At 44.4% G+C, this 144,179-nt stretch overlaps 2 protein-coding genes and 1 non-coding gene across 4 annotated transcripts; 2 read left to right on the top strand and 1 right to left on the bottom strand.

Moving 5' to 3' along the window:
* Window positions 1-29,498: 29,498 nt before the first annotated feature.
* Window positions 29,499-112,740, bottom strand: CCDC18 (coiled-coil domain containing 18). Of its 2 annotated transcripts, XM_038746038.1 has the most exons (30): window positions 112,698-112,740; window positions 108,258-108,395; window positions 101,469-101,634; window positions 100,259-100,426; window positions 98,417-98,523; window positions 95,042-95,170; window positions 85,189-85,285; window positions 81,545-81,666; window positions 79,287-79,578; window positions 77,525-77,649; window positions 77,242-77,399; window positions 76,790-77,010; window positions 71,793-71,903; window positions 71,193-71,324; window positions 69,901-70,035; window positions 69,697-69,774; window positions 68,152-68,268; window positions 67,663-67,830; window positions 64,628-64,770; window positions 61,988-62,151; window positions 60,326-60,539; window positions 56,174-56,273; window positions 55,444-55,560; window positions 54,954-55,097; window positions 48,901-49,104; window positions 43,311-43,448; window positions 42,716-42,916; window positions 37,011-37,484; window positions 35,786-35,897; window positions 29,499-29,801 (listed from the first exon to the last, which is right to left on the bottom strand). In XM_038746038.1, exons 2-29 carry the CDS (start codon window positions 108,389-108,391, stop codon window positions 35,817-35,819), a joined length of 4,440 nt encoding a protein of 1,479 aa, XP_038601966.1. In that variant the 5' UTR covers window positions 108,392-108,395; window positions 112,698-112,740; the 3' UTR covers window positions 29,499-29,801; window positions 35,786-35,816. The 2 variants fall into 2 exon arrangements, with proteins under 2 accessions (XP_038601966.1, XP_038601967.1); XM_038746039.1 differs by lacking the exon at window positions 35,786-35,897 and having other exon boundaries at window positions 29,741-29,801.
* Window positions 99,230-99,333, top strand: LOC119927938. The gene has a single exon (XR_005450902.1). It is a non-coding gene; the product is annotated as a U6 spliceosomal RNA (small nuclear RNA).
* Window positions 112,741-112,973: 233 nt separating the features above from the next.
* Window positions 112,974-137,962, top strand: TMED5 (transmembrane p24 trafficking protein 5). Its single transcript, XM_038746040.1, has 4 exons — window positions 112,974-113,375; window positions 128,693-128,790; window positions 133,882-134,065; window positions 137,115-137,962. Exons 1-4 carry the CDS (start codon window positions 113,187-113,189, stop codon window positions 137,331-137,333), a joined length of 690 nt encoding a protein of 229 aa, XP_038601968.1. The 5' UTR covers window positions 112,974-113,186; the 3' UTR covers window positions 137,334-137,962.
* Window positions 137,963-144,179: the final 6,217 nt, after the last annotated feature.

Raw genomic sequence — 144,179 nt, 5'->3', positions numbered from 1 at the left:
ATTTATTGAGCGCTTATTGTGTGATGATAATAATAATAACGGCATTTATTAAGCGCTTATTATGCGCCAAGCGCTGTTCTAAGAAGAGAAGGGACCGTCTCTCTGGGTTGCCAACTTGTCATTCATTCAATCGTATTGATTGAGCGCTTACTGTGGGCATTCATTCAGTCGTATCTATTGAGCGCTTACTGTGTGCTCATTCATTCAATCGTATTTACTGAGCGCTTACTATGTGCATTCATTTATTCATGCATTCAATCGTATTTTTTGAGCACTTACAGTGTGATAATAATAATGATAATAATGGCATTTATTAAGTGCTTGTTACGTGCCAAGTGCTTTTCTAAGAAGGGAAGGGACTGTCTCTCTGGGTTGCCGACTTGTCATTCATTCAATCGTATTGACTGAGTGCTTACTGTGTGCATTCATTCAGTCGTATTTATTGAGCGCTTACTGTGTGCATTCATTCAGTCGTATTTATTGAGCGCTTACTGTCTGATAATAATAATAATAATACCGGCACTTATTAAGCGCTTGTTATGTGCCAAGCGCTGTTCCAGGAACGGAAGGGACCGTCTCTCTGTGTTGCCAACTTGTCATTCATTCAATCGTATTGATTGAGCGCTTACTGTGTGCATTCATTCAGTCGTATTTATTGAGCGCTTACTGTGTGCTCATTCATTCAGTCATATTTATTGAGCGTTAACTGTGTTCATTCATTCATTCAATTGTATTTATTGAGCGCTTACTGTGTGATAATAATAATAATGATAACGTCATTTATTAAGCGCTTATTATGTGCCAAGCGCTGTTCTAAGAAGGGAAGGGACCGTCTCTCTGGGTTGCCAACTTGTCATTCGTTCAATCGTATTGATTGAGTGCTTACTGTGTGCTCATTCATTCAATCGTATTGATTGAGCGCTTACTGTGGGCATTCATTCAGTCGTATTTATTGAACGCTTACTGTGTGCATTCATTCAGTCGTATTTATTGAGCGCTTACTGTGTGATAATAATACTAATACCGGCATTTATTAAGCGCTTACTATGTGCCAAGCGCTGTTCTAAGAAGGGAAGGGACAGTCTCTCTATGTGGCCAACTTGTCATTCATTCAATCGTATTTACTGAGCACTTACTGTGTGCTCATTTATTCAATCATATTTATTGAGCGCTTACTGTGTGCGTTCATTCATTCAATCGTATTTATTGAGCGCTTACTGTATGATAATAATAATAATAATAATGGCATTTATTAAGCGCTTATTATGTGTGAAGCGCTGTTCTAAGAAGGGAAGGGACCGTCTCTCTATGTTGCCAACTTGTCATTGATTCAATCGTATTGATTGAGCACTTACTGTGTGCATTCATTCAGCCATACTTATTGAGCGCTTACTGTGTGATAATAATAATGATAACAGCGTTTATTAAGCGCTGACTATGTACCAAGCATTGTTCTAAGAAGGGAAGAGACCTTCTCTCTGTGTTGCCAACTTGTCATTCATTCAATCGTATTTATTGAGCGTTTACTGTGTGCATTCATTGTCATATTTATTGAGCGCTTACTGTGTGCTCATTCATTCAATCGTATTTATTGAGCGCTTACTGTGTGCATTCATTCATTCAATCGTATTTATTGAGCGCTTACTATGTGCATTCATTCGTTCAATAGTATTTATTGAGCGCTTACTGTGTGATAATAATAATAATAATGGCATTTATTAAGCGCTTATTATGTGCCAAGCGCTGTTCTAAGAAGGGAAGGGACCGTCTCTCTGTGTTGCCAACTTTTCATTCATTCAATCGTATTTATTGAGCGCTTACTGTGTGCATTCATTCATTCATTCATTCAATCGTATTTATTGAGCGCTTACTGTATGATAATAATAATAATAATGGCATTATTATTATTATTATTATATTGAGAACCATAATACTTAATAATTGTGGCATTTGCTAATGCTAATAATAGTAATTATGATATTTCTTAAGCGCTTACTACATGCCAAGCACTGTTCTAAGCGCTGGGCTACATGAAAGGTAATCAGGTTGGACACAGTCCCTGTTCCACATGGGGCTCACAGTCTTAATCCCCATTTTACAGCTGAGGAAACTGAGGCACAGGGAATAATAATAATGATAGCATTTGTTAAGCGCTTACTATGTGCAGAGCATTGTTCTAAGCACTGGGGGGGATACAAGGTGATCAAGTTGTCCCATGTGGGGCTCACAGTCTTAATCCCCATTTGACAGATGAGGGAACTGAGGCTCAGAGAGGTTAAGTGACTTGCCCAAGGTACAAAGCAGACATGTGGTGGAGTCGGAATTCGAACCCATGACTGCTGACTCCAAAGCCCGGGCTCTTTCCACTGAGCCACGCTGCTTCAGGTAAGAGAAGGGATAAAAAGAAAGCCAGTTTTAGGAATGGAGAAGTGTATACAGAGAGGTTCTCCAGGGAACGGGACTAGGATCACTTTTAACCTTTTTATAAATGAAGATGGTAGAAACTGCCAGTTATCAATTGACATTTTCAGCCCCACATCACCACCTAAGCACTCAGTCAACTGTAGTCAACCCACTCCAATCCCACGTGGCTCAGTGGAAAGAGCCCGGGCTTTGGAATCAGAGGTCATGGGTTCGAATCCTGGCTCCGCCACATGTCTGCTGTGTGACCTTGGGCAAGTCACTTAACTTCTCTGAGCCTCAGTTCCCTCATCTGTAAAATGGGGATTAAGACTGTGAACCCCACATGGGACAACCTGATCACTTTGTATCCCCCCCAGCGCTTAGAACAGTGCTTTGCACATAGTAAGCGCTTAACAAATGCCAACATTATTATTATTATTATCTTTTGTTGAATTTTTGCCTCCCGGCTAAACCGCAAACTCCTTGAGGGCATGAATCCTGTTTACCACCTCTGTTTTACTGTACTTTCCTAAAGTAAGCGCTCAATACCTACAACACACCCACAGAGACCTGTTTATATTTCAAATCACCCCATAATATGGAAAGGATGGAAAGGAAGCCCCTCGAGCGGCGGCGAGGAACTGTGCGAAGTTAAGCGACTTGCCTAAGGTCACACAGCAGACAAGTGGTGGGGTTGGGATTAGAACCCATGTCCTCTGACTCCCAAGCCTGTGCTCTTGCCACTAGGCCATGCTGTTTAAGTGCTCACTATGCTCACTCCAAGGGAGTGGGTGTAAATGGAGAATAGAAGGGGGACCTCCACATTTAAGGGGTGGGATGCAGAGGAGGAGCCCGTGAAGGAGACTGATATTGAACCGCCAGAGAGATAAGAGGAGAACCAAGGGAGGGCAGAGTCAAGGAAGCCAAGGTTGGATAACGTTTCCAGGAGAAGGGAGTGATCCACAGTGTCAAAGGCAGCCGAGCGGTCGAGGACGATTAGGATGGAGTAGAGGCAGTTGGATTTGACAAGAAGGAGATCATCGGTGACCCTTGAGAGGGCAGTTTCTGAGGAGTGATGGGGACAGATGTCAGATTGGAGGAGGTCAAAGTGATAATAGGACGAGAGGAATTGGAGACAGTGGGTGTAGACAACTTGCTCAAGGAGTTTGGAGAGGAATGGTAGGAGGAGTTGGGGTGATAATTGGAGGGAGCCCGGGGGTCAAGGGAGGGTTTTTTTAGGATAGGGGAGACATGGGCATGTTTGAAAGCAGTGGGGAAGAAGCCCCAACTTGGCTGAAACTGTGGGGTGGGGAGGGTTTGGATGGAAGTAAATTGACGGGGAGGGGCCGGCGCGGGAGGAAGGGGGCAGTGGATGATGGATTACAGGGATGAGGAGGGGCAGGGGCAGCACAAGGGGTGGGGAGAAGTTGGGTGGTGGAGCAGGGTGGGGAGAGGTGAGGTGGGAGGGGAGGACTGGGATGGACTGACAGGATGGGGGGATTATAATAATGGTAGCATTTTATTAAGCGCTTACTATGTGCAAAGCACTGTACTAAGCGCTGGGGAGGTTAACAAGGTGATCAGGTTGTCCCACGGGGGGCTCACAGTCTTCATCCCCATTTTACAGATGAGGTAACTGAGGCCCAGAGAAGTGAAGTGACTTGCCCAAAGTCACACAGCTGATAAGTGGTGGAGCCGGGATTTGAACCCATGACCTCTGACTCCAAAGCCCGGGCTTTTTCCACCGAGCCACGCTGCCTCTCAAGCATTGCCTCTCAAGGATTGAAGGGTCATGGTGGAGTACGTGAGGTAAACGGCAGCAAGAACAACTTAGTTTCGCCATAACCAAAGGAGATGGTAGATTGTCTTTAGGGTATTGAGAACGAGGAGGCCAGTGTTTCGGAGAACTCTGAGGAGATGGTTGTCCTTGGGTCTTTGAGAGTGAAGAGTCCACTGTTTAGGAGAACCCTGAGGAGATGGATGAATTGTCCTTGGGGCCTGGGGAGTGAGGAGGCCAGTGAATAGGAGTAAAAAGGCTGGGTTGGTGTGAACATAGAAGAAAACAGGGGCTGAATAAGTGTGAAGGCAGGCAGCTTTTAAAATGGAAAAATATATGAACCAGGTACTTTGTCACTTAAGGGTTAGTTAGCCACACCCTGATCTGACTGTAGGGAAAGAGGGAAGATGAAGAAAATGGCCCCATTTCAGGCCATTTCAGGTCTTAAAATCCTGGAGCGTGGGCAGCCTCACATGGGTCAGAATGTTGGCTGTAAAATATTTATTGCCCTTGTTGGTTTTAGGGGTGTGAAAGAGCAAAAGCCATTGACATATGCAATGCCTCCCTCACTGCCAAACTAATACCCCCCATCATCTTCACCCTAGGTTCTGTTAGGAGGGACAATCATCATCATCTTCAGTTTTATTGATTGAGCGCTTACTGTGTGCAGAACACTGTACTAGTGCTTGGGAGAGTATAATAGGCCAGAATTGGTAGATACTGCCCTTCTTTCCTTCTCCAGCCCAGCCCGCACCCTCCACTCCTCTGCCGCTAACCTCCTCACTGTTCCTCATTCTCTCTTGTCCCGCCATCAACCCCCAGCCCTGGCCTCCCCCCTTTTAGACTGTGAGCCCACTGTTGGGTAGGGACTGTCTCTATATGTTGCCAACTTGTACTTCCCAAGCGTTTAGTACAGTGCTCTGCACACAGTAAGCGCTCAATAAATACAATTGATTGATTGATTGAATGCCCTCCCTCCGCACATCCACTAAGCTAGCTCTCTTCCTCCCTTCAAAGCCCTACTGAGAGCTCACCTCCTCCAGGAGGCCTTCCCAGACTGAGCCCCCCTCCTTCCTCTCCCCATCCCCCCGCCCTGCCTCCTTCCCCTCCCCACAGCACCTGTAGAGGTGTTTGTACAGATTTATTACTCTATTTATTTTACTTGTACATATTTACTATTCTATTCATTTTATTTTGTTAATGATGTGCAACTAGCTTTACTTCTATTAATTCTGATGACACCTGTTCACATGTTTTGTTTTGTTTTGTTGTCTGTCTCCCCCTTCTAGACTGTGAGCCCGTTGTTGGGTAGGGACCGTCTCTAGATGTTGCCAACTTGTACTTCCCAAGCACTTAGTACAGTGCTCTGCACACAGTAAGCGCTCAATAAATACGACTGAAGGAAAGAATGAATGAATGAATGTAAGCCCACAACGAGCTTACAGTCTAGAAGGGGAAGACTGTACACCCTGGTACAGTTGGTAAATCAGTCTACCAAATCTGTTGTATCATACTCTCCCATGTGCACGGTGAACACTCGATTCAGAGAAGCAGCATGGCTCAGCGGACAGAGCCTGGGCTTTGGAGTCAGAGGTCATGGGTTCAAATCCCAGCTCAGCCAATTATCAGCTGTGTGACTTTGGGCAAGTCACTTAACTTCTCTGGGCCTCAGTTACCTCATCTGGAAAATGGGGATTAAGATTTGTGAGCCCCACGTGGGACAACCTGATCACCTTGTATCCCCCCAGCGCTTAGAACAGTGCTTTGCACATAGTAAGCGCTTAACAAATACCATCATCGTTATTATTATTAAATACCACTGGTTGATTGATGACTGAGGGGCTGGACCTAGGAGCTAATGCCATCTTGACCTGTAAAGGTTAGCAGAGCAGGAAAAAAGAAGGCTTCCATCTCTCTCATGGAAATGAAGATCTATAATTAGCTTTAAATGTAATAAATGATTGAGGTCCTTAGAATGGGTGTGCCATAACAATCCAAATATAAACACATTGTATAAAACATCACTTTTGTCTGTAAGGTTTGTCCAATTTTTTTAATTCTTCTTCTAGAGCTAAAGCTTCAGGGTGCTGTTAATACCTGGGACAGTAAGAGAGCAAAAAAAGAAAGAACTGAATCTAAAAGTTCTCGGGTATATTTTTCCACACATTATTATTGATCATGTTTTTCTGTCGGCATGAAAATGTGTTCTTGGTTCAAGTTAGGCAACTGAGATGGGACACAGATCAAACAGATGATCAAACATAGGTGGTTTAATGACTTTCTAAGTGAGAGGCAGAGACAAGGCGTTGAAAAGGGAAAGAAATACAGCACAATGAAGGGTTACCATGGAAACAAACCACTTCCCTATGGCCACTGATGAACCCTTCAGCTGGAGGAGTTTCAGTGACTCACCACTGACAGAAAAACCATTCAGCTGATGCTTAATTTGGAGAGCATTCTTTCCAATGTAGAGTGTCTTTTTGAGAGAAAATCAGTAGCACAGTTCATACGTGAAAATACAGTGGGCAGCTTTTTCTGGCCCCTTGCATTCAGAACGAGCCTTACCTAGCCACCAGTGGTTAATCAATCAATCAATAGTATTTATTGAGCGCTTACTGTGTGCAGAGCACTGTACTAAGCGCTTGGGAAGTACAAATTGGCAACATATAGAGACAGTCCCTACCCAACAGTGGGGTTAAGAGGGGGAAGGGAACTCCCATCATGAGCAGGACTTGAGCTTGAGGAGTTTTCACATTTTTGGAGATGGTGATAGTGGTGTTGGCTGTCTCACAAGCCTGTTACCCTGGCTTTACCCTGGCTTTACCCTTTTCATTCATTCGTATTTATTGAGTGCTTACTGTGTGCAGAGCACTGTACTAAGCGGTTGGGAAGTACAAGTCGGCAACATATAGAGACGGTCCCTACCCAACAGCGGGCTCACCGTCTAGAAGGGGGAGACAGACAACAAGACATATTAACAAAATAAAATAACATATTAAAGGCCACCCCCCTCCCCAACACAGCCCAATTCGGTCATCCAAACTGTATTTACTGAGCGCTTACTGTGTGTGCAGAGCACTGAACCAAGGGCTCAGGGGAGTCCAACACAACAAGAAACAGTCACGATTCTGTGGGGGTTCCCCAAGGTTCAGTGCTTGGTCCCCTTCTGTTCTCAATCTACACTCACTCCCCTGGTGACCTCATTCGCTCCCACGGCTTCAACTATCATCTCTACGCTGATGACACCCAGATCTACATCTCTGCCCCTGCTCTCTCCCCCTCCCTCCAGGCTCGCATCTCCTCCTGCCTTCAGGACATCTCCATCTGGATGTCCGCCTGCCACCTAAAGCTCAGCATGTCGAAGACTGAGCTCCTTGTCTTCCCTCCCAAACCTTGTCCTCTCCCTGACTTTCCCATCTCTGTTGACGGCACTACCATCCTTCCCGTCTCACAAGCCCGCAACCTTGGTGTCATCCTCGACTCCGCTCTCTCATTCACCCCTCACATCCAAGCCGTCACCAAAACCTGCCGGTCTCAGCTCCGCAACATTGCCAAGATCCGCCCTTTCCTCTCCATCCAAACCGCTACCCTGCTAATTCAAGCTCTCATCCTATCCCGTCTGGACTACTGCACTAGCCTTCTCTCTGATCTCCCATCCTCGTGTCTCTCTCCACTTCAATCCATACTTCATGCTGCTGCCCGGATTATCTTTGTCCAGAAACGCTCTGGACATATCACTCCCCTCCTCAAAAACCTCCAATGGCTACCGATCAATCTGCGCATCAAGCAGAAACTCCTCACCCTGGGCTTCAAGGCTGTCCATCACCTCGCCCCCTCCTACTTCACCTCCCTTCTCTCCTTCTACTGCCCAGCCCGCACCCTCCGCTCCTCCGCCGCTAACCCCCTCACTGTACCTCGCTCTCGCCTGTCCCGCCATCGACCCCCGGCCCACGTCCTCCTCCGGGCCTGGAATGCCCTCCCTCTGCCCCTCCGCCAAGCTAGCTCTCTTCCTCCCTTCAAGGCCCTGCTGAGAGCTCACCTCCTCCAGGAGGCCTTCCCAGACTGAGCCCCTTCTTTCCTCTCCCCCTCGTCCCCCTCTCCATCCCCCCGTCTTACCTCCTTCCCTTCCCCACAGCACCTGTATATATGTATATATGGTTGTACATATTTATTACTCTATTTATTTATTTATTTTACTTGTACATTTCTATCCTACTTATTTTATTTTGTTGGTATGTTTGGTTCTGTTCTCTGTCTCCCCCTTTTAGACTGTGAGCCCACTGTTGGGTAGGGACTGTCTCTATGTGATGCCAATTTGTACTTCCCAAGCGCTTAGTACAGTGCTCTGCACATAGTAAGCGCTCAATAAATACGATTGATTGATTGATTGATTGATTCCTGCCCACGTGGAGCTTCTGGTCCGGAGCCCAACACTCACTTGAATCCTCTCTCTCATTCAACCCACATCACTAAATCCTGTCGGTTCCAACTTCCCAACATGGCTAAAATCCGCCCTTTCCTCTCCATCCAAACTGCTACCATGTTAATACAATCACTTATCCCATCCTGCCTCGATTACTGTATCGGCCTCCTTGCTGACCTCCCTTCTGCCTTTCCCCACTCCGGCTCATATTTCACTCTGCTGCCTGGATCATTTTTCTGCAAAAATGTTCAGGACTTGTTTCTCCACTCCTCAAGAAACTCCAGTGGTTGCCCATCCACCTCCGCATCAAACAGAAACTCCTCACCCTCGGCTTTAAAGCCCTCAATCACCTTATCCCCATCTACATCACCTCGCTACTCTCCTACTACAAGACAGCTTGCACGCTTTGCTCCTCTATTGCTAACTTTCTCACTGTACCTCAATCTCATTATCTTACCCCCAGTCTCTTGCCCACATCCTGCCTCTGGTCTGGAACGCCCTTCCTTTTCATATCCTACAGACAATTACTCTCCCCACCTTCAAAGCCTTATTGAAAGCACATCTTTTGAATGAATCTCCTCCCAGAGGCCTTCCTTGACTAAACTCTCATTTCCTCTTTTTCACTTCCTTCTACAATCTGACTTGCTCCCTTTATTCGCCACCCATCCCTCCCAACCCCACAGAACTTATGCACATATCTATAATGTATTTATATTAATGTCTGTCTCCCACTCTAGATTCATTCATTCATTCAATCGTATTTATTGAGCGCTTACGGTGTGCAGAGCACTGGACTAAGCGCTTGGGAAGTACAAGTTGGCAACACATAGAGACGGTCCCTACCCGAAAGCAGGCTCACAGTCTAGAAACTCTATTATATTGTGGCTACAAACTCTGTTATACTCTTCCAAGTGCTTAGTCCGGTGCTCTGCACACAGCCCATGCACAATAAATACCACTGATAATAATAATAACAATCTTTGTGGCATTTGTTAAATGATTACTATGTGTCGAGCCCTGCATTAAGCACTAGGGTAGATACCAGCGCTTAGAACAGTGCTTTGCACATAGTTGCTTAATAATGGCGCTTAATAAATGCCATTATTATTATTATTATTACAAGATTCATTCATTCATTCAGTCAGTCATATTTATTGAGCGCTTACTGTGTGCAGAACACTGTACTAAGTGCGTGGGAAGTACAAGTTGGCAACTTATAAGGAAGGTCCCTACCCAACAACGGGCTCACAGTCTAGAAGGGGGAGACAGACAACCAAACCAAACATGTAGACAGGTGCCAAAATCGTCAGAACAAATAGAATTAAAGCTGGTAAGGTCACTGTGGGCAGGGAATATGTCTGTGTGTTGTATCATCAATCGTATTTATTGAGCGCTTACTGTGTGCAGAGCACTGTACTAAGCGCTTGGGAAGTACAAATTGGCAACCTATAGAGACAGTCCTGCAAACAGTAGGAGCTCAATAAATACAACTGTTAGATTGTCTTGGAGGTATGGGATTTGATGAACAACAATTATGCATTCTTCCTGTTCATACCCTGCTTGGCTTTGTAGGTTTCAGTCGTCGTTTTTCCATTCAAGGCGCCCTAAGCCTCTCTGTTTGTCCTCATAAAGAACATCTCCATTCTCTTCACCATTTTTCTGGCCATTCTCTGACTCCTTCCTAGCTCTGCTGTCTTTGTGAGCCCGCTGTTGGGTAGGGACCGTCTCTATGTGTTGCCGACTTGTACTTCCCAAGCGCTTAGTCCAGTGCTCTGCACACAGTAAGCGCTCAATAAATACAATTGATTGATTGATTGATTGATTCCTAAGATACAGTGACCAGAATTGAAAGCAGCAATTCCGGTGCGAGTGTACCACTGCACTTGGATCTGTGACTGCCCTTCGATCAGCGATCTTTGGGCATTTGATAATCACCACACCCTCAACCATTTTTTCTCAACGAGGAGCAGTGTGGCTATGAGAAGCACCGTGGCTTAGTGGAAAAAGCACGGGCTTGGGAGTCAGAGGTCATGGGTTCGAATCCTGACTCTGCCACTTGTCTGCTGTGTGACTTTGGGAAAGTCTCTTAACTTCTCTGGGCCTCAGTCACCTCATCTGTAAAATGGGGATTAAGACTGCGAGCCCCACGTGGGACAACCCTGGTAACTTTGTATCTATCCCAGTGCTTAGAACAGTGCTTGGCACATAGTAAGCGCTTAATAAATACCATAAAAAACCCATAGCACTTAGGTATAGCTATTTAAATTATATATTATAAATTATTTATAATAATGTCTGTCTTCCCCTCTAGCTCATTGTGGACAGGGAACATTTCTGCCAACTTTCCCAAGTGCTTAGTACAGTGCTCTGCACATATTAAGCCCTCAATAAACACCACTGACAATGATTGATGATGATGATGATGATGATAATAATAATGATGATGGCATTTATTAAGTGCTTACTATGTGCAAATTGATGATGATGATGATAATAATAATGATGATGGCACTTATTAAGCGCTTACTATGTGCAAAGGACTGTTCTAAGCGCTGGGGAGGTTACAAGGTGAGCAGGTTGTCCCATGGGGGGCTCACAGTCTTAATCCCCATTTTACAGATGAGGTAGGTGTTGCCAACTTGTACTTCCCAAGCACTTAGTCCAGTGCTCTGCACACAGTAAGCACTCAATAAATACGATTGAATGAATGAAAGGCAACTGAGGCACAGAGAAGTTAACTGACTTGCCCAAAGTCACCCAGCTGACAATTGGCGGATTCAGGGTTTGAACCCATGACCTCTGACTCCAAAGCCCGGGCTCTTTCCACTGAGCCACGCTGCCATGGTGTCCTATAATGGCAAAACTATGTCATGAGTTACAGCTTCTTTCATAGCTTCCTCAAGTTTTAGCTATTTAGTTATGTTACGGGTGAGCCCATTTGAATTCCTGGAGCCCAAGAAGAGGAAATGAAAGCTATCATTACGTTTTCACTGTAATGTAGTAGAGGTATTTGGGCAGAAAGAGAAGTGGGACTGTTTTGATTACAGCGATGAGGGCAGCGATCCACTGAAAGTAAGTGGCGAAGTCTCGTAGAGAGATTTCAAATAGCTTTTTAATCACCAGTATTTTCACTGACTCACCAACCCTTCGTTCTTTCCTGCTCTTACCACTCTCAAAGCAATTGAGAATCGAATGGTCGGGAGTATTAGTAATCTAAAAGCGTAGGGTACAAATGCTGTGGATCGGTACGCACTTTTTTTTAATGGCATTTATTAAGCGCTTACTATGTGCAAAGCACTGTTCTAAGCACTGGGGAGGTTACAAGGTGATCAGGTTGTCCCTCGGAGGGCTCACAGTCTTAATCCCCATTTTACAGATGAGGGAACTGAGGCCCAGAGAAGTGAAGTGACTTGCCCAAAGTCACACAGCTGACAATTGGCAGAGCCGGGATTTGAACCCCGACCTCTGACTCCAAAGCCCGGGCTCTTTTCCACTGAGCCACGCTGCTTCTCATAATAATAATAATAATAATAATAATAATAATTTTTGGATAGAGTTTGGTTTCTCCTGCCGCCTGCTTCTGACCTGGAACACCCTCCACCCTCATCACTTGCAGACATTTACGCCCCCTCCTTCAAAGCCTTACTGAAGGCACATCTCCTCCAAGATGCCTTCCTTGACTTCCCTCTTCTCCCACCCCCTTCTGCATTGCTCTGTTTTGCTCCCTTTGCTCTCCCCCTCTCCCGGCCCCACAGCACTTATGTCCATATCTGTAATTTATATATTTATAGTACTGTGTCTCCCCCTCTAGAATGTACTTTCTCTTATTTCTCACCGAGTGGTTTCTCTTTGTTCTCACTGAAACAATAATAATAATAATAATGATGGCATTTACTTCCCAAGCGCTTAGTACAGTGCTCTGCACACAGTAAGTGTTCAATAAATACGATTGATTGATTGATTAAGCGCTTACTATGTGCAAAGCACTGTTCTAAGTGCTGGGGAGGGTACAAGGTGATCGGGTTGTCCCACAGGGGGCTCACAGTCAACCCCCATTTTACAGATGAGGTAACTGAGGCGCAGAGAAGTTAAGTGACTTGCTTAAAGTCACACAGCTGACAATTGGCAGAGCTGGGATTTGAACCAATGACCACTGACTCCAAAGCCCGGGCTCTTTCCACTGAGCCATACTGCTTCTTATAATAATCATAATAATAATAGTAATGGTACTTGTTAAGTGCTTACTATGCAATAAAGCACTGGAGTAAATACAAATTAATCAGGTTGGACACGGTCCCTGTCCCACATGGGGCTCACAGTCTCAATCCCCATTTTACAGATGAGGTAACCGGGGCCCAGAGAAGTGAAGTGACTTCCCCAAGGTCACACAGCAGACAGGCAGCCCAGAGGCAGTGAAGTGACATGCCCAAGATCACACAGCAGACAAGTGGCAGAGGCAGGATTAGAACCCATGACCCTCTGGCTCCCAAGCCTGGGCTGTATCCATTATGTCATACAATAATTCACAAATGCCAAGTTTTCTAATAAGACCTCTCTGAAGAACCCAAATGTTGGCAGTAGGAAGGAACTAGTGTGTTCTTATCTTTACTTATCTTCTTATCATTTATTCATTCATACATTCATTCAATCGGATTTATTGAGCACTTACTGGGTGCAGAGCACTGTACTCAGCTCTTAGAACAGTGATTTGCACATAGTAAGCGCTTAATAAATACCATTATTATTATTGTTATTACTACTCTGAGCCCCCTTCTAGACTGTGAGCCCATTGTTGGGTAGGGACTGTCTCTCTGTTGCCGATTTGTACTTCCCAAGCGCTTAGTACAGTGCTCTGCACTCAGTAAGCATTCAATAAATACAAGTGAATCAATGAATGTACTAAGCGCTTGGAAAGTACAATTCAGCAACAAATAGAGACACTCCCTGCCCACAACGGGCTCACAGTCTAGAAGGAGGGAGACAGACATCAAAATAAGTAAACAGGCATCAGCAGCATCATTATAAGTTCCCTCATCTGTAAAATGGGGATTAAGACTGTGAGCCCCACGTGGGACAACCTGATCACCTTGTAACCTCCCCAGCGCTTAGAACAGTGCTTTGAATATAGTAAGCACTTAATAAATGCCATTATTATTATTTATCCTCCTTCACGGTGGAAGGTGCAAAAAATATTTTCTAGACTGTGAGCCCGCTGTTGGGTAGGGACCGTCTCTATATGTTGCCAACTTGGATTTTCCCAAGCGCTTAGTATAGTGCTCTGCACACAGTAAGCGCTCAATAAATACGATTGAATGAATGAGTAAATAAACAGAATTATAGACATATACACATCGTTAATAAAAATAAATAGAATTATAATTATAAATATGTACATATATACACAAGTGCTGTGAGGTGGGGAGGGGGGTAGAGCAAAGGGAGCCAGTCGGGGCGATGGGGGGAGCAGAGGAAAAGGGGGGCTTAGCCTGGGAAGGCCTCCTGGAGGAGGTGAGCTTTCAGTAGGGCTTTGAAGGGAGGAAGAGAGCTAGTTTGGCAGATTTGAGGAGGGAGGGTGTTACAGACCAGAAGTAGCAGGTGAGCCAGGAGTCAATGGTGGGACAGGTGAGAACGAGGCACAGTGAGAAGATTAGCAGCAGAGGAGCCGAGTGTATGGGTTGGGATAGAGAAGGGAGGTGTATACGTGTTTGTACATATTTATTTCTCTATTTATTTATTTATTTTACTGGTACATATTTATTCTACTTATTTTATGTTAATATCATCATCATCAATCGTATTTATTGAGCGCTTACTATGTGCAGAGCACTGTACTAAGCGCTTGGGAAGTACAAATTGGCAACATATAGAGACAGTCCCTACCCAACATTGGGCTCACAGTCTAAAAGGAGACTGTTTTATATGTTTTATATCATCATCATCATCAATCGTATTTATATGTTATTATATGTATTATATATATATTATATGTAATTATATGTTTTGTTTTGTTGTCTGTCTCCCCCTTCTAGACTGTGAGCCCACTGTTGGGTAGGGGCCGCCTCTATATGTTGCCAACTTGGACTTCCCAAGCGCTTAGTACAGTGCTCTGCACACAGTAAGCGCTCAATAAATGCGACTGAATGAATGAATGAATATATGTTTGTAGGTATTTATTACTCTATTTATTTATTTTACTTGTACATATTAATTCTACTTATTTTATTTCGTTAACATGTTTTGTTTTGTTCTCTGTCTCCCCCTTCTATGTGAGCCCACTGTTGGGTAGGGACCGTCTCTATATGTTGCCAACTTGGACTTCCCAAGCACTTAGTACAGTGCTCGGCACAGAGTAAGCGCTCAATAAATGCGATTGAATGAATGAATGAATAAGAAGGGGCAAGGCGATGGAGAGCACTGTATTAAGCGCGTGGGGGAGTACAATATAACAATAAACAGACACATTCCCTGCCCTGAATGAGTTTACAGTCTAGAGGGGGAGACGGGCATTAATATAAACAAATAAATTACAGATATGAACATACATGCTGTGGAGCTGGGGGGGGGGGGGGGAGAGTGTATAAGACGATTTCTTTTGAGTCAAACTGTTATACTAAGAATCAATCCATCAATCAATCGTATTTATTGAGCACTCATTGGGTGCAGAGCACTCTGCTAAGTGCTTGGGAGACTACAATGCAATAGAGGTGGTAGACACATTTCCTGTCCACAAGAAGCAGCGTGGATAAGTGGAAAGAGCCCGGGCTTTGGAGTCAGAGGTCGTGGGTTCGAATTCCGGCTCTGCCCAATTGTCAGCTGTGTGACTTTGGGCAAGTCACTTAACTTCTCCGGGCCTCAGTTACCTCATCTGTAATATGGGGATTAAGACTGTGAGCCCCACGGGGGACAACCTGATCACCTTGTAAATTCCCCAGCGCTTAGGGAAGTGCTCTGCACATAGTAAGCACTTAATAAATGCCATTAAAAATAACAGGAGCTTACTGTGTAGAGGACATTTCCATGTATTGCATTTCTCATTTCTAGTGTCTGCCCATCAGCAGTCCCTGTCATCGTTACTCTCAGCGAAGTGGGAAAACATTTTCAGGTTTAGGTGAAGATTCAACATGACCTAGTGGAAAAACCACAGACCTTGGAGTCAGAGGACCTGGGTTCTAATCCCAGTTCTGCCAATTGCTTGCTGTGTGACCTTGGGAAGTCACTTGACTGTTCCGTGCCTCAGTTTCCTCAAATGTATAATTCATTTATTCATTCAATCTTATTTATTGAGAGCTTATTATCATCATCATCATCATCAATCGTATTTATTGAGTGCTTATTGTGTGCAGGGCACTGTACTAACAGCTTGGAAAGTACAATTCAGCAACAAATAGAGACAATCCCTACCCAACAACGGGCTCACAGTCTGTGAGGGGGGAGACAGACATCAAAACAAGGAAACAGATATCAATATAAATAAAAAGAATTATAGATATATACACATCATTAATGAAATAAATAGAATAATAAATATGTACATATATACACAAATGCTGTGGGGCAGGGAGGGGGTTTGAGCAGAGGGAGGGAGTCGGGGCAATGGTGGGGGAAGGAGGAGCAGAGGAAAAGGGGGGCTCAGCCTGGGAAGGCTTTCTGGAGGAGGTGAGCTCTCAGTAGGGCTTTGAAGGGAGGAAGAGAGCTAGTTTGGAGGATGTGAGGAGGGAGGGCATTCCAGGCCAGGGGGAGGACGTGGGCCGGGGGTCGATGGCGGGACAGGAGAGAATGAGGCCCAGTGAGGAGGTTTGTGGCAGAGGAGAGGAGTGTGAGGACTGGGATGGAGAAGGAGAGAAAGGAGGCAAGGTAAGGGAGCGAGGGGTTGGAGAGCTTTGAAGCCGAGAGTGAGGAGTTTTTGCTTGATATGACGGTGGATAGGCAACCACCGGAGATTTTTGAGGAGCAGGGTGATATGCCCAGAGTGTTTCTATAGAAAGATAATCCGGGCAGCAGAGTGAAGTATAGACTGAAGTGGGGAGGGACAGGAGGTTGGGAGGTCAGAAAGGAGGCCGATGCAGTAGTCCAGTCGGGATAGGATGAGTGATTGTACTAACAAGGTAGCAGTTTGGATGGAGAGGAAAGGGTGGATCTTGGCAAGGTTAATGGGGACTCAATACATGTTCTTCCTCCTACTTTCTCCTCCAGAGAAGCAGCGTGGCTCAGTGGAAAGAGCCCGGGCTTTGGAGTCAGAGGTCATGGGTTCAAATCCCGGCTCCGCCACTTGTCAGCTGTGTGACTGTGGGCAAGTCACTTCACTTCTCTGGGCCTCAGTTCCCTCATCTGTAAAATGGGCATTACGACTGTGAGCCCCCCGTGGGACAACCTGATCACCTTGTAACCACCCCAGCGCTTAGAACAGTGCTTTGCACATAGTAAGCGCTTAATAAATGCCATCATTATTATTATTATTATTACTTTGACTGTGAGCCCCACGCAGGAGGGGGACTTTGTCCAAATTAATTGACCTGTACAAACCCCAGTGCTTAGAACAGTGTTTGACACATAGTGTTTAACAAATACCATAAAAAGGTGTCACACATCTTCAAACCCAAATGACTGCGTCAAAGATTCCTTGCCCAAACACTTAATTACTCAGTGACAGAAAACCAACAATCATTTATCACTTACTTTTCATGACTGTTTTTAAAGTCCTCCATTTTGTGGCTTCTAATGTTCTCTCCTCCGGACCAAATTTTTAAATCACAAGATCTCAGTTGATATCTTCCTCTTTGGACCCCACCACCTTTTCTCTAAATTTTCCCATCATTTTCAAATACATAAATAAAGTTCTGTTTCAGAAGCTCGAGGCAATTAGCACAACGCACAACTGCCCCAAGATCGCTACATCAGATTTTGGTGGGGGTGGTTTTAAGGAATGGTAGACTCCTTTCTGACATTCGTTTCATGGTAGCATTTCATTCCATTTTAAATTTTCCTGTGCTATAAATGTGATGTTAAATTACCTGTGCCAGGCACTGTACTAAGCACTGGGATGGATACAAAGCAAATCAGGTTGGACACAGTCCCTGCCCCACATTGGGCTCCCAGTCTCAATTCCCATTTTACAGAAGAGGTAACTGAAGCACAAAGAAGTGAAGTGACCTGCCCAAGGTCACACAGCAGACGAGTGGCAGAGCAGGGATTAGAACTCATGACCTTCTGACTCTCAAGCCCATGCTCTATCCACTGTGCCATGCTGCTTCTATGCTTTGCTCTTACAGCTCTTGAAAAAAACTGGAAATAGGGAAGTCTTGGTGGTCCGATTTCCCCCCAGTCGTTCATCGGTTTTCAAACCTCTGTTCCGTAAAACAAAACTTTTGGTATAAAAAATTGGATGCATTAGAATGGGTTTAACTTCCTCATTGTTTCAATGATGACAGAGGACAAATTTTAAGAAAAACCAACCAACTTGCAGAGCAAGATGGACATTGCGGTCATCGTCAACAGGAGTTTCTAACCTTTTACAAAATCTGCCGGGTGAAGATGGCCCTAAAAATGTTTATTGTTATAAAGAGAGCATAATTGAATAAACTCTGTCCAAACAACAATGCATTCAGTTCTACTAGAACACAGGTTTCTACTTCACAGCTGAGACGGAAGGTGATTGCAGAACCAGGGAATCAGTCAATCAAGCAACGCTATTTATTTAGCACTTGCTGTGTGCAGAGCACTGTACTAAGCACTTGGGAGAGTACAATACTACAAAGTTATAATAATAATAATAATAATGGCATTTATTAAGTGCTTACTATGTGCAAAGCACTGTTCTAAGTTGGAAGACATATTCTTTGACAACAATAAGCTCACACTTTAGTGCGGAGAGAGCAGAGATTTTAGAAATGGATCCAAACCACCCCGCTTCTCCTGAACTTTCTGGCTTCACAGGGAGTGTCGGCTCAGCTATTTCAGCCACCTCGCTATGCCTGCAGTCACCTGTCCCGAGGTGACCCTCGGGTACCGGCCATCTCAAGGTCAAAAGCTATCTCGTGACCGCCTGAGCCAGCAGACGGAACTCGGAAGTGAGGGTGGGATACCGCCCCCAAGACCAAATCTGCTAGATTGACAGCCCAAGCTGGGAATACAGAAGGTGTCCCGCGCCCCCGTGCCAATCAAATTAGGTATGGAGGACGGGGGGAGGGCAGAGATTGGATAGACTGAGGCCGGAAGCTGGAATGGCCTAGGGGCACAGGCAATAAATACCTGTCGCCTCTGACCTTCGGGGTCAGAACACCAGGACACGCAGCAGCAGGAGCAGCCGACGTGTCTCTCCCTGCCCAGAAGGCCAGATGCCCGCTCTACAACCACAACCAACACACTGAGGCAAGGGCCGCGGGATGGGTGAGTGTCTCGTGGGTGGGACCCAGGTATCCCGCTGCTGATGGGAATTATGAGTGGATTCCTCCCATGTAGGGAGAGCCCATTGTGAGAGCTAGCCACCCACCACGTGCGCGGGTAATGGAATGAATTCTTCCCATGTGGGAAGGTAAGTGGATTCTTCCCGAGTGGGAAGTGCACATGGGTGAGAGTTAGCCAACTCACCCACGTGCGATTAACGGATGATTGTGTTCCTCCCGTGTAGGGAAGCTCTAATATTGCCAATTGATTATATTCCTCCCAAAAGGGAAGCTCAATCCATTGAGCCTAAACAAATACATAAATTCAATTCACCTCGCGGAATAAATTTCATATAAAACTTAGGCTTTCCGTCCCCGGCCTCTTGCTCTCTCTCGCCTCGCCGATCACTGAACGAACCCGTCCCTGGAAGAGGGGTGACATCACCCCAACCCCAAAGTGGGGTGCAGTGGGGTGGGCAAACGCCAACTCATGACAGACTGTTGGGTGGGTTCAGATATCAGTTTGGTCCCAGTGCTGCTGGGAACAACAGACAGACCCCCGTCCTAAAGGGGACTTCTCCTGGAGTGAAAAGGGTCCCACCTCCCAACCCCAGATTGTCCCAGGCCTCCCTTTCAACCAAGAAAGCTCGGTCGCCAAACTTGCCCAACTTCCTGCCAAGTTCTCTGAAAGTCGGTCACCGATACGTCTGGACGTGGTGTTGGAAGACAGTCGTATAATAATGATGGTATTTGTTAGGTGCTTACTATGTGCAAAGCACTGCCCGCAGTGTCAAACGAGATGTGGCTACTACAGTGTGGGCTACAGGGACACCATCCACACATTGGAGGATTGCGAATAGCTTGAAATGAAGAACTCAGTGGACCTTTGAGAAAACTTTAAACCAGAGCTCCCTTTGATAGTATGGCAGAAAGCAGCGTGGCCTAGTGCATAGAGTACGGTCCTGGGAGTCAGAAGGTCACCGGTCTAATCCCGGCTCTGCCATTTGTCTGTTGCGTGACCTTGGGCAAGTCACTTGACTTCTCTGTGCTTCAGTTCCCTCAGGTGTAAAATGGGGATGAAGACATTGATCCCTGCATGGGACAGGGACTTTGTCCAACCCAATTGTCTTATCATCATCATCAATCGTATTTATTGAGCGCTTACTATGTGCAGAGCACTGTACTAAGCGCCTGGGAAGTACAAATTGGCAACATATAGAGACAGTACCTACCCAACATTGTATCTACATCAGGGCTTGAAACAATGCCTGACACACAGAAAGCACTTAACAAATACCATAAAAAGGAATTGAGGACTCTTTGCAGAGCACTGTACTAAGCACTTGGGAGAGTGCTGATTTCAACAGAATTAGTAGACATATTTCCTGCCCGTAACGAGCTTACAGTCTTTTCTACCTGCCCAGTAGAACAGTGTTACACTTGGTCACTGCACAAGAGTATTTGCAAGAGTATTTCCTCCCCCCCATCTTACCTCCTTCCCTTCCCCACAGCACCTGTATATATGTATATATGTGTGTACATATTTATTACTCTATTTTACTTGTACATATCTATTCTATTTATTTTATTTTGTTAGCATGTTTGGTTTGGTTCTCTGTCTCCCCCTTTTAGACTGTGAGCCCACTGTTGGGTAGGGACTGTCTCTACATGTTGCCAACTTGTACTTCCCAAGCGCTTAGTACAGTGCTCTGCACACAGTAAGCGCTCAATAAATACGATTGATTGATTGATTGAGTTTGTCGTAAACATAAAAGTTATAAAGGTGACAAAACTGAATACTGTAACTCACTATGATATAACATTCTTGATCTTTCTCCTTCCTGGATTGATAACAACCTCTGATATTTCTTAATTCTTAATTCCCGAGTTGATCTGATCCGAGCAACGGATCTGATTTGAGATCTCAGTTGCTCTTTACTATTCTGTGTGGGTAAGAAAAGCTCCTTCCCCATAGAAAGGGATTAACTGCGAGAATGTTTCTAACAACTCTCCCAAGTGCTTAATACAGTGCTTTTTCCCCCTTTTAGACTGTGAGCCCACTGTTGGGTAGGGACTGTCTCTATATGTTGCCAACTTGTACTTCCCAAGCGCTTAGTACAGTGCTCTGCACACAGTAAGCGCTCAATAAATACGATTGATGATGATGATGATGATGCTGTGCACCCAGTAAACACTCAATCACTATGACCGATTTGATTGATTGACACTGCATAAATCTGAAGTGCCTTAGTTAACGTGTTAACGGTCTATAAATTTTGAAAGAGAAATGACTCTTTTGAGGGGACAAAATCCAGGAGACTAAAGTCCTTTTTTCTGTGGTCTGTGAACAGACAGATTAAAATCTATGACACTACTGTCTCGGTCAGGACAGCAGGACTAAACCTCACATCACTGCTCCTCATTAGATTTCCACTGGTGTATTTTATTTGCCAGAGATCGCAATCTGCTGCAGGCGCTACTTGATTCTTCTCTTCACACTCCCAGTTTCCACCATTTCTTTTTTGGTCAGATTCCACATAACGGCATATTCTGCAAGAGGAAGCGAAATCCAAATCAGTCCATTATGCTGCTTCTTAAAATTCTGAAAACCGTTCAGTGGAAGAGAAGGCTGACCCTTTTGGCTCAAATGAGGTTTATTCCTCATTTGTGATTTTAGATTATCCACAGAAACTGTGACTAATAATAGTAATAGCATTCATTAAGCACTTTCTGTGTGCGGAGCACTATACTAAGCACTGGGTGAGAATACAAGGGTGGGAATTAGACACAGTCCTTGTCCCTCAGGGGCTCACTATCTAACAGTGTTCAGTTTCATTGCCCAGTGAGAAAAGTGCAAATACCACAGGCCTGGGAATCAAGAAGCAGCATGGCTTAGTGAATGGGACTGGGAATCGGAAAAACCTGGATTCAAATCCCAGTTCCGCCACATGTCTTTCTGTATGACCTTGGGGAACTCACTTCACTTCTCTGGGCCTCAAATACCTCATCTGTAAAATGGGGATTAAGACTATGAGCCCCATGTGGGACAGGGACTGTGTCCAACCTGATTAACTTGTATCTATCACCCCAGCTCTTAGAACTGTACGTCACACATGGTAAGCACTTAACAAGTATTATTACTATTATCAAGAGACCTAAGTTCTAAACCCAGCTCCTCCACTTGACTGCTGGGTGATCTTGGGTGAGTCAGCATGGCTCAGTGGAAAGAGCCCGGGCTTTGGAGTCAAAGGTCATGGGTTCAAATCCCGGCTCCGCCACTTGTCAGCTGGGTGACTTTGGGCAAGTCACTTCACTTCTCTGTGCCTCAGTACCTCATCTGTAAAATAGGGATTAAGACTGTGAGCCTCCTGTGGGACAACCTGATCACCTTGTAACCTCCCCAGCACTTAGAACAGTGCTTTGCACATAGTAAGTGCTTAACAAATACCATTATTGTTATTATTATTACTAAACTTCTCTGTACCTGAGTTTCCTCATCTGTAAAATGGGGTTTAAAGATCTGTCTCCCTCTTCCTTAGGCTATGACACCCCTGTGGGGCTGGGTTGTATCTGAACTGATTTCACTATATCTGCCCTAGGGCTCAGCACAGTGCTTTGCACATAGTAAGTGCTTAACAAATACCGTAATTAATATTACTTTAATCTGGATCATATCCAATGAAAAATGACTCTCCGCACCTTCAGTCTCACTCAAAGCCCATCTCCTCCAAGAGGCCTTCCCCAACTAAGCCCTCATTTCCTCTTCTCCAGTCTCTTCTGCGTCGCCCTTGCACTTGGATTTGCTCCCTCTTTTTACCCTCCTTCAGCCCCACAGAGTACTTATCCATAACTTGCTTGTGTTTGCCTCCCCTTCTAGGCTGTAAACTCATCATGGCATCTCCTCAAAAAACTCCAGGGGTTGCCCATCCACCTCGGCATCCAACAAAAACTCCTCACCACTGGCTTTAAAGCAGCCCACCACTTTGCCCCCTCGCTTCTCTCCTTCTACAACCCAGCTCGCACACTTTTCTTCTCTAGTGCTAACCTTCTCACTGTGCCTCCATCTCGCCTGTCTTGCCGCCGACCCCTAGCCCACGTCCTGCTTCTGGCTGTAGCGTCCTCCCTCCTCAAGTATGACAGACAATTACTCTCCCCTCCTTCAAAGCCTTATTGAAGGCACACCTCCTCCAAGAGGCCTTCCCAGACTAAGCCCCACTTTTCCTCGTCTCCCACTCCCTCTACGTCACACTGCCTTGCTCCCTTGACTCTTCCCTCCTCCCAGCCCCACACCACTTCTGTACATTTCTGTCATTTTATGTATTTGTACTGATGTCTGTCTCCCCCCTCTAGACTGTAAGCTCTTTGTGGGCAGGGAATATGATTGTTTATTGTTGTACTGTATTTCCCCAAGCGCTTAATACAGTGCTCTGCACACAGTAAGCACTCAATAAATACAATGGAATGAATGAATGAACTCCTTTAGATTGTACTCTTGCAGACAGACATTGATATAATAATAACGATGAAGACATTTGTTAAGCCAAGCCCTGTTTTAAGCACTGGGGGCAATACAAGGTAATCAGGTTGTCCCATGTGGGGCTCACAGTCTTCATCCCCATTTTACAGATGAGGTAACTGAGGCACAGAGAAGTTAAGTGGCTTGCCCAAGGTCACACAGCAGACAAATGGCGGAGCCGGGATTAGAACCCATGCCCTCTGACTCTCAAGCCCATGATCTTGCCGTGCTAATTACCCTGGTGTCCCGTGGTTCTTGGGAAGAAAAGGAAACCTTTGTATGTTTGGTTTTGTTCTCTGTCTCCCCCTTATCATCATCATCATCATCAATCGTATTTATTGAGGGCTTACTATGTGCAGAGCACTGTACTAAGCGCTTGGGAAGTACAAATTGGCAACATATAGAGACAGTCCCTACCCAACAGTGGGCTCACAGTCTAAAAGGGGGAGACAGAGAACAAAACCAAACATACCAACAAAATAAAATAATAGACTTATAGACTATGAGCCCACTGTTGGGTAGGGACCGTCTCTATCTGTTGCCAACTTGGACTTCCCAAGCGCTTAGTACAGTGCTCTGCACACAGTAAGCGCTCAATAAATACGATTGATTGATTGATTGATTGATTGATTGAAGAAAGGAGTCCCAGGCCTCAGCAGGGCCCCAGCCACTGATTTCAGCTGCTTCCCGCCCGTAACCACCTGCTCCCTCAGAGACGATCAGCCTCTTCCCTGCGACCTTCTAGGAGAGAACATTCATTTCACATCAGAAAACCTCTTCCGAGAAGTGAATCACCAATTCCCTGAGAAACGAACAGCTCTCTTGTCTCCGTCTCCCTCCAGAAGGAAGTCATCTGAGGTTTGAGGTTTCCTCCTATCTACCCAGGTGCAGTTGGGGGAGGGAGAGGGCAGAGGAACACATTTGGGAAAGAATTATCTTGCCATGTCCTTGGGGTAGTTTCTCAAGGCCGTCTAAACCAGATTTGGGGACACAGAGATCTCCCCTCCTGAGAACCTAGCTGCAAAACCTCCGTCTAAATCACGCAGACCTTCCTCGGACAGTTGCCGTTGGAGGCGACAGCTGACGCTGCTGCTGAGGAAGTTTTTCGAGAGATAGTCTCTTCCGCAACTGTGGACTTTACCCGCTCCCCTTTTCCTTCAAATGGCATTTGTTCATCCATTCGGTCATATTTATTGAGCACTCACTGTGTGCAGAGCACTGTACTGAGCGCTTGGGAAGTCCAAGTTGGCAACGTATAGAGACGGTCCCTACCCAACAGCGGGCTCGCAGTCTAGAAGGGGGAGACAGACAACAAAACATATTAACAAAATAAAATAAATAGAATATTTATATAATAAGCCCGTTAAGTGCTTACTATGTTTATTCATTCATTCAATCGTATTTATTCAGCGCATACTGTGTGCAGAGCACTGTACTAAGCACCTGGGAAGTACAAATCGGAGTACTATGTACTGCAAATTGAAGTAATCGAAGTAATCAAGTACTGTGTAATCAAGGTATTATGTTCCAGCCACTGTACTAAGCGCTGCGGTAGATACTTTGCACACAGTAAGCGCTCAGTAAATATGATTGGTTGGGGAGAAATATACTTAGGGAACTCGGATAGTGGGAGAGGTCCATCCTGCTGACATCTAGACTGTGGGCATCTAGAGTCAGTGGGCATTGGTGAGCCCGCTGTTGGGTAGGGACTGTCTCTATATGTTGCCAACTTGTACTTCCCAAGCGCTTAGTCCAGTGCTCTGCACACAGTAAGTGCTCAATAAATACGATTGATTGATGATGGAATGAATGATTGAATGAATACAATCTCATCAGGTCAAATTTTTTATTTATTCATATTTTATTCATTTTATTTATTTACATAAATGTCTTTCTCCCCCTTCAGACTGTAAACTCATTGTGGGCAGGGAACATGTCTGTTATATTATTATATTGTACTCTCCCAAGTGTGTAGTACAGTGCTCTGCACATGGTAAGCACTCAATAAATACAATTGACCGACTGACTGCTACAGCCCATGTGATGCTCACAGTCTTAATCCCCATTTTACCCCCCATTTATCCCCATTTTATCCCCATTTCTTAATCCCCCTCTCCCCCTCGTCCCCCCTCTATCCCCCCATCTTACCTCCTTCCCTTCCCCACAGCACCTGTATATATGTATATATGTTTGTACATATTTATTATTCTATTTATTTATTTTATTTATCTTACTTGTACATATCTATTCTATTGATTTTATTTTGTTAGTATGTTTGGTTTTGTTCTCTGTCTCCCCCTTTTAGACTGTGAGCCCACTGTTGGGTAGGGACTGTCTCTACATGTTGCCAACTTGTACTTCCGAAGCGCTTAGTACAGTGCTCTGCACACAGTAAGCGCTCAATAAATACAATTGATTGATTGATTGATTTTACAGATGAGGAAACGGAGGCCCAGAGAAGTGAAGTGACTGGCCCAAGGTCACACCGCAGACAAGTGGTAGAGCTGGGATTAGAACTCGGGTACCTCTGACTCACGGGCCTGGGATCTTTCCACTTGGTCACGCTGCTCCCTTGCCAGTCAGTCCATCGCATTTATTGAGCACTTACTCTTTGCTGAACACTGTACTAAGCGCTAGGGAACATACAATAGGACAACAGGCACATTCCCTGCCCACGAGTTACAGCCCCTTGAATTTTCTGCTAATACCCAAATAGGGTGTGGGTGACAAGGGTGTAAGCTCGTTGTGGGCAGGGAAGGTGTCTGTTTATTACTGTATTTTACTGTCCCAAGCACTTAGTACGGTGCTGTGTACAAAGGAAGCGCTCAATAAATCCGATTGAATAAATGAATGAGGGTAGATGTAACTGAACAAAGCATGATCCCTTCTAGACCGTGAGCCCACTGTTGGGTAGGGACTGTCTCTATATGTTGCCAACTTGTACTTCCCAAGCGCTTAGTACAGTGCTCTGCACACAGTAAGTGCTCAATAAATATGATTGATTGATTGATTGATGATCACCCTGGAAAAACGAATAAAGCACATGTCTGCCTTCTTGCTGATTCATTCATTCAGTCAGTTGTATTTATTGAGCTCTTACTGTGTGCAAAGCACTCTACTAATCAATCAATTGTATTTATTGAGCGCTTACTGTGTGCAGGGCACTGTACTAAGCGCTTGGGAAGTCCAAGTTGGCAACATATAGAGACGGTCCCTACCCAACAGTGGGCTCACAGTCTAGATGGGGGAGACAGAGAGCAAAACCAAACATATTAACAAAACAAAATAAATAGAATAGATATGTACAAGTAAAATAGAGTAATAAATATGTACAAACATATATACAGGTGCTGTGGGGAAGGGAAGGAGGTAAGGTGGGGAAATCAATGTCCTAATCCTCCTTGACCTCTCAGCTGCCTTTGACACTGTGGCCCACCCCCTTCTCCTCAACAGGCTATCTGACCTTGGCTTCACAGACTCCGTCCTCTCCTGGTTCTCCTCTTATCTCTCCGGTCGTTCATTCTCAGTCTCTTTTGCAGGCTCCTCCTCCCCCTCCCATCCCCTTACTGCGGGGGTTCCCCAAGGTTCAGTGCTTGGTCCCCTTCTGTTCTCAATATACTCCCACTCCCTTGGTGACCTCATTCGCTCCCACGGCTTCAACTCTCATCTCTACGCTGATGACACCCAGATCTCCATCTCTGCCCCTGCTCTCTCCCCCTCTCTCCAGGCTCGCATCTCCTCCTGCCTTCAGGACATCTCCATTTGGATGTCTGCCCGCCACCTAAAACTCAACATGTCGAAGACTGAGCTCCTTGTCTTCCCTCCCAAACCCTGCCCTCTCCCTGACTTTCCCATCTCTGTTGACGGCACTACCATCCTTCCCGTCTCACAAGCCCGCAACCTTGGTGTCATCCTCGATTCGGCTCTCTCGTTCACCCCTCACGTCCAAGCCGTCACTAAAACCTGCCGGTCTCAGCTCCGCAACACTGCCAAGATCCACCCTTTCCTCTCCATCCCAACCGCTACCCTGCTCGTTCAAGCTCTCATCCTATCCCGTCTGGACTACTGCACCAGCCTTCTCTCTGATCTCCCATCCTCGTGTCTCTCCCCACTTCTATCCATACTTCATGCTGCTGCCCAGATTGTCTTTGTCCAGAAACGCTCTGGGCATGTTACTCCCCTCCTCAAAAACCTCCAGTGGCTAACAATCAATCTGCGCATCAGGCAGAAACTCCTCACTCTTGGCTTCCAGGCTGTCCATCCCCTCGCCCCCTCCTACCTCACCTCCCTTCTCTCCTTCTCCAGCCCAGCCCGCACCCTCCGCTCCTCCACCGCTGATCTCCTCACCGTACCTCGTTCTCGCCTGTCCCGCCGTCGACCCCCGGCCCACGTCATCCCCCGGGCCTGGAATGCCCCCAGTCCCTCTGCCCATCCGCCAAGCTAGCTCTCTTCCTCCCTTCAAGGCCCTGCTGAGAGCTCACTTCCTCCAGGAGGCCTTCCCAGACTGAGCCCCTTCCTTCCTCTCCCCCTCATCCCCCTCTCCACCCCCCATCTTACCTCCTTCCCTTCCCCACAACATCTGTATATATGTATATTTGTCTGTACATATTTATTACTCTATTTATTTTACTTGTACATATCTATTCTATTTATTTTATTTTGTTAGTATGTTTGGTTTTGTTCTCTGTCTCCCCCTTTTAGACTGTGAGCCCACTGTTGGGTAGGGACTGTCTCTATGTGTTGCCAACTTGTACTTCCCAAGCGCTTAGTACAGTGCTCCGCACACAGTAGGCGCTCAATAAATACGATTGATGATGATGAATAAATACGATTGATTGATTGATCTTGGGCACAACACAACTTCTCTGTGCCTCAGTTTCCCATACTGTAAAACGGGGATTCGATTCCTGCTCTCCTTCCTCCTTAGACTGTGAGACCAAGGTGTGACAGGGACCGTGTCGCTCCTGATTACCTTGAATCGACCCCAGTGCATAGAACAGTGCTTAACACACAGTAAGAGCTTAACCAAGATCATAAAACAAAACCTACTGAGAGCTCGCCTCCTCCAGGAGGCCTTCCCAGACTGAGCCCCCTTTTTCCTCTCCTTCTCCCCCCCCCCCACAGCACTTATATATATGTTTGTACAGATTAATTACTCTATTTTACTTGTACATATTTACTATTCTATTTATTTTGTTAATGATGTGCATCTAGCTGTATTTCTATTTATTCTGAGGACTACATGTTTTGCCTTGTTGTCTGTCTCCCCCTTCTAGACCGTGAGCCTGCTGTCGGGTAGGGACCGTCTCTCTATGTTGCCAACTTGGACCTCCCAAGCGCTTAGTGCAGTGCTCTGCAAACAGTAAGCACTCAATAAATACCTTGTATCCCCCAGTGCTTAGAACAGTGCTTTGCACATAGTAAGCACTTAATAAATGCCATTATTATTATTATTATAAATACGATTGAATGAATGAAAACCAACCTGGCCCACCTCTTTCCCTCCATCTCTGGATCTCTTCTGGTGGGGAACGCAGCATGGTGTAGCATAGAGACCACAGGCGTGGGAGTCAGAAGGTCTTGGGTTCTAATCCTGGCTCCTCCACTTGTCTGCTGTGTGACCTTGGTCAAGTCGCTTGCTTCTCTGTGCCTCAGTTACCTCAATTGTAAAATGGGGAGCCCCATGTGGAACGGGGACTGTGTCCAACCCGATTTGCTTGTATCCACCCCAGCGCTTAGAACAGTGCCTGGTACCTAGTAAGCGCTTAATAAATGCCACAATTATTATTATTATCATTGCTTCCCTCTTCCCCTTGAAGCAGTTGTCTATTCCTACCTTTCCCACAGGTTGAATGAACTTTTAGGGCCTGGTGGCAATGTGCACTCAACATATATGACACACATACATGCCATGGAATCCAAGCTGGACCCAGGAATATACTGACCCGTGTCACGCATTAGCCTTCCCCCTTCGGAATGCACACATATACACGTATGTTTAGAAAAACGCATACTTTTAATTAAAATAGTTTCAAAAAGCGATAACAAATTTATGTAAAAGACAAGGACCAGGACCAGCACTAATATATACAAATAAATCACTTTTCACTGAAATTTAATAAAATGTTTAAGATAGGCCTTTGAAAAATAATAAAGTTCTACAAAATTGATTTTAATAAAAATAAAATGAATCAATATGAACCAAGAACTATATACAATACTTGGTATTTCGACCAATGACCAGTGCGAACGATTCCTCTTGCTCGTCCGATCGGTATCTTCTCTTCACAGATTTTCTCTCTGATGAATGTTAAAAAAAAAAAGCAGATCCTATTTATTTTATTAATATGTTTTGTTTTGTTCTCTGTCTCCCCCTTCTAGACTGTGAGCCCACTGTTGGGTAGGGACCATCTCTCTAGGTTGCCAACTTGTACTTCCCAAGCGCTTAGTACAGTGCTCTGCACACAGTAAGCGCTCAATAAATACAACTGATTGATTTATAGCAGCTTTCTTTTGGTTTACCCAACAACCAACTTGTTTGGAGAAGAAGCCCGACAAAAAAGTCTTCTATGATCCGACCACCATCTTCACAGTCATCTTCAATCAGTCAGTGGTATTTATTGAGTGCTTACCGTGTGTAGACTCCTTTACTGAGCGCTTGGGAGAGTACAGTGTAACAATCAATCAATCAATCGTATTTATTGAGCGCTTACTGTGTGCAGAGCACTGTACTAAGTGGTTGGGAAGTACAAGATGGCAACATATAGAAAAAGTCCCTACCCAACAGTGGGCTCACAGTCTAAAAGGGGGAGACAGACAACAAAACCAAACATACTAACAAAATTAAGTAAATAGAATAGATATGTACAAGTAAAATAGAGTAATAAATATGTACAGACAAATATACATATATACAGGTGCTGTGGGGAAGGGAAGGAGGTAAGATGGGGGGATGGAGAGGGGGACAGAAAGGAAGGGGCTCAGTCTGGGAAGGCCTCCTGGAGGAGGTGAGCTCTCAGTAGGGCCTTGAAGGGAGGAAGAGAGCGAGCTTGGCGGATGGGCAGAGGGAGGGCATTCCAGGCCTGGGGGATGACAGAGTTGGCAGACACATACCCTGTCCACCAGGAATTTCACAGTCTACCTTCCTCCCTTCCTTACTTCCCTCCATCACTCCTCACTCCGGATTTTCCTCACTCCGCACTCCAGAAAGCCAATCAAAGCTTTCAGGAGGCCTCTGGCCAGCAGTAGGGTCTACACAAAATATGGAGGAACATTCCTCTTCCCCTCTCAGGATGGCACCTGGAGAGTTTCCAGTCCTCGACCAGTCTCGGCTACGGGAGGGAGAGTCAAGCAGAGGCCTGTCCACTCCATTCCTAGCTTGGCCAGTGGCTAGCGAGTGGGAGGCCATCGGCTACGCGTCAAAACTCCCCTGTGCTGGGTATCGGCGGCTTGGGAGAGAGTTGAGGGCGGAGACTCAAATTTACCGCATGGAAGAAAGCAATGGTAAACCACTTTCGGATTCTGACCAAGAAAACTCTACGGCTACACTACCAGAATGACTGAAGACGGCGGTGGGGCGTTCTGAGAGACGTGTCTGTGGAGTCGCAAATGACTCGAAGGCATAAGGCAAGACATAATATTCCTCCTAGTCCCCGGCAGCATTCTTATTAATTATTATTACGGCATTTTATTAAGCGCTGACTCTGTGCAAAGCACTGTTCTGAGCGCTGGGGAGGTTACAAGGTGATCAGGTTGTCCCACGGAGGGCTCACAGTCTTCATCCCCATTTTAGATGAGGGGACTGAGGCTCACAGAAGCTAAGTCACACAGCTGACAAGTGGCGGAGCAGGGATTTGAACCCATGACTCCGAAGACCGTGCTCTTCCCACTGAGCCACGCTGCATGTGAAGGCCGGAGACAAAGCCCCGGGGAATAATACTCTGAGCCGACTTTCCATCTCTCCTACCCTGCTTATGAAGAAAGCACCGCAGAGATCATCTCCTCTGTGGGCAAGGGATCGGTGGCAAGATAGATTCATTCATTCATTCAATCGTATTTATTGAGCGCTTACTGTGTGCAGAGCACTGGACTAAGCGCTTGGGAAGTCCAAGTTGGCAACATCTAGAGGCGGTCCCTACCCAACGGCGGGCTCACAGTCTAGAAGGGGGAGACAGAGAACAAAACAAAACATATTAACAGAATAAAATAAATAGAATAGATATGTACAAGTAAAATAAATAAATATATACATATATACAGGTGCTGTGGGGAAGGGAAGGAGGTAAGGCAGGGGGGATGGAGAGGGGGAGGAGGGGAAGGCCACTTGGAGATGTGCCTTCAATAAGGCTTTGAAGGGGTCGGGGGGGATGTGTCTACCAATTCTGTTGTACTGTACTCTCCCAAGTGCTTACTACAGTGCTCTGCACACGGCAAGTGCTCAAGAAATACCACTGACTGACTAATAGAGGGTAGCAGAGAACTGCAGGGTTGGGGCTCCATGATGGTGAGTGGCGTTCCAGGGAGGTTAAACCTAAGGCCACGAGCTCTGGAACAGAATGGCCCCGATGGCAAAGGATTCAATAGATTTACTATTCCATTTATTTTGTTAATGATGTGATGAGATCGAGGTACAGAGAGTAGGTTACTGCTGCGGGGAGGAGTTTGCGGGTGGGTTGTAGGAAATCAGCAAGATTAGGTAGGAGGGCGAGAAGTGATTGGTGAGGAGTTTCTGCTTAACGCTGTGGTAGTTTGGCAACCATTAGAGGTCTTTAGGAGTGAGGAAATAAAAGGCCTTCTCCGATCAAGTCCCCATTTCCTCTTCTCCCACTCCCTTCTGCATCGCCTTTGCCCTTGGATTTGCAATCTTCACTCACCCCCTCTCAGCCTCTTATGCGCATATCCGTAAGTTATTTACTTATATTAATGTCTGTCTCCCCCGCTAGACTGTAAACTAATTGTGGGCAGGGAATATACTGAGAGCTCACCTCCTCCAGGAGGCCTTCCCAGACTGAGCCCCTTCCTTCCTCTCCTCCTCGTCCCCCTCTCCATCCCCCCCCATCTTACCTCCTTCCCTTCCCCACAGCACCTGTATATATGTTTGTACATATTTATTACTCTATTTTACTTGTACATATCTATTCTATTTATTTTATTTTGTTAGTATGTTTGGTTTTGTTCTCTGTCTCCCCCTTTTAGTCTGTGAGCCCGCTGTTGGGTAGGGACTGTCTCTATATGTTGCCAATTTGTACTTCCCAAGCGCTTAGTACAGTGCTCTGCACATAGTAAGCGCTCAATAAATACGATTGATGATGATGATGATATGTTTGTACATATTTATTACTCTTTATTAAAATATTTATTTTATTTTGTTAGTATGTTTGGTTTTGTTCTCTGTCTCCCCCTTTTAGACTGTGAGCCCGCTGTTGGGTAGGGACTGTCTCTATATGTTGCCAACTTGGACTTCCCAAGCGCTTAGTACAGTGCTCTGCACACAGTAAGCGCTCAATAAATACGATTGATGATATTTATTGTATTTTGTTAGTACGTCTGGTTTTGTTCTCTGTCTCCCCCTTTCAGACTGTGAGCCCGCTGTTGGGTAGGGACCGTCTCTATATGTTGCCAACTTGGACTTCCCAAGTGCTTAGTACAGTGCTCTGCACACAGTAAGCGCTCGATAAATACGATTGATGAAATAAATACGATTGATGAATATATCTGCCAATACTGTACTGTACTCTCTCTAGTAGTTAGTAGCAGTGCTCTGACTCAGTGAGTGCCAAGTAAATATGACCGATTGAACAGTTTTTCAGCAAAATAATCCGGGCAGCAGAGTGAAGTATGAACTAGAGATGGGGGAGTTAAGACACAGGGACACAGCGCTATCTTGATTCTCCTATTTCATACGGGGTTAGGCTAAATGTTAATCTCATCTGGTCAGGATTTCTCGATTGAATGAAATTAAATCAGCATCCACCCACATAAAAACACTGTTTAAAACATATCTTCCCATCTTCCGCCTAGGCTAATTAATGCTTTGGATTTTTTTATTCCGGGGAGATCCTCCCCCAGAGAAACGGCTAGAACCTTGCCTTCAGTCTTGCTGTAACAGAAGTTCTGTTTAGCCCAAGATGGCCTCATCTCGGGCAAGTCACTTAACTTCTCTGTGCCTCAGTTACCTTCTCTGTAAAATGGGGATTCAAGACTGTGAGCCCCACATGGGACAACCTGTTTACCTTGTATCTCCCTCATCATCATCAATCGTATTTATTGAGCGCTTACTATGTGCAGAGCACTGTACTAAGCGCTTGGGAAGTACAAATTGGCAACACATAGAGACGGTCCCTACCCAACAGTGGGCTCACAGTCTAAAAGGGGGAGACAGAGAACAAAACCAAACATACTAACAAAATAAAATAAATAGAATAGCTATGTACAAGTAAAATAAATAAATAAATAAATAGAGTAATAAATATGTACAAACATATATACATATATACAGGTATATAGGTACACCTCAGCGCTTAGAACAGTGCTTGACACATAGTAAGCGCTTAACAAATACCGTCATTATTCTTAAAATGGGGATTAAGACAGTGAGCTGACCAGGGGGAGGAATTCTGGGCTCTGAGGGGCAATTTGGAGGTGTGGGAAGGACACCTCTTCTTCCTCCCATTACTCTCCTCTTGTTTATTTATGCTATTTAATTATGCTATTTATTAAGCGTTTACTATGTGCCAAGCACTGTTCAAAGCGCTTGGGTCGATACAAGGTAATCAGGTTGTTCCATGTGGGGCTCACTGTCTTAATCCCCATTTTAAGAATAATGATGGTATTTGTTAAGCGCTTACTGTGTGAGCCCCCCGTGGGACAACCTGATCACCTTGTAACCTCCCCAGCACTTAGAACAGTGCTTTGCACATAGTAAGCGCTTAATAAATGTCATTATTATTATTATTACTATGTGTCAAGCACCGTTCTAAGCGCTGAGGGAGATACAAGGTAAACAGGTTGTCCCATGTGGGGCTCACAGTCTTGAATCCCCATTTTACAGATAAGGTAACTGAGGCCCAGAGAAGTGAAGTGACTTGCCCAAAGTCACACAGCTGACAAGTGGCGGAGCCGGGATCAGAACCCACGACCTCTGACTCCTAAACCTGGGCTCTTTCCACTGAGCCACGTTTACAGATGAGGTAACTGAGGCACAGAGACGTGAAGCATATGTATATATGTTTGTACATATTTATTACTCTAGTTATTTTACTTGTACCTATCTATTCTATTTTATTTTGTTAGTATGTTTACTTTTGTTCTCTGTCTCCCCCTTTTAGACTGTGAGCCCACTGTTGGGTAGGGACTGTCTCTATATGTTGCCAGCTTGTACTTTCCAAGCGCTTAGTACAGTGCTCTGCACACAGTAAGCGCTCAATAAATACGATTGATTGATTGATTGATTGAAGCGGCTTGCCCAAGATCACACAGCAGTTAGGTGGCGGAGCCGGGATCGGAACCTACCTCCTCTGACTCCGAAGCCCGGGCTCTTTCCACTAAGCCATGCTGCTTCTCTATTTGTTAAGCTCTTACTATGTGCTAGGCACTGAACTAAGCGCTGGGGTATATAGAAGCTAATCACCTTAGATACAGCCCCTGTCCCATGTAGGGCTCCCAGTGCCTTAATCTCTATTTTACAGGAGAGGAAACTGAAGCACGGACGTAGAGTGACTTGCCCACGGTCACACAGCGGTAGAGTGGTGGAGCCAGTATTAAAACCCAGGCCCTTCTTGGTGGGGAAAGGAAGATACAGAGGAGAAAGCGGCAGAGGACGACTGGGGAGAGGGAAAACAAGGGGCAGGAGGCTACGCCACTACTAAAATCCGAAAATTCCACCTCCTCCAACAAGCCTTCCTCGGCAAAATCCCAGCATCCCAAGTTGTTCACATCTACTAGCAGTTTCCAGCATTTAGTCACTTCTCTTTATTGCCACCCTGGGCACTTCTGAACATCTGCTATTCAACGGTACATTCAATTAGTTTTTTGGGCTACACTATTTGTAAATCAATCAATCAATCGTATTTATTGAGCGCTTACTGTGTGCAGAGCACTGTACTAAGCGCTTGGGAAGTACTTTCCCCCATACCTAATGTTAGAGTGTAGGTTCCTTATGGGCAGGGAATTGATACAGTGTATTGCACCCAGTGGGAGGTTAGTAAATACTACTATTTTTCCACACAATAGCCAGAGATCCAAGGGAGAAGGGGAAGGGAAAAGAGGAGAAGCGCAATTCTAACCATTTTTTTCCTCCCCTTTCTTCTGCTGCTGTCACCTCCTTCTTGTTCCTCTCTCTCTGTTTCCTTCACCTCTTTCTCTCTCTACACCGTGACAGCCCAACACGTCGTGTTCCTGCCCCCATTTCACAAAGGCAGGGAGAAGGAAGTTTCGAGAAGATTGGAGTTTGGAAATAATAAAAATGTTTGATTAGGCTTTAACAAACACTTCACACTTCGCCTCTACTTTCTTCTCTGAAGAAAAAGTCTGCTTGCAGCTGTGGTATTTTTGCAATGCAATAAAAATGGGACCCCATCCTAAAGCCAAACAAATATTTACGGGACAGGGGAAAAATCTCACTAACCACTTGATCTTTCAAAAGGAAACATTTTTTTTCCTTCGAAGACTGAAGAGCGTTAGTCAAATCTAGCCATTTTTAATTTTCTACATTTAAGAAGACTTGAAAAGTTTCTCCATTGTTTCTTTCCCCCATACCTAATGTTAGAGTGTAGGTTCCTTATGGGCAGGGAATTGATACAGTGTATTGCACCCAGTGGGAGGTTAGTAAATACTACTATTTTTCCACACAATAGCTAGAGATCCAAGGGAGAAGGGGAAGGGAAAAGAGGAAAAGTGCAATTCTAACCATTTTTTTCTCCCCTTTCTTCTGCTGCTGTCACCTCCTTCTTGTTCCTCTCTCTCTGTTTCCTTCACCTCTTTCTCTCTCTACACCGTGACTTAGCCCAACACGTTGTGGTCCTGCCCCCATTTCACAAAGGCAAAGAGAAGGAAGTTTCGAGAAGATTGGAGTTTGGAAATAATAAAAATGTTTGATTAGGCTTTAACAAGCACTTCACACTTTGCCTCTACTTTCTTCTCTGAAGAAAAAGTCTGATTGCAGCTGTGGCATTTTTGCATGCAATACAAATGGGACCCTATCCTAAAGCCAAACAAATATTTACGGGACAGGGCAAAAATCTCGCTAACCACTTGATCTTACAGAAGGAAACATTTTTTTCCTTCGAAGACTGAAGGGTGTTAGTCAAATCTAAGCCATTTTTAATTTTCTACATTTAAGGAAACTTAGGATAGAAGAAAAGTTTCTCCACTGTTGTATTCAAACACAGCCGCTTTCTCACAAAATGTCATTTGTGAATTTTTCCACAAGCCAAACACTAGACTCCCTAGCGACAAATGTAAATTCTTCCTAGATCTACCCCTCTGAAATGAAATTCGGACCTGACTTACCCCAGACAACGTTTGCCCCAGGGAATTTTCTGCCATTTTCATTTCTTTGTTTATGTATTTTAGCATTCCGCTGAGGGTGCTGAAGTCGCTGCTTCCGGATGCTGGATCTTCGTCCACTTCGTACGTCAGCGGATCGAACGACGATTCGTCCAAACCGTCTGTCGGGGCGTATTCGATCTCTCGCTGACCGTTTTCTAGAGTGGCAGGCTGTTGCCTCCGCGCTTGTTTTAAGTCCCGAGACAGTTCTTCGGAGAGCTCGTCCTCGTCACCGGTCTGAAGGCTCAGGTCACTCTCGCTGCTGGAACGGCGCAATTTCGGGTATTTGTAAAAGGGGGCTTGAGAATGGCTGGAGCGGCTTGTTTCTTGATTTCCCCGGAGAAGCAGAGGAGACACGGCGGGGCCTGAAAAGTGCTTAATGCCGCCTGCTCTTTCACACCCAGATATCTGGGCTTGCAATCTGGTTACTTCAGATTCCTACAGAAAAACAGCATCAAGTACCACTTTACTCAAAGTGTCACATCTACAGGCACCAAATTTCCCTGGGACATCTGTCAGAATAAATGTCCGGGGGTGGGGGGGTCACTTGGATTTGGAATTGAGAATTAATTCACTCAAACTTTAATAAATCAAAATCAATCCATCGATCGTATTTGTTGAGCGCTAACTGGGGGCAGAGCAACTGTACTAAAAACACTTGGGGAAAGTACAATATAAGAGTTGGTAGACATGTTCCCTGCCCACAGTGAGCTCAGTGTAGAGGAGGAGATGGACAATAATATAAATAAATGAATTACCGATAAGGGCGGAAGTGCTGTGGGGTGAATAAGGGTTGCAAATGCAAGCAACAGAAGGGAGTGGGAGAAGGGGAAAGGACGGCTTAGTCAGGGAAGGCCTCTTGGAGGAGATGGGCTTTGGAGGTGGGGAGAGTGATCGTCTGTTGGATATCAGAAGCAGAAGGAGCGTGGCTCAGTGGAAAGAGCCCAGGCTTTGGAGTCGGAGGTCATGGGTTCAAATCCCGGCTCTGCCACTTGTCAGCTGGGTGACTCTGGGCAAGTCACTTCACTTCTCTGGGCCTCAGTTACCTCGTCTGTAAAATGGGGATTAAGTTTGTGAGCCCCCACCGTGGGACAACCACACCACCTTGTAACCTCCCCAGCGTTTAGAACTGTGCTTTGCACATAGTAAGCGCTTAATAAATGCTATCATTACTATATGAAGAGGGAGGGTGTTCCGGGCCAGAGGCAGGATTTGGGCAAGAGGTTGGAGGAAAGATAGACGAGATGGAGGTACAGTGAGTAGACTGGTGCTAGAGGAGTGAAGTGTGTGGGTTGGGTTCATTCAGTCACTCATTCAATCGTATTTATTGAGCGCTTACTGTGTGCAGAGCACTGTACTAAGCACTTGGGATGTACAAGTTGGCAACATATAGAGACAGTCCCTACCCAACAGTGGGCTCACAGTCTAGAAGGGGGAGACAGAGATCAAAACAAAACATATTAACAAAATAAAATAGAATAAATATGTACAAATAAAATAAATAGAGTAAGTACAAACACATATACATATATACAGGTGCTGTGGGGAGGGGAAGGAGGTAAGGCAGGGGGAATGGAGAGGGGGAGGAGGGGGAGAGGAAGGAGGGGGCTCAGGCTGGGAAGGCCTCCTGGAGGAGGTGAGCTCTCAGTAGGGCCTTGAAGGGAGGAAGAGAGCTAGCTTGGTGGATATGCGGAGGGAGGGCATTCCAGGCCAGGGGGAGGTCGGGGGCCGGGGGTCGACGGCGGGACAGGCGAGAACAAGGCACGGGGAGGAGATTAGTGGCAGAAGAGTGGAGGGTGCGGGCTGGGCTGGAGAAGGAGAGAAGGGAGGTGAAGTAGAAGGGGGCGAGGGGATGGACAGCCTTGAAGCCGAGGGTGAGGAGTTTCTGCCTGATGCGTAGGTTGATTGGTAGCCACTGGAGATTTTTGAGGAGGGGAGTAACATGCCCAGAGTGTTTCTGGACAAAGACGACCTGGGCAGCGGCGTGAAGTATGGAATGAAGTGGGGAGAGACAGGAGGATGGGAGATCGGAGAGGAGGCTGATACAGTAATCCAGACAGGATAGGATGAGAGTTTGAACGAGCAGGGTAGCGGTTTGGATGGAGAGGAAAGGGTGGAGCTTGGCGATGTTGCGGAGGTGAGACCGGCAGGTTTTGGTGACGGCTTGGATGTGAGGGGTGAACGAGAGAGCGGAGTCGAGGATGACACCAAGGTTGCGGGCTTGTGAGACGGGAAGGATGGTAGTGCCGTCGACAGTGATGGGAAAGTCAGGGAGAGGGCAGGGTTTGGGAGAGAAGACAAGGAGTTCAGTCTTGGACATGTTGAGTTTTAGGTGGCGGGCAGACATCCAGATGGAGATGCAGAATGAAATCAGGGAGGTAAGGCAGGAGGGGGTAAAGTGATTAAGTGCTTTAAGGCTAATGGCAATGAGTTTCTGTTTGATGTGGAGTTGGATGGGGAACCATGGACTAGACAGTTCTGTAGAAGTATGATATGGGCGGCAGAGTGTAGTACGGAGCGAAGTGGGGAAGAGACGGAAGGCGGGGACATCAGCAAGGAAGCTGATAACCAAGGCAGGATAGGATAAGCGCTTGTCTCAATGTAGTAGCAGTCTGGACCGAGAGGAAAACATGCACTTTAATGATGTTGTGAAGATTGAACTGTCAGGATTTCGCGACAGATTGAATATGCGGGTTGAATGAGGGAGATGAGTTGAGGATAATGCCTTGGCATTACAGAGAAGCAGCGTGGCTCAGTGGAAAGAGCCCGGGCTTTGGAGTCAGAAGTCACGTGTTCAAATCCTGGCTCTGCCAATTGCCAGCTGTGTGACTTTGGGCAAGTCACTCAACTTGTCTGTGCCTCAGTTACCTCATCTGTAAAATGGGGATTAATAATAATAATAATAATGATGGCATTTATTAAGCGCTTACTATGTGCAATGCAATGTTCTAAGTGCTGGGGAGGTTACAAGGTGATCAGGTTGTCCCACAGGGGGCTCACAGTCTTAATCCCCATTCTACAGATGAGTGACTGAGGCGCAGAGAAATGTGGCAGAAATGTACCTGGTAGAAATGCGACTGGTTTGACTGACTGATTGTTTGAAAGCCCTCCTGAAATCACACTTCCTCCAGGAGGCCTTCCCCAATTAATATCTCATCTCTTCTTCCGACACTGACCCCCAACTGTCACTCCAGCCCCTCTACATCACATAAGCACACTATCAACCGTAGCACTTAAATACTTAGCATTATATACTATCGCTTCCTCCTACCTGTAATTTATTTTTGGGTCTTTCTCTCCTGCTAGGCAGGGCTCACATCTACTAATTCCCACTGCATGCTTCAGGCTCTTCACATAGTGCTCTGCACCCAGTGAGCTGCTGATCCTTACCACCATCAATCATCAATCGTATTTATTGAGCGCTTACTATGTGCAGAGCGCTGTACTAAGCGCTTGGGAAGTACACTTAGCACTGACTAAGGGAAGGAGCTCCTGGCAGTGCGGATATCAGCAGAAGACATGAGAGACGTGAGACGTGTGAAAGGAACCACGAGCGAAAGCCCAAGTCCTCCCTGTGGACTGAAACTCCCTCCCCCTTCAAAACCAACAGACCATTTATTCATTCATTCAATCATATTTGTTGAGCGCTTACTGTGTGCAGAGCACTGTACTAAGCGCTTGGGAAGTACAAGTCGGCAACATATAGAGACGGTCCCTACCTAATAACTGGCTCACAGTCTAGAAGGGGGAGACAGACAACGAAACAAAACATGTGGACAGGTGTCAAAATCGTCAGAACAAATAGAATTATGGCTATGTGCGCATCATTAACAAAATAAATAGAATAGTAAATATGTACAAGTAAAATAAATAGAGTAATAAATCTGTACAAATATATACAGGTGCTGTGGGGAGGGGAAGGAGGTAGGGCGGGGGGGATGGGGAGGAGGAGAGGAAAAAGGGGGCTTCATCACTCTCCCCACCTTTAAAGCCTTATTAATCAATCAATGGTATTTTTTTAAGTGCTAACTATGGGCAGAACACTGTACTAAGGCTTGAGAGAGTACAATAACACAGAATTAGAAGACACATTACCTGCCCATAATGAGCTTACTGTCTTATTAAAATCACATCTCCTTCATGAAGCCTTCCCCTGTTCAGTTATCTTTTTATCCTAGTCCTTCTCCCTTCTGTATTGCCTTGAATCTTTACCCTTTAAGGACTTGGTATCGATCCCACCTTCAGCTTGCCAGCACTATGTAGTATGTTTGGTTTTGTTCTCTGACTCCCCCTTTTAGACTGTGAGCCCACTGTTGGGTAGGGACTGCCTCTATGTGTTGCCAACTTGTACTTCCCAAGTGCTTAGTACAGTGCTCTGCACACAGTAAGCGCTCAATAAATACGATTGATTGATTGATTGATATGTACATATCCATTATTAATTTTCATAACTGCCTCCCTCTCTAGACTGTGAGCTCCTTGTGGGCAGGGAACGTGCCTATTGACTCTACTGCATTAGGCTCTCCCAAATGAATGCTTGGTAGAAATAGCCTGGCTTAGTGCATAGAGCATGGGCCCGGGAATCAGGTGGTCATGGGTTCTAATCCTGGCTCAGCCTCTTGTCTGCTGTGTGACCTTGGGCAAGTCACTTCACCTCTCTGGGCCTCAGGGACCTCATCTGTAAATGGGGATTGAGACTGTGAGCCCCACATGGGACAGGGACTATGTCCAATCTGATTTTCTTGTATCCACCCCAGTGCTCAGTACAATGTGGCTGGCACAGAGTAAGTGCTTAAATACCGTTAATGGTCTGCACACCGTAGGTGCTCAATAAGTATCACTGATTGACTGATTTATAGGGGGAGAAGAGAGTGGATAAGGGGAGGGAGAGAGCTGATTGAGTGTCTTAAAGCCACTGGTTGGGAATTTCTACGTGATGCAGAGAGGCATGGGTAATCATTGAAAGTTTTTGAGAAGTAGAGAGGTGTTTACAGAATGATTTTTGATGCGGGCATCAGAGGGAAGAGGGAAAAGGAGAGAGGGAAGAAGGGAGAGGGTCTGGAGGCAGGGAAATCTGTGAAGAGGAGGCTAGAATGATCTAGGTGGGATATGATGAAAGTCTGGCCCAGCGCAGGGGCCGAAGAAGGCACGGAACCAGGAAATGCATGTGGACGAAAAACTGGCACGATTTAGAGAGAGATTGAATTTGAGAGTTGAGACAGGAGGAGTCAAATACATACCAGAGTTGTGGACAGGGAGAGTGGGCTGTGGTGGGAAAGTTAGGTTGAGAAGGTTATGTGGAACAGAAGATGGGTTCGGTTTTAGACACGTTGAGCTTAAGGTGTCGGTGGTACTTTCGTGTGGAGTTGTCTTGTACGGAGAAGAGTGTGAGACTGCAGAAGGTGAGCAGTTGGATCGAGTGAGAGAGACTTGGAAGCCATTTCCTAGATATGGTAGTTAAAAGCCATGGGAGCAGTTTAATACCACCCCACAGACTACTGCTGTCTTCTTCCAGTTCTTGTACAAATAAACGTGGAAATAATTCCATGACATAATTAATTACATTGATTATTTTGGTACCAAAGGGGGCAGTTCTTCTAGACAGGGAGCGTATTTTCAAAAGGCTAGAGAGCTTGAGATGGTACACCTTCATAACGCCTCCTACTCACTTTTACGAGTAACGCTTCACTGGCAGCTTGAACCAAATCGTTTCTTTCTTGGAGTTGTTTCTGTAGATTGCTCACAGTACCTTGGGCCTCTTCCAGCTCCCTTTTCACCATCTCTAACTGTGCACTGAGTTCCTGAATGCTAGACTTCTGGCTCTCCACAGACATCTTCCACTTTGCGTGATTAGACTGATGTGTAAGCATCTGAATATGTGAAGATAATCAGGAAATGAAACGGACTTTATAGCTGAGTTTCCTTCACATTTTCACCTCCTATTTTCACTTACGATGTCTTCTCAGAGGTTGCAGTAGCTCTTTTGATAAGTCAGATTTTCTTCACTGCCTTGTATTTCAGGACTAAATAGTTTCTGCCAGCCTGTTGGCTGGAAGTCTTTGTATTTAGCCAGACCCACCATCGTGAGATGACAATTCCCTTTCCTTTCACTCTTTTGACCAGTGCCCTGTGCGTTCTTATCTCTGAATGGGATTATGCTCCCACTTATTGTAAACGAACGCTTAACGAACCCCCAAAGGAGGGAAGACGATAACAAAAAGTGGACCGCCGCAACGGAGTAAGATCAATTCAATCCGGTCCTACCTCCAGCTGACTTGCTTCTTTTAGCGACTCCATGTCTGCTAACAGTCTCTTCATTTCTGCTTGCATTTTTGCTTCCAGTTGAGCTCCGTGAGCCTGCACTCCCCCTAATTCTTCAGCCAAATGGTTTGCCTGAGCTTCCTGGAAAACGGCAGAATGAAGAGGCCATAACCCACAGCAGTCAGTCATTACACTTAATCCGCTACAGTGCAGGGAAGTAGTTTGTGGTAAAGACGACAGAATGCTGTTCTGCAATTAAAAACCTCAGGCATTTCAAGCCAGTGAGAGAAAATGCATAGGCATTCACTGTATAGGCATTTACGTTAACATTTAACACCATTAATCAATGGTATTTATCAGGCCCTTACTGTGTGAAGAGCACTGGACTAAGCGCTTGGGAGATCGTGGTACACACGATCAAGGAGCTGTCGATCCAGCGCGGGAGAGAGACATTAAAATCAATTATAGATCAGGGGAGCCACAGAGTTTAAGGTTGTGAACTTAAAGTGCTGTGGGATTGGGGTGGGCTGAGTTTCAAAGGATTTCAGCGGTACTGATCCAAGTACCTTTTAGTCTAAAAGTCCTTTTAGACTGTGAGCCCACTGTTGGGTAGGGACTTTCTCTATATGTTACCAACTTGTACTTCCCAAGCGCTTAGTACAGTGCTCTGCACACAGTAAGCGCTCAATAAATACGATTGATGATGATGAAGTAGAAGATTGAAGCAACCTGGCTTAGTGGATAGAGCATAGGCCTGGGAATCAGAGGAACCTGGGTTCTAATCCCGGCTCTGCCACAGGTCTGCTGTGTGACCTTGGGCAAGTCACTTCACTGCTCCTGGGCCTCAGTGACCTCACCTGCAAAATGGGGGTTAAGCGTGTGAGCCCCATGTGGGACAGGGACCATGCTGTCCAACCTGATGATCTTGCATCTACCCCAGCGCATAGAGTAGTGCTTGGCCCATAGTAAGTGCCTAACAAGTACCATAATTATTAAGTACCAAGGTGACACAGAAGGGAGGGGAAATAAGAGAAGTCTTCTTGGAGGAGAAATGACTTTAGCAGGGTTTTGAAGATGGGGAGAGTGGCGGTCTGTCGGAAGAGGGATGGAGTGCCAGGCAAGAGGGATGGTAATAATAATAATAATGGTATTTGTTAAGCACTTAGAGTGAGCCTGTTGTTGGGTAGGGACCGTCTCTATATGTTGCCAACTTGTACTTCCCAAGCGCTTAGTACAGTGCTCTGCACACAGTAAGCACTCAATAAATCTGATTGAATGAATGAATGAATGAATCTAACATCTTATATTTTATCATTAGCTCACAAAGTCCAAAGCAGATATAATTTCAGCAGACAGTTGGGGATGGGGTGGGCTGAGTTTCAAAGGACTTCATTCATTCATTCAATAGCATTTATTCATTCAGAATTCTCCTAAGCGCTGGGGTGGATACAAGGTAGCCAGGTTGTTCCAGTCTTAATCCCCATTTTACAGATGAGGTAACTGAGGCACAGAGAAGATAAGTGACTATTTATTTTATTTTGTTAATATGTTTTGTTTTGTTCAATGTCTCCCCTTTTAGGCTGTGAGCCCACTGTTGGGTAGGGACTGTCTCTATATGTTGCCAACTTGTACTTCCCAAGCGCTTAGTACAGTGCTCTGCACACAGTAAGCGCTCAATAAATACGATTGATTGGTTGATTGACTGAGTTATACGCAAGGGGTTGACGGCTGTGAAGGCAACTGGGGGCAAGGTATGGTAAGTAGTTTGGTGGTTCCTAGCTGCTTTCGACAAGAGTGAAATTCTAACGTGATCACGATAGAGGTGAGAAGGCAGATATGACCACCGCTTGTGGTTAACTCAAACCTGTGAAAACACTACACTCGACTACAACATTTCCTGCTTTCGTCCCTCTCCAAACAGCAGCGGAGGGGAGGAGGTTTGCCGTCAGTTCAAGAGGTGTTTACGCTTAGTCCATTTCCACGCTTCACCAGAGCAAGAGCCTAAATCTAGCCCCTTTTATAATTGCCAACCAGGGTTGAGAAAAGAAGATTAGAACAGTATGATTTGGGTTGACCTGCATTCTCAGGCCCGAGAAGCTTGCCTGCAGTCACAAGTCTAACCAACCCATCTAAATTCAAGGGTTTTTTTTTTTAATGATATATGTTAGGCGCTTACTATGTACCATGCACTTTACTAAGCGCTGGGATAGATACAAGTTCATCAAGTTGGACACAGTCCATTTCCCAAACGGGGCTCACAGCCTTCATCCCCACTTTACACATGAGGGAACTGAGGCACAGAGAATTTAAGTAACTTGCCCGAGGCCACACAGCACACAAGTGAAGCAGCACGGCTGTAGTGGCAAGAGCCCGGGCTTGGGAATCGGAGGACGTGGGTTCTAATCCCGGCTCCGCCACTTGTCTGCTGTGTGGCCTTGGGCAAGCAACTTCACTTTTCTGTGCCTCAGTTACATCATCTGCAAAATGGGGATTAAGACTGTGAGCCTCACGTGGGACAACCTGATTACCTTGTAACTCCCCCATCGCTTAGAACAGTGCTTGGCATACAGTAAGCGCTTAACAAGTACAATAATAATAATAATAATAATAATAATTGGCAGAGCTGGGATGAGAACCCAAGTCACTCTCCACACCTCATAACTCAAGTTGAATTATCATAAATCTATCAGGATTTTTATTAATATTGAAAAAACTCAGGGGTGTTACTACTTTAAACTAAAACAAACAAAAAGACTGCTGAAATTATATCTGCTTTGGACTTTGTGAGCTAATGATAAAATATAAGATGCTAGATTCATTCATTCAATCGGATTTATTGAGCGCTTACTGTGTGCAGAGCACTGGACTAAGCGCTTGGGAAGTACAGGCTAGCAACATATAGAGACGGCTCACAGTCTAGATGGTACATCCATAGTCAGGAGAATAAGGAGGCAACCATCACACTGTTGTATTGTGCACTCATAAATGCTTAGTACAGTGCTCTGCTCATAGTAAGCACTCCATAAATGGTAAGGATGATGCTTGTCCAAATTACCTTTACTGTCATTGTCAAAGGTGGAAGGTAAACCTGGACAAAGCTTTGGTTCTGACCCAGAATAGCACCGCTTACGTTATTGTGTTCCAATAACACTCCACTAGTAACTAAAGAGTGCAAAACTCCAGTATTGATCTAATACTGGAGTTTTGAAATGCTAAAGATTTTTAACAGTTTTAATTCTGGCTCTCAAGCCTAATTCCCAAAAATGAAATCCATTTTGCAAAGCTCCCAAAGACCATCTGGATGTACTGTGAAATTGCACACCAGGCACCCGAGCCACAGTCGAGTTTCCCAAGGATCAAGCTAAAAATCTAACCGTTTTTGGCATGTCATTGGGGCCCAAAAAGAGGTTCCTCTCCCAGATGCCGAGGTAAGGAGTGCTGTCTAGCAGCACTCTCCCTTTCGGGAAGAGACCAAGCCACTGCCCTATTGTGTGATGACATAGGGAGAAAAAAAGGGTGAAGAGAAGCTGTACTGTACTCGTGGAAAAAAAAAATAAAGCACCAAGAGAAGCTGTATTGTAAAGACCCTGTCCTCACCAGTACTTTGCACTTGTCCACAAGTCACTTCACTTCTCTGGGTCTCAGTTACCTCATCTGTAAAATGGAGATTAAGACCGTGAACCTCATGTAGGACCAGGACTGGGTCCAATCTGATGAACTTGTGTCTTTCCCAGTGCTTAGTACAGTGCCTGGAACATAGTGAGTGGTTAATAAATACCATAAAAAAAATCCACCTCGCCCTGATAATAATAATAATAATAATAATGGCATTTATTAAGCGCTTACTATGTGCAAAGCACTGTTCTAAGCGCTGGGGGGATACAATGTGATCAAGTTGTCCCACGTGGGGCTCACAGTCTTAATCCCCATTTTTACAGATGAGGGAACTGAGGCTCAGAGAAGTTAAGTGACTTGCCCAAGGTCACACAGCAGACTTGTGGTGGAGCTGGGATTTGAACCCCTGACCTCTGACTCCAAAGCCCGGGCTCTTTCCACTGAGCCACGCTGCTTCTCACTTCTCACTTCTCACGCTGATGCTACAGTTACGATATCACTATCTAAAGGGAATATCTGGGAAGGGAAGGCATAATTGGGCTGAATTACAGAGTCCCAAACCCCTGGGCCCATTCATTCAATTGCATTTATTGAGCGCTTACTGTGTGCAGAGCACTGTACTAAGCGCTTGGGAAGTCCAAGTTGGCAACATATAGAGACGGTCCCTACCCAACAGCGGGCTCACAAGTCTAGAAGGGGGAGACAGACAACAAAACAAAACATACTAACAAAATAAAATAAATAGAATAGTAAATATGTACAAGTAAAATAGAGTAATAAATCTGTACAAACATATATACAGGTGCTGTGGGGAGGGAAAGGAGGTAGGGCAGGGGGGATGGGGAGGAGGAGAAGGGGGCTCAGTGTGGGAAGGCCTCCTGGAGGAGGTGAGCTCTCAGCAGCCCTGTGTACACCAAAGCCTGCTCTTTTATGTGAGCTAATCATTTTCCCACCAAACGCCTGTTCAGGAATTCATGTGAACTTTGAGATTCCCTGAGACACCAACAGGAAAGGCATAAGGGTCAATTCTAGCGTACACTCTCCAAGCTTCAAAGCTGTCCATCCCCTTGTCCCCTTCCACCTCAGCTCCCTTCTGTCCTTCTCCAGCCCAGCCCGCACCCTCCGCTCCTCTGCCACCGCTAACCTCCTCAGTGGGCTTCGTTCTCGCCTGTCCCGCCGTCAACCCCTGGCCCACAACCTCCCCATGGCCTGGAATGCCCTCCCTCCGCACATCCGCCAAACTAGCTCTCTTCCTCCCTTCAAATCCCTACTGAGAGCTCATCTCCTCCAGGAGGCCTTCCCACACTGAGCCCTCCTTTTCCTCTGCTCCTCCTCCCTCTGCTCTACCCCCTTCCCTGCCCAACACTGGTGTATATGTGTACGTATTTATTACTCTATTTATTTTATTAATCATGTGTATATATCTATAATTCTATTTCTCTATTTTGATGCTATTGATGTCTATCTACTTGTTTTGTTTTGTTATCTGTCTCCCCCTTTTAGACCGGGAGAGTTGTTGGGTAGAGACTGTCTCTATCTGTTGCCGAACTGTACTTTCCAAGGGCTTAGTACAGTGCTCTGCTTACAGTAAGTGCTCAATAAATACGACTGAATGAAAGAATGAATGAGCCACAAAGTTGGTGTTCTGTTCACAGATATTGCTCAGCAAGGGGTGCTGATGATGCTAAAATGCATCCCGCTATTTCACACCTACCCTGCAAAAATAATAATAATAATAATAATGATGAGGCAAAGCACTGTTCTAAGCGCTGGGGAGGTTACAAGGAGATCAGATTGTCCCACGGGGGGCTCACAGTCTTAATCCCCATTTTACAGATGAGGGAACTGAGGCCCAGAGAAGTTAGGTGACTTACCCAAAGTCACACAGCTGGCAATTGGCAGAGCCGGGACTCGAACCCATGACCCCTGGCTCCAAAGCCCGTGCTCTTTCCACGGAGCCAGTAAACATTACACTTACTTTTTCTCGAGAAAGATGCCTAGCTTCTTCCAGTTCGCTTGCAAGCCTATCCGCTTCTCTCTGGGCTTGAATCTGTTGCCGACGGGTCTCCATCAGCTCCGCGTGAGCGTGTTGCATCTGTTCGCGAGCTAGTCTCACCTGCTGCCCTAAATCTAGAGCTTCCTTATAATGGTCTGCTAGGCTCTGCTCCTGTTCTTTCAGAACCTGAAAACATGAAAGAATTCACAAATATGACAGAGGTGACCCAATTCTTAGTGTGACCCTACTTCCAATGAACGAAAACCTAATTCCACAACTGTTCTTGAAAGATTTGGTTAATCGCAAAGCCTGATCTACAGAACACTCCAAGGGGCTGCCAGTCATCATCAATCGTATTTATTGAGCGCTTACTATGTGCAGAGCACTGTACTAAGCGCTTAATAATGCTGGCATTTGTTAAGCGCTTACTATGAGCAAAGCACTGTTGTAAGCGCTTGGGGGGGGATACAAAGTGATCAGGTTGTCCCACGTGGGGCTCACAGTCTTAATCCCCATTTAACAGATGAGGTCACTGAGGCTCAGAGAAGTTAAGTGACTTGCCCAAGGTCACACAGCAGACATGTGGAGGAGCCGGGATTCGAACCCATGACCTCTGACTCCAAAGCCCGGGCTCTGTTCCACTGAGCCACGCTGCTTCTCCTGTGGGAAAGTCCTGTGGGAAAAGGTCAGTAACCCAGAATGGACTTCCTAGCAAAAGATAAACTGCATAGTTTTTAGGCAGAGGGATTTCCAAAAGGGTAGTTTGGATTCGTTAAGAATGTAATCCTAAATTAAAAGCAATATACATTTATAAAGTATTATGAAAGAAAACAGTCAAGCGTTTTTACCCACATAATCTGAAGTCCAAAATGAGAAAACTCACCAAAAATTGAAACGCATGAATTAAGTTATAAATTATAAATAGTACTCATTGTGAAAAGCACTGGGCATTTTTTCAGGAGATTTCTGGAAGAAGGGAAGAAAGGAAATGGGGAGACGAACAGCAGGCAATTTAAGGATGGGTTAGTTTGTGATTAGGTCAATACGTCACAACAAAATACTAAAAGGGATGCTTACCCCCTACAAGAGGTGGAACACGGAAATATTGGCAGAAGCACTGAGCGAAGGGCAGAGTTTGTAGTTTCAATTTATATATAAAAAAATGGGACTCCAACCCCAAGTCACTGGACTTTAATTATATTTAAAGCAAAAACAACAGAAGACAATGGAGTCAATTACATTTTGCTTTCAAAATTCTAAAATCAACAACAGCCAATGAATTGCTGACCAAGGAAACGTACGCCTAATAACTGAGACTAAAGAGGTAGTAAAAATAACTAACAATAACTGTGATATTTGCTAGGTGCTTACTATGTCCCAAGCACCGCACTAAGCGCTGGGGTGGATAAGGGCAAATCGGGTTGGACAAGTCCCTGTCCCACGTGGGGCTCACAGTCTCAATCCCCATTTTACAGATGAAGGAACTGAAGCCCAGAGAAAGTGAAGTGACTTGCCTCAAGATCACACAGTAAACATGGCAGAGCTGGGATTAGAACCCATGACCTTCTGACACCCAAGCCTGTGCTTTATCCATACATATCTATTCTATTTATTTTCTTTTGTTAGTATGTTTGGTTTTGTTCTCTGTCTCCCCCTTTTAGACTGTGAGCCCACTGTTGGGTAGGGACTGTCTCTATATGTTGCCAATTTGTACTTCCCAAGCGCTTAGTACAGTGCTCTGCACATAGTAAGCGCCCAATAAATACGATTGATGATGATGATGATGATTAGCTTGTATAATAATGGTATTTGTTAAGCGCTTACTATGTGCCAGGCACTGTACTAAGCTCTCTCTCAGCGCTCTGAACAGTGCTTGACACAGAGTAAGCACTTCATAATAATAATAGTAATATTTATGGTACTTACATTGCCAACTTGTACGTCCCAAGCGCTTAGTACAGTGCTCTGCACACAGATAAATACGACTGATTGATTGATTGATTGATTATTAAGCACTTACCACATCCCAAGCACTGTTCTAAGTATTGGGATAGATACAAGTCATCAACATTAAAGACATGGTGCCAGAATTAAGACAGTGGCAGCAGGAAGGAAGCCGTGAGTAGGACATAGTCCGGGCGAGGCATATGGGGAGAGCGCAAATAGTATGTTCAACGGGCACAAAAATGGCAGATCTACAACTGGAACTGCTTTCCTGGGCTTGGTGGTGACTAAAGAAGACCTTTATTATTATTAGTAGTAATAATAATAATAATTATAGTATTTGTTAAGCTCTTCCTACGTCCCAGTGACTGTCCTGAGCACTGGGGAGGATACAAGCAAATTGGGTTGGACTCAGTCCCTGTCCCACGGGGCTCCCGGTCTCAATCCCCATTTTACAGATGAGGTCACAGGCACAGAGAAGTTAAGTGAGTTGCCCGAGGTCACACAGCAGACACGTGGCGGAGTCAGGATTAGAACCCATGACCTTTTGACTTCCAGGCCCACGTGCTCTATCCACTGTGCCACGCTGCTTCCTTTAACCAAACATTTATTTGCAGTGCACTGTACTAAGCGCTTGGAAGAGTACCATAGAACAAAATGACCGAGTTGGTAGGCGCATTCCCTGCCCACAATACGAAACCGCGTGACCTAATGGATAAAGCACAGGTCTGGAGCCATAAGGACCTGGGTTCTAATCCCAGTTCTTGTCCGCTGTGTGACCTTGGCCAAGTCACTTCACTTCTCTGGGCCTCAGTTCCCTCAACTGGAAAATGGGGATTAAGAGTGGGAGCCCCACGTGGGACAGGGACCATGTCCAACCTTGGTGGTAACTCAGGAAGACCTTTATGATTATTATTATTATGATAATGGTATTTGCTAAGCTCTTACTATGTCCCAGTGACGGTGACTCAGGAAGACCTTTATGATTATTATTATGATATTATTATTATTATGATAATGGTATTTGCTAAGCTCTTACTATATCCCAGTGACTGTACTAAGCACTGGAGTGGATACAAGCAAACTGGGTTGGACACAGTCCCTGTCCCATGGGGCTCAAAGTCTCAATCCCCCTTTCCCAGATGAGGTAAAGAAGGCACAGAGAAGTTAAGTGAGTTGGCCAGGGTCACACAGCAGACACGTGGCGGAGTCAGATTTAGAACCCAGTGCTTAGTACAGTGCCTGGCACATAGTAAGTCCTTAATTTAAAAAAAAAATCACAAAAAAACCACACGCACACACACAAAAGAATGAGCTTAAAGTCTAGACGGGGAGACCAACATTGTTATAAATAAATTACGGATACGACCAAGGTTTATCTTGGGAAGAAATGATGTTCCAAGCCCATAAAGGGAATGTGGCAACTCCAAGAAGGTAATTAGGCTTTGCACCCAATCAGTCACTGCTGCAGTTTAGTGTGCTGGTGGGGGACTTAGTACAGTGACTTAGTAAGCGCTCAGTACAGTGCTCTGCAAACAGTAAGTGCTCAATAAATACAACTGAATAAATGACATGATCACAGTGGCACACCCAAGACCTGCGAACACCAAATCCTCAAAACTATCCCACACTGAGTCGGGCCTGCCTCATGTAGTGCAAGGTGAAAAGAAATTAGTAGTTAACAAAAATATATGAAGGAGCTAATGAAATTAAATGTAATTGTACTCTCCCAAGCGCTTAGTACGGCGCTCTGCACAGAGTAAGCGCTCAATAAATACGATTGAATGAAGTAATGATTGCTAAAAACCTCAGATGATACACATCTCTGCTGAAGACTGGGGATGGGTGAGGCAGGCAGACGGGCAGGCGGTGAAATTGTCTCCTCCCTTCTAAACTGTGAGCCCGTTGTTGGGTAGGGATTGTCTCTGTTGCTGAATTGTACTTTCCAAGCGCTTAGTACAGTGCTCTGCACACGGTAGGCGCTCAATCAATACGACTGAATGAAAGAATGAATGAAAGGAGTAGTTATTTTTGAGCAAACGCTTCAAGAAGAGGGTGAGACAAACAGGTAAATGAGAAAAGCAGCGTGGCTCAGTGGAAAGAGCCCGGGCTTTGGAGTCAGGGGTCACGGGTTCAAATCCCAGCTCCGCCAATTTTCAGCTGTGTGACTTTGGGCCAGTCACTTAACTTCTCCGTGCCTCAGTTCCCTCATCTGTAAAATGGTGAGGAAGACTGTGAGCCCCCCGTGGGAAAACCTGATCACCTTGTAACCTCCCCAGCGCTTAGAACAGTGCAATGCACATAGTAAGCGCTTAATAAATGCCATTATTATTATTATTATTATTATTATTATTATTATTATTATTATGAAAATGGCACCAGGGCCTGGGCGTCAGGTCAAGGGTTCTAATCCCGGCTCTGCTGCTTGTCGGCTGTGGGACCTTGGGCAAGTCACTTAACTTGTCCGTGCCTCACTTGCCTCATCTGTAAATTGGGGGGTTAAGGCTGTGAGGGGCAGGGACTGTGTCAGAAATGTGTGTTTAACGTCAGGCACTTTATAGGAGCTCTTTACACACACTGGTGCTCGAATTCTGTTGATGATTTAGGATCATTAACGGATTACCTGTTTATTGCACTCACTAACTTCTAGCTCTGATTTCTCCCAAGTGCCCTCTAACCTAATGATTTTTTTGTTCCACTTGTCCCTTAGGTTCACGGATGGCCACATTCAACTGTGTTATCTAGATGATAATAAGCCCTTAACAGACACCATTAAAAAAAAATGAATGGATTCCTCGTCCAGCAGGAAAATGCAGAGTTAACTGTAAGACACTGAGCTCAACTGGATATCAGTTTTAACGGATATAAACTACATGTCTATTTTGCCTCACAAATTTTTATTGCTCCTTCTATTCATACATAAGCTGTCAGAACTAAAACATTTCCAACAGAAGAAAAGATACTTGGAAACAACAGAAGATAACAAATTAAGCAGTTACGACTTTTAGACTGTGAGCCCACTGTTGGGTAGGGACTGTCTCTATATGTTGCCAACTTGTACTTCCCAAGTGCTTAGTACAGTGCTCTGCACACAGTAAGCGCTCAATAAATACGATTGATGATGATGATGATGATGATGACTCCAAAGATAGCAGCATGTGTAGTCTAGTCACCACTCGACAAATGAGATGTTCCATTAGACTGGGCTCAGACTATAATATTCAGTGCAGAATATTATGAGATTATAATAATAATAATGGCATTTATTAAGCACTTACTATGTGCAAAGCACTGTTCTAAGCGCTGGGGAGGTTACAAGGTGATCAGGTTGTCCCACATGGGGCTCACAGTCTTCATCCCCATTTTACAGATGAGGTAACTGAGGCCCAGAGAAGTGAAGTGACTTGCCCAAAGTCACACAGCTGATAGGTGGCGGAGCCGGGATTTGAACCCATGACCTCTGACTCCAAAGTCCGGGCTCTCTTCCACTGAGCCACGCTGCTTCTCATTATGGAAAGCAGCATGGCCTTGTGGATAGAGCACAGGCCTAGGAGTCAGAAGGTCATGGGTTCTAATCCTGACTCCGCCACGTCTCCTGAGTGACCCTGGGCAAGTCACTTCACTTCTCTGTGCCTCAGTTACCTCACCTGTAAAATGGGGATGACGAGTGTGAGTCTTATCTGGGACAGGGACTCTGTCCAACCTGATTACCTTGTATCTACCCCAGCGCTTAGAACAGTGCCTGGTACATAGTAAGTGCTTAACAAATATTATTATTATTGTTGTTATTATTAATCGTATTTATTGAGCGCTTACTGTGTGCAAAAGCACTGTACTTTAAGAGTGTACAATATAACATCAGACACATTCCCTGCCCACAATGAGTTGACAGTCTAGAGGGGGAGACAGATATCAATATAAATAAACAGAAGACATACATTAATATAAATAAATGACAGACATAATATAAATTATAGCTACAGACCACATACAGATATATACATACACCATACACATATACCATAATTATAATATTATTGCAGAAATCATTCTATTGCAATAGAAAAAAACAGTAATTGAAAGCCACTTACACTTTCAATTTCTACTATTCTGTGTTGTTTTCTTTCGGTTTCTTTCTTCAGTTGATTTATTTCCTGATCCCTCTGGAGCACTTCAAACTCTTTCTCATGAAGCTGTTCTTTAGTGTTTTGTAATTTTTCATCCAGGTTGCTTATCTGAACATTTAAACAATGCATTAGGCTCTAGATTAATTTTCATTAGAGATGGCATAAGGACAGGGCTAATCTAAAAGTGATGAGACCACAGATTAAAGCATGTCAACTAAGAGAGAAATGTGAGGTTTTTCTCATCTTAAAGATGCCCCAAATGTTAAAAGACATGAGTACAATCTGTTCTCCCATAATACAAGTTTTCACTATGCCGTTTGGATCGGACGGTCTTGAGAATTAGGAAACGGTTCTTCCGACATCATACGTCTTTAAACACAGGCACTTTATCAGAGTTCTTTCCATGCACAGGTGCTCTAATTCTGTTGATGATTTCGGATCATTAATAGATTACCTGTTTGTTGCATTCACTAACTTCTAGCTCTGATTTCTCCAAAGTGCCCTCTAGCCTAATGATTTTTTGTTCCATTTCTCCCTTATGTTCACGAATAGCCATATCCAGCTGCGTTATCTAGATGAAAGAAAGATGGGATACCCAAAATTATGAAACAGTCTCTTGTGGTCTGAAAATCTACTGAACTTTTCTGAGAAACGACTTTATGCCTGGATAAAAGCAAAGTCGTTTTACTTAGTATTCTAATCTTACAGTTCCATTCCGTTTAATACAGCTGCCTCATAAACAGGCTTAGAGGACACTGGGATAAGGGATGGTTAAGCGGGAGAATCAGCTCCAGGAAACTCCATGCTCCCACAAACAATTCCAGAAAAAGAAAAAGTCAGTCATCTCTAGGATCTGAACGGATAGACTTCTGTACAAGAACAACACACGAATTATCTGTTAAATTCTCAAAATTCAAAGGCAACTACTCTACTACTCTGTTTAGCTGCCATTCAGTTTTGTTGAGTATAATGTGACCTGTTTGAAAGCTTACAAAGACCTACTCTTAAAAAGAGATACTTTCTTTCAGTGCTAATCCTAAGTGACTGACTCATTTTTTCCTTTACTGGACAGAAAAGGCTTTTATACCCATCTGCTTACCATCCTCCCTGGTAAGAACTCACTGATAAATCCGAGATTACCCTCATAGGAAAGTGTTTACTAAAGCAGAATGTAAGAAACCAACTTGTGCTGCTCTTTGTTTGAGTTCCCAATTTCTCTCTTTCAGTGCCTGGTCCATTTCAAGGAGCTCCTGCTTTTTATCCTCAATTTCAATTTTGCACTCGCTGGAGTAGACCAAGAGAAAAAGAAAAACAATTAGGAGGTAACCTTCTTTAAAATAGTTAACTGGTTAGTTGGCTTTTCTGTAGTCACGGCGAAGAGTATAATTCGTAGATATCTTTTCATTTTGAAGGTATTTTGGCTTAAAGAAATGATCAAAACAGACAAAATGCCTTAAGGAGTACTAGTAGTGTTATTTGATCACAGCTAAATCAAAAGTAGGGGGCTGTGTTCGTTAGTTGATCCTATTAACTCTGCTCTCCTCCCAAATAAAGCTTCTCACTACCCCTGGCTATCACCTCTCTGTTTCTGGCCCCCTCGCTCACCTGTCCAAAACTTCCCCTTTCAACCCCGCTAAATCACAATTTTCCCCTCTTCCCAGGCCCTTCTGAAATCCTATCTCTCCCACAATAATCCAGGCTTATAAATTGGAAGGCACTTCCACCAGGCAGCCGTCAGCCTGCTTTACAGTTCGTGATTAAATATTTGCATGGTACTAATAATGATTGTGGTACTTGTTCATTCATTCATTCATTCAATTGTATTTATTGAGCGCTTACTGTGTGCAGAGCACTGTACTCAGCGCTTGGGAAGTACAAGTTGGCAACATATAGAGACGGTCCCTACCCAACAGCGGGCTCACAGTCTAGAAGGGGGAGACGGACAACAAAACGAAACATGTGGACAGGTGTCATCAGAATAAATAGAAGCCAAGCTAGATGCACATCATTAACAAAATAAATAGAATAGTAAATATGTACAAGTAAAATAAATAGGGTAATAACTCTGTACAAGCATATATACAGGTGCTGTGGGGAGGGGAAGGAGGTAGGGCGGGGGGATGGGGAGGAGGAGAGGAAAAAGGGGGCTCAGTCTGAGAAGGCCTTGTTAAGCGCTTACTATGTGCCAGGCACTGTACTAAGCGCTGGGGTGGATACAAGCAAATCGGGTTGGACACAGTCACTGTCCCATGTGGGGCTTACAGTTTTAATCTCCATTTTCCATATGAGGTAACTGAGGCATGGAGAAGTAAAGGGACTTGCCCAAAGTGACACAGCACACAGGTGGCAGAGCCGGAATTAGAACCCATGATGTCACTGTTGATGTCTACCTCATTATTCATTCATTCATTCAATCAATCATATTTATTGAGCGCTTACTGTGCGCAGAGCACTGTACTAAGCTCTTGGGAAGTACAAGTCGGCAACATGTAGAGACGGTCCCTACCCAACAACGGGCTCACAGTCTAGAAGGGGGAGACAGACCACAAAACAAAACATGTAGACAGGTGTCAAAACCGTTAGAATAAATAGAATTATAGCTATAAGCACATCATTAATAAAATAGAGTAGTAAATATGTACAAGTAAAATAAATAGAGTAATAAATCTGTACAAATATATACAAGTGCTGCGGGGAGGGGAAGGAGGAAGAGAGGAAAAAATCTCAAACTGCTCGGACCTTACTCTTTCCCTGAAAACAATACCTCGGGTGTGCAGTGATTCTGAAGTTTGGTATCTATAACACTGCCTGAAAATATTTATATACTTTTAATAGTATTTGTTAAGCATTTACTGCGTGCCAGGCACTGGGGGCAGAGACAAGCTAATTAGGTTGGATACAGTCCATGTTCCACATGGGGCTCACAGTCTTGTTCCCATTTTCCTGATGAGATAACCGAGGCCCAGAGAAGTGAGGTGACTTGCCCAAGGTCACACAGCAGACAAATGGTGGAGCTGGGGATTAGAACCCAGGTCCTTTTGACGCCCAGGCCACGTTACTTCTCTGTATTCTGGAAAATATCCTGAAAGTAATCTAAATGTGTGCCATTGATGGATTCCCCCAAGCTGTAATTTATTTTAGTGTCTGCCTTTCCCGCTATATTTTAAGCTCCCTGTGGGCCAGGGTCATATCTGATAACTCTTTTGGATTCTCCCAGGAGCTTAGAACAGTGCCCTGCACTGATTTCCCTGTTTCCAGCCTCTCCCCTCTCTAGTCATCACCAATGGTATTTATTGAGCACTTACTGTGTGCAGAGCACTGTACTAAGCGCTTGGGAAGTACAAGTTGGTAACATATAGAGACGGTCCCTACCCAACAGCGGACGGGGACTGTTTACAGTTTTACAAGTAAATAAGCTGCTTCCGAAGAAAATAATTAAAAATATATTTTTAATATATTGCTTGGGAGAGGACAACAGAGTTGGTAGTCACATTCCCTGCCCACAAGAAGCTTGGCTCCGTGGAAAGAGCCGGGGCTTGGGAGTCAGAGGTCATGGGTTCTAATCCCAACTCCGCCGCTTGTCAGCTGTGTGACTTTGGGCAAGTCGCTTAACTTCTCTGTGCCCTCACTTCATCTGTAAAATGGGGATTAAGACTGTGAGCCCCACGTGGGACAACCTGATTCATTCATTCACTCAATCGCATTTATTAAGCGCTTACTGTGTGCAGAGCACTGTACTAAGCGCTTGGGAAGTACAAGTTGGCAACACATAGAGACGGTCCCTACCCAACAGCGGGCGGGGACTGTTTAAAGTTTTACAAGTAAATAAGCTGCTTCCGAAGAAAATAACTAAAAAAATATTTTTTTTAATGAAAAATATTAACCACCACATTTTGGGGAAAGAACACCATGATTCATATTTTACTATTAGGAATTCTAATACATCAAATCCACACCTGCATTAATGGCATTATAGCTGTATGTTTTCTACATTAGTTGCACTAGAATTACACAAGATACTGTAGTTAGAACAGTGCTTTGCACGTAGTACTTCCCAAGTGCTTAGTACAGTGCTTTGCACACAGTAAGCGCTCAATAAATACGATTGATGATGATGATGATGATAGTAAGCGCTTAACAAATACCATCATCATCATCATTATTATTATTATTACACTCTAGAGGAGGGAACAGGCATTATTATTCTCATTTATAGTCCACTAACATCCACTGAAATTTAAATAGAAAAACTAAATGAATGACTTAAAGAGTTCTGAAACACTGACTCGAGAGTTTGTCACTTTTCCAATATTTTAATTGAACAACCATAAGTCCATTCTTCACTTTGTTGCCTAGATCATTTTTCTAAGACACTGTTCTATAGAGGCCTCCCCCTGCCTCGCTGCATCCAGCATGAAGAAGCAGCCTGGCTCAGTGGAAAGAGCACAGGCTTGGGAGTCAGAGATCATAATAATCCCGGCTCCGCCGCTTGTCAGCTGTGTGACTTTGGGCAAGTCGCTTAACTTCCCTGTGCCTCAGTTACCTCATCTGTAAAATGGGGTTTAAGACTGTGAGCCCACATGGGACAACCTGATCACCTTGTATCCACCCCAGCACTTAGATCGGTGCTTTGCACACAGTAAGCGCTTAATAAATGCCATCATTATTATTATTATACAGCTCAAACTCCTGATCACTGATTTTAAGGCACTCCGTCTGTTGTCTTCCCTCTTATTTATTTACTCTCTTCTCCCACTACACCTCGGCTTATACTCGTCGTTTCTTTCAAGCTAAACGACTCGTTGTGCCTTTTTTCTCACCTCTCCTGCCATGAAGCTCTTCATCACACTTGTTCCCCATCCCTGCGCAGCCACAGACCACAGCTGCCCTCTTTTTATCAAAACTTTTTGAAATCACATCTCCCCTAGGAGGCCTTTCCAAATGAATTTATCATCTCCCCACTTTATGTTCCCACTACAGTCACTTGAGCACTTTCACACCATCTAAAAATCTGGGTAACACCTCTACAATACTTTTGCATCCTCTATCACTTCCTCCTACCTGTAACTACTTTCCTTGTCTGTCTCCCCCTCTAAATTGAAAGTTTCTCGAGGGCAGGGATAATGTCTTGCAATTCTAGTGCATTTTCCCAAGGCTCAATTCCTTGCTCTATACAAGCACATTGATCACAACAGAGAAAATGGCATATTTAACATCCTTCTATATTCCTTTAAAGGCGCATATCAAGACTAGTTTCCATATTTTCCCAAATATAATGAAATGAAATTCTAAGGTGACTGACGTCTCCATCCCAGGTTCTGAAGGATTTCACTCACCTAAGTTCAGCTCTAAGATCTTTTATGGTAGTACATTTTTCCTCTAGAGATAACTGAGCATTCTGCAGCATGTCCCGCAATGCTTGTAGTTGTTTTAAAGTGTTTTTTAATTCGACATGAGCGTTTTGCAGTTCAGCCTCCAGTTTTTCTTGTTTTTCCAGAGCACTTCTCAGATCAGCTTGTGAGTGCTCCTGCAGCATTTCCAATTCACTCACTGAGGAAGAGGTAAATTAAAACTTCAATTTTTTGATAGAGAATTTTGCAAGTGATCACAATTAGAACATCAGATTTACATCAACTGCAAAGGATTTCACCAAAAAGATCCAACATTCATTCGTTCAATCGTATTTATTGAGCGCTTACTGGGTACAGAGCACTGTACTAAGCACTTGGGAATCAATCAATCATATTTATTGAGCGCTTACTGTGTGCAGAGCACTGTACTAAGCGCTTGGGAAGTACAAGTTGGCAACATATAGAGACGGTCCCTACCCAACAGTGGGCTCACAGTCTAGAAGGGGGAGACAGAGAACAAAACAAAACATATTAACAAAATAAAATAGAATAGATATGTACAAGTAAAATAAATAAATAGGGTAATAAATACTTACAAACATATATACATATATACAGGTGCTGTGGGGAAGGGAAGGAGGTAAGGCGGGAGGGATGGAGAGGGGGAGGAGGGGGAGAGGAAGGAGGGGGCTCAGTCTGGGAAGGCCTCCTGGAGGAGGTGAGCTCTCAGTAGGGCCTTGAAGGGAGGAAGAGAGCTAGCTTGGCGGATGTGCGGCGGGAGGGCATTCCAGGCCAGGGGGAGGACGGGGGCCGGGGGTCGACGGCGGGACGGGCGAGAGCGAGGTACGGTGAGGAGATCAGCGGTGGAGGAGCGGAGGGTGCGGGCTGGGCTGGAGAAGGAGAGAAGGGAGGGGAGGTAGGAGGGGGCGAGGGGATGGACAGCCTGGAAGCCCAGGGTGAGGAGTTTCTGCCTGATGCGCAGATTGGTTGGTAGCCACTGGAGATTTTTGAGGAGGGGAGTAACATGCCCAGAGCACTTCTGAACAAAGACAATCTGGGCAGCGGCGTGAAGTATGGATTGAAGTTGGGAGAGACAAGAGGATGGGAGATTGGAGAGGAGGCTGAGGCAGTAACTGAACTGAAGAGGAAGTACAAGTTGGCAGCACATAGAGACACACAGAGACGGTCCCTACCCAACAACGGGCTCACAGTCTAGAAGGGGGAGACAGACAACAAAACAAAACGGGAGGACAGGTGTCAAGTCGTCAGAGCAAATACAATTAAAGCTAAATGCACATCATTAACAAAATAAATAGAATAGTAAATATGTACAAGTAAAATAGAATAATAAATCTGTACAAACATATATACAGGTGCTGTGGGGAGGGGAAGGAGGTACGGCGGGGGGGATGGGGAGGAGGAGAGGAAAAAGGGGGCTCAGAGTGGGAAGGCCTCCTGGAGGAGGTGAGCTCTCAGTAGGGCTTTGAAGGGAGGAAGAGAGCTAGCTTGGCGAATGTGTGGAGGGAGGGCATTCTAGGCCAGGGGGAGGACGTGGGCCAGGGATCAGTGACCACTCCAGGTGATTCAAAATGTCTCATTTTGTTGTGGTTCACTTAAACAAAATACAGCAACAACAAGACAGCTTACCAGTTTGGGCTTTCTTATTTAACTCTCCCTGGGTCTGTTTTAAGACCATGTCTAAGTGGTTTAGTTGACTTGCTTTATTTTCTCCATCTCTTCTTAGGTGTACTAATTCCTTTTCCATTTCAATCAGTTCTACCTTGCACTGATCCATCTCAAACTTTATCTGCCTAAAAAAAACAAAAGAAATGCCAAGGTTAACTCAATCTATATGGAGATTTGGACCACGTGCTCCAAAGTTCAACAAGATTTCTAAATGGTTAGGATACAAATAAGCAGCGTGGCTCAGTGGAAAAAGCCCGGGCTTTGGAGTCAGAGTTCATGGGTTCGAATCCTGGCTCTGCCAATTGTCAGCTATGTGACTTTGGGCAAGTCACTTAACTTCTCTGTGACTTAGTTGCCGCATCTGTAAAATGGGGATTAAGATTGTGAGCCCACTGTGGGACAACCTGATCACCTTGTAACCTCCCCAGTGCTTAGAACAGTGCTTTGCACATAGTAAGCGCTTAATAAATGCCATCATCATCATCATTATTATTATTATTATTAAATAACACAGCAAAACTTCTGGTCAGAATTACAAAGCAAAACCACCCCCTCACTTCCCTCCTCATATGCACAATGATGCTATTTCTGTGAATACAGTCAAATAAAAATGACTGCGCTTCCGTGTAACAGCTAATTACATCACAGTAAAACACCTTTTAGAATGACGCAGGAAATTCCAATTATAATGTGTGTTTTGGGTGTGTCACTTTCATCCTCTCTACTCTTCCCTACTTGTGGATGGTAATGGCTCTGAGAACAGTGGTCAGAGTTGGGGGGGGGGACACGAGGAACAGAAGAGGTGCCTAAATTGGTGGTCTCCTCCCTTCTCGCTTAGATTGTCTTAGAGAAGCAGCGTGGCTCAGTGGAAAGAGCCCGGGCTTTGGAGTCAGAGGTCATGGGTTCAAATTCCGGCTCCGCCACTTGTCGGCTGTGTGACTTCGGGCAAGTCACTTAACTTCTCTGGGCCTCAGTTACCTCGTCTGTAAAATGGGGATTAAGACTGTGAGCCCCCCGTGGGATGACTTGATCACTTTGTAACCTCCCCAGCGCTTAGAACAGTGCTTTGCACATAGTAAGCGCTTAATAAATGCCATTATTATTATTATTATTATTATTCTCCCCTCCCTGACCACCATCTCTTGGCTATAATCAGCTCTCCTCTTCCTTCCTCACCTTGCTAATTTTGGAGCCCGCCCACTCCTCTCCTCCATCACCAATACGCTCAGTATATTTAGATTTCTCCCGCCTTGCTCATGTCCTCCCTCTAGGCTGGGACTCCATTCCCCTGCACATCTGACAGCCCACCACTCTCCCCGTCTTCAACGCAGGACTAAAATCAGAAAGCAGTGAGCCCACTGTTGGGTAGGGACTGTCTCTATATGTTGCCACCTTGTACTTCCCAAGCGCTTAGTACAGTGCTCTGCACACAGGAAGCGCTCAATAAATACGATTGATGATGATGATGATGAAAGCAGTGTGAACTAGTGGAAAGAGCGAGAACCTGGGAGTCAGAACAACTGGGTTCTACTCCTGGTTCTCCCACTTATCTGCTACGTGACCACGGGCAAGTCACTTAACTTCTCAGGGCCTCAGTTGCCTCATCTGTCAAGTGCACTTAAGTGGGTACAGATGAATAAAATGACTCCTCAAAGTACAAAGTCAAAAGTCACGGGGTGGGAGTCAGAGGTCATGGATTCTAATCCCTGCTCCGCCACTTATCGGCTGTGTGACGTTGGGCAAGTCACTTAACTTCTCTGTGCCTCAGTTCCCTCATCTGTAAAACGGGGATTAAAACTATGAGCCAGTGTGGCTCAGTGGAAAGAGCCCGGGCTTTGGAGTCAGAGGTCGTGGGTTCGAATCCCGGCTCCGCCACATGTCTGCTGTGTGACCTTGGGCAAGTCACTTAACTTCTCGGAGTCTCAGTTACCTCATCTGTAAAATGGGGATGATGACTGTGAGCCCCACGCGGGACAACCTGATCACCTTGTATCCCCCCAGCGCTTAGAACAGTGCTTTGCACATAGTAAGTGCTTAACAAATGCCATTATTATTATTATTATTATGAGCCTCCCGTGGGACAACCTGATCACCTTGTAACCTCCCCAGCGCTTAGAACGGTGCTTTGCACATAGTAAGCGCTTAACAAATACCATTATTTTTATTATGGCTTTAAAAAAACATCTGAATCTAATGGGGTTTCTTTTTTATTACAGTTTACATTATACAGTAGGATTCTGAAACTAAGAAAATTTGATCATGCAGCAAAACTCTCTCAAAAAGGGGAAACTATAACAATGCTATAAACAAAATAGTTTATGTAGAAACAGCATGGCCTAGAGGACCTAGTGGGAGTCAAAAGGACCTGGGTTCGATTTCAGACCCCTCCACTTGTCTGCTGGGTGACCTTAGGGGAATCACTTTACTTCTTTGTGCCTCAGTTCCTTCATCTGTGAAATGGTGATTAAGACCAGGAGCCCCACGTGGGACAGGGACTGGGTCCATTCTGATGAGCTTGTATCTATCCCAGAGCTTAGTACAGTGCCTGGCACATAGAAAGCGCTTAACAAATTCCATTTTTTAAAAAGAGTTTACATTTACCTGACAGTGCTGGTAAGCTCATTGATTTTTTGTCTCTTCAAATCAGTTTCACGAGTGGCTATTTGGAGCTTCTCCTCCAACTGACTTAATTCTTCAGCTGAATGGTCTTTCTCTTTCTGAAGCTGTTGTTCCAATTTTGATACCTGGCAAAACATTTGGGGTCACGGCAAGTCATGTTAAATTACAACTCAAGGGCGCTTATATTGTGCAGAACGAAGGTGCCACGTAAATGCCACATATAATCTCTCCCTTTCTTGAAGGGAGATCTCCCTTGAAGATCCAACAAAAATTTGAAAACTTCTAGTTACTACATTTATTTATTTATTTATTTTATTTGTACATATCTATTCTATTTATTTTATTTTGTTAGTATGTTTGGTTTTGTTCTCTGTCTCCCCCTTTTAGACTGTGAGCCCACTGTTGGGTAGGGACTGTCTCTATATGTTGCCAATTTGTACTTCCCAAGCGCTTAGTACAGTGCTCTGCACATAGTAAGCGCTCAATAAATACGATTGATGATGATGATGATGATTTGATCCCCAAAGAAATACAGAAATAACCAAATGAGAAACCAGAACAATTCAGAGTTTGAAAAAATAAAGGGAAAGTGCTGATAATACAGTCTTTTTACAAATCTGATATGCCATCCTCTTACAGCACAGGACTTGCATTTTTGCAGAATTCTATGCTGAGAAGAACTCACTGTTCTGCTCACTGCATTCAATGGTGTAATAATAATAATAATAATGGCATTTATTAAGCGCTTACTCTGTGCAAAGCACTGTTCTAAGCGCTGGGGAGTCTACAAGGTGATCAGGTTGTCCCATGTGGGGCTCACAACTTAATCCCCATTTTACAGATGAGGTCACTGAGGCTCAGAGAAGTGAAGTGACTTGCCCAAAGTCACACAGCTGACAAGTGGCGGAGCTGGGATTATGCACACACGCAGATTCTCTCTCTCCAAATCGTTTCTTCGGATACCGCGTCATGCCGTATCCAAACGGATTCATCTGGATCTGTTAAGCACTTACTATGTGCCCGGCACTGTACTAAGCGCTGGGGTGAATACAAACAAATCGAGTTGGACACAATCCCTGTCCCATGTGGGTTCAGAGTCTCAACCCCCACTTTCCAGATGAGGTACCTGAGACACGGACAAATGAAGTGACTTGCCCAAGGTCATACAGCAGATAAGTGGAAGAGGCAGAATTAGAACCCATGACTTTCTGAATCCCAGGCCCGGGCTCACCAGGCTGTGCCGCTTCACGCTCAGCCCCACAGCGCTGATGTGTGGACCTCTAAATTATTTATAGGTATTAATGTCTGTTTTCCCCTCTAGGCCTTAAATTCGTCGACCAACTGTCGATAAGTACAATGCTCTGTTAATCGTATTCTAACAGAAGCCCACGATGAAAACAGCTATTATGGCAGAACTGAGTATAAATCCAGAATTAATCAGGCCACACGGCATACAAGGGGTGGAAGCAAAAGCAAGCCAAACAAATCCGGACTCTTCCGACTCCCTCAGGAACTTGCTAGAGAGTGGGCCCCCACATAACCTCCCTGGGCAATCGTTTTTCTTTCTTTCTTCTTTTTTTTTTTTTAATTTCTGAGATTGAGATAATGTTAAGCTTAATTCTCAAAGGCTGTATAAGAAAATATTAAAAATGCGTAAGCCATTTGTCGATATACTGCTTATTTGCAGAATTAAGGAGAATTTGGCCAAGGGAGCGAATTCGATTCTAACCAAATTCTGACACAAATAAAAACCATTGTGCAGTTTCAGAGAAATTTTTTCCTCTATCATTTCTAACGCATACTGAGTGATTTGGGCTATTTCTCATATATATAATGGGGCATAGTTCCAAGGAGGAATCACTCATTCATTCATTCAATCAATCGTATTTATTGAGTGCTTAATGTGTGCAGAGCACTGTACTAAGTGCTTAGGCTATTTCTCATATATATAATGGAGCATAGTTCCAAGGAGGAATCACTCATTCATTCATTCATTCAATCAATCGTATTTATTGAGTGCTTACTGTGTGCAGAGCACTGTACTAAGCGATTACTCCAATTTTACACAGAAAAGATAGCTTATGATGGGAGACTGTAACCAAGTCGTGGGAAGCTAGGAAGAACTGTGGCTATTAACAGAACAGAAATATGAGGATCGGATTAAATCCAAGAATGGAGAATCTGCATGGCTCAGTGGAAAGAGCCCGGGCTTGGGAGTCAGAGGACGTGGGTTCTAATCCCGGCTCCGCCACTTGTCAGCTGTGTGACTTTGGGCAAGTCACTTAACTTCTCTGTGCCTCAGTTACCTCATCTGCCAACTGGGGATTAATAATAATAATAATAATAACGATGGTATTTATTAAGCGCTTACTATGTGCAAAGCACTGTTCTAAGCGCTGGGGAGGTTACAAGGTGATCAGGTTGTCCCACAGGGGGCTCAACAGTCTTCATCCGCATTTTACAGATGAGGTCACTGAGGCCCAGAGAAGTGAAGTGACTGGCCCAAAGTCACACAGCTGACAGGTGGTGGAGTCGGCATTTAAACCCCTGACCACTGACTCCAAAGCCCGTGTTCTTTCCACTGAACCACGCTGCTCAGTGGGACTGTGAGCCCCACGTGGGACAATCTGATCACCTTGTCTCCCCCCCAGCGCTTAGAACAGTGCTACGCACATAGTAAGTGCTTAACAAATACTATTATTATTATTATTATTATATCCCTAGATAATAATAGTGATAACAATAATAATGATGACACTTATTAAGCGCTTACTATGTGCAAAGCACTGTTCTAAGAGCTGAAGCACTGTTCTAAGCACTGGAATAAAGCGCTAGATAAAAGCTGGCTGAGTAGAAGTCCAGTGCTACAAATCTTCTTTCGTAAAATCTCCACAGCATAAAATTCTTATTAATCCTTTTAAGCAAAATACGTATTAGTGATAATAACACGTGATTCACATCAGTTTTTAAATGTGGTCTATTTCACATGAGAACATGTTTCTCCTAATAGTCCATACCTGTTTTTCCAGTTTAGCTTGACTGTCCTCCAGTTCTCCATTTCTAATTGTCTCTTCTTGGAGCATCTGCTCTTGCTGCTGCAGGGTATGTTGCAGAATAACATTCTGTTGACTGATCTCTTGAAGACTGTGACTTCTTAACGTTAATTCTTTCTGCAGGTCGTTCACCTGCAAAAATAGATTTTTATGAAACAACACGTGAGTTAATACAATGAAACTCCAATTTGCACCTGTAAAGCCAATAAAATGGAAGCCCTTCGTTATAAATCCACATTTCAAAACTGACAAAAAATAAAAATCTCGTCTCCTCTCGCAATGATTTCACTTGTTTGCACGAGGAATGTGAGGAAAGGGATGGCAGTGAAACGAGACCACAAGAAAGTAGATGTTTAAGTCATCCACCACACATTGCCAGCACTCCGGAAAGGAAGGCGAAGTGGACGCTTTCAAGGCATAGTCTTAATGAACCCCAAAATGTAAATAAGTCACCTCTTCAGATTTCTTCTTTAGTTGCTGCTCAAACTTTTCCTTATTGCCTTCTAACTCATTCAGATGCAAAGCAAGTTCGTCTTTGCACATATCCAGCGCTGAACTTAATTGTCTGACCTAGTTACACGAAAAACAAGATTTTAAAGGAGTAATGTCTGGAAATACATGAAAAACTGTAAAGAAATCCGCTAGCTCCCATTAATGTGGAAAAGCTAAATTATTTTCTAGAGAGCCTCTGATAAATCCTATGGTGATATAGTCAGCTCTCTCCCACTATGCATTTTTTGCTACGCACTGTACTTAGTGCTGGGGTAGAGACAAGATAACCGGGTTGGACACAGCCAATCAATCAATCAATCAATCGTATTTATTGAGCACTTACTGTGTGCAGAACACTGTACTAAGCGCTTGGGAAGTACAAGTTGGCAACATATAGAGACAGTCCCTACCCAACAGTGGGCTCACAGTCTAAAGGGGGGAGACAGAGAACAAAACCAAACATACTAACAAGATAAAATGAATAGAATAGATATGTACAAGTAAAATAGAGTAATAAATATGTACAAACATATATACATATATATACATATATACAAGTATATACATATATACAGTCCCGATTCCTGTAGGGCTCACAGTCTAATGGAGAGCAGAGCAGTAGCACGGCCTAGTGCATAGGAGTCAGAAGGACCTGGGTTCTAATTCCGGCTCTGCCACTTGTCTGCTGTGTGACCTTAGGCAACTCACTTCACCTCCCTGTGTCTCAGTTACCTCATCTGGAAAATGGGGATTAAGATTGTGAGCCCCACGTGGGGCAGGGACTGTGTCCAACCCGAACTGCTTGTATCCTCCCTAGCACTTAGTACAGTGCCTGCCACATAGTAAACGTAAACGTGTTTACATAGTAGACGTGTAACAAATGCTACAGTTATTATTATTTTGCAGATGGAGAAACGAAGTCATGTTGCAGCTTTCATCCGCCATTACTCATTAAAATAATTTAAGCCTTACACAGATTTAGGGGTGGCAATGAGGGGTATGTTGCACATGGACATGAAAAGATTTGGGATTTTGTTTAATACAGACTGCAGATAAAGTCAGACCAATAAGAAGATGCCTATTACAGAAATGGTCACAAAAGGAATAAGAATCAAAAATTGGACACTAATAAATTTGAATAGCTAGACTGTAAATTTCTTGTGGGCAGGGATTACGTCTACTAACTCTATTGTAGTAGTACTCTCCCAAATGTTTAGTACAGTGCTCTGCACACAGTATGGACTCAATAAATATCACTGACTGATTGAACAATATGAAACATATCTGATATTTCAAAGCACGCTTGAAGTAGGTGGGGAAGGTAATGAAGGTCCAGAAATTATTCTTGCAAAATAAATATCTTCGATAATAAAGCCAGAATATAAATTAGCTCTCAATGATTCTATTTTGTCACCAAGAAACTTTCCTAAATTTTCCAAGAAATGAAAAAGAAGACACAAATATTTCCTAATGAAAAGAGGGGATAAAAAAAAAGAATTTACTAACTTTAATTGTTTCCTCAGAGACTTGGTTCTGCAAAAGTTTTAAAGCTTCATCTTTCTTGATATTTTGCTTTTCCATTTCCTGTAAACATACAGTTTTAGCCAACAATTTAAATTTACAATATCTAATGCTAATATCACGAAACGCTCGTAACGGTTATTTAGCGCTAGTCAATTTCTACACAATGCCTTGTAAAAATGATCTTACCCCTCTGCTGTCTATCAAGAGTCTGTCCAAGGATTCAAGGTGATGCTGTTTACACAAAATATCTTGCTGCAAAATGGTCACGGTCTTCTCTTGTTCATTAAACTGTTGATCTCTTTTTTCCAGCTGCCCTTGAAGCTGCACATAAAAGTATTTACTAATTTATATATTTTTGCAGTAGACAAAATGCATACTTAAATCAGCAAATATGTGCAAATAAGTCTTTCGAGGGTAGTGTACTGCAACAACCATATATTGGAAAGGGGAGGATAGTATATGCAATGTGATGTGAATAAATCTAAGTGATTTGGGACAAATGTATCCAGAACAGTAAGATGTTACGGTGCCATACTCCAGGTTACAACCACCGCAAGATAATCAACCTGGGGAATACAGTCGGAATGATTTGATGCTCCAGGTAAACTCCTTCCCACCCTGAAATGAATGGATCTTGAAGGATGCCCTGCCCACAGTTTGCAACTGATTTACAAGGCAAAGAAGAGAACCCTGAACAGAAAGAAAAAGAAGTTGTTGAGCCGGGGAGGAGTTTAGAAATGAATGTTGATCTAGATGTCGGTGAGTTAACTGCATTTCATTTAGAGGAATTCTAGTCCAACAATCACCTAATTTGACTTCGACCACACCAGGCTGGTTCCAGATTTCCTGCCCCTCCTCTTTTAATCTGTTCGAAGGCGACACCTGAGCTGATTTTTTTTTTTAACATGGTATTTGTTAAGCACTGCGGTGTTTGCTTTGTGCCAGGCACTGTACTAAGCACTGGGGTGGAAATAAGCTAATCAGATTGGACACAGTCCATGTCTCTCATGGGGCTCAAAGTCTTAATCCCCATTTTACAGATGAGGGAGCTGAGGCACAGAGAAGTTAAGTTTATAGCTACCTTTTTTTTTTTTGTTTGCTTATATGGTATTTGTTAAGCAATTACTATGTGTCAAACTCTGTTAATTAGGTTGGACACAGTCCCTGGTCCCACACAGGGCTCACAATCTAAGTAAGAGGGAGAACAGGAGAACTTAAGCGCTTAGTGCAGTGCTCTGCACACAGTAAGCGCTCAATAAATACAATTGAATGAAGGAACTGAGGCACAGAGAAGATAAGTGACTTGACCAAGGTCACAAAGCATGCAACTGTAAGAGCTTGGGACTAGAACCCATGTGCTCTTGACGTCCACTCTTGTGCTCTTTCCCCTAGGCCACGCTGCTTCTGTAAGAGAATTCGGAATTTGATAAGGATTCCAGAAAATAATTCCAACTGAAAAAAATATTAAGTATTCTTACTAGTTCAATCTGCTTTTCCATTTCTTTGTGTTGTTCGAGATGTACCGTCCTGGCCTTGTCAAAGGCTGAACACATTTTCTCATGCTCCGCACTGAAATCTAATTCCAAACTGTATATCTTTTCATTCTTTTCCTAAAATACAACATAACTTTTAGAAATGATTTGGACATCATTTTAGATTCACTTTCCGACCAAAGTGCACTGGCCAACTCAGTACTCCTGCCTTAACCTGACAACTGCAAAACTAGATGATTTTTAAAAATCGATATTTATTGAGTATTCTAAAAATACAGCTAATTTTTTAAACTTCATCTTAAATTAAACGTTTTATTCCATTAATTGTAAATATTAAGGTTATCACAATCGCAAATCACGGCATCCAAGGACATTCATTTCCGTTCATATAAGCCTATATTTGGCTGCAAAATATGAACATTCCAGGCTATGCCCTCCCCACAATTTTCCCTTAAGCTCCAACTGGTAATAAAGAAATGCAAAAAATGAGTGATTTGAATTTTCCACCAGATCTTTACAATTTCATAGACATTTAAATATGCTGTGAAAGAGGCTTTGATCAGTTCCTAGTAAAGGGTTATTTACCACAAGCTCATGTTCCAGCTCAATATTTTTAGTGGCAGAAGATGAATATGCAACCGTTTTTTCTTCCAGCTGCTTCTCTAATGCTAACAGTTGAGAACATTTCTTTGTCATCTGAAAAATAAATTGAACATGCGCCTGAGAGAACTGTGCCAAAAATTCTGAAAAGATAGGTCCCGAGGACAGTCTGGGACAAATACTGGTAAAATTGCTTTAGGGCTTGCTAATACAAATAGATTATAATCCGCCCTTTGATTTCTTTTGCTATGAAATTCTTATTAATGGCCAAACCTCGTAGAACAAGATTTCTGCTACACATTACTAGTTATGTCTCAACTTGGATCATGTCCATTCTGACAGTATTGTAAGGTACGCAGATATCTTTATAGGTATTCTTGTATAGGTATTCCATTAAAAATATGACTGAAAAGTGAAAGAAAAATTAGAAAAAGATGCACAGTGAATGGGGAGGAAACCTTGGAAATCAGGATCACAGGGAATGAAACAAATCTTTGAGGTTGTTTAGTTCAACTTACTGCTCTACTAGTATGTCTTGAGTCTGTCAATCAATTGTACTTACAATAATAATAATAATGATGGTATTTGTTAATCAATCAATCAATCATATTTATTGAGCGCTTACTGTGTGCAGAGCACTGTACCAAACGCTTGGGAAGTACAAGTTGGCAACATATAGAGACAGTCCCTACCCAACAGTGGGCTCACAGTCTAAAAGGGGGAGACACACTTACAATGTGCCAGGCCCTGTACTAAGCGCTGGAGTAACTACAAGCAAACTGGGATGGACACAGTCCCTGTCCCACGTGCGGCTCACAGTGTCAATCCCCATTTTACAGATAAAGTAACTGAGGCACAGAGAAGTTAAGGGGCTTGCCCAAGGTCACAGAGCGGACAAGTGGCGGAGCCAGGATCAGAACCCACATCCTCTGATTCCCAAGCCCGTGCTCTTCCCACTAAGCCATGCTGCTTCTCCGTAATAACGATGGTTTTTATTAGCACTTACTTTATGCCAGTCACTGTATTAAGCGCCAAAGTGATACAAGGAAATTGGGTTGGACACAGTCCCTGTCCCACATGGGGCTCACAGCCTCAACCCCCATTTTACAGATGACGTCACTGAAGCCCAGAGAAGTGAAGCGGCTGGCCCAAAGTCACACAGCAGACAAGTGGCAGAGCCGGGATTAGAACCCATGACCTTCTGATTCCCAGGCCCGGGCTCTAGGCACTATGCCTTGCACTGTACTAAGTGCTTGGGAGAGTACAATATAACAACAAATGGACACCTGCCCTGCCCACAACGAGCTTGTAGTCTAGAGGGGAGAAAGACATTAATATTAGTAAATAAATTACAGATATGTACACAAGTGCTGTGGGGCTGGGACGGGAGGAGGGGGGATGAATAAAGGGAGCAAGTCAGGGTGTGGGAGTGGGAAAAGGGAGTGGGAGTGGGAAAAGGGAGTGGGAGTGGGAAAAGGGAGTGGGAAAAGAGGACAGGAGGGCTTAGTCAGGGAAGGCCTCTTGGAAGACACGTGCCTTCAATAAGGCTTTGAAGAGGGGAGAGAGATTGTCCGAAGTCTTAAGAGACTTACTTGCCGTTGCAAAAGGATGTGTGCAGGTGCCAAAGTCTATTTTACCCTGTCAGTAGCAAATCCTCCACCCTCCACCATCAAATTGCTCCAACCTTCTATTAATCAATCAATCAATCGTATTTATTGAGCGCTTACGGTGTGCAGAGCACTGTACTAAGCGCTTGGGAAGTCCAAGTTGGCAACACATAGAGACGGTCCCTACCCAACAGTGGGCTCACAGTCTAGAAGGGGGAGATAGACAACAAAACACGTAGATGGGTGTCAAAATCGTCAGAATCAATAGAATTATAGCTATGCGCACATCATTAACAAAATAAATGGAATAGTAACTATGTACAAGTAAAATCAATAGAGTCACAGATCTGTACAAATATATACAAGTGCTGTGGGGAGGGGAAGGAGGTAGGGCAGAGGGGGGAATGGGGAGGAGGCGGCGGCACTAAGGTGCCTTAGTGAATAGAGCACGGATTTAGGAGTCAGAAGGACCTGGGTTCAAATCCCAGCTCCTCCACTTGGCTGCTGTGTGACCTTGGGCAATTCACTTCACTTCTTACTTGTCATTGCAAAAGGATGTGTGCAGGTGCCAAAGTCTATTTTACCCTTTCACTTCTGTCAGTAGCAAATCCTCCACCATCAAATCGCTCCAACCTTCTATTAGTATCCTACCAGATAATGATAATACTACTAACCGTGGCATTTTTATTAAGCGCTTACTATGTGCAAAGCACTGTTCTAAGCACTGGGGAGGTTACAAGGTGATCAGGTTGTCCCGCGGGGGGGGATCAATAAAAGGTCTTGAAAACAGGCTCTCATGTATGTGAGCTCATCCTACGCCCTCATGTGATACGGAAGGAGTGAAGTCCTGCCCTCCACAGGATCGGGGAAGCCTCAGTGGCAGAGTCTGGGAACCCCAGTGCTTGACCGTCTCTATATGTTGCCAATTTGTACTTCCCAAGCGCTTAGTACAGTGTTCTGCACACAGTAAGTGCTCAATAAATACGACTGAATGAATGAATGGTGCCTCCATGGCATGAGCTCTGGGGTCAGCAGGGAGCCCCCTATACATGGGACGGTCTCCCCACCTTGGTATGACGGAAAGCAGTGTGGCCTAATGGATAGAGCACAGGCTTGGGTGTCAGAAGGTCATGGGTTCTAATCCCGGCTCTGCCATACGTCTACCGCGGGACCTTAGGCCAGTCACTTCACTTCTCTGGACCTCATCTGGAAAATGGGGAATAAGACTTTGAGCCCTATGTGGGGAAGGGACTGTATCCAACTCAATTTGCTTGAATCCACCCCAGCGCTTAGTACAGTGCCTGGCACATAGTAAGCGCTTAAATACCATAATTATTAAGCCATTCCCTCCCTCTGCCCTACCACCATCCCCTCCCTAAAGCACTTGTGTACATTAGTACATATTTATTACTCTATTTTATTAAGGTTGTGTATGTAGCTATAATTCTATTTATCTATTCTGATGGTATTGACACCCGTCTACTTGTTTTGTTTTATTGTCGGCCTTCCACTTCTAGACTGTGAGCCCGTTGTTGGGTAGGGACCATCTCTATATGTTGCCCATTTGTACTTTCCAAGCATTAGGTACTGCGCTCTGCACACAGTAAGTGCTCAATAAATATGACTGAATGAATGAATGAATGGGGGTGATCAATCAATCAATCGTATTTATTGAGCGCTTACTGTTTGCACAGCACTGTACTAAGCGCTTGGGAAGTACAAGCTGGCAACATATAGACAGTCCCTACCCAACAGTGGGCTCATGCTGCAAAGGTGGTAGTCATTTCTTACCATGGATATTTTGGTTAGTAGCCTGAGCCACACAAAGATTGCCCTTGCCAATGTAGTCAAACTGATATACTTTTTTACTATTGAGTTTTTAATGAATGTTAATTTGTTTTCCTAGTTTATACATTTATATTCTTAACTTCATTCATTCAATCGTATTTATTGAGCGCTGTGTGCAGAGCACTGTACTAACTTTATTTGCACACATCCACCCCTGCTTAGAATGTGAGCCTCTTATGGCACAGGCACCATATCTTAATTGTTCTTTGTTTTTTTCTCTAATTATTCCAGTATTTAATGTTTACAAAAGCAACATAGCCTAGTGAAAAGAGCACAGGCTCAAGAGTCAGAAGATCTGGGTTCTAATTCCAGCTCTGCCATAGGTTTACTGCATGCCTAGGCTAAGTCTCACAACTTCTCTGTACCTCAATTATCTGTAAAGTGGGGATTAAATCCTTCTCATCATCATCATCAATCGTCTTTATTGAGCGCTTACTGTGTGCAGAGCACTGTACTAAGCGCTTGGGAAGTACAAGTTGGCAACATATAGAGACAGTCCCTACCCAACAGTGGGCTCACAGTCTAAAAGGGGGAGACAGAGAACAAAACCAAACATACTAACAAAATAAAATAAATAGAATAGATATGTACAAGTAAAATAAATAAATAGAGTAATAAATATGTACAAACATATATACATATATACAGGTTCTCCCTCCTACTTAAAACTGTGAGCCCCATGTGGGACAGGGACTGTGTCCAACTTGATTATTTCATATCTACCCCAGGGCTTAGAACAGTGCCTGGCACATAGTAAGCACTTAGCCAGTAGCATTTTTTAAAAAATGCTTAAAATGACCCCTTGCACACTTTAAATGCTTAATCAATGCTAATCATAATAATCCCTACAGCTTCTGAAGTTAAGAGGCTAGGTCCTAAACATTCAAAAACCTCAGACCTCTTTTTTATTTTTACAGCCACAGCTCCACCCCGGAATCAGGAGTCCTAATCAATTACTACGGCAAGTAGGAGCCCAATACTTGCATTATGGGATTACTTAAATTTCTCTGGATCAAATTACGTAGAAGCCACAGGTTTGCGCTGTAAATAATAATAATAATAATAATGGCATTTGTTAAGCGCTTACTATGTGCCAAGCATGGTTCTAAGCCCTGGGGCAGATACAAAGTAATCAGGTTGTCCCACAAGGGACTCACAGTCTTCATCCCCATTTTGCAGATGTGGGAACTGAGGCACAGAGAGGTTAAGTGACTTGCCCAAGGTCACAGAGCAGACTATCTTTGAAAACGGTTCCGGATCACTGGTCGCAAGTTTCACTCTCCTTTCCCCACCAGAGTGCACAATCTTTCAAGAAAAGGCTAAATTTGTCCCAAACATTAAAACCCAAACATTCCCAAAGCCAATTTAAAAACTTTAAATCTGTTAGTAGAAAAAAATTTCTGAAATTTCACCTTTCCCAAATGGAAGCTCTCAAGCTTGATATTTTGCATCCGCCAGGGAGCTGTTACTATTTACATAACTACTACTGACCTGCTGACAGACCACTACTAGCTACTGACCACTTACTTCACTCTCCAATCTGCTAGTATTTGCAGCTTTTTCTAACAGCTCCTCTTGTATGACTTGAAATTGGCTGGTTCTACGGGCCATGTCTGCCTTTAAGTCGGAATTCTCAGTTTCTGCTTTGGCCAGTTTAGCACGCAGTTCTTCTAGCTCGGCCACAATTCTGTGTCTCTCTCTTTCAAATTGCTTGCTCATAATATGCAACTTTTGGATATACCTTTTCTCTGGCAATACACCAAAAATCACAGGGAAATTAACAATGAAAAATAAACACCGCATAAAACAAAGGAGTAGAGATCAAATATAATGGATGCAAAACCCACCTGGAAGGCTCATTACTATGAAATTTCTAAAGTCTCTTTATTTTCCATTAAGTTAAAAAAACTCACTTTTTTAAAAAAGTTCTCATAAGAAATCTTCAGAAGAATTTAGAAAACTGTCCTCCAAATGCTTACCTACTTGATTTCCATTTAGTTTCACAGGTTCTGTTTCTAACCCCAGTAATCCTCCACTCTCCTGGCAATCATCAACAGAAAAATTTTGTGATACCTGACTGAGTGTCAGGCTTGCTCGCAACTTTTGAACTTCAGCTTCTTTCATTGCAAGTTTAATTCTTTAAAAGGAAAGGATATAAAGTTTATATTCTGGGGCCGGGGGGGAAATCACGTGACAGTTATTTTTATCACATTTTCAATACTAATCGGTGCTTGCCATAATTTCAGAATCTGAAAAATATACCTCAGGTCGGTGATCACTGATTTATTTGACTCACAGGAAGCATCACAGGTATCTTCTTTGGCAGAGGAATTGTCTAAAAGACGCTTACAGGCACATGATTTAGAAGTAAGCACTTCTCGGTTCAGCTGAAGGATCAAAACAAAGAATTTTGTATAGTTTTGCGTAAGATTAATGCCATACAGCTACACTATTTTTTACGGTCCAGAATTCCCTGTTTAAAGAACTTCAAAATGTGGCTTGCTTTACCCCCAGCTTTCATGTTTATGGGGCTCCCATAAAAGTAATAACACTGATCGTTACAAGCTTAAATTCTAAAATGTCTTAGTATATAAAGGCAGTCTAGGCAATGTAATCCTTCCATTAAAACCAAGCCACATGTCTAGAGATGCAAACTAATAGAAATTTCCCAAGCCATTTAGTCTTAGGATTCCTTGGAACAAAGAATCTGTCTGATTTTTAACACAATGATTTAAAAATATGAATTTTTCTCATCCACACTGGACAGGCTAGAAACCATTAGAAGCAATTTTATGACCTTAAATGCACTCTGAATTCAAATTAACATAGGATATGAGAAGTTACTTTTTTCATTGCATTATTAGAAAAAGATGTATACAGCGGCTCTAGCCTTCAACCCCAATTGTCTATGCTTGTAAAACTGCCTCAAAGTGAAGGGCACTACAAAACTAACAGAAATCAAGATACCGACATCTTTCAAACTAAATTATGGTAACCTCTAGAACTTATTGTTTAAAATGCTAACATATTTTAGCAGTTTTCAAAACAGAATACGCATTAGAATGACATCATTAATTATATGAACTTAATAAAACCCCTGATCATTCAAAAGGGTTAGGAAATTTCTTGTTTCATCATAGGCTTTCTACTTATTCCAAAATATTAACAAAAATCATGAAGGGAGGCCACGGAGCAGGATAATTTGTCTTCTCCCAAAGAAGCAATTCTTATACTACTATAATAATAATAATAATGATATTTGTTAAGCGCTTACTACGTGCCAAGCACTGTTCTAAGAGCTGAGGTAAATACAAGCTAATCAGGTTGTCCCACGGGGGGCTCAGTCATTCATTCATTCATTCATTCAATCGTATTTATTGAGCACTTTCTATGTGCAGAGCACTGGACTAAGCGCTTATCCCCATTTTGAGGCACAGAGAAGTTAAGTGACTTGCCCAGAACCACACAGCTGACAAGTGGCGGAGCAGGGATTAGAACCCATAACCTCTGACTCCCAAGGCCATGCTCTTTCCACTAAGCCATGCTGCTTCTCCATCTCCATTACAAAAAACACACCAACTTAGAATGATCCTCATCCATCAACTTAGTTGAGAGTGTTATTTTTAAATAAAATTCTAGCATTTTATCAATGCATTGCATTTCAAAACTGGTAAGAACATTAAAGGGGGTGGAGATGTAGTCTAGAGGCACGAGACTAGGATTCAGAAAACCCAAGTTCTAGCCCCAGCTCTGCTACTGGCCTAATATGTGACCATGGGTAAGTCATTTAACAATATGGGCCTCAGTTTTCTCACCTGTAAAATGGGGATAGTAGACTGAGGGTCCCAAGTTGGGGAGGGGCTGTGTCTGACCTGACAGTTTTGATCCGACCCCAGGGATTAGCCCATAATATGTGTTAAATGAATGCTATCTGGAAAATCTATATAGATCCCTAAAAGAAATGTTCATTTCCCACCATACAAACGAACAGCTGACATTAAAATGTTCTTTTGCAAGCACTCACTGGCAACTGAGAAACAATCATCTCCAAACTGCTCAGTTCTAGCCTTGAATTTTCTATTTCTTTCTGGCACACATTCAGCCTCTCATTCTGTCTTGCAATAAGAGCTTTCAGTTCTGTGTTTTCATTCTTTAAGTCACATTTCTGTCTAAAAAGTTCCCCTCTGTCCTTCAGTTCGCACTCCAGTATGAAAATCTTTTGTTTCGACTCCATCAGCTGAGACGTGACCTCTGAGTTTTTCATTCCCATATTCCTTAATTTTTCTTTTCCACTAACATTTTCTTCCTTTGATTGCCTAGAAAGAAAAAGGCAAACACATTATAGTTAGGGCCCGGAGCACTTAAAAATACTCTACCCCAACCTATTTTCAACAACAGAACTTTAACTAGTCTCACAATAAAAAAAAAAGTAGTTTTAATAAGACAATTTCAAAGCTGGAAATGGAAAACAAATGACTATCCCACTTTCTATTCTATTTTATACTATTCTATTCTATACTTTATTTATTTATTTTACTTGTACATATCTATTCTATTTATTTTATTTTGTTGGTATGTTTGGTTTTGTTCTCTGTCTCCCCCTTCTAGACTGTGAGCCCACTGTCGGGTAGGGACCATCTCTATATGTTGCCAACTTGTACTTCCCAAGCGCTTAGTACAGCGCTCTGCACACAGTAAGCGCTCAATAAATACGATTGATTGATTGATTTCTAGAAGTCTCTCTTTCTATTTTTAAGTCCTGGGCAGGTGGTACTCTTCCAAACTGCACTCAAAATATAGATCCTTGACGTTTTCCAACCTTAGAAGATAGAAACCTGGCATAACCTGGCAGAGAAGCAGCGTGGCTCAGTGGGAATAGCACAGGATTTGGAGTCAGAGGTCATGGGTTCAAATCCCAGCTCTGCCAATTGTCAGCTGTGTGACTTTGGGCAAGTCACTTAACTTCTCTGGGCCTCGGTTCCCTCATCTGTAAAATGAGAATTAAGACTGTGAGCCCCACGTGGGACAACCTGATCACCTTGTAACCTCCCCAGTGCATAGAACAGTGCTTTGCACATAGTAAGCGCTTAATAAATGCCACCATTATTATTATTATTATAAAAAGAAACCCCATGGACTACCAGCTTTAATACTAATGTTACTAGAAAACACCCGCCAAAGCACAATTAGGCAATAACAAGCTCCAAGGTGACAAGAGTACAAACTTGAATGCAGAACCATCTGAAGCTGAGACAGATATTGATAGTCACATGTTAAAATTCCAAGTTACTTCCATAAATGATAGGTGAGTGAACAAGTTTATGCCAGAGATGGCCAACTGGTAGCCCCTAAATGATTCTGGGTGCTTCCCAGACAATATTTTTATCCAACAGCTATGAACCTTTTTCTGGTTTGAATTTTTCTTTAATGGAATTTGTTAAGCGCTTACTATGTGCCAGGCACCGTTGTAAACGCTGGGGTAGATACAAGATAATCAGGTGGAACACAGTCCCCGTCCCACATGGGGCTCACAGTCTTAATCTCCATTTTACAGATGAGGTAACTGAAGCACAGAGAAGTGAAGTGACTTACCCAAGGTCACACAGCAGGGAAGTGGTAGAGTCGGGATTAGAACCCAGGTCCTTCTGTCTCCCAGACCTGGGCTCTATTCATTAGGTCTTTGGGTCCTTAGGCATGTAGACTTCTCTCCTTTTAGGGAGGGGTTCATGAGAATTAAGGGTAGAAATGATTCTAGTGTTCTTAGAAATAAATTATTTGCACCCCATATTAAAAAAATGAAACTCGCTGTAGTACCTAGAAAAATGTAGGCTTAATAATAATAATAATAATAATAATAATGGCATTAAGCGCTTACTATGTGCAAAGCACTGTTCTAAGCGCTGGGATGGTTACAAGGTGATCAGGTTGCCCCACGGAGGGCTCACAGTCTTAATCCCCATTTTACAGACGAGGTAACTGAGGCCCGGAGAAGTGAAGTGACTTGCCCAAAGTCACACAACTGAAAAGTGGTGGAGCCGGGATTTGAACCCATGACCTCTGACTCCAAAGCCCGGGCTCTTTCCACAAATAGGCACTGAAATTGGCAGCCACACATCAGTGTGAGCACAATCATTGTTCTGCTGAAATTTCCCAGTTAGGATCAAAGGTCATAGGGTGGGAAAGAGGTTAATATTATGAGATGACTGTCTGTGATCCTTAAAAGAACTTCTGTTTAGATGGCATTGCCTCCGAAGATCGTTTTGATCGAAGGAAAAACCGTACCTTAATTTCTGTTTCAAAGTTTCAAGTTCATCTCTGTAGACGCTACATTTTTCCTGTAGCTCCTCCTTCTCTTTTTCACAGTTGATTAGACCTTTCTCTAAGGCTTCTTCTTCAGCTTGAACCTAAAACAAAGATTTATTTTTACCGCCAGGTTACAGAGGGTCCCGAGGACTAACTCAGTAACAGTAACAGGACGGTAGACGGGATAGACCGTGTTTCTCGTAAAGCGTCAAGTAAGTGGAGGATGCGGACGCTGCGGGACGAGAGTGCGGGGCCAAGGCTGGGGGTTCATCAGGGCGGAAGCTTCTGCCCGGACCTGAGAGTCAGAAGGTCATGGGTTCTAATGCTGACTCCATCACTCGTCTGTTGTGTGACCTTGGGGCAAGTCACTTCACTTCTCTGGGCCTTTTTACCTCCTCTGTAAAGTGGGGATTGAAACTGTGAGCCCCACGTGGGACAGGAACTATGTCCAACCCCATTTGCTTGTATCCACCCCAGCGCTTAGTACAGTGCCTGGCACATAGTTAAGTGCTTAACAGATACCACCACTATTATTATTATTACTATCATTAAGTCTTTGCTCTTGCTCTCAAATGCGATATGATGTCCCTTCACATTAATATTAAATACATATACGATAAAAGTGGAATCCTATGGCCATAGTCATTTTACAAATTTCCTATCGTAACAGTCCCGTGACTCCTTTTCCCTTTCTGCTTTTCTCCTATTCATTCATTCAATCGTATTTATTGAGCACGTACCGTGTGCACAGCACTGTACTAAGTGCTTGGGAAGTCAACATATAGAGACGGTCCCTACCCAAAAGCGGGCTCACAGTCTAGAAGACTCCTATTTCCTTTCCTTCACTCCATCTGATCGAGCCTTTTTTACGGCTCAGTGGAAAGAGCCCGGGCTTGGGAGTCGGAGGTCGTGGGTTCTAATCCCGGCTCCGCCACTTGTCAGCTGTGTGACTTTGGGCAAGTCACAACTTCTCTGTGCCTCAGTTCCCTCATCTGTAAAATGAGGATTAAGACTGTGAGCCCCACGTGGGACAACCTGATCACCTTGTATCCCCCCCGAGTGCTTAGAACAGTGCTTTGCATATAGTAAGCGCTTAACAAATACCATTATTATTATTATTATGGCTTTCTTTTACGCCTTTCACGTTATCCTCTCTTTTATCTATGTCTACCCCTTCTCCTATCTCTCGTCCTCATACCTTCAGTAACACAAATGATTGTTAGATGCTGAGGGCTTAAAGGTGCCCCATTAGTCTAGGTGTCCTGGGCTCCAATTCCGAGGACGGTGACGCTTCCCGATGCGTCAACCTAAGGCTCTTACACCCTATTGCCCCATCAGCATCCGTGGAGGAGCCAAACGGCACAAGAGGTTGAATGCCTAGAAAATGAGATGATCTTGGAGTTGCCCAGTGGAAGGAGCTTGATTCTGATCCTCTGGGAATCAGAAAAAGCGCTTGGGTTTTAAAGAGGCAGGGGGAGGTCCTGGTTAAAGCGGTTTACAGAAAGGATGGCTTGTTTCAGGCTCCGTGGCACCAGTTACTACCAAGAGGAGGGTGTTGGGAGTGAGTAACTGGGAGAAGCGGTGACAAACTCAATGAAAGCTGACTAAACCTCTCAAAAGGCCTTTCACATAATTAAACATTAGGAATAATAACAGTAATGATAATGATAATAATTATGGTATTTGTTAAGCATTTACTATGTGCCAAGCACTGTTCTAAGTATTTGTTAAGCACTTAACTACGTTGTCAGGCACTGTTCTAAGCACTGGGGTGCGTGGCTCAGTGGAAAGAGCACGGGCTTTGGAGTCAATCAATCAATCGTATTTACTGAGCGCTTACTGTGTGCAGAGCACTGTACTAAGCGCTTGGGAAGTACAAGTTGGCAACATATAGAGACAGTCCCTACCCAACAGTGGGCTCTCAGTCTAGAAGGGGGAGACAGAGAACAAAACCAAATATACTAACAAAATAAAATAAATAGAATAGATATGTACAAGTAAAATAGATAAATAAATAGAGTTAGAAGTCATGGGTTCAAATCCCAGCTCCTCCAATTGTCAGCTGTGTGACTCTGGGCAAGTCACTTCTCTGTGCCTCAGTTACCTGATCTGTAAAAAGGGGATTAAGACTGTGAGCCCCCTGTGGGACAGCCTTATCACCTTGTAACCTCCCCAGCGCTTAGAACAGTGCTTTGCACATAGTAAGCGCTTAATAAATGCCATCACTATTATTATTATTATTATAAGCAAATCAGGTTGGACAGAGTTCCTATCATTCACTCATTCATTCATTCAATCGCATTTATCGAGTGCTTACTGTGGGTAAAGTACTGCACGAAGTGCTTGGGAGAATACAAAATAACGATTAACAGACACATTCCCTCCCTACAACAAGCTTACCCACAGAGGGCTCACAGTCTTAATTCCCATTTTACTGACAGGGGAACTGAGGCCCAGAGAAGTAAAGTGACTTGCCCAAGGTCACAGAGCAGAAAAGCGGCAGAGCTGGGACTAGAACCCAAGTCCTTCTGACCCCCAGGCCTGTGTTCTTGTCACTAGGCCACGCTGCTTCTCCAGAGGAAATGTTTCCTCTTTCTTCCTGCTGTGTTCAGGTAGATAACTGAGTTCTTGAGCCCAAACATAAAGCTGGCAGATATTTCCGCAACACCCCATGACCAGTTGGTCCTCCCTAGGGACACTGAAGAAGCAGCGTGGCTCAGTGGAAAGAGCCCGGGCTTTGGACTCAGAGGTCATCGGTTCAAATCCCGGCTCCGCCACTTGTCAGCTGTGTGACTATGGGCAAATCACTTCACTTCTCTGTGCCTCAGTTCCCTCATCTGTAAAATGGGGATTAAGAGTGTGAGCCCCCCGTGGGACAACCTGATCACCTTGTAAACTCCCCAGTGCTTAGAACAGTGATTTACACATAGTAAGCGCTTAATAAATGCCATCATTATTACTATTATTATACAGCATGGGCTGGGGGGGAGTCAGAAAGACCTGCGTTCTAATCGTGCCTCTGCCACTTGTCTGCTGTGTGACCTTGGGCAAGTTCCTGCACTTTCTGGGCCTCAGTTACCTCATCTGTAAACACGGGACTGAGACTGTGAGCCCCACATGGGACAGGGATGGTGTCTGACTCTATTTGCTTCTATCCACCACAGCGGTGCCAGGCACACAGTAAGCACTTAACAATCAATCAATCAATCAATCGTATTTATTGAGCGCTTACTATGTGCAGAGCACTGTACTAAGCGCTTGGGAAGTACAAATTGGCAACACATAGAGACAGTCCCTACCCAACAGTGGGCTCACAGTCTAAAAGGGGGAGACAGAGAACAGAACCAAACATACCAACAAAATAAAATAAATAGGATAGAAATGTACAAGTAAAATAAATAAATAAATAGAGTAATAAATATGTACAACCATATATACAAATACCATATTAACAAATACCATCACTATTATTATTATTATTCTCCTACCCAAATGACAGTTCTTCGAGACTGTCTAGAAAGTGGAATCCCTGAGGCTGAAAGAGAATCAGGTTCAGGTGGCTTGGGAATTCCAAGGAGAAAAACGGCATGGTAAAAAATTTCAGCTTTGCGATCACCACTGACCTTTTCCAGTTTCTCAGCTACTCTTTCTTTGTATTGTCTGAAAGCTTTACTGAGTCCTTCGGCGTTATTTAGGGCTTCATTCCTTTGCTGCTCCACTCTATAAACCAAAATTTGGGTTAAAGTCAATCAATGATACTTTTTTGAGTGCTCACTGTGTATGTAGCATACTCTATTAAGTGCTTAGGAGTGTGCAATCCAGGCCTTCCGAGACTAAGCTCCCCTTTTCCTCTGCTTCCCCGCCACCCCCACTGCCCTGATCCTTTCTTTTCTCTACCCCACAACCCCACAGCACTTGTATATATATGTACATATTTATAATGATAATTCTGTTTACTTTTATTAATGATGTGTATATATAATAATAACAATGATAGCATTTATTAAGCGCTTACTATGTGCAAAAGCACTGTTCTAAGCGCTGGGGAGGTTACAAGGTGATCAGGTTGTCCCAGAGGGGGCTCGCAGTCTTAATCCCCATTTTACAGTTAAGGTAACTGAGGCCCAGAGAAGTTGAGTGACTTGCCCAAAGTCACACAGCTGGCTATTGGCAGAGCTGGGATTTGAACCCACGACCTCTGACTCCAAAGCCCGGGCTCTTTCAACTGAGCCACGCTGCTTCTCTGTAATGATGGTATTTATGAAGCGCTTACTATGTGCAAAGCACTGTTCTAAGCGCCGGGGAGGATACAAGGTGATCAGGTTTTGTCCCACAGGGGGCTCACAGTCTTAATCTCCACTTTACAGATGAGGTAACTGAGGCACAGAGAAGTGAAGTGACTTGCCCAAAGTTACACAGCTGACAATCGACAGAGCTGGGATTCGAACCCATGACCTCTGACTCCAAAGCCCGGGCTCTTTCCACTGAGCCATGCTGCTTATCAAATATATCTTTAAATAAATCTATTTATTTATACATTTATTATATTTTTATTTATTTTTTATTTTATTTTTCATATATTTTTATATATTATTTATTTATATATTATAAATATATCTTTATTTCTATCTGTTTATAATGACGCTACTGATGCCTGTTTACTGATTTTGACGTCCGTCTTCCCCCTTCTAGCCTGTGAGCCCACTGTGGGCAGGGACTGTCTCTGTTGCTGAACTGAACTTCCCAAGCGCTTAGTATAGTGCTCTGCACACAGGAAGCGCTCAATACATACAACTGAATGAACAAACGAATTTGATCCCTGACCACAAAGAGCTTTTGGTCTGGTGGATTGAAATTTTTTTTTTTAATGTAAACATTTAATAGGTAAAATCTGGATACAGTTAAGATTATTATTATTATTACTTGGTTGCTACCCCTTTGGGACATTTTCAGGCCCGGTGAAGTCACTATTCTTCCTGGTGTGTTGTGTTCACTAAGTAGAGATGGTTGGTTTCAGCAAAAGCAACTAATCAGACTCCTTGTTTCACTGTCTTTTTCCCCAGTTTAGTAATGAAGCAGTCTTGGAGAGGCAGCGTGGCTCAGCGGAAAGAGCCCGGGCTTGGGAGTCCGAGGTCATGGGTTCTAATCCCAGCTCCGCCACTTGTCTGCTGTGTGACTTTGGGCAAATCACTTAACTTCTCTGTGCCCCAGTTACCTCATCTGTAAAATGGGGGTGAAGACTGTGAGCCCCACATGGGACAACCTTGATTACCTTCGTTTGTACATATTTATTACTCTATTTATTTATTTTACTTGTACATATCTATTCTATTTATTTTATTTTGTTAGTATGTTTGGTTTTGTTCTCTGTCTCCCCCTTTTTAGACTGTGAGCCCACTGTTGGGTAGGGACTGTCTCTATACGTTGCCAACTTGTACTTCCCAAGAGCTTAGTACAGTGCACTGCACACAGTAAGCGCTCAATAAATACGATTGATTGATTGATTGATTGTATCCCCCCACTGCTTAGAACAGTGCTTGGCACATAGTAAGCGCTTAGAAAATACCAACATTATTATTATCTTTCTGACTTAGGAGAGATGAATTATTTTCCTAAAACATGGATATTCAACATTTTTGAACTCCATATTCCCCTTCAATTTTCTTGTCTTTTCCTGCTGATTTCAATCGATTATATTTAACTTTCTATATCCAATGTGCAGAATGACATCATTACCCTTGGTGTGCGCGTAGAGAAGCAGCGTGGCTCAGAGGAAAGAGCCCGGGCTTGGGAGTCAGAGGTCATGGGTTCTAATCCCGGCTCCGCCACATGTCTGCTGCGTGACCTTGGGCAAGTCACTTCACTTCTCTGAGCCTCAGTTCCCTCATCTGTAAAATGGGGATTAAGACTGTGAGCCCCACGTGGGACAACCTGATCACCTTGTATCCCCCCAGCACTTACAACAGTGCTTGGCACATAGCTCTTAAACACCATTATTATATATATATACACACACACACACACACACACACGTATACGTGTGTGTATATATATGTACACACATATATAGTAAGCGCTTAACAAATGTCATCATTATTATATTCATACATATAGCATATATGTATATTCATTCATTCAATCATATTTATTGAGCACTTACTGTGTGCAGAGCACTATACTAAGCACTTGGGAAGTACAAGCAGGCAATGTATAATATGTATGTATGTATGTGTATAATATGTGTATATTTATGTGTATAAAATGATGGCATTTGTTAAGCGCTTACTATGTGCCAAGCACTTGAGCACTTATATGCCGTTCTAAGCACTGGGGAAAGATACAAGCTAATCAGGTTGGATACAGTCTGTGTTCATTCATTCACTTATTCAATCGCATTTACTGAGCACTTACTGTGTGCAGAGCACTGTACTAAGCGCTTGTTCCATAGGAGAGAGGAGAAAGTAAAAGGGGGAACAGGTACTGAATCCCCAGTTTATAACTGAGTTAACTGAAGCACAGAGAAGTTAAGTGGCATGCCTAAGGCCACACAGCAGGCAAGCGACGGAGCTGGGATTAAAAGCTAAGCCTTTTGAGTACCAGGCCCACGCTTTTAACACTAGGCCATGCTGCTTCACAATATTAAAGCTTTCCATTAGCTACATCACATCTATCTTCACAATAAATCCAACACCTCTCATTCAGCCTCGGGTTTCTGCTTTACCAAAGAACCAACTTGTACTTCCCAAGCGCTTAGTCCAGTGCTCTGCACACAGTAAGCGCTCAATAAATACGATTGAATGAATGAATGGGATTGGAAGCTGTCTGGATTGATGTGCTTCATGTATATGCTTTAACTTGGTTCCTCTGAGATGCACATCTAGTGATAGTGGTGGTTTGCAGTATTTATTATTATTCATAACAATCCCCCTTTTAGACTGTGAGCCCACTGTTGGGTAGGGACTGTCTCTATATGTTGCCAACTTGTACTTCCCAAGCGCTTAGTACAGTGCTCTGCACACAGTAAGTGCTCAATAAATACGATTGATTGATTGATTGATATTTAAAATAATGGTATTTGTTAAGGATTTACTATGCGTCAAGCACTCTTCTAAGTGCTGGTGTAGGCACCAGCTAATCAGGTTGGACACAATCCCTGTCCCACAGGGGGCTCACAGTCTTAACCTCCACTTTACAGTTGAGGTCACTGAGGCACAGAGAAGTGAAGTGAATGACCAAGGTCACACAGCAGACAAGTGGCGGAGTTGGGATTAGAACCCAGGTCCTTCTCATTCCCAAGTCCGTGCTCTATTCACTAAGGTACCTTAGTGCTGCCTCCTCCCCTTTCCCCCCTCTGCCCTACCTCCTTCCCCTCCCCACAGCACTTGTATATATTTGTACAGATTTATTACTCTATTGATTTTACTTGCACATATTTACTATTCTATTTATTTTGCTAATGATGTGCACATAGCTATAATTCTATTTATTCTGATTATTTTGACACCTGTCTACATGTTTTGTTTTATTGTCTGTCTCCCCCTTCTAGACTGTGAGCCCGTTGTTGGGTAGGGACCGTCTCTATACGTTGCCGACTTGTACTTCCCAAGTGCTTAGTACAGTGCTCTGCACACAGTAAGTGCTCAATAAATACAATTGAATGAATGAATGAATGAATGAAAGGCACGCTGCTCTTCACTGGGCCATAATCTGGGACCAGGACTAGAATGGATGGGCAGGGAGGGGGAGGAGAGAGGAGGGTGATCTCTGACCTTGGTCAAGCCTGTATACCTGTATATATGTATATATGTTTGTACATATTTATTACTCTATTTATTTATTTTACTTGTACATATCTATTCTATTTATTTTATTTTGTTAGTATGTTTGGTTTTGTTCTCTGTCTCTCCCTTTTAGACTGTGAGCCCACTGCTGGGTAGGGACTGTCTCTATATGTTGCCAACTTGTACTTCCCAAGCGCTCAGTACAGTGCTCTGCACACAGTAAGCGCTCAATAAATACGATTGATTGATTGATTGATCAAGCCACTTCACTTCTCTGGACCTCAGTTACCTTATCTGTGAAATAGTGATGAAGACTGTGAGCCCCACGTGGGACAACCTGCTTACTTTCTATCTACCCCGGGGCTTAGAAGAGTGCTTGGTACATAGTAAGAGCTTAACAAATACCATAATTATTACTATCAGTTATTATTAACACAGCCTTCTTTTCTCCTAAGTCCCACCTTTAATAAAAAAAGATTTATCGTTCCTTTTCAGCTCAGACCAACTTCAGCAGCTGGGACAGAAGGGGCTTGCGAGATTCTGAAATCACTTGAGCTAAACTTGCAGTTGACAGGTCATTTCTGTTTGGCATCATTTGGCCAATAAAATGGCAAACAAAAATGACATGCTGACTGCAAGTAGAGCTCAAGTGATTACAGAATCCGAGGGCTTCTTTTGCTCAGGGGTTGATTTCAACTGTAAAGCAGTGTTTAATGCTATTTGTCGAAGTCAGAACTTCACAGAACAGAATGCCATGTTTAGAGAGGTCCCAGGCTGGAGTGGAGATTCCACCTTCAGCTTCTCAGAAGACAGATTCCACTTTAAAACCACACTTTATTATCCTCTCCCAGGAGCTTAGTACAGTGCTCTGCACATAGTAAGTGCTCAATACATACCCTTGATTGATTGCTATTGGTCAAACTATGCAGGCATTCCTAAAGCAGAAGCCCAATATTACAATTTAGAGGGAGAATCCATACAAAAATGTTCAAGTGTGAGGTACCACTCTTTTGGCTGACTTTTTGTAAGAAATTCTTCTAAAAGATTTCTCCTACAGAATGAATATTCTCAAGGGCGGTCCACGCGCGCTGAGAATTAAGCACGTGCTTCCCATTCATTCATTCAAACGTATTTATTGAGTGCTTACTGTGTGCAGAGCACTGTACTAAGCGCTTGGGAAGTACAAGTTGGCAACATATGGAGACGGTCCCTACCCAACAGTGGGCTCACAGTCCGGAAATATAATGTCAGTGGTAGTACTACTGACTGAACAACCACTGGGCATGTCACCCCCCCCATCCTCAATAATCTCCAGTGGTTGCCTCGCCACCTTCGTATCAAGCAAAAACTCCTCACTATTGGCTTCAAAGCTGTCCATCCCCTCACCCCCTCCTACCTCACCTCCCTTCTCTTCTTCTCCAACCCAGCCCGCCCACTCCGCTCCTCTGCCACCACTAACCTCCTCACTGTACCTCGTTCTCACCTGTCCCACCATCCACCCTGGCCCACGTCCTAATTCTGGCCTGGAATGCCCTCCCTCCACACATCTGCCAAATCTCCCCCCTTCAAACCCCTACTGAAAGCTCACCTCCTCCTGGAGGCCTTCCCAGACTGAGCTCCCCTTTTCCCCTGCTCCTCCTCCTCTCCCCATCGCCCCCCTCCCCACCCCACAGCACTTGTGTTTATATGTACATTTATTATTCTATTTATTTTATTAATGATGTGCATAGATCTATAATTCTATTTATTTATATTGATGCCTCTCTACTTGTTTTGTTTTGATGTCACTCTCCCCCCTTCTAGACCGTGAGCCCACTGTTGGGTAGGGATTATCTTTATCCGTTGCCAAATTGTACTTTCCAGTTTAGTGCAGTGCTCTGCAATCAATCAATCAATCAGTCATATTTATTGAGCGCTTACTGTGTGCAGAGCACTGTACTAAGCGCTTGGGAAGTACTAGTTGGCAACATATAGAGACAGTCCCTATCCAACAGTGGACTCACAGTCTAAAAGGGGGAGACAGAGAACAAAACCAAACATACTAACAAAATAAAATAAATAGAATAGCTATGTACAAGTAAAATAGAGTAATAAGTATGTAAAAACATATATACATATATGTACATATATATATACATGTATATATACATACATACAGGTGCTGTGGGGAAGGGAAGGAGGTAGCACACAGTAAGCACTCAATAAATACCATTGATTGCTGAAGAGTTTAATGACTTAGGATGCGGGGAATTAATCTGGGAAGGCATATTGGAGTAGATGGGCTTTTGGGAGGGCTTGACTATGAGGACGGACGTAGGTCAGATTTCGGGGAGTTGGATTTTGGGGTTAAGGTGAACGATGTGAGTGAGGTACAGTTAGAAGGTTGGCTTGGGAGGAACGAAGAGAGCAGGTTGGAAAGTAACGGGTGAAAAGAACAGCTGTGTTAGGTGCGGTGAGTCAATGGAGAATCTTGAAGCCAGTTATGAAGAGGGAAACGGGTGTCGTATAGGTTGGAGAAGGTAGGGAGACCAGCAAAGACGCTTTTACAATAGTTTAGCCACGATATGACCAGAGCTTGTAATCGCTTTGATTTTGTTAAGTGCTTACTATGAGCCAAGCAAAGTACTAAGAACTGGGACAGATTCAAATTAATCAGGTCACACATAGCCTCTGTACCACACAGGGCTCGCAGACTTCGGCAGGAGGGAGAACAGGTATTTAATCCCCATTTTACAGATGAGGAGACTAAGCCACAGAGAAGTTCAGTGACTTGCCCAAGATCACACAGCAGGCAAGGGGCAGAGCTGGGATTAGGACCCAGGTCTTTTGAGTCCCCAGGGATGTGCTCTTTCCACTAAGCCAGTGGTAACTGCTTGTGGGGGGTGGCGAGGAATGGGCAGATCCGGGAGATGCTGTGACGGACGAACTGGCAGAAGTTGGAAATAGGTTGAATGTGACAGTTTAAAGACAGTGAGGTGTTGCGGATAACACCGAGGGAGCAGATTTCTGGGGCAAGGAGGAGGGTCGTGTTATTGACTGAGATAGGTCCATGGGGCAAGCGCCTGCAGCCAGGAGAAAACACGGCATTGCAGATGGAGGAGGGGTCCTCACTGGGGAGATGGGCAGGCTTAAGAGCCCCCCTCATCATCATCATCATCATCAATCGCATTTATTGAGCGCTTACTGTGTGCAGAGCACTGTACTAAGCGCTTGGGAAGTCCAAGTTGGCAACAGATAGAGACAGTCCCTACCCAACAGTGGGCTCACAGTCTAAAAGGGGGAGACAGAGAACAAAACCAAACATACTAACAAAATAAAATAAATAGAATAGATATGTACAAGTAAAATAAATAGAGTAATAAATATGTACAAACATATATACATATATACAGGTGCTGTGGGGAAGGGAAGGAGGTAAGATGGGGGGGATGGAGAGGGGGACGAGGGGGAGAGGAAGGAAGGGGCTCAGTCTGGGAAGGCCTCCTGGAGGAGGTGAGCTCTCAGCAGGGCCTTGAAGGGAGGAAGAGAGCGAGCTTGGCGGATGGGCAGAGGGAGGGCATTCCAGGCCCGGGGGATGACGTGGGCCGGGGGTCGATGGCGGGACAGGCGAGAATGAGGTGGTAGCTGGATATAAATAAGTATAAAAATATATATAACTATAAATATTTATTTATATTAATGCCTGTCTCCCCTTCTAGACTGTCAGCTTGTTGTGGGCAGGGAATGTGTCTATTTTTATATTGCACTCTCCCAAACGCTTAGTACAGTGTTCTGCACACAATAAGCGCTCAGTAAATACCATCGACCGAATGACTGACTTCTAAAACACCCTGTGGCCTTCCCTAGGGCTCGCACTACCCAAAGCAAAGGAAAATCCCCACCGGTGAGCTTGCGTTCTCATGCGATTTCCATGGAAGACGGGGGAATTGGTATCTGAATCCCCTTTCAGCTCTTTCCCACTGAGCTTTTTTTTTTTTGATGGCATTTATTAAGCACTTACTACCCTATTTATTTATTTATTTTACTTGTACATATTTATGCTACTTATTTTATTTTGTTAATATGCTTTGTTTTGTTCTCTGTCTCCCCTTTCTAGACTGTGAGCCCACTGTTGGGTAGGGACCTTTTCTATATGTTGCCAACTTGGACTTCCCAAGCGCCTAGTACAGTGCTCTGCACACAGTAAGTGCTCAATAAATACGATTGAATGCTGCCAACTTGCACTTCCCAAGCACTTAGCACAGTGCTCTGCACACAGTAAGCAGTCAATAAATACGACTGAATGACTGAATGAATGCAAAGCACTGTACTAAGCGCTGGGGAGGTTACAAGGTGATCAGGTTGTCCCATGGTGGGGGCTCACAGTCTTCATCCCCATTTTATAGATGAGTTAACTGAAGCACAGAGAAGTGAAGTGACTTGCTCAAAGTCACCCAGCTGACAAGTGGCGGAGCCGGGATTTGAACCCATGACCTCTGACTCCAAAGCCCGGGCTCTTTCCACTGAGCCACGCGGCTTCTCTCCAGAGGCTGTCTTAATGTTTTCCGTTATGGCTAACCAGAGGTTTAGATTACTTTGTTCACATTAATGTCTGTCTCCTGCTCTGGACTGTAAACTCATTATGGGAAGGGAACACGTCTGCTAATTCTGTTGTATTCTACTCTCCCAAGTACTTAGTACACAGGGATCGAAGTGTTAAATACGATTGACTGATGTTGGACACAGTCCCTGTCCCACATAGGGCTCACAGTCTTAATCCCCATTTTACAGATGAGGTAACTGAGGCACAGAGAAGTGAAGTATTCACCCAAATGCCATAGCAGAGAAGTGGAGGCTCAGGTTCTAAGGCCACACCACAGAGGTCTTTCAAAGGGAGGACACAGCGATCCGGTGGCATGTAGCTAAAAAGCTTATACAATAAAAGCGTGGCTCGGTGGAAAAGAGCCCGGGCTTTGGAGTCAGAGGTCATGGGTTCAAATCCCGGCTCCGCCACATGCCTGCTGTGTGACCTTGGGCAAGTCACTTCACTTCTCTGAGCCTCGGTTCCCTCATCTGTAAAATGGGGATTAAGACTGTGAGCCCCACGTGGGACAACTTGATCACCTTGTATCCACCCCCAGCGCTTAGAACAGTGCTCTGCACATAGTAAGCGCTTAACAAGTGCCATTATTATCATTATTATAAAGGAACCAAACTACTGTTGATCTTTATGGCAAAAGGCACTTCAGATTATCTGTCCTTTTTGATTTTTCAGTTTTTCTGGGCCCAGTAATAATAATAATAATAATAATAATAATGATGGCATTTATTAAGCGCTTACTATGTGCAAAGCACTGTTCTAAGCGCTGGGGAGTTTACAAGGTGATCAGGTTGTCCCACGGGGAGCTCACAGTCTTCATCCCCATTTTACAGATGAGGGAACTGAAGCACAGCGAAGTTAAGTGACTTGCCCAAAGTCACACAGCTGACAATTGGCAGAGCCGGGATTTGAACCCATGACCTCTGACTCCAAAGCCCGGGCTCTTTCCACTGAGCCACGCTGCATACCAGTACAGCATTAGGTCAGATCTCTGAGAACATAAAAGTATACTAGATTTCAGGTCTCTCCACCCCCCGCCCCCAACACACACACTTAACCAACTCAAAACTGGAAAAACTTAATTAAAAGCAAAATCTGATATCTTCCGTGAGTCACCTTTTCACTTGCTTGCTTTGCTCAAGTAAGTCCATCTTCAACATCCTAAATTCGTTTTTCACTTTCAGTAAACTGAGTTCCTTTTCAGCTACCATTTTCTGGCTCTGCTCCAATTTATCTTCTGCGTCTCTACAAAAAATAAATAAGTGTTAAGACAAAATGAAATCGTTCAGACAGGCATTTTTGCATTTGTTCCGTAACTAATACCTATACTAGCAGAGTGCTTTTGCATGCAGCGCTCAATAAATACGATGGAATAATATGAATATCATATAGATCGGTGCCATTTTTGAGCACTTGCAATAATAATGGTACTCGTTAAGCGTTTACTATGTGCTAAGCACTGTACCAAGCACTGGGTAGACACAAGTTAATCAGATTGGACACAGTCCCTGTCCCACACGGGGCTCGCACTTTTAATCCCACAGATGAGGTAACTGAGGCCTAGGGAAGTGAAGTGACTTACCCATGGCCATGCAGCAGACATGTACTTCCACCTTGTACTTCCCAAGCGCTTAGTACAGTGCTCTGCACACAGTAAGCGCTCAATAAATACAATTGAATGAATGAATGAATGTGGGATTAGAACCCAGGTCCTTCTGATTCCCAGGCCCGGGCTCTATCCACTAGGCCATGCTACATCATTCATTCATTCATTCAATCGTATTTATTGAGCGCTTACTGTGTGCAGAGCTCTGTACTAAGCGCTTGGGAAGTACAAGTTGGCAACATATAGAGACAGTCCCTACCCAACAGTGGGCTCACAAGTCTAGAAGGGGGAGACAGAGAACAAAACAAAACATATTAACAAAATAAAACAAATAGAATAAATATGTACAAATAAAATAAATAGAATAAAAATGTACAAATAAAATAGAGTAATCAATCAATCAATCAATTGTATTTATTGAGCGCTTACTGTGTGCAGAGCACTGTACTAAGCACTTGGGAGAAGATAAGTCAATTAATGGTACCTAGTGGGCACTCACTGTGTGCAGAGCACCACACTAAGCAACTGAGCCTAGTCCAGTGAGTAGACCCATCCACGCCCTCAAGAAGCTTACAGTCGAGTGGGGGAAAAAGTAGAATCCTGAAGGCCAGCACATCATTTGAGAGTCGTCAGAGTGAGGTGGTAGCTTGCTATTAAGCATCAATCAATCAATCAATCGTATTTATTGAGCGCTTACTGTGTGCAGAGCACTGTACTAAGTGCTTGGGAAGTACAAGTTGGCAACATATAGAGACAGTCCCTACCCAACAGTGGGCTCACAGTCTAAAAGGGGGAGACAGAGAACAAAACCAAACATACTAACAAAATAAAATAAATAGAATAGATATGTACAAGCAAAATAAATAAATAAATAAATAAATAGAGTAATAAATATGTACAAACATATATACATATATACAGGTGCTGTGGGGAAGGGAAGGAGGTAAAATGGGGGGTGGAGAGGGGGATGAGGGGGAGAGGAAGGAAGGGGCTCAGTGTGGGAAGGCCTCCTGGAGGAGGTGAGCTCTCAGTAGGGCCTTGAAGGAAGGAAGAGAGCGAGCTTGGCGGATGGACAGAGGGAGGGCATTCCAGGCCAGGGGGAGGACGTGGGCCAGGGGTCGATGGCGGGACAGGCGAGAACGAGGTACGGTGAGGAGATTAGCGGCGGAGGAGCGGAGGGTGCGGGCTGGGCTGTAGAAGGAGAGAAGGGAGGTGAGGTAGGAGGGGGCGAGGGGATGGACAGCCTTGAAGCCCAGGGTGAGGAGTTTCTGCCTGATTGATTGGTAGCCACTGGAGATTTTTGAGGAGGGGAGTAACATGCCCAGAGCATTTCTGGACGAAGACAATCCAGGCAGCAGCATGAAGTATGGATTGAAGTGGGGAGAGACACGAGGATGGGAGATCAGAGAGAAGGCTGATGCAGTAGTCCAGACGGGATACGATGAGAGCTTGAACGAGCAGGGTAGCGGTGTGGATGGAGAGGAAAGGGCGGATCTTGGCAATGTTGCGGAGCTGAGACCGGCAGGTTTTGGTGACGGCTTGGATGTGAGGGGTGAACGAGAGAGCGGAGTCGAGGATGACACCAAGATTGCGGGCTTGTGAGACGGGAAGGATGGTAGTGCCGTCAACAGAGACGGGAAAGTCAGGGAGAGGGCAGGGTTTGGGAGGGAAGACAAGGAGTTCAGTCTTGGACATGTTGAGTTTTAGGTGGCGGGCAGACATCCAGATGGAGATGTCCTGAAGGCAGAGAGGAGATGTGAGCCTGGAGAGAGGGGGAGAGAGCAGGGGCAGAGATGTAGATCTGAGTGTCATCAGCGTAGAGATGATAGTTGAAGCCGTGGAAGCGCATGAGGTCACCAAGGGAGTGCGTGTAGGATATACATATATACAGACAGAACTGAAGACAACATTAGCACTGTCCAATCTTTTCTACGAATGTGTGGTCCCCACAGGTGCCACTCTGCCTCCCTGAGGAGTGACGTCAGCCTGATTTACAGGCTACACCCAACATCAAATGGCAAGGCTCCAAGACAGGATACCAAACACGCTGTGTTCACCCAAACACAACTGCTGCTAGCTGGGACATGTGAACAGCATATCCAAGCAGCTGCTGAACAAATGGGCTGAAACTGGGAAGCCAAAAGCAAGGCCAGGGGAAACATTTTAAGGAGTCGGTAAAACAAGACGTCAGACGAAGCCGCATCGCAGCAGAAAACTTTGAGTCAACTGCTGCAGAAAGACCAGCGTGGCATGATCAGTTAATTAAAAAAAAAAAGGAGCAGCTCTTTTCAAGTAGAAGTCTCGGCAATATCAGATTAAAGGAGCAGTGTGGCCTAGTGGAAAGAGCACGGGCTAGGGAATCAGAAGGACCTGGGTTCTAATCCCAGCTTCGCCACTTGTCTGCTGTGTGACCTCAGGCAAGTCACTTCACTTCTCTGTGCCTCAGTTACCTCATCTGTAAAATAGAGATTAAGAGCGTGAACCGCATTTGGGACAGGGACTTTGTCCAACCCGATTAACTCATATCTACCCTAGTACTTAGTACAGAGCCTGGCATGAAGTAAGGCCTTAACAAATACCAAAAAAATCAGGAAACAAGGAGGCCGAGGTGATAATATCATCAAGCACTAGGAACAATAAAGCTGACAGTACAACAAAGAACAGTCCGTGTGTGCAAAATACGGTCAGGACTACGCGCATTTTAAAGTCATACCCACCCCCACGGATGAATTCCACAGCCAGCTGGTCATCTTGGAGTACAACTATAAATACATTTTTAAGACAATTAAATAGTCCCTGAATATTTGAAAACTCAGGTTAGATTTTAATACAATATAGCAACAGGAAATAGCCACTGGAAGGAAAATGAGAAAAACTACAATTACCTCAAAACTTTATCTTGAGCTGTGATTTCTGCTTCCAAATTTATGATTTTTTCTTCAAAGATTGGACCCCCGGATGACTGTGAGCGAGCGGATTCAAGGAAACAAATCTGAAATATAAAAGCACACCCTTAGGAGCTTAAAGATTGTGATGGTGAGGAGTAGGAACGTGGATTGAAGCCCTTCAGGAATGGCTGAGTTCTTCCCAATCGGAATTCCTGAGTCATCTTGGGAAAAGGCAGGGGGGAGGAAGGAAGCATTTCTATACCTCTCCCATCCTCCCACCACCATCATATGGCCCTGCATATGTAGTCCGATAATCAATCAATCGTATTTATTGAGCGCTTACTATGTGCAGAGCACTGTACTAAGCGCTTGGGAAGTACAAATTGGCAACACATAGAGACAGTCCCTACCCAACAGTGGGCTCACAGTCTAGTACCCTCGCCTTCTGAGATCCTGGACGCATGCGCGTGACAAGGAGTTCATTACCCTGTCTCCACTTCCTTCCTTCTCCGGTCTTGCCCAATAATAGTAATAATAATAATGGTATTTGTTAAGCTCTTACTATGTGCCAAACACTGTTCTAAGTGCTGGGGTGGACACGAGATAATCAGGTTGTCCCACGTGGGGCTCACAGTCTTAATCTCCATTTTACAGATGAGGTAACTGAGGCACAGAGAAATTAAGGGCTAAGGAGTGGAGTGGCCTGGGAGCTAAAAGGGAAAGAATTAAAAAGTGGGGAGAGGAGAAGGGGACCAGCAAAAGGGGAGAAGGATGGAAAGAGAGGAGCTTCGGGGAGGAACAATGGGAGCAGGACAAAATATTATTCATATACTAAAATTGGAACGATACAGAGAAGATCAGCATGGCCCCTGCTCAAGGATGACACGCAAATTCGTGAAGTGTTCCGTATTTTTTTCTTTTGTTAATATACTTTGTTTCGTTGTCTGTCTCCCCCTTCTAGACTGTGAGCCCGCTGTTGGGTAGGGACCGTCTCTATATGTTGCCAACTTCTACTTCCCAAGCGCTTAGTACGGTGCTCTGCACACAGTAAGTGCTCAATAAATACGACTGAATGAATGAATGATTATTCTTATTAATAATAAATAATAGTATTTGTTAAGTGCTTACTGTGTGCTAAGCACTGGGGTGGGTACAAGTTGAGTTGGACACGGGCCCTGTCCTACGTGGGGCTCACAGTCTAAATCCCTATTTTACAGAGGAGGTAACTGAGGCCCAGAGAAGTGAAGTGACTTGCCCTGCGTCACACAGCAGAGAAGTGGCAGGGCTGGGATTAGAACCCATGACCTTCTAATGCCCACGCCCATGCTCTAGCCTCTGCGCCACGCTGCTTCTCTAGCATTACTCAAACAGGGAATGACAGAAAGGAAATTAAAAGGCAGAAGAAAATGAGAAGAAATGAAGGGAGGCAGCGAGAAGGGGAAAGAATTTCAAAGAACAGAAAGACAGAAATTCAAGGACCGAAATTAAGGGCAGAGACATAGTAAGACAAATAGGTAGCGCCCCAATTAAACAGAAGCAAACCCAAAGGAAAGCTGACGGACATAAGGGGAGGAGAGGGAATTGGCATGTGGTGAACAAAATGAACGTGATAATTACAGGGAGAGAGGAAGGAAACGTACGGGGTAAAGGTGACATCCCCACTAATGTAGCATAATTTACTACAGAGTATGAAGGCAGTAGAAATGTTTATACACTAGTGACACACTGAAGAAATCAAATCCAACTAACACATCAAGGGAATATTTTACTTTACAGGAGTTGACAAGAATTGTGTATTTCCTTTCTACCCACCAAAATCTACCATTTTAAGATACATACTCTTGCTTTTGACTGTGCCAGTTCAAAATGGACAGACTCTACTTCGTTCATTAGTTTGCGATTCTGGGCCAGCAAAGTAGCGTTCTGTTCCTGAAGGTCACTGGGTTTCTGTCGGAATCTTTCGCTTTCCTGATCCAAACTTGTGTCTAAGGCAAATCCGTGGTATGACTAAAGAGAAGAAAGTAAAATACTTCTAATTATCACATTTTAAGAGTTTTGGTCATCCTTATACAATTAAGATAAAATACTGATCAATAATCTGTCAATAGACTGAAATTATATTCTATACTCTATCTTTAATAAACTAGTTTATAAACTATCTGAGAAAGGTGAGTACTTTAAATAATAATAATAATAATGATGGTATTTGTTAAGCGCTTACTATGTGCAAAGCACTGTTCTAAGTGCTGGGGGGGAATATACGGTGATCAGGTTGTCCCATGTGGGGCTCAGAGTCTTAATCCCCATTTTACAGATGAGGGAAATGAAGGGACATTCATTCCTTCAATCGTATTTATTGAGCACTTACTGTGTGCAGAGCACTGTACTAAGTGCTTGGGAAGTACAAATCGGCATTAATCCCCATTTTACAGATGAGGGAACTGAGGCCCAGAGAAGTTAAGTGACTTGCCCAAAGTCACACAGCTGACAATTGGCGGAGCCGGGATTTGAACCCGTGACCTCTGACTCCAAAGCCCGGGCTCTTTCCACTGAGCCACACTGCTTCTCTTTAAAGACTTGGAGCTACCAGGCACCTAAATTTTCAATCATGTGGAAAGAGCTAAAATTCAAATTGAAGAAACAGGTAAATAGTACTAATGAAAACTGGCATTTGTTAAAGCGCTTACTATGTGCCAAGCACTGTATTAAGTGCTGGGGTACATACAAGATAATCAGGATCCGCATGGGGCTCACAGTCTAAGTAGGAGGGAGAACAGACACTGAATCCCCATTCTGCAGATGAAGGAACTGAGACACAGATAAGTTTAGTGACTTTTCCTAGATTGCACAGCAGGTGAGTGGACACGGTGGGATTAGAACCCAAGCCCTCTGACGCCCAGGCCTGTGCTCTTTCCTCTAGGCCCCACGGCTTCGCCAGGTAAAACCCTGGCCACACACCCACTGGTTGCTACTTATAAAAATCCCCCAATTTCACTAACAAAATAAAAAACCCAACAACGCGGGCTCCAAAGATAAAGAAAACAGCAACCTGGTTTCTTAGCTTCCTCTGACAGTCACTTCGGCCGTGGGACATATTAGCAACGCTCCTGAAATTTACAAGTCCAGAATAATTGGGCTGGACAAGATCCTCCAAGGTCAGTCTCTCCAACCTATTGTGATCGAAGTCACCATCAGAGTGTTCACTTGCACTAGTCCTGGAAGAGAAAAAAATAAAATAAATCCCCCCCCCCGAATTTGAATTACTGAAAAATCCAAATTGAGTTAATTAGGTCACACCTCCGGCCTCCTGGAATGCGCCTGAAATAATCGAAGGATTTTAACAAGACAAATCATCATCATCAATTGTATTTATTGAGCGCTTACTATGTGCACAGCACTATACTAAGCGCTTGGGAAGTACAAATTGGCAACATATAGAGACGGTCCCTACCCAACAGTGGGCTCACAGTCTAGAAGAGGATTTCACATTAAATGGCCTGGGCGGAGTCTCAAACTCAAGAATGAGTCTTCCCTGATAATATGAGTAGTTACATTTATTTAACACTCACAGCACGCGATGAAGGTAATAAACTGAGCACTTGGGAACTAAAAAACAGATAAGACCAGCTCCCTGCTCACAAGGAGTTTTCATTTCTATTAGGGGAGGAGGATCATTCAATCTTGCACATAGTAAGCACTTAACAAATGCCATCATTATTATTATTGACCATTTACTGTGTGCAGAGCACTGAACTAAGCGGTTGGAAGAGCACAATATAACAGAGTTGGTAGACAAGTCCCCTGCCCACAGTGAGCTTACTTACGGTGAGCAGGGCACTGAACTACGCAGTTGGAAGAGCGTAATATAACGAGAGTTGGTAGACATGTTCCCTGCCCATCATCAATCATCATCAATCGTATTTATTGAGCGCTTACTATGTGCAGAGCACTGTACTAAGCGCTTGGGAAGTACAAATTGGCAACATATAGAGACAGTCCCTACCCAACAGTGGGCTCACAGTCTAAAAGGGGGAGACAGAGAACAAAACCAAACATACTAACAAAATAAAATAAATAGAATAGATATGTACAAGTAAAATAAATAGAGTAATAAAAATGCCCACAGTGAGCTTAGTCTAGAGGGAAGCATAAAAGTTCTGATAACTCACCAACATCCTTGTTGCATTAATAACTGAACTCAAGATTGAGGCCTAAAAAAGGATGATTGAAGAACTCAGCTCTACATATAATTCTGTGTTGAGAAAATTATGCCCTATTTCTTACTATCAATCAATGGTATAATAATAATAATAATGATGGCATTTAAGCACTTACTATATGCAAAGCACTGTTCCAAGCGCTGGGGAGGTTACAAGGTGATCAGGTTGTCCCACGGGGGGCTCACAGTCTCAATCCCCATTTTAATCAATCAATCAATCGTATTTATTGAGCGCTTACTGTGTGCAGAGCACTGGACTAAGTGCTTGGGAAGTCCAAGTTGGCAACATATAGAGACAGTCCCTACCCAACAGTGGGCTCACAGTCTAAAAGGGGGAGACAGAGAACAAAACCAAAATACTAACAAAATAAAATAAATAGAATAGATATGTACAAGTAAAATAAATAAATAAATTTTACAGATGAGGTAACTGAGGCCCAGAGAAGCGAAGTGACTTGCCCAGAGTCACACAGCTGACAAGTGGCGGGGCTGGGATTTGAACCAATGACCTCTGACTCCAAAGCCCGGGCTCCTTCGTCTGAGCCATGCTGCTGCTATTTATTGAGCACTTACAGTGTGCGGAGCATTGAAGACGAAGCAGCATGGCCTAGTGGTTATAGCATGGGTCTTGAAGTCGGAAGGACCAGGGTTCTAATCCTGGCTCTGCCACTTGTCTGCTGTGTGTCCTTGGACAAGTCACTTCCCTTCTCTCTGCCTCAGTCATCATCATCATCATCAATCATATTTATTGAGCGCTTACTGTGTGCAGAGCACTGTACTAGGCGCTTGGGAAGTACAAGTTGGCAACATATAGAGACAGTCCCTACCCAACAGTGGGCTCACAGTCTAAAAGGGGACTCATCTTATCTATAAAATGGAGATCAAAACTGTGAGCTCCAGGCGGACAGGGAAACTGTCGAACCTGATTTGCTTGTATCTACCCAAGCTTTTAGTACAGTGCTGGAACATAGTAAGTGCTCAACAAATACCACAATTATTATTGGTAGTAAAGCACAATACAATAGGGTTGGTAGACACAATCACCGCCCACAGAGAGCTCACAGTCTCCAGGGGAGACAGACATGAAAACAGGCTAGGGATAGGGGAAATAGTAAAGAATATGTTTATAAGTATGTTTATAATATGTTTATAAGCTCCCAGACTGAACCCCCTCCTTCCTCTCCATCCCCCAACACCTTACCTCCTTCCCTTCCCCACAGCACCTGTATATATGTATATAGGTTTGTACGTATTTATTACTCTATTGATATATTCTACTTGTACATATTTATTCTATTTTATTTTGTTAATATATTTTTTGTTCTGTTCTCTGTCTCCCCCTTCTAGACTGTGAGCCCGCTGTTGGCTAGGGACCGTCTCTATATGTTGCCAACTTGTACTTCCCAAGCGCTTAGTACAGTGCTCTGCACACAGTAAGCGCTCAATAAATACGATTGAATGAATGAATGAATAAGTATTGTGGTGCTGGGACAAGTATCAAAGTGCTTAATAATAATAATAGTGATGGCATTTATTACACCCTTACTATGTGCAAAGCACTGTTCTAAGCACTGGGGAGGTTACAAGGTGATCAGGTTGTCCCACAGGGGGCTCACAGTCTTAATCCCCATTTTACAGATGAGGTAACTGAGGCACAGAGAAGTGAAGTGACTTGCCCAGTCACACAGCTGACAAGCAGCGGGGCCGGGATTTGAACCTATGACCTCTGACTCCAAAGCCGGTGCTCTTTCCACTGAGCCCAGGCAAGTGCAGAGTTGTGGCAGAGGGGAAGGCGGATAGGAGAAATAAAATGCTTAGTCTAGGAAGGCGCCTTGGAGAAAATGTGATTTTTAGGAGGGTTTTGAGGGTGGGAAGAGTGTTCCAGACCCAAGGGAGAAAGTAGGCGGTGGGTTGATGGCAAGGTAGACGAGACTGGGGTACAAGATTGACGAGAGGAGCAGAGTGTGTAGATTGAGTTGAAGTAGGAGATCAGTGAGGTTAGATAAGAGGGAATGAGTGGACTGGATGCCTTACAGCCACTGGAGGAGAGAGAAAGAGTGCACGGGAGTCGGAAAAGAGGGATAGCAGTCAAAGTGGGAAATGATCGGCATGGGAGCAGTTGGGATGGAGAGGACAGAGTAGATTTTAGGCATGTTGGGAGGGTAGAAGAGACAGGATTTCATGACAGACTGAATGTGTGGACTGAATGAGAAAGCTGAGTGAAGGAAAATGCTAACGTTATGGGCTTGTGAGGCAGGGAGGGTGGTGGTGCTTTCTAGGAAAGTGATAGGAAAGTCAGGAAAGAGGATAGGGTTTGGGTGGCAAGATAAGGAGGTCCGTTTTGGACATGTTAAGTTTGAGGTGACGGCAAGACATTATCTTCCCTCCCAGACCCTGTCCTCTCCCTGGATTTCCCGTCACTGTAGACGGCACTACCACCCTTTCCATCTCACAATCCCGGAACCTTAGTGTCATCCTTGACTTTGCTCTCTCATTCACCCCACATATCCAATCCGTCACCAAACCTGCTGGTCTCACCTCCACAACATCCCCAAGATCCGCCCTTTCCTCTCCATCCAGACCGCTACCTTGCTGGTTCAATCTCTCATCCTCTCCCGACTGGATTACTGCATCAGCCACCTCCCTGATCTCCCATCCTCCTGTCTCTCCTCACTTTAGTCTATACTTCATTCTGCTGCCCGGATTGTCTTTGTACAGAAACACTCTGGGCATGTCACTCCCCTCCACAAAATTCCCCAGTGGTTGCCTGTCAACCTACGAATCAAGCAAAAACTCCTCACTCTCGACTTCAAGGCTGTCCATCACCTCGCCCCTTCCTACCTCACCTCCCTTCTCTCCTTCTTCAGCCCAGCCCGCACCCTCCGCTCCTCTGCCGCTAATGTCCTCACTGTACCTCGTTCTCGCCTGTCCCACCGTCGACCCCTGGCCCATGTCCTTCCCCTGGCCTGGAAGGCCCTCCCTCCTCACATCCGCCGAACTAGCTCTCTTCCTCCCTTCAAAGCCCTGCTGAGAGCTCACCTCCTCCAAGAGGCCTTCCCAGACTGAGACCCCCCTTTTCCTCTCCTCCTCCTCCCTTCCCCCTTGCCCTCCCCACAGCACTTGTGTATATTTGTACATATTTATTCCTCTATTTATTTTATTAATGATGTATATATACCTATAATTCTACTTATTCTGATGGCATTGACACCTGTCTACTTGTTTTATTTTGTTGTCTGTCTCTCCCCCTTCTAGACCGTGAGCCCGCTGTTGGGTAGGGACCGTCTCTATATGTTGCCGACTTGTGCTTCCCAAGCACTTAGTCCAGTGCTCTGCACACAGTAAGCGCTCAATAAATACAATTGAATGAATGAATGAGTAGAGATATCCTGAATGCAGGAGAAACTGCGAGACTGTAGAGCGAGGGGGGCGAGAGAGAAAGATATCCTCAGGGCTGGATATGTGGATTTGGGAATCATCTAGAGGTGGTAGTTGAAGTCGTAGGAACGACTGAGTTCTACAAGGAAGAGGGTATAGATGGAGAAGAGAAGGGGACCCGCTCCTGAGCCCTGAGGGACTCCCACAGCTAGAAGGTGGGAGGCAGAAGAGGAGCCAGCCAAAGAGATGAGCAGAGATAGGAGGAGAACCAGGAGAGGACACCATCACTGAGGCCAAGGTTGGATAATGTTTCCAGGATAAGGGGGTGGTGGACAGGGTCGAAAGCAGTTGAGAGGTCTAGAGGGATCGGGATGGTTCGGCAAGAAGGAGGTCATTGGTGATGTGCATCTAGCTTTAATTTTATTTGTTCTGATGTCTTGACACCTGTCCACATGTTTTGTTTTATTTTCTGTCTCCCCCTTCTAGACTGTGAGCCCATTGCTGGGTAGGGACCGCCTCTATATGTTGCCAATTTGTACTTCCCAAGCGCTTAGTCCAGTGCTCTGCACACAGTAAGCGCTCAATAAATCCGAATGAATGAGAAATGAAATGGTGATCTTAGACAGCCGTTTCTCTGGAGTTCACGGGGCGAAGCCAGATTGCAGGGGGTTGAGGAGAGAGCTCAGTGAGTAGACACCTCGCTCAAGGAGTTTGAAGAGGAATGGAAGGAAGAAGATAGGGCAATAATTTGAGGGTGCTGTGGGGTTCGGGGAGGGTTTTCTTTTTTAAGGATGGGGAGACATGAGTATATTGGAAAGCAGTGGGGAAGAAGCTAATGGAGAGCGAACACCTGAAGGCGGTCAGGGACGGAAGGAAGGAGAGAGTAAGATACCGTGATGAGGGATGGGCAAAGCACTGTACTTAGCGCTTGGGAGAAAATGCAGTGTAGCCTAGTGGATACATGAGTGGATTATGAGAAGCAGTGTGGCTCAGTGGAAGGAGCCCGGGCTTTGGAGTCAGAGGTCATGGGTTCAAATCCCGGCTCCACCACTTGTCAGCTGTGCGACTTTGGGCAAGTCGCTTAACTCCTCTGTGCCTCAGTTCCCTCACCTGTAAAATGGGGATGAAGACTGTGAGCCCCCCGTGGGACATCCTGATCACCTTGTAACCTCCCCAGCGCTTAGAACAGTGCTTTGCACATAGTAAGCGCTTAATAAATGCTATCATTATTATTATTATTATTATTATTATATACAGCTTGGGCCTGGGAGTCGGAGGACCTGGGTTCTAATCCCAACTCTGCCACTTGTCTGCTGTGTAACCTTGGCCAGGTTACTTAACTTCCCTGTGCCTCAGTTACCTCATTAGTACAGTGCTCTGCACACAGTAAGCGCTCAATAAATACGATTGATGATGATGATGATCACGTGCACCAGGTGGGAGGTGGACTGTATCTAACCTGATTATGTTGTATGAACCCCACCCCTTAGAACAACGCCTGGCCCATAAAAAAAGATGCGATTAAATTTCATCTTGAGGAAAAAAGTAAACACAAAAAATACCCCAGAGACGGCAGACGCAGTCCCTGCCCACAACAAGCTTACAACCGAGAGGGAGTATTAATACAGATGATAATTTATACTGTAACTTATAGTTCTGTACAAAAGCAAGGGGGGGGAAGGGGTAGGATTGGAGAAGAGGCAGGAGGTCTCCTCTTGAGACACAGCTGGGAAAAATGGGAAAGTCAGAGGTGGGGCTGGAGGAAGGGACTGGAGAGGAGCAGAGGAGATTTTGGAGAGGACACACATAATGGTTTCAATTTTATCGACAAAGTACGTGGCCACGTCATTAGGAGCAAGAGATTATGGAGGCGGGGGGGAACTAGGGGTCTGAAGAGGGAGTTAGAAGTCTGACATGTAACTAAAAGTACTAACATGCAACTAAATTTTTCAATATAAATATCTGGCTAAACTTTGACAATTTAAAGACAAGTGCTTTAAAGCGTCCCGTGAAATTACTGACGATTCACAGCTTCTCTAAATTTTTGGAATATATCTTCCGCACCTGTAAATATCCAGTTGCCAAACTACACTGCGTTACCGTTTCCGGATTTACTAAAATCAATCAATCAATTGTATTTATTGAGCACTTACTGTGTGCAGAGCACTGTACTAGGCGCTTGGGAAGTACAAGTTGGCAACATATAGAGACGGTCCCTACCCAACAGTGGGCTCATCTTACCCGATCAGTTCTTGCCCCACATTCCGCAAACTCAATTCAGTTTTCTTCAGTTTACTTCTTAATGAAGCTACATTTGCAAGCAGGATTTCTTCTTCGTCGTCTTTTTCACGGCATCTCAAAGAGCGAAATTCCATTTATCTAAAAAAAAAAAAAGGAAAACAAGAAAAATCAAAAACGAGATCCTTCCATTACACTTTCCCACAGAGCCTGTAGTATTTTTCAGGGCTACCTCTCTGTAGAAGCCCGGGGGGGTTGTGCGACGGTGGCGGGGGGTGGGGTGAGGCTATTTGCTTCCACTGAGTTGGCAAGGTGAGGGCAAAGCAGTGCGGCTCAGTGGAAAGAGCCCGGGCTCGGGAGTCAGGGGTTGTGGGTTCTAATCCTGGCTCTGCCACTTCTCAGCTGTGTGACTTTGGGCAAGTCACATAACTTCTCTGTGCCTCAGTTCCTTCATCTGTCAAATGGAGATTAAAACTGTGAGCCCCGAGTGGGACAACCTGATTCATTCATTCATTCATTCAATCGTATTTATTGAGCGCTTACTGGGTGCAGAGCACTGTACTAAGCACTTGGGAAGTCCGAGTTGGCAACATATAGAGACGGTCCCTACCCAACAGTGGGCTCACAGCCTAGAAGCGGGAGACAGAGAACAAAACAAAACATATTAACAAAATAAAATAAATAGAATAAATATGTACAAATAAAATAGAGTAATAAATCCGTACAAACATATATACATATATACAGGTGCTGTGGGGAGGGGAAGGAGGTAAGGCGGGGGGGGGATGGGGAGGGGGAGGAGGAGGAGAGGAAGGAGGGGGCTCAGTCTGGGAAGGCCTCTTGGAGGAGGTTACCCTGTGTCTACCCCATTGTTTAGAACGGTGCTTGGCACATAGTAAGCACTTGACAAATACCATTATTATTATTATTAAAGCCATTAGGTAGCCCACCCAGCTTAGGGCAAAGTCATTAGGTAGTCCACCCAGCTATGCCCCTACCCTTGGAGCCCAAACGCCAGCTGTTTACTGCCCTCTCCATATGGGGATGCTCAATTTCCCAGCCCTAACCCGGATCCCAGCCCAGACTCCCATTTTCCCCAGCCAAACGTTGGATCACAGATTTCTGTAAAATGGGGATTAAGACTGTGAGCCCCACGTGGGACAACTTGATCACCTTGTATCCCCCCCAGCGCTTAGAACAGTGCTCTGCACATTGTAAGTGCTGAGTAAATGCCATTATTATTATTATTATCTGTAAAATGGGGATTAAGACTGTGAGCCCCACGTGGGACAACTTGATCACCTTGTATCCAGTGCTCTGCACATAGTAAGCGCTTAGTAAATGCCATCACTATTATTATTATCTGTAAAATGGGGATTAAGACTGTGAGCCCCACGTGGGACAACTTGATCACCTTGTATCCAGTGCTCTGCACATAGTAAGCGCTTAGTAAGTGCCATCATTATTATTATTATCTGTAAAATGGGGATTAAGACTGTGAGCCCCACGTGGGACAACTTGATCACCTTGTATCCAGTGCTCTGCACATAGTAAGCGCTTAGTAAATGCCATCATTATTATTATTATCTGTAAAATGGGGATTAAGACTGTGAGCCCCACGTGGGACAACTTGATCACCTTGTATCCAGTGCTCTGCACATAGTAAGCGCTTAATAAATGCATTATTATTATCTGTAAAATGGGGATTAAGACTGTGAGCCCCACATGGGACAACTTGATCACCTTGTATCCCCCACCCAGAGCTTACAACAGTGCTCTGCACATAGTAAGCATTTAACATATGTCATTATTATTATTATTATTATCAGGTCCCACGTGGGGCTCACAAGGAAGGACAATTGGGAAACAGATAGAGATAATCCCTACCTATGAGAAGCAGCGTGGCTCAGTGGAAAGAGCCTGAGCTTTGGAGCTGGAGGTCATGGGTTCAAATTCCGGCTCTGCCACTTAGCTGTGAGACTTTGGGCAAGTCACTTCACTTCTCTGGGCCTCAGTTCCCTCATCTGTAAAATGGGGATGAAGACTGTGAGCCCCCCATGGGACAACCTGATCACCCTGCAACCCCCCCAGCGCTTAGAACAGTGCTTTGCACATAGTAAGCGCTTAATAAAAATTCCATTATTATCCATAATAGCCAGAGGGCGTGGCTCAGTGCAAAGAACATGGGCTTGGGAGTCAGAGGTTATGGGTTCGAATCCCGACTCCACCACTTATCGGCTGCATGACTTTGGGCAAGTCACTTCACTTCTCTGGGCCTCAGTTCCCTCATCTGTAAAATGGAGATTAATCAATCAATCGTATTTATTGAGTGCTTACTGTGTGCAGAGCACTGTACTAAGTGCTTGGGAAGTACAATGATAATAATGATGGCATTTATTAAGTGCTTACTATGTGCAAATCAATCAATCGTATTTATTGAGCGCTTATTGTGTGCAGAGCACGGTACTAAGCGCTTGGGAAGTACAGGTTGGCAACATATAGAGACGGTCCCTACCCAACAGTGGGCTCACAGTCAAGCACTTAGTCCAGTGCTCTGCACACAGTAAGCGCTCAATAAGTACGATTGAATGAATGAAGGCTGTGATTAAGACTGTGAACCCCCCATGGGACAACCTGATCACCTTGTAATAATAATAATAATGGCATTTATTAAGCACTTACTATGTGCAAAGCACTATTCTAAGCACTGGGGGGGGGGGGGACACAAGGTGATCAAGTTGTCCCATGTGGGGCTCACAGTCTTAATCACCATTTTACAGGTGAGGTAACTGAGGCTCAGAGAAGTTAAGTGACTTACCAAGGTCACACAGCAGACATGTGGTGGAGTTGGGATTCAAACCCATGACCTCTGACTCCAAAGCCCGTGCTCTTTCCACTGAGCCACGCTGCTTCTAAAATAATGGCATTTATTAGGTGCTTACTCTGTGCAAAGCACTGTTCTAAGCGCTGGGGAGGTTACAAGGTGATCAGGTTGTCCCACGGCGGACTCAATCAATCAATCAATCGTATTTATTGAGCGCTTACTGTGTGCAGAGCACTGTACTAAGCGCTTGGGAAGTACAAGTTGGCAACATTTTACAGATGAGGTAACTGAGGCACAGAGAAGTGACTTGCCCAAAGTCACACAGCTGACAATTGGCAGAGCTGGGATTTGAACCTTGTAACCGCCCCAGCACTTAGAACAGTGCTTTGCACATAGTAAGCGCTTAACAAATACCAACATTATTATCCTAAGTGGCTTCGGGGAAAGAGTGTGGGCTTGGGAGTCAGAGGTCATGGGTTCAAATCTCGGCTCCGCCAACTGTCAGCTGTGTGATTTTGGGTCACTTCACTTCCCTGGGCCTCAGTTCCCTCATCTGTAAAATGGGGATGAAGACTGTGCGCCCTACATGGGACCACCTGATCACCTTGTATCCTCCCCAGCGCTTACAACAGTGCTTTGCACATAGTAAGCGCTTAACAAATACCATTATTATTATTATTATTACCCAACAACGGGCTCATGGCCTAGAAAAAGCAGCGTGGCTCAGTGGAAAGAGCCCGGGCTTTGGAGTCGCAGGTCATGGGTTCGAATCCCGGCTCCCCCAACTGTCAGCTGTGTGACTTTGGGCAAGTCACTTCACTTCTCTGGGCCTCAGTTCCCTCATCTGTAAAATGGGGGTGAAGACTGTGAGCCCCACATGGGACAACCTGATCACTTTGTATCCTCCCCAGCGCTTAGAGCAGTGCTTTGCACATAGTAAGCGCTTAACAAATACCATTATCATTATCACCCAACAACGGGCTCACGGCCTAGAAGAAGCAGCGTGGCTCAGTGGAAAGGGCCCCGGCTTTGGAGTCAGAGGTCATGGGTTCGAATCCCAACTCCCCCAATTGTCAGATGTGTGACTTTGGGCAAGTCCGTTCACTTCTCTGGGCCTCAGTTCCCTCATCTGTAAAATGGGGGTGAAGACTGTGAGCCCCACATGGGACAACCTGATCACCTTGTATCCTCCCCAGGGCTTAGAACAGTGCTTTGCACATAGTAAGCGCTTAACAAATACCATTTTCATTATCATTATCACCCAACAACGGGCTCACGGCCTAGAAGCAGCAGCGTGGCTCACTGGAAAGAGCCCGGGCTTTGGAGTCGGAGGTCATGGGTTCGAATCCCGGCTCCCCCAACTGTCAGCCGTGTGGCTTTGGGCAAGTCACTTCATGTTGTCCACCAGCGGCCTTGACATGACTGACTCCATTTTGTGTCTGCTGAAAGTAACCCTCCGAGTTCCCTCCTCTGTAAAATGGGGATGAAGACTGTGAGCCCCCCCCGTGGGACAACCTGATCACCTTGTAACCTCCCCAGCGCTTAGAAGAGTGCTTTGCACATAGTAAGCGCTTAATAAATGCTATTATTATTATTATTATTAGGGGGAAGTGGCTCACCAACGGGGCAGCAGCTGAGGCGAGCTTCCGGGGGCCGCCTCCAACCGTTGGCACGCGACGAAAACGGTCGCGAGCCACGGCCGCGCGCCTGCGCCCTACCGCCTAACGCCCTCCAGCCGCTGGGGGGCGCGCGCGGTGCTTTCTGGGCTTTGTAGTCCCCAGCCCGGGCCGGGCCGCGCTCCTCCATTGGGCGGGGAACTACAATTCCCACAATGCCTCGCGAGGCGAGGCGCCAGGCGAGGCCCTGACGAGAGGGGAGGCCCTGAGGAGAGGCGGCCCACTCGGTTGAGGCGACTTGAGAGGATGGAGGGGGCCATTCCATCCTATCTCTTGAGCGCTTACTGAGTGCCAAGCACTGTACTGAACGCCTGGGAGGTGCAAATCGTTAATATAGACAGACGGGCCCGTGGTGGGGGGTGGAGGGGACTGGTTAGCCCGAGTTTGGCTCAAGGACCAGAATCCTTCGCGCGCCCCTCAGGCCTGAGGGCCATGATGGGGGCTGGAAGTGGGCAGCAGCGTTGGCCCAGTGTGCTGCTCGTCCTTTTTGCCCTTCTGCCCATCGTGTCGGGCTTCACGCCCTCCCTGGACAGCGATTTCACCTTCACCCTCCCGGCGGGCCGCAAGGAATGCTTCTTCCAGCCCATGCCGCGCCAGGCCTCGCTGGAGATCGAGTACCAGGTCAGTCCTCTGCCTCCCTTCATTTCCCCCAGTCTGGGACACGCTCCCCCACATGTCTGCTGTGTGACCTTGGGCAAGTCACTTCACTTCTCTGGGCCTCAGTTACCTCATCTGTGAAATGGGGATTAAAACTGTAAGCCCCCCCGTGGGACTTGATCACCTTGTAACCTCCCCCAGCGCTTAGAACAGTGCTTTGCACATAGTAAGCGCTTAACAAATGCCATCATCATCATCACCTTGTAACCTCCCCCAGCGCTTAGAACAGTGCTTTGCACATAGTAAGCGCTTAACAAATGCCATCATCATCATCATCCGAAACGGTGGTGTCTGGGACACGCTCCCCCACATGTCTGCTGTGCGACCTTGGGCAAGGCACTTCACTTCTCTGGGCCTCAGTTCCCTCATCTGGAACATGGGGATTCAGACTGTGAGCCCCACGTGGGACAACCTCATCCCCTTGTATTCCCCCCAGCGCTTAGAACAGTGCTTTGCACATAGTAAGCGCTTAACAAATACCAATCAATCGTATTTATTGAGCGCTTACTGTGTGCAGAGCATTGTACTAAGCGCTTGGGAAGTACAAGTTGGCGACATCGTCAATCAATCGTATTTATTGAGCGCTTACTGTGTGCAGAGCACTGTACTAAGCGCTTGGGAAGTACAAGTTGGCGACATCGTCAATCAATCGTATTTATTGAGCGCTTACTGTGTGCAGAGCACTGTACTAAGCGCTTGGGAAGTACAAGTTGGCAACATTATAGAGACGGTCCCTACCCAACAGTGGGATCGCAGTCTAGAAGACTGTTATAATAATAATAATAATAATGTTGGTATTTTTAGATGGGGATTCAGACTGTGAGCCCCACGTGGGACAACCTCATCTCCTTGTATTCCCCCCCCCCAGCGCTTAGAACAGTGCTTTGCACATAGTAAGCGCTTAACATATACCAATCAATCAATCGTATTTATTGAGCGCTTACTGTGTGCAGAGGACTGTACTAAGCACTTGGGAAGTACAAGTTGGCAACTTACAGAGGCAGTCCCTACCCAACAGTGAGCTCACAGTCTAAAAATACCAACATTATTATTATTATTATCATAACAGTCTTCTAGACTGTGAGCCCATTGTTGGGTAGGGACTGTCTCTATATGTTGCCAACTTGGACTTCCCAAGCGCTTAGTACAGTGCTCTGCACACAGTAAGTGCGCAAATTTGATTGATTGATTGATTGATAACAGCTTTAGATCAGTGTTTCCTTTTCAACTTTGTAAGCAAGCTTTTCGGGGTTTCGAGCCCCGCGGGCGCTTTATATGTTTGTACGTATTTGCTACTCTGGTTTACTTATTTTACTTGCACATCTCTATTCTATTTATTTTATTTTGTTAATGTATTTTTTGTTCCGTTGTCTGTCTCCCCCTTCTAGACTGTGAGTCCACTATTGGGTAGGGACCGTCTCTATACGTTACCAACTTCTACTTCCCAAGCGCTTAGTACAGTGCTCTGCACACAGTAAGCGCTCAATAACTACGATTGATTGATAGCTAACATAACGATGTTATTTATTAAGTGCTTACTATGTGCCAAGCACTGTTCTAAGCGCTGGAGAGGTTACAGGGCGATCTTCTAGACCGTGAACCCACTGTTGGGTAGGGACCGTCTCTGTATGTTGCCAACTTGTACTTCCCAAGCGCTTAGTACAGTGCTCTGCACACAGGAAGCGCTCAGTAAATATGATTGAATGAATCAGGTTGTCCCACATAGGGCTCACAGTCTTAATCCCGTTTTACAGATGAGGGAACTGAGGCCCAGAGAAGTAAAGTGACTTGCCCAAAGTCACACAGCTGACAAGTGGCGGAGCTGGGATTTGAACCCGTGACCTCTGACTCCAAAGCCCGGGCTCTTTTCCACTGAGTCACGCTGCTTACCCTGAGCCGGTCGCTGTACTAAGCGCCGGGTGTTTTGTCCCACATGGGGCTCATGGTCTCCACCCCCCATTTTACCGGTGAGGGAACTAAGGTTCAGAGAATTATTGTTGTGATGGTATTTGTTAAGCGCTTACTATGTGCCAAGCACTGTTCTAAACGCAGGAGTAGATACAAGGTAAGCAGGTTGTCCCACGTGCTGCTAACAGTCTTCATCCCTATTTTGCAGATGAGGTAACAGGCCCAGAGAATCATTATTATTAGTAATAATAATGATGGTATTTGTTAAGCGCTTACTATGTGCCGAGCACTGTTCTAAACGCTGGAGTAGATACAAGGTAAGCAGGTTGTCCCATGTGGGGCTCACAGTCTTCATCCCCATTTTTCAGGTGAGGTAACAGGCCCAGAGAATCATTATTATTAGTAATAATGATGCTATTTGTTAAGCGCTTACTATGTGCCAAGCACTGTTCTAAACGCTGGAGTGGATACAACGTAAGCAGGTTGTCCCACATGGGGCTCACATTCTTCATCCCCATTTTTCAGATGAGGTAACAGACCCAGAGAATCATTATCATTAATAATAATAATAATGATGATATTTGTTAAGCGCTTAGTATGTGCTTAACTGTTCTAAGCGCAGAGGTAGATACAGAGTTATCAGGTTGCCCCACGTGGGGTTCACAGTCTTAATCCCCATTTTGCAGATGAGGCACAGAGAGGTGAAGTGACTCTTTTTTTTAATGGCATTTATTAAGCGCTTACTATGGGCAAAGCACTGCCCTAAGCGCTGAGGAGGTTACAAGGTGATCAGGTTCTTCCACGGGGGGCTCACAGTCTTCATCCCCATTTTACCGGTCACACAGCAGACAATGGCGGAGCCGAGATTAGAACCCACAACCTCTGACTCTCAAGCCCAGGCTCTTTCCGCTAGGCCACGCTGCTTCTTAAGCGTTTAAGTGCTTACTCTGTGACAGCCGCTGTACTAAGCGCTGTGGTGGACATGACTGTGAGCCCGTTGTTGGGTAGGGACCGTCTGTATATGTTGCCAGCTTGTACTTCCCAAGTGCTTAGTACAGTGCTCTGCACATAGTAAGCGCTCAATAAATATGATTGATAATGATGATAAATACGATTGAATGAATGAATGCATAAATGAATGTCCCACGTGGGGCTCACAGTCTCCATCCCCATTTTACCAGTGAGGGAACTGAGGCCCAGAGAATTATTGTTTTTATTATTATAGTATTTGTTAAGCGTTTACTATGTGCCAAGCACTGTTCTAAACGCTGGAGTAGATACAAGGTAAGCAGGTTGTCCCACGTGGGGCCCACAGTCTTCATCCCCATTTTTCAGATGAGGTAACTGAGGCACAGAGAAATTAAGTGACTTGCCCCAAGTCACACAGCTGACGAGTGGTGGAGCGGAATTAGAACCCATGACCTCTGACTCCCAAACCCGTGCCCTTTCCACTGAGCCACGTTTACTATGTGCCACTGTTCTAAATGCTGGGGAAGATACAAGGTAAGCAGGTTGTCCCACGTGGGGCTCACAGTCGTAATCCCCATTTTGCAGATGAGGGAACTGAGGCACAGAGAAGTGATTTACCCAAGGCCACCCAGCAGGCAAGAGGCAGAGCCGGGATTATTATTATTATGGTATTTGTTAAACGGCTACTATGTTCTCAGCACTTTTCTAAGAGCTGGGGTAGTTAAAAGGTGATCAGGTTGTCCCACGTGGGGCTCACAGTCTTAATCCCCTTTTTACAGATGAGGGAACTGAGGCCCAGAGAAGTGAAGTGACTTGCCCAAGGCCACACAGCAGACAAGTGGTGGTGTGGGGATTAGAACCCATGAGCTTCTGACTCCCAGTCCCGTTTTCCATCCACTTCCAGCGCTTAGTACAGTGCTTTGCACATAGTAATTGTTTAATGAAGCCATTATTATTATTGCACCGTGCTGCTTTCCTTTCACTGGAACACCAGTGTTTGGCTCCTCGGATGCTGCTTTGACTGTTTTTTTTAAAAAATGATATTTGTTGGTCGCTTACTATGTGCTGAGCACTGTACTGAGCGCTGGGATAGATCCAAGTTAACAGTTTGTACACAGTCCCTGTCCTACATGTGGCTCAGTCAGTGGTATTTATTGAGCGCTTACTATGTGCAGAGCACTGTACTGAATGCTTGGGCGAGTACAGTCCAACAGAATTAGCAGATACATTCCCTGCCCCTAACGAGTTTACAGTCTAGAGAGGCTCACAGTCTTAATACCCGTTTTGTAGATGAGGTAACAGAGGCACAGAGAATAATAATACTGATAGTACTTGTTAATCAATCAATCAATCAATCGTATTTATTGAGCACTTACTGTGTGCAGAGCACTGTACTAACCGCTTGGGAAGTACAAGTTGGCAACATATAGAGACAGTCCCTACCCAACAGTGGGCTCACAGTCTAAAAGGGGGAGACAGAGAACAAAACCAAAGATACTAACAAAATAAAATAAATAGAATAGATATGTACAAGTAAAATAAATAAATAAATAAATAGAGTAATAAATATGTACAAACATATATACATATATACAGGTGCTGTGGGGAAGGGAAGGAGGTAAGATGAGGGGGATGGAGAGGGGGACGAGGGGGAGAGGAAGGAAGGGGCTCAGTCTGGGAAGCGCTTACTCTGTGCCAAGCACTGTTCTAAGAACTGGGATAGGTACAAGTTAAGAAGTGAAGTGACTTGTCTAAGGACACATAGCAGGCAAGTGATGGAGCTGAGACACAGAGAATAATAATACTGATAGTACTTGTTAAGCGCTTACCATGTGCCAAGCACTGTTCTAAGAACTGGGATAGGTACAAGATAAGAAGTGAAGTGACTTGTCTAAGGACACAGCAGACGAGTGATGGAGCAGAGACACAGAGAATAATAATACTTATAGTACTTGTTAAGCGCTCACTATGGGCCGAGCACTGTTCTGAGAACTGGGATAGGTACAAGTTAAGAAGTGAAGTGACTTGTCTAAGGACACACAACAGACAAGTGATGGAGCTGAGACACAGAGAATAATAATACTGATAGTACTTGTTAAGCGCTTACCATGTGCCAAGCACTGTTCTAAGAACTGGGATAGGTACAAGTTAAGAAGTGAAGTGACTTGTGTAAGGACACACAGCAGACAAGTGATGGAGCTGAGACACAGAGAATAATAATACTGATAGTACTTGTTAAGCGCTTACCATGTGCCAAGCACTGTTCTAAGAACTGGGATAGGTACAGGTTAAGAAGTGAAGTGACTTGTCTAAGGACACACAGCAGACAAGTGATGGAGCTGAGATTAGAACCCAGGTCCTCCGAGTCCCAGGCCTGGGGGCTAGCCACTAGATCACGCCGCCTCTCAGCGTTATTTCTGAAATGTCGCTAGTTCTGGCGTGGGACGCGGTTTAGGACAGAACCAAGCTGGCTGCAGGCCAGCTACCATCGCCTGTTCCCCAATGTGGAAATCAAGTCAAAAGCCGTGGTTGAAATGGCTTTTCCCTTGGTTGCACAACCGGCCCGACATTTTGCCAAGCAGAGCACGCTGTTGTGGAGAGTTTCACAATGTTAGGCTAATTCACGTTCTTACTCATCATTGGATGAGGCAGTGACATTTAATGATTTCCTCCCATTCTTCCCTCCCACCTCCACCACTCATTCATTCAGTCGTATTTATAGAGCACTTACTGTGTGCAGAGCACTGTACTATGCGCTTGGGAAGTACAAGTCGGCAACAGATAGAGACGGTCCCTACCCAATAACGGGCTCACAGTCTGGAAGGGGGAGACAGACAACAAAACAAAACACGTGGTCAAAATCATCAGAACGACGACTAAATGTACAAATTTTATTTGTACATGTTTATCCTATTTATTTTAATTTGTTAATGTGTTTTGTTTTGTTCTCTGTCTCCCCCTTCTAGACTGTGAGCCCACTGTTGGGTAGGGACCATCTCTAATTAAAACCATTAATTTGTTTTGTTCTCTGTCCCCCTTCTAGACTGTGAGCCCACTGTTGGGTAGGGACCGTCTCTATATATTGCCAACTTGTACTTCCCAAGCGCTTAGTACAGTGCTTTGCACACAGTAAGCGCTCAGTAAATACAATTGAATGAATGAGAGCAGGGAGGTGAGGCAGGAGGGGGCGAGGGAATGGAGAGCCTTGAAGCCGAGTGAGATGTACTCAATCTCAGATCTCTCATCATCAAGTCGTAGGACTCCGTATAAAGGGAAGCAAACTTCTTGGGAATCATTTTATGCCCTGTATCTTTTGATCACGTAATCTGGGTGTGAAATGTTAAAAGTTTGTCATCTCACTTTGTGCGTATGTTTGCACTTATGAGATAGACTGGCTAAAATTCTTAGAAACAAATACGCGAATCAAGCTCTCTTACGGCCTGCTTTGCCAGGGGTGGTTTTAATTACCAATGGGCAAAAAGTGCGAACGATTAACAAGGTTTGGGCTAAAGTTGTTGAATATTCCCTTTTTTCTCGAAAGTTTTCCATAGAAATTTTACCCCTGCTTTCGCTGTGTTGAGTTAGGATTGCCAGGAAAATGTGCTATTTAGAAATACATTTTTTCACATTCAAGGCATAAACGTATTTGGTCACAATTTAGATATAGGCCAGACGTTTTAGAATGAGTTTAAACAAGTACATTTATTTTGTTCACTTTGCCCTCAATCAAGCTCCTGTTTTGTAAGGGCACTGTACTGAGTACTTGAGAGATACAGTGGCTTGTCAACGCAATCTTGCCCACAAGGAGCTTAAGTCTAGTAAGAGAAATATCAAAATATTTCACAAGTAGGAAAAGAGGATATTTAGATGAGTGAGTGCTAGAATAACAGGAAGTCAAGTCAGTGTGTATAGGTGCATAGTGTAAGCGCATAGTGTAAGGGAAGACATCAACCTGAGCAGAAGATTCTTGGGAGACGTATTAGTGTCTCAGACACCAATATGAATCAGTGCAAATTAGCAGCACCGAGACCTGGTCAGTCAATCATATTTACTGGGCATTTACTGTATGCAGAATACCGTACTAAGCATTTGGGAGAGTACAATATAACAATCCAATATATAACAATTGTATACAATATACAATATAACAATATAACAATATATTGTTATAACAATATAACAACAGTCTAGAGGGGGAGAAGGACAGTGATATAAATGAATAAATTACAGATCTGTACATAAGTGCTGTGGGATTGGGAGGGGGAATGAATAAAGCAGGCAAGTCAGGGTGGACGCAGTAGGGAATGGGAGAAGAGGAAAGGAGGGCTTAATCAGGGAATCCCTCTTGGAGGAGATGTGCCGTCAGACTTTGAATGGGGGGGAGAGTAATCGCCTGTCGGATATGAGGCAGGAGGGCATTCAGAGAAGCAGCGTGGCTCAGTGGAAAGAGCATGGGCTTTGGAGTCGGGGGTCATGGGTTCAAATGCCGACTCTGCCAATTGTCAGCTGTGTGACTTTGGGCAAGTCACTTCACTTCTCTGTGCCTCAGTTCCCTCATCTGTAAAATGAGGATTAAGACTGTGAGCCCCCCATGGGATAACCTGATCTCCTTGTAACCTCCCCAGCGCTTAGAACAGTGCTTTGCACATAGTAAGCGCTTAATAAATGCCATTATTATTATTATTATTATTATTATTATTCCCGGCCAGGGGCAGGATGTGGATGAGTGGTTGGTGGCAAGATAGACGAGATCGAAGTACAGTGAGAAGGTTGGCATTAGAGGAACAAAGTGTGCGGACTGGTTTTTAGTACAAGAGTAGCAAGGCGAAGTAATAATAATAATAATGGCATTTATTAAGCGCCTACTATGTGCAAAGCACTGAAGTAGGAGGGGCCAAGGTGATTGAGTGCTTTAAAGCCAAAGGTAAGGAGGTTCTGTATACAGAATTGACACAACCTGGCAAAGGGAGGGGTCCGAAAGCCAAGCGCGCTTGCCCCCGTGAACCATAAGAGCCGAGGTTCTGCCTGGGGGCTCCCTCTCCAAAGAGGGTGGAAGGACCGAGGGAAGAAAGTCTTGTCTTAAGCTGTCGAGTGGCTTCCAACCCATAGTGACCCCATGGACACAGCTCTTCCAGAATGCCCCACTCTCTATCTGCAATCATTCTAGTAGCGTATCCAGAGAGTTTTATTGTTTAAAAATGCAGAAGTGGTTTACCATTGCCGTCAACTTGATTCTCCGCCCTCAACTCTCTCCCGTGCCGCTGCTGCCCAGCACAGTTGAGTTTTGACTTGTATCCGATGGCCTTCCACTCTCTAGCCACTGGCCAAGCTAGGAATGGGAATGGGTAGGCCTCTGCTTGACTCTCCCTCCCATAGCCGAGACTGGTAGAGGACTGGGAGCTTTCCAGGTGCCATCCTGGGGGGTGGGTGGGAGGGAAGAACGTAGCCATAGAGGAAAAGATAGCCATACCTGGTGAATCATCATCATCAATCGTATTTATTGAGCGCTTACTATGTGCAGAGCTCTGTACTAAGCGCTTGGGAAGTACAAATTGGCAACATATGGAGACAGTCCCTACCCAACATTGGGCTCACAGTCTAAAAGGGGGAGACAGAGAACAAAACTAAACATACCAACAAAATAAAATAAATAGAATAGATATGTACAAGTAAAATAGAGTAATAAATATGTACAATGAATGGGCCCCATGGCCAAGTAGAACCCAGGAGCCCCAGCTTGACCCCCAGCCAGAGAGGGTGGAGATTTCTTAGTAATAATAATGGTACTTGTTAAGAGCTTACTATATGCCAAGCATTGTTCTAAGCGCTGGGGGAGAAACCCGTTAATCTGGTTGGACACAGTCTCCGTTCCACGTGGGACTGTCACTCTTGATCCCCATTTTGCAGATGAGGTAACTGAGGCCCAGAGAAGTGAAGTGACTTGCCCAGGGTCACACAGCAGACATGTAGCAGAGTCAGGATTTGAACCTAGGTCCTTGGGACTCCCGGGCCCATGCTCTATCCACTAAGCCGGGGGAAGAGTTGTAAAGAGTGATGATTGACCCATGGGCAATGAAGGGGCAAGATGTGATAAGATGAATAGCTGGGTAAATGACTCTCCATGACAAGGACTCGGTCAGTGAGAGAGTCTCCCCCAGACAGAGCCCCGGGAGCTCTGCCCCTGCACTGGGATTCCCAAGCGCTTAGTACAGTGCTCTGCACATAGTAAGCGCTCAATAAATACGATTGATGATGATGATGGGATGACTAATCCCGGTTGGTCGCGGATGAGTCCAAACGGGTGGGGCTCCAGGAAGCTGAGCGGGCCGACCCATCTCTCGTCGCCCACTGGACATCAATCAGTCAATCAATCGTATTTATTGAGCGCTTACTGTGTGCAGAGCACTGTACTAAGCGCGTGGCTTTTGTAACAAATCCTCAGTACGTTGCGCCATGTGATTGACAACTGGCGATTCTTGAAGCTCCCTGTGGTTGAAGTGATAAGGATACCTTGGGATTCGAAGGGTAGTGGGAAGCAGCATGGTAGTGAGAAGCAGTGTGGCCTAGTGGCCAGAGCTTGGGCTTGGGAGTCAGAGGTCATGGGTTCTAATCCAGCCTCCACCACTTGTCTGCTGCGTGACCTTGGGCAAGTCACTTCACTTCTCTGGGCCTCGGTTACCTCATCTGTATAATAGGGATGAAAACTGTGAGCCTCACTTGGGACAACCTGATTACCTTATACGTACCCCAGCGCTTAGAACAGTGCTTGGCGCATAGTAAGCGCTTAACAAATGCCATTATTATTATAATATTAGAGAAGCAGTGTGGCTCAGTGGAAAGAGCACAGGCTGTGGGGTCAGAGGTCATGGGTTCAAATCCCGGCTCCGCCAATTGTCAGCTGTGTGACTTTGGGCAAGTCATTTCACTTCTCTGGGCCTCAGTTACCTCATCTGGAAAATGGGGGTGAAGACTGTGAGCCCCCCGTGGGACAACGTGATCACCTCGTAACCTCCCCAGCACTTAGAACAGTGCTTTGCACATAATAAGAGCTTAATAAATGCCATTATCATTATTATTAGTGGGGAGGCAGATTCATGAATATGTTCTCCTCAGGACTGGCCTTCTCTGGAACTGGTCACTGAAAATATAAGCGCTCAATAAATACGATTGAATGAATGAATGAAGTTTAGGTTAGGCCGCATTTGACCTTTGACCTCATTGGTGCAATTAAGTGAACCCTAATGGGCAGGGACAAGGAGACTATCTCCTTCCTGTTTGCTCTTACCTGTAGTTTACACACAAGGGCTGACCTGTAACTGTGGGTCTATAGAGAAGATAAATCAATCGGGGAAGGCCTCTTGGAGGAGGTGGAATGGCTTTGAAGATGGGGAGAGCAGTGCTCGGTACAGAGTAAGCGCTCAATAAATGCAATCGGCTGAGCTGGGAGAGACAAGAATGAGGCAGTGAGAAGGTTATCTTGAGATCAATAAAGAAAGGGAACTAGGGTGGAGTAGAAAAGTGGATAGGGGAGAGAGAGGTAATTGAGTGCCTTAAAACCAATGGTTAGGATGAAGAGACATGTGTAGAGCAGTGTTTTAGGAAAACATCAGGGCATGAGAGTGAAATGTGAACTGGAGATGGGGGGGACACTGAAAGCAGGGCAACCAGCGAAGAGTCAAGCCAGAATCTGACACAACGCTTGAACCAAAGTGGTGGCCGCTGGAATGAAGAAAGGATGGATGCTGGAACTGTTGTGGGGGAAAACAACAAGATTTAGCAACAGGCTGACTGTAAGAATTGAAAAGAGAGGGGAAAATTAAGGTTAATGCCAAGGGTGCAGGTGTCAGAGACTGGAAGGGTAGTGGTGATGTCAATTGTGATGAGAAAGTTAGGTGGAAGAGAGAATTTGAGAGGATGGATGAAGAGGTCAGCTTCAGATATATTGAGCTTGGGGTGTTGGCAGGTTACCCATGTAGCAGTGATTGGCAAGAGGAAATGAGGTGAGTGGTCAAGACTGGAAATGTAGATCTTGGGGGGTCTTCCATAGAAAAGTGTAGTTAAAACTGGAGGAGTAGATGGGCTCCCCAGCAATGAATTTAAATTGAAGAGAACCCAGAATAGAACTTTGAACACCCCAAGTTAGGGGGTGAGAGGCAGAGGAGAGCTCGTAAAAGACTGGAAAGAGCACGGGCTTGGAAGTCAGAGGGCCTGGGTCTTATTGCCGGTTCTGCCACTTGTCTGCTGTGTGCCCTTGGGCAAGTCATTTAACTTCTCTGTGCCTCAGTTCCCTCACCTGGAAAATGGGGATTAAGACTTGAGCCCTCTGTGGGCCATGGACTTTGTCCAACCTGATGTCTTGTATCTATCCCAACAGTTAGTACAGCGACTGTCATATAGTAATCGAGAGAGAGAGAGACAGATCAGAGAAATAGGAGAGAACTGTGTCAATAAGCCCTACATTAGATAGCGTTTCCAGGAGAAGGGGCTGGTCCACAATATTGAAAGCAGCCAAGGGGTTGAGGAAGATTAGGACAGAGTTCATTAGATAGAGCTAGGAGGAGTTCCCCTCTTGGGATGGTACCCAGAGGGCTTCCAGTCTCTACCAGTCTCGGCTACGGGAGGGAGAGTCCAGCACGGGCATACCCATTCCAATTCTAGCTTGGGCAGTGGCTAGCGAGTGGCAGGCAATCTGCTACAAGTCAAAACTCACCTGTGCTGGGCAGCAGCGGCAGGGGTGAGAGTCGAGAGGGCGGGGGCTCAAGTTTTCTGCACGGAAGAAGGCAGTGGTAAACCACGTTTGGATTTTGACCAAGGAAACTCAATGGATCCATCACCAGAACAATTCTGGGAGAGATGCCATGGAGTCATTATGGGTCGGGGCTGACTCGATGGTATCAGACAATACAAGGGGATGGTTGGTGACCTTAGAGAGAGCCACCTTAGTGGTGTAAAGGGCGTGGACACTGGATTGCAGAAGGTCAGGAAAGACGTTTATTTTATTTTGTTAATATGTTTTGTTTTGTTTTCTCTGTCTCCCCCTTCTAGACTGTGAGCCCACTGTTGGGTAGGGACCGTCTCTAGATGTTGCCAACTTGTACTTCCCAAGCGCTTAGTACAGTGCTCTGCACACAGTAAGCGCTCAATAAATACAGTTGAATGAATGAATGAAAATCACTGGAAAGGAACCTCCTCTAATAAGGATGGCAATGTTAATTTGGCCTTGGAGGTGGAATTAAGTGATCTCTCCGGGGATTTTTGCATATTTTACCCAGGAAAGTAGAAAGGGGTTTAATCCAGGAAATACACTCTGTCCGTTCGGGGCGTGGAGGGATCTTGCGTAGAGAAGCAGCGTGGCTCAGTGGAAAGAGCCCGGGCTTGGGAGTCAGAGGTCATGGGTTCGAATCCCGGCTCTGCCACATGTCTGCTGTGTGACCTTGGGCAAGTCACTTAACTTCTCTGAGCCTCAGTTCCCTCATCTGTAAAATGGGGATTAAGACTGTGAGCCCCACGTGGGACAACCTGAACACCTTGTATCCCCCCCAGCGCTTAGAACAGTGCTTTGCACATAGTAAGCGCTTGACAAATGCCATTATTATTACATTACGTTGGAGGAGAGCAAGTACAAGTAGCGGACACCTACAGTCTGTCAAAAGATTTAGACAAGAACAGAAGCGGGAAGATGGACTGAAAATTTCCATGAGTCCATACTTCCATTCACAAGTTTCTGCAAGCTTTGCCCCTTTGTATTAGTCCAGCTCTCTACCAAGTATGGTACTAGGAAAGGTTATCTGTGGCAGCAGAAGGGACAGTTTTTTTTTTACTCTCACTAGGCTTCCATAAAACAGACTGGAGTTGTGTGCACAGTTGGAAGGTGTGTCTAAGCCTGTGGAGTAAATAGCCAGAAGGTGCTTTAGAATGATTCAATCAATCAATCAGTGAATCATATTTATCGAGCGCTTACTATGTGCGGAGCACTGTACTAAGCGCTTGGGAAGTACAAGTTGGCAACATTGGGCTCACAGTCTAGACCAACAGGCTTCCACAGAATGAACAAAGCTGCCGAGAATTGATTTCTAGCTAGAGCTATTGGAAGGGTGGTCGTTTGTTATATTGTACTCTCCCAAGCTGTTAGTACAGTGCTCTGCAAACACTAAGCGCTCAATAAGCATGATTAACTGACTGGGAGGGTGTCTCGGCTTCCTCATCTCTAAAGTGGGATAAGACACCTGCTCTTAACATGAGCCACGATTGGGACAGGGACTGTGTCCGGTTTTCTTGTAATCAGCCCGGGGTTTGGCACCAGAAGTGGGTGTGAGCCCCATGTGGGACAGTTCCTGTGTTCAACCTGATTAACTTGAATCTACACCAGTGCTTAGAGCAGTGTTTGACATAGTAAGCGCTTAACAAACATCATAAAAAATGATGATGATGATAAAAAAGTGCTTAATATATACCATGCCATTCAAGGAAAGGAATAAGGGTGAAGTGAGCAGAGTCCTGTCTTTGACTTCCCAGCAGTCAGTGCTGAAATAAAGGGGGGTGGGAGGGGGCTCACTTTCGGACATTCAAGGCCCACCCTCCCCTCATCTCTTTGGGGAGTGTGGAAGGCATCAAGCCATGCTATCCCTCTTCATTCAGCGTGGCTCAGTGGAAAGAACACAGGCTTTGGAGTCAAAGGTCAGGGGTTCAAATCCCAGCTCCGTCAGCTGTGTGACTTTGGGCAAGTCGTTTAACTTCTCTGGGCCTCAGTTACCTCATCTGGGAAAATGGGGATTAAGACGGTGAGCCCCCCGTGGGACAACCTGATCACCTTGTAACCTCCCCAGTGCTTTGCACATAGTAAGCGCTTAATAAATGCCATCATTATTATTAGTTATTCCCCACCTCTCTCCCCGCCCTGCCCTGTTAAGTCAGTATAGCGGATGAAAGAGGTCAATTTATTTACGGTAGGTTTCCAAAAATAACTAACGTTGGTCAGCACATGGAGATGCTACTCTTTTAGGTGGTATGCTCACGGTTTTGTCAGTCTTTAGATTCTGCTGTGGGATTTGTTTCCCAAAACGCGATTAGACTTCCTTTCTTCGAGACCTTTGGGAAAAGGGGCTTTGATCTTGTCAGCCTGTAAGTTCATAATGGGCAGGGAATGTCTGCTAATTTCATTATATTGTACTCTCCCAAGCACGTTGTACAGTGCTATGCACATGTTAGCACTCAGTGAATACCGTTAATTATTGAAATAAGAATGATGGCATTTATTAAGCACTTACTATGTGCAAAGCACTGTTCTAAGCGCTGGGGAGGTTACAAGGTGATCAGGTTGTCCCACGGAGGGCTCACAGTCTTCATCCCTGTTTTACAGATGAGGTAACTGAGGCACAGAGAAGTTAAATGACTTGCCCAAAGTCACACAGCTGACAATTGGTGGAGCCAGGATTTGAACCCATGACCTCTGACTCCAAAGCCCATGCGCTTTTCCACTGAGCCATGCTGCTTCTCATGGCTTATTTTACATATCCATAATAGTTGGGGGGGGGTTCTTCTTGAATGTAAATTTATTTGGGGGAAGGGATTACGTTTTTAGATTAACCTGTCAGTCCTTAGATTAACCTGTCACCCTTGCATGTTTATTCAGGTGCTAGAGAAATACTTGCAACTATGGAATGAGGGTTGTCAGATCCTAGTAAAGGAGAGAAGTCTAGATTTGTAAAATTAAAAAAATATATATAGTATCGTATTTCTCCTGCTAAAACAGATCATACTGTAAGCCAAAAGGGGAGGAGAAACTAGTTTAAAAATAGAATGAAATAGTGAGAGACATATCCAACTCCCAAAAGATTGCTTAATGGAAAAAATGTGGAATATTATTACCCATATTCAGGAAAATTCTGTTTAATACCCACTCCGCATTTTTTTATTTTAAGAAGAAAACCCCCCAACTATTATGGATATGTAAAATAAGGCATTTCAATAATTAACAGTATTAACTGAGTGCTAACATGTGCATAGCACTGTACAACGTGCTTGGGAGAGTACAATATAATGAAATTAGCAGACATTCCCTGCCCATTATGACCTTACAGGCTAGAGAAATACTTGCAACTATGGAATGAGGGTTGTCAGATCCTAGTGAAGGAGAGAAGTCTAGATTTGTAAAATTAAAAAAATATATATAGTATCGTATTTCTCCTGCTAAAACAGATCATACTGTAAGCCAAAAGGGGAGGAGAAACTAGTTTAAAAATAGAATGAAATAGTCAGAGACATATCCAACTCCCAAAAGATTGCTTAATGGAAAAAATGTGGAATATTATTATCCATATTCAGGAAAATTCTGTTTAATACCCACTCCGCATCTTTTTATTTTAAGAAGTTAAAATAGTTATTTTCTTCCCTCTCTTCCTCAGGTTTTAGATGGAGCTGGATTAGATATTGATTTCTACATTATGTCTCCAAAAGGAGAAACATTAGTATCTGAGCAGAGAAAATCTGATGGAGTCCACACGTAAGTAAACTCTGAAGGAGCAGTTGATAGATTGAAAGATTTTAGGACATATCAGCATGTAGACTGTTTTCTTCTAAGATTATTTTTCAGTTAAAAAATCTGTGTTGGGCCTGTACTCAGGGAAAACCTGACATGAAACATGTACTTAAATTTAACATTTAATAGGTGTTTTACCCCAAGCAGATAAACCCAAGGGCTTCAAATCAATAAGTCACTCAGTGTCATTTATTTAGTGCCTACTGTGTGCAATGCACTGTGCTAAGCATTTGGGACAGTATAATACAACAAGGTTTGAGTCGCTGTAGTTAATAGTAGTCTATTAATTGGAGAAGCAGCGTGGCTTAGTGGAAAGAGCACGGGCTTGAGAGTCAGAGGTCATAGTTTCTAATCCCAGCTCTGCCATTTGTCAGCTGTGTGACTTTGGGTAAGTCATTTAACTTCTCTGTGCCTCAGTTACCTCATCTGGAAAATGGGGATTAAGACTGTGAGCCGCACGTGGGACAACCTAATTACCTTGTGTCTACCCTAGTGCTTAGAACGGTGCTTGGCACATAGTAAGCGCTTAACAAATACAATCATTATTATTGTTATTATTATTACTATTAGTCTCTTCAGCAAGCCCAGCCCAGGATCTTTGACATCAGCATGAATGTCAGACTGTTAGCTCATTATGGGCAAGGACTGTGTCTGCTAGTTCTGGTGTATTATACTCTCCTAAGCGCATGGTGCAGTGCTCTGTATGCAGCAAGCTCTCAGTAACTACTATTGATTGATTGATTGGACAAGGATCATTTCCAGCTTTTCCACTGTGGAAGTACAGTAGTTTGGGCCTGGCATTAGTCTCTTCTCATCCAACCCTTCCCTCTGAGCTTTTTTGTTTCTAGATCTGTTTGATTATCTTCTAACCACCTCCTTTAAGTGAACAGGAGTAACTCTGGTAACCAAGAGATGAAATGGGACAGGCCTTTAGGCCTTTTGTCTCTCCATTTCCTCTCCTTTGCTTCATTTTGTCTGTCTTATCAGGAAGTTGGGTTTGTCAAGGTCTGGAGACAGGAAGAAGCCGGGTCAGAATTCCTAACCTGCTTATCAGTTGTGTTTGCCCACCAGATCCTTATAATGGAGAGAACCAGGCAGGACCTAATAATCACCCCAAGTACAATTTACTGCTGTTTGTATTAAGGTGTATACAATGATTTGTGCTCTTTGATTACGTGGGAATCAACTGTATGTACCAACTGTACATAAAGAAACTCCATATTGCTTCAAGTTGAGCTGGCTTTGACTAGTAGAGGAAACTCTTCCCGACAACCACCACTCCCTACTAGTACTAGAAAAAGCACGAGTGGTAATAAACTTATCTCTGACATGATGATGATGATGATGATGGCATTTATTAAGCACTTACTATGTGCAAAGCACTGTTCTAAGCGCTGGGGAGGTTACAAGGTGATCAGGTTGTCCCACAGGGGGCTCACAGTCAATCCCCATTTTACAGATGAGGTAACTGAGGCACAGAAAAGTGAAGTGACTTGCCCAAAGTCACAAAGTTGACAATTGTCGGAGCCGGGATACATACCCGACACACCCTTATGAACACAGCTCAGAGTCCACGATGTTTTTTTGCCACATCAAAGCAATCCCCAGTCCTGGAAGACAGGTGGTGGGATGAAGTGGAGTGTAAAGGGCAGGGAAAATCCCCGGCCAGAAGCTGTCATTTAAGTAAGTCCTGCTCCAAACAGATAGTGTAATCTTATGCCATGATTACTCTGCATAATAATACTACTACTAATGTATTTGTGAAGCACTTATTATGTGCTAAGCACTGGGGGAGATACAAGATAATCAGATCCCATAAGAGGCTTGCAATCTAAGTAGGAGCATACTCAACCTATTGTTGGTGATATCTTTTTTTATATATATATATTCTTAAAGTATATCGTCTGTCCTTGATCTCGATTTCCTAAATTCAGCTCACAGTATAGCAGCTTGTTTGGGTATCCCATTGTTCACTCTCCTCCCATGTTCTTACCCATACACGTGTGTTGAATTGTGTTGCATGGCTCCCGTACAGGGAAGCTGACATGATTTTGTAGTCTGTCTCTCCCTTCTAGACTGTGAGCCCGCTGTTGGGTAGGGGCCGTCTCTATATGTTGCCAACTTGTACTTCCCAAGCGCTCAGTACAGTGCTCTGCACACAGTAAGTGCTCAATAAATACGATTGAATGAATGAATGAATGAGCTTGTATTCCAGTTTGGAACTGTTTAGGCACAGGTAGGACCTTGTAAACCCTTCATTAGTTCTTTGAACTAATCCTTGCAGAGAAGGGCTTAATGGACCTACAAAAATGATACTCACTTTATTGTATCATACATGAAAAATGGCCAACATCAGTATTTTAGGTCCTAGTAGGTGTTCTGGGTTTGCTAAATCACTCAATACAGATTTTTATACTTACGATGAATTGTGGGAAGGGAAAGCTAACATAATACAGTCTATTAGGTTATTAGTAAGTAGCATGGCCTACTTGATAGAGTGTGGGTATGAGAGGTCAGAAGGACCTGGATTCTTATCCCGGCTCTGCTACTTGTCTGCTGGGTGACTTTGTGCGAGTCACTTCACTTCTCTGTGCCTCAGTTCCCTCATCTGTCAAACGGGGATTGATGGTAAGCTCCATATGGGATATGGATGCGTCCAACTTGAGTAGTTTGTATCTATCCCAGCATTTAGTACAGTATAAATAGTAAACACTTAACAGATACCATAAAAACTGTTTTATTCTCTTAATCTATGCATTCTCAGTTGTTCCTATGTAACAATAAACCAAAAGCCAAACATCCTGTTTATCATGAGCAAGTTGATCCTTTTGTCACTGATCTGCCCACCACATTCTCAGGTTGAGGTTTTCTGCTTTTTGGGATTCAGTTTGTTAGACTCAAGAGCTATCTGTTTTTCTGTGTTGGTATTATGTTGTCATTCCCAAGTACTATGTTGTACTTGCCAAGCGCTTAGTACAGTGCTCTGAACACAGTAAGCGCTCAATAAATATGATTGAATGAATTCCATCTTCTTGAAGTGAGGTTTTTGGCACCAGCATCACCCTATTGCTTCCTGGGTTATTGCCTTCTTCTCTTCCTCAGCATAAACGCTCAATAAATATGATTGAATGAATTCCATCTTCTTGAAGTGAGGTTTTTGGCACCAGCATCACCCTATTGCTCCCTGGGTTATTGCCTTCTTCTCTTCCTCAGCATCAGTCGAGCCACATTCCCTCCTTTCATCTGTAGTGCTAGAATCAGAGTCTGGTTTGGTTTCCCCATCTGTCGGTAGCTTGTCATCCGTCGGCCAAGCTTTTATTTTATTGAAACTGATTCAATCTCCTTTCCTTCTCTGGCTTCACTTCCGGCTCAATGTATAAACTCTCTCTACAGATATTTCTTCAATAAATGTCTGCATTTGTCTCTGAGCTCCTTTAATTGTCATTTTGTTCCGTGCCGATTTTTAACTACAGTAGCAGCCCCTAGTGCTGTGCATGAGATCAGCTAACTTTACAGTCGTGCTTCCTCTTACCTGTGATTTAGTGTTAAGCACTTACTATGTGCCAAACATGGCCTAGTGCTTAGAGGACTGGCCTGGAAATTAGAACCTGGGTTCAAGTTCTACCTCCGCCACTTGTCCGCCGTGTGACCTTAGGCAAGTCACATAGTGGAAAGAGCACGGGCGTGAGGACGTGGGTTCTAATTCTGGCTCCACCACTTGTCTGCTCTGTGACCTGGGGCAAGTCACTTCACTTCTCTGGGCCTCAGTTACCTCATCTGGAAAATGGGGGTTAAAAGCGTGAGCCCCATGTGGGACAACCTGATTACCCTGTATCTACCCCAGCGCTTAGAACCGTGCTTGGCACATAGTAAGCACTTCACAGATACCATAATTATTATTATTCTCCATGGCTTTACCTCATCTGTAAGTGAAGGTTCAGCTGAAAGACTGTGAGCCCCTTGTGGGACATGTACTATGTTCACCCGGATTAGCTTGTATCTACCCCAGCACTTACTACAGTGCCTGACACATAGTAAGCACTCAACAAACATCCTTAAAAAAAAAGTGCTATGGTAGATACAAGCTAGTCAGGCCACACACAGTCCCTCACAACGAGGCTCAGGATCTGAGGGAGAGAGAACAAGGTATCGAATCCTCATTTTCACGTGAGGACACTGAAGCACAGAGGAAAGCCAAGTGACTTGCCCAAGGTCACCGAGCAGGCAGGTGGCAGAGCCGGAATTAGTACCCAAATCCGCTGATTCCCAGGCCCGTGCTCTTTTCACTAGGCCACGCTGCTTCTCAGTATATGTTACCCGGTGAGAGTTGCTCAGACTAACACAAAATTGTGCTCTGGAGTTCGGGCAGCAGGTCAGTATTTGTTGCTGAATTGTACTTTGTCGGCTGTGTGACTTTGGTCAAGTCACTTAACTTCTCTGTGCCTCAGTTACCTCATCTGGAAAATGGGGATTAAGACTGTGAGCCCCCGTGGGACAACCTGATCACCTTGTAACCTCCCCAGCACATAGAACAGTGTTTTGCACATAATAAGCACTTAATAAATGCTATCATTATTATTAGTAGTAGTAGTTTCCAAGGGCTTAGTGCAGTGCTCTGCACACAGTAAGCGCTCAATAAATATGATTGAGTGAATCAGCAGGGTTACCAGCCCTCGGCCCTGTATCTGTCGAACTCCGGACTGCCCCGGGCCCTAGCTTACCAACTAATTTATGAAAACGGCCCTAATGGAATGTACATTCTGGATGCTTCGCTGCCAGATACCTCTTCTTGAAGTGGAGAAATTAAGTTTTTGAAATCCGGATTTTCATCTAGACCATAAGTTCCCTGTGGACAGGGAATGTGTCTACCAAATATGTTGTACTCTCCTAAGCACTTTGTACAGTGCTTTATATACAGTAAGTGCTCAACAAATATGATTGACGGATATTTAGCTATTTGGTGAATGTAAATTAAAAATTACTTGTGCCTCATAAAAAGTTGCTTTCTCTGATCAGGCGTAATTAGAGCTGACGAGCGAGTTGTTCTTCTTGCAGAGTGGACACTGAAGAGGGGGACTACATGTTTTGCTTTGACAATACATTCAGTACCATTTCCGAGAAAGTGATTTTCTTCGAACTAATCCTTGATAATATGGGGGAACAGGCGCAAGACCAAGATGACTGGAAGAAGTATATTACTGGCACAGATACATTGGATATGAAACTTGAAGATATTCTAGTAAGTTCAATTGATTTAACGAAACAGGTTCCTATTATGAAGAATACTTTTTATGTAACACTGCCCGCCTTCACATTTGCTGCCTATTCAGAAAGATTGCTCGGCGTCCGAAAGCTGTAGATTAGTCTGAAATCCTAATGTAACACACATTTCAGTTATGTTTTAGTAACAGATCAAGAGGTTGTGAAACTGAAGTCAAACTTGTACAGTCCTTTATTATTTAATGATCTTCCTGCAAAGGTTGTTGTGTGCATACCAATAGAACTGTATGCAGTGCCCCAGTTTGCACAAGTTTAATCTTTTGTCCTGTGTATCATAGCGTAATGCTTATTTTAAAAGTGAAAATCCCTCTGCAAAGTTATCTATTCTTCAGTTTTGTCTGTCCAGTGAAGATTAGAATTAAAGACACTAGAAACTGTAATATACACACACAATATATATCATGGTTTATAGGTTCTTTTGTTCTGGTAGAGCTTTGTTTTTATTCATTTGAAACTCACATTGAGATGATTAAGGCATTCCCATATGTTACTCCATTATCTTTTAACCCTCATCACAGAATACCTAATTAGTGCAGCATATAATTAGCTTTAGGCATGGACTAATTGAAAGAGCTTCTTGACTGAACCGGGAGACTTGGGTTAGACCCTGCTCGGGCACTAAAAGCTATTTGACTTTTGATCACTTAACTCCTATACCTTTATTTCCCAGTCTATAAAATGGGAAGTGCTGCCTCACGGGGATAAAATGGGACAATACTGGTGAAACCACTTTGAAGTTCTTAGGACTAAAGAAACTTTAGAAATACAAAGGAATATATAGTTTATTGGGGGATAAAATGGGACAATACTGGTGAAAGCATTCTGAAGTTCTTAGGACTAAAGAAACTTTAGAAATACAAAGGAATATATAGTTTATTGGTGGAACCCTCTGGATTGTAAGCGTTTCGTGGGCAGGAAACTTGTCTGTTGTCTTACATTGTTATATTGTACTCTCCCAAGTGCCTAATAATAGTAATAATTGTGGTATTTGTTAAGCGCTTACTATGTGCCAGGCCTTGTACTAAGTGCTGGGGGAGATACCAGTTAAATTGAACACAGCCCCTGTCCCACATGGGGCTCACAGTGGTAATTCCCATTTTCCAGATGAGGTAGTACAGTACTCTGCACACAGTAAACACTCAGTAAATACGACAGATTGATGAAACGCTTAATGAACAGAGGGTTGTGGCCCGTCATTACGCTCCTGTCGGCTTCCCACCGTGCTCCTCTCTGGCTTGTGGATCCCAGTTCTGCTGAGGCTCCTTTTCCTGAGATAGCGGTGTCAGGGAGAAAAGAAGTTGGACCAGGGGCGGCTGCTGATACATCCATGGGGGCTGTGGACCCCATTGCCCTCGGCCGACGCTTAGTGCAAGCGCCTAGTACAGTGCTCTGCACACAGTAAGCGCTCAATAAATACGATTGAATGAATGAATGACACACGCCACCCCTCCAGAAATCCAAATTCCAACTGCCAGACAGACCAAAGGGATTGAAATTCCCTCTTATTTCCCCACAGGTAAAAATGCAGCCATTCAGCTTTCTGCCCATCTCCGTCATCGGTGGCCAACAGCATTTTGGGGTTCACTTGACTTGCATATGATGATGATGATGGCATTTATTAAGCGCTTACTAGGTGCAAAGCACTGTTCTAAGTGCTGGGGGGATACAAGGTGATGAGGTTGTCCCACGTGGGGCTCACAGTCTTCATCCCCATTTTACAGATTAGGGGACTGAGGCACAGAGAAGTTAAGTGACTTGCCCAAAGTCACGCAGCTGAACAAGTGGCAGAGCCGGGATTTGAACCCATGACCTCTGACTCCAAAGCCCGGGCTCTTTTCCACTGAGCCGTGCTGCTTCTCTTTGCCCATCAGTGCTCCAGTGAGACTAATGTTTATCGAAATTGGGGCTGCTCAGGTGAAGCCTGAACTTTTGTCCTTAAGGCACGCATAGTGGGTAGAGCACGGGCCTGGGAATCAGAGGATCATGGGTTCTAATCCTGGCTCTGCCACTCGTCTGCTGTGTGAGCTTGGGCAAGTCACTTCTGTGGGCCTCCGTTCCCTCATCTGGAAAATGGGGATGAAGACTGTGAGCCCCACGTGGGGCAGGAGCTGCCTCCAACCCGATTTGGTTGTAGCCATCCCGGCGCTTGGTACGATGCCTGGCCCATAGTAAGCGCTTTACAAATACCACAGTTATTACTCCCCTCCATTCATTCAGTCATTTATTGAGCGCTTATGTGTGCAGAGCCCTGTACTAAGCGCTTGGGAAGTACAAGTTGGCAACATATAGCGATGGTCCCTACAGTGGGCTCACAGTCTAGAAGGGGGAGACAGAGAACAAAACATATTAACAAAATAAAATAAATAGAATAAACACGTACAAAGAAAATAGAGTAATAAATCCGTACAAACATATATACAGGTGCTGCGGGGAGGGGAAGGAGGTAAGGTGGGGGGGATGGGGAGGGGAGAGGAAGGAGGGGGCTCAGTCTGGGAAGGCCTCCTGGAGGAGGCCTGTAAGCTCACTGTGGGCGGGGAATGTGTCAGTTCATTGTTATAATGTACTCTCCCAAGTGCTTAGTACAGTGCTCTGCACACAGTAAGCACTCAAATATGGTTGAATGAATTTTTGGATGGTGGAAAAAAAAACTTGCTGGTGACTATGCTTTTATAAGCTTGAGCAAAAGCAAAACATTGGTTATGGTTTTTGTCGTCACATGATAAACTAAGGCTAACCACATTAAAAAAGTTATTTTAATGTACGCATTCTTTCTATAAGGCCTTTCTCTGCATCTCATCTGGGCAGAGCACCATAAATAGGGCTCACACTATGGCAACAGACATTTTCAGCCTTTCCTTTAGTAAAACCCTCAAGGCCTTATTTCTAGACCCCAGTGTTAAAATATAATTGACAAAACAATGTCCATGAAATATCGGTATTTTCCAGTTGTCTGAATGTGAGATGTGTACGTCTGACCTGTTTTTCCCATTCTAAAACTGTCATTGCAGGAATCCATTGATAACATCAAGTCCAGACTAAGCAAAAGCGTGCATATCCAGGTTCTGCTTAAAGCATTCGAAGCTCGGGACCGAAACATACAAGAAAGCAATTTTGACAGAGTGAATTTTTGGTCCCTGGTCAATTTAGGAGTAATGGTGGTGGTGTCGGCAATTCAGGTGTACATGCTGAAGAGTCTTTTTGAAGAGAAGAGGAAAAGTAGAACTTAACAGCTGGAGCTGCCTTAAATCCCTAAAAGCAGTAGAAAACCAAACAACAGACTTGCAGAAAAGGATACTGGTATTCTCTTCACACTTGTTTTCAGCAGGAACTATACTTAGAGGGCCTCTGATTCACCTGCAACTTGAATATGGCATAATATTTTCCTTTCATCCCTAAAGTGCAATTACCAGTCTCCACTGAATGTCCCTTGCAGGGTTTTTGCAGTATTTTTGTATTTGATGGTTAATGCGAATCCAATTACAGGTAATAGCTCACGTTAGTCTAAAGCAATAATGATCCTGCCATAGTTTCGAAAAGCATTTCCCTAAGTCGGGGTTGTTCTTCTGTGGAGTAGCTCTTGTGATTTAGAGAACTTCACAACCAAGTATTATACGAACTGGCTGCATATATTCCCCAAACCTCTGTGTACTTAAGCGATTTCCTAACTTCGACCAGCCGTGTTACATCTCGGGAATATTAACTGTAAAATCTTTCTTGAATTAGCTACCTAAGGGATTACTATTGACTTTAAAGGTAGGGGCCCGCATCTTTCTGTACTTGCACGTAACTCCCATTAGAATACATAGGAGCTGATTGCGTGTGCAGTTAAAGTTGAGCCCATTGGGTTTTAGCCTGCTTTTAATTTGGACTTTATAGTGAAAACTGAAGGGGAATTTTTGCATCCAAAAAATGGTTCCGCAATCACGTGACCAGTTTAACAAGTATACGTACCGGGCGCAAATGCTTAGGTATTAAGATTGGTTCCTTTGGCAATTACTAAGAATTAGGAAGCCGCCCGAATGCGCCTAATCAATCAATCAATCAATCAATCGTATTTATTGAGCGCTTACTATGTGCAGAGCACTGTACTAAGCGCTTGGGAAGTACAAATTGGCATCACATAGAGACAGTCCCTACCCAACAGTGGGCTCACAGTCTAATTTATCAGAACACGTCTGCTAGGAGATGGTTCGACATTGCCAGTTCGCAAGTTCTTAAAATGAGCACTGGTTCGATACTTTGAAACGAATTAAAAATGCGGAAAGTGCATTACTTTTTATACTAAGTGATCTCTAATGCAAAGCTTCACGTTTGCTTGATGCTAGTTTTTAAACTTTTTTAGACCTCCTCATGGTTTCACTTAAAGTTATTTTTAACTTTTATTTGCGCAGTGACTAGCTAGTGGGGCAGAACCTGATTATTTGTAATCTTTAAAAGCTCAAGAGGGATGAAAAAATGTTTTAATTATGGAACGAGCTTCTCTTTTTAATGACAAATAACGCCTGTAACTGCACCCATTTTCCTTTACAGAGGAACAAACCTATTTCAGTTTGATTAAATCTTCTGTCCGTACCAACTAGGAATAGTTGTTTAGAATTTGATCGGCCATCATTAGAAGCCAATTACGTTAATCCCCTCAGGAAGTGCATTAAGAGTTTCCAGCGACAGCCTGCTCTGGGGACCATAAGATGCTGCTTTTATTTCTTGATTCACTGACCTAACTTCAACTTTGCCTGCAAAATCTTACCCATCTTGCTGGGTTTCTGGGGTAACTTGAACCAGCCCTGGTATGAGTGGCAGCACTTCGTTGAGATGACTTTGCTACTTTTGTCAACAATAATTTTATATTTAGAAGGCCCATTATGATTACTAAAGACATGGAGAAACTCACGTTACACTTACGTCAGGTGCAAGGCTGAGAGACTTTTACTGTACTGGCCCTTGCCCTCCACTCACTGCAGTTACATCTGTAGTTCATACATATAGGGGGGGAAAAAAAGGTACACGAAGATATTGAGAAAGGAAGAAATGTCCCAAATCGAGTAAGAGTCGATCAGTGAGCCAAGAGGCCACGGCCTTTTTTCCCCACTCTGAAACAGCCAGCTTCAATTTGTTAGCACAACATCATTTTAAGCTAATTAATGCTTCCTCCCTTAATTGACCAATTAACAGTCATCCATTTCCTCATTATCCCGTATTAGCAATTCAAGGAGGAAAAGCTCTTGTGGGGCAACAAAGAATCACAGTCACCGAGGCATCCCAATTTTTTTTTTTCCAGTCACAAGGCTATTTTCTGAGATGTAACTTTAATTTTAGCACCATTAATGTTAAGCCATTTAGCTGTGACCTGCATCTTTTTATACAACTGTGATTATGAACTCTACCTCCTATATAGGTATGACTGGCTACTGTATTCTGGCTCCTCTTCTGACACTGGCCTTTCTAAAAACATTCATAGTAGGTGGATTGTACCACAAATTTTAGACATGAGGTACTCTAACAAATGCCATCTGACATTATCTTAATTACTGATGGACATTTCAGGGAGGAAATCGTGGGGTTAGAGAGCTCAAGATAGTGGGAATTCCTTTGTTGGGTTTTCATCTTCACAGAGTGAATGTAAAAAAAAATATTGAATTGAGGAGCCTATTACCTTGTATTTTAAAAAGATACAAATCCAGATGTGTAAATTTGCAAACGAAGATATAAATTTGAATATTTTTGAAGTTGTGCTGTTTTCATTCTGCGGCATTTTTTAAAAGCATCTAGTAGGAAGCAGACGTATTTGCATCTTTATCCCAGAAAGTTGTAGGGGTAGAAAATAGAGATAGGCTTGAGGTGGGATGGGATAATCGTAAATAAAATCGGTTCATTGTGGATTATGAGGGGGAAAAGTTAAGCTCAAAAAGAGTTTAGATGAACCTACAGTCTTTTTACTAGAGTAGAAGAGGAAAAAGGAAAAGTTAAGGATGTAGAAGGCCCATCTTCATTTGTTTATTCATTAAATCGTATTTATTGAGCGCTTACTGTGTGCAAAGCACTTGGGAGAGTACACTATAACAACAAACATATTCCCTGCCCACAATGAGTTTACAGTTTAGAAATTAGCTTGGCTGGGTGTCTGGGTGAGTGATAACCGTGCTCTTCTTGCAAACATCTTTTTAATGCTATCAGAGAAGGAATAATGAATTTCAATGGACAAATGGTCTGACATTTCTTCTCCTAACGTTGTGTCCAGTGAAATTATCGGGAAATCTGGTATGTGAATATCTAGCAGGTGGTTAACGATGTTTTTGAGTCTGATTGGGTTTCAAATCCCTCATTTTAAAATTTTCCATTTTAATTACAGCACCAACAGCCTAGGGACTTTGTGCTTCCGTTTGAAATCAAGGTTGTAAGAGTAAAATAACAACGCTGGGCAAATACTGCGGGATGAATTTTGATTCCATATTTGACCACGTACTATTAAGGGAATTCCCCTTTTTCTGGTATGTGCAGAATTTCCTGATAAGCAACCACAATCTTTGCCACTTGAATGCAGTGGATAAGAAGTCTCTCCTTCAACTACCTCTCTTTGAAATAATTTCCTTCAGTGTTTGTCCCCTAAATTATGTGGCCTTTAAGAGAATAATATATCAGTGTTTTATTATGCCATACTTATTAGGGAGAGGCAACTGTCCTTTGTATTTGAAAAGGATGCTATATTTGATGAAACTTATCCATGGTTACAGCTCAAACCCAAAAGACCTTCAACCACATCCTTCAGAGACAAAGTCATAACCAAAAGGCTCTAAAAATGAATAATCCAGCCTTGTCAATTCAACTCATATAAAACACAAAACGGGGAATACAAAAATAAAAAACCTAAACTCCACTTCAATCACATCATACAGGGGCAAAGCACAAATTTCAGCCAAAGGGTTCTAAAAATAAATAATCCAGACTTGTTGTTCAAGGCGTTTAGGGTCCAAAATGTAAACATGGGAAAAAGAAAAATCAAGTCATCGTTCATCTCAACATTTTCATGGACGCTGCCCATTTCCACTGGTTAAAAAAACGGAAACCATTCCAAAGTTTCACCTGTCAATCCAATTTACTATCCCTTCTGAGAGCTAATTGTTCCAACAACAGTCTGTCTGGCCAATGTGAGTGAAGATCATCCGAATGATGGTAAAATTCCCCAAAATACTTTGGATCTGTGGGAAATGAATGGTGGAATATGGAATCTCTCAATACCCATTCCTAGTAGTAGGAGTCGTTCATTAAGTATTAAGGATGGTTAGGGGATAGCAATACTAACGCACTGTGATGACTCAAGGATATTTATAGAAGAGCAGCAGGAAACCTGTGGCTTTGGCTAAATTTCAGCATTTTCCTAGTTTACGTTCTCCTAAAGCAATGGAGCTTTCTGGTCTTCAGTCATAATAAAAATAATGGCATTTATTAAGCTCTTACTATGCGCAAAGCACTGTTCTAAGCATTGGGGAGGTTACAGAGTGATCAGGTTGTCCCACAGGGGTCTCACAGTCTTAATCCCCATTTTACAGATGAGGAAACTAAGGCACAGAGAAGTGAAGTGACTTGCCCAAAGTCACACAGCTGACAATTGCCGGAGCCGGGATTAGAACCCAGGACTTCTGACTCCAAAGCCCATGCTCTTTCCACTGAGCCACGCTGCTTCTCTATTTTATTTATTTATAATTATTAAGCACTTACTGTGTGCCGAGCACTTTGCTAATAATAATAATGATTGCATTTATTAAGCACTATGTGCAAAGCACTGTTCTAAGCACTGGGAAGGTTACAAGGTGATCGGGTTGTCCCACAGGGGGCTCACAGTCTTAATTCCCATTTTACAGATGAGGTAACTGAGGCACGGAGAAGTTAAGCGACTTGCCCAAAGTCACACAGCTGACAATTGGCAGAGCTGGGATTTGAACCCATGACCTCTGACTCCAAAACCCATGCTCTTTCCACTGAGCCACGCTGCTTCTCTATTTTATTTATTTATAATTATTAAGCACCTACTGTGTGCCGAGCACTTTGCTAAGCGCTTGGGGGAAGCGTAATACAGCAGTAAAAACACATTCCCTGCCCACAACGAACTTACAGTCCAAAAGGATCCCAGGCACTGTGACATAATGAGTTACTTAGGCCACCGTACCATTGCTCTGCACATAGTAAGCGCTCAATAAATATGATTGATGATGATTAGACTGTTAGCTTGGGAGCAGGAAATGTGTCTATCAACTCTAGTCCTCTCCCAAGCTGTCCTTTTCAATCAGTGGTATTTATTAAGCACTTTCTGTGGGCAGAATGATCTTTTCCATCTTGAAAAGTCAAAAGTTCCAGATATGAAACGGTAGAAGAATCCTAGAGGGAAAGGTATGAAGGAAAACTCATAAGAAAGGAAGCAAGGGCCTCAGCAGGTGAAATTGATGGAGAGTCCTGTGGTGGTACTACAGTGCTCTCTGCACACAGTAAGCGCTCAATAAATACGATTGAATGAATGAATGGTACTGCCCTTCCATCGGAAGACCGTGGACCCCGCCGACGCCGTCCTGGAGAGGGTTTATGGAAAGGGAATCTCCTACTTTGTCCGTGGAAACAACTAAGCACCGCTCAGATAGCCGTGGTGAAGAGGAGAAAGGTAAGTCCTACCGTCCACCAAAAATTGTCTTGCCATTTTAATAATAATGATGGCATTTATTAAGCGCTTACTACGTGCAAAGCACTGTTCTAAGCACTGGGGAGGTTACAGGGTGATCAGGTTATCCCACATGGGGCTCACAGCCTTAATCCCCATTTTCCAGATGAGGGAACTGAGGCACAGAGAAGTGAAGTGACTTGCCCAAAGTCACGCAGCTGACAAGTGGCAGAGCCAGGATTTGAACCCACGACCTCTGACTCCAAAGCCCGAGCTCTTTCCACTGAGCCACGCTCCTTCTCTAACAGCCATTTTAGCCGAAGAGATGGTTATTAATAATGTTGGTATTTGTTAAGCGCTTACTATGTGCAAAGCACTGTTCTAAGCGCTGGGGGGAACACAAGGAGATGAGGTTGTCCCGTGTGGGGCTCACAGTCTTCATCCCCATTTTACAGATGAGGGAACTGAGGCACAGAGAAGTGAAGTGACTTGCCCAAGGTCACACAGCAGACGTGGGGGAGGTGGGATTCGAACCCATGACCTCTGCCTCCCAAGCCCGCGCTCTTTCCACTGAGCCACGGGATGATTGCAGTATTCATTAAGCACTTACTATGTGCCGGGCACTCTACTAAGCGCTGGGGTGGATTCAAGCAAATCGGGTTGGGCGCAGTCCCTTGTCCCACGTGGGGCTCACGGTCTCAATCCCCATTGTCCAGATGAGGTGACCGAGGCCCAGAGAAGTTAAGTGACTTGCCCGAAGTCACACAGCTGACAAGTGGCGGAGTCAGGATTTGAACCCACGACCTCTGACTCCAAAGCCCAAGCTCTTTCCACTGAGCCACCCTCCCTCTCTAGCAGCCATTTTAGCCAAAGAGATGGTTATTAATAATGATGATTGTGGTATTCATTAAGCGCTTACTATGTGCCCATCACTGTACTAAGCGCTGGGGTGGATTCAAGCAAATTGGGTTGGACTTTTAGACTGTGAGCCCACTGTTGGGTAGGGACCGTCTCTATATGTTGCCAACTTGTACTTCCCAAGCGCTTAGTACAGTGCTCTGCACATAGTAAGCGCTCAATAAATACGATTGATGATGATGTTGCCAACTTGTACTTCCCAAGCACTTAGTACAGTGCTCTGCACACAGTAAGCGCTCGATAAATACGATTGATTGATTGATGCAGTCCCTTGTCCCATGCGGGGCTCACGGTCTCAATCCCCATTGTCCAGATGAGGTGACCGAGGCCCACAGAGAAGTGAAGTGACTTGTCCAAGGTCACCCAGCAGACAAGGGGCGGAGGCGGGATTTGAACCCAGGTCCTTCTGGCTCCCAGGGCCTGGAGAAAGTCACGGGGCAGAAGAGCTCTGAGGCCTCGGCAGGAGCTTAGGTCGCTGTGCCAGTTTTTTAGACTGTGAGCCCCCTTT

The sequence above is a fragment of the Tachyglossus aculeatus genome, chromosome 4, assembly GCF_015852505.1.
Source record: "Tachyglossus aculeatus isolate mTacAcu1 chromosome 4, mTacAcu1.pri, whole genome shotgun sequence".
Classification (NCBI taxonomy): domain Eukaryota; kingdom Metazoa; phylum Chordata; class Mammalia; order Monotremata; family Tachyglossidae; genus Tachyglossus; species Tachyglossus aculeatus.
The sequence above is the reverse complement of the archived record's forward strand: the minus strand, read 5'-3'. Positions and strand labels throughout refer to the sequence as shown.

Excerpts from the sequence above, each read along its gene's own strand:
- CCDC18 (XM_038746038.1), bottom strand. The coding sequence starts at position 108,391 with ATGGAATTTCGCTCTTTGAGATGCCGTGAAAAAGACGACGAAGAAGAA. Across the intron at positions 81,667-85,188 it reads TAGCTGAGAAACTGGAAAAG|GTTCAAGCTGAAGAAGAAGC; the intron begins GTCAGTGGTGAT and ends TCTTTGTTTTAG. Across the intron at positions 68,269-69,696 it reads TCTCTGAGGAAACAATTAAA|GTCAGACAATTAAGTTCAGC; the intron begins GTTAGTAAATTC and ends TCGTGTAACTAG.
- TMED5 (XM_038746040.1), top strand. The coding sequence starts at position 113,187 with ATGATGGGGGCTGGAAGTGGGCAGCAGCGTTGGCCCAGTGTGCTGCTC. Across the intron at positions 113,376-128,692 it reads CGCTGGAGATCGAGTACCAG|GTTTTAGATGGAGCTGGATT; the intron begins GTCAGTCCTCTG and ends TCTCTTCCTCAG. Across the intron at positions 128,791-133,881 it reads AAATCTGATGGAGTCCACAC|AGTGGACACTGAAGAGGGGG; the intron begins GTAAGTAAACTC and ends TTCTTCTTGCAG.